The sequence below is a fragment of the Bombus vosnesenskii genome, unplaced genomic scaffold (genome assembly GCF_011952255.1).
Source record: "Bombus vosnesenskii isolate JDL3184/JDL3185 unplaced genomic scaffold, Bvos_JDL3184-5_v1.1 scf7180000016263, whole genome shotgun sequence".
In the NCBI taxonomy this organism is placed as follows: domain Eukaryota; kingdom Metazoa; phylum Arthropoda; class Insecta; order Hymenoptera; family Apidae; genus Bombus; species Bombus vosnesenskii.
The window spans coordinates 84,593-207,939 of NW_022884332.1; the positions used below are offsets into that span (position 1 = coordinate 84,593).

Genomic DNA, 123,347 nt, shown 5'->3' on the forward strand with positions numbered 1-123,347 from the left:
CACCAAACTCTTTCCTAACGAATGTCACGCTTAACGTTATGTCGCGATATTTTTGCCAGCGATATTCCGGTAACGGATATCGCGGTATCGCGTTACAAAACCGATGCACGCGATACATTCTTTTCCGCGCGTAATCGACGAAACGTTTTAACGCAGGTAAAACGCATCGTAAAAATATATGAGCCGATAAACGGGGCAACGGTGTTTACGTTAAGCGAAAGTTTATATGGGATGAAATCGGCAACGAGCTACTTCGTCACGCGAGACTCGCAGCGTCGGGAAACCACGGAAAGAAAGGTAAACAAGCGGAAAACGAATTCGTATTTAATCGAAATCGTTGTGTCCGAAAAGTGAGAGGTCAGGGCAGAAAACGATCGAGAACTCTTTTCGACTTTAATAACAAGTCCCCTTGTTGTCGTTGTCGTTGTCGTCCTCGTTTATTCGTTCGTTCTTATCCCCTTTGTAGCCACCTCCCTTTTTTTAACTTTCGAGACGCCGAAACTTTGTAGACGTCGAACGGATACGTTTAAAAGGGACGCAAATAGAGTTGGACGGTTTATCCGATTCTCAATTATCGGCGTTCATCGATGGAGGAACGACGAGAAAGAAAGAAGAAAATACGTTCTCCGCCGATATCCTTCTTTTCGTTTTAACCAACGAGAAGGCTTTTCACCTAGCACCGACTCGAACCAGGTTCCCCGAACGATTTTTCCCGATAGACCGAGTTCGGTCGACGACTCGAAGCGAAGGCAGAAGGAATAACGGGCCGACACGCAGCACGTACTCGACGAAGGTGGAAAGTTGCGTGCGTGAACGGAATTAAAAATAGCGGTCCTAAAGTCGGTATCATATCGAGTAGAGAAGGGTAATAATGGAGAGGGTCGATAGGAAGACGAGTTTCACCCGTTCACGGTGACCGACCGTCAAGATTCGATGCGGAGCTCCTCTTTTTCTCGTTTAATCGTTCGATAGGATCCACCGCGCCGATGTAGCGTGCCCGCAATTTTGATTAAACCGCGCATCTCGGTTCGTACTAATCCGAGGGAAAATTTTCCAGTTGAACGAAAAGTCTTGTCGTTCGCTAGTCGTCTATGATTATCAAAGAGAATTCTCCCCCCTGCCCCCTCCCCCATCTCCACCACTCGCCCGAGGTTCAACCAAGAAATTCCAAGAAAAACACGCAGTTTCTCGTTTACGAAACAATCAGTATCGTGAGAAAAAAACCATCGGAGAGAAGCAAACTAGAAAGAATTACAAATGACGTAATAGATAACGACCTGTGGTACGGAGCGACGTTAAACTTCCCAATCCCCGTCTAAATTCCCATAAACCAGACGCGATAAGATTCCGTCAGCTCGCGACGAACCTCGAATCGGCATCGCGCTCGGCTGGTAGTCGTCAAGCACGATCGCTCCGTTCGATCGGAATCTTATTGTCAGCGAAGGATAGTGGGTGTCGTAATGGAACAGATCGGGTGTTGAAAACGGAGAACGAGGGGTCAGGGGGGCAACGTGGCTGTTACAGCTAGGGTTAATAACCGATATATCTTGGACCGAACCGGAACCGGATTCACATTCGTATCCGACCCGAAATGCCAGTATATACGTATACGTCGAACCACTTACCAATCGAAATCGTCACGATTCCGTCCCCTCGTGGCTGCATCGAATCACCATCGATATCCGTTATAGTCCCGAAGCTGTACGTAGTATACCGTAGAGTATCCTCCCGACTGGTAAGCAAATCACAGCAACCGAGAACGTTTACGTATTCGATCCTTGGTCTCACGTACGACACTCGTTTTATCGTCATGTAGCAAGTAATCGTCACATGAGCGCGATCCTCGTCGGCCACACGGAGCCAATGATCGAGATCGAGCTTGTTCGGTGGGCGATATCGCGCGGATCCGACATTCGACGATGTCACGGCTACCGATCGGAAAACGCACGCGTGTTACCGCGTACGAATCGAACGAAGCGAACGTCCGTCGATCGCGAGCACAAGCTTTACGGGGGCGGAAAAAAAAAGTCTCGCGAGGGACAACGGAGATCCCGAGCTCAACGTCCGCGTAGCGACTGGCGCCCGACACCTCCACCCTTCCGACAACACCCCAACCACCGAGCGCACGCGACAGACAAAGAGCGACTAAGCAGCGCGAGCGGAGCGATTGAGAAAGCTGCCACGAGAGGCGCTACCAGCGGGACGAGGCAAAGGGTGGGGATTGGCTGGCTGGTTGGCAGGAGAGCTACCCTACGCTGACTAGGCCGTGGCAGATAGAGAGGGGCAGTCAACGGAGAGAAACCGCTAGTCTCGCCCCTACTTTCCCACCGACTCTTTCTCACCCTCGCGCTTCTTCCTTCGCTCTTTCGCCCCTCCTCGAGCCGCTTCGTCCGCTCGCCGTTTCGCTCTTTCCTACGTGCTACCCCCTATCTTACCTTTTCGTAATTTTCCTTATTGGCATAAGTAAATCGATAAGAATTAAATTTTACACGAGCCAGACGGTTGACACTGTCGTTACGCGATTAGCGTCGTATCGATTTAACGAAACGCGTTTCTTCGTCCTTTTTTTTGTGTGTGTGTGTGTGTGTGTTTTCTCGCCTCCTGTTTCTCTTTTCGCTCGTTCCTTCTATCGCGTTTAATTGTTTTTATCGATGACAGACTGCACGCAGTCCTGCGAATGGATAATGGTAACGTAATTGGCTATCACAAAGTCAATATCGTGTTCGTTTAACGAAATTCCGCATCCCTGCTTCCTGCACCCCTCTCTCTCTCTCTCTCTCTCTCTCGTCCCTCCCCCACCCCCACCCCCGCCTTCGCTATCTACCTCTGTCTCTCTCGTTCTATTTACCACTTGCAACGTTACAGTTGAAATTATTTTGCAGGCAAAACGAAACGGCGAAAAATGAAACTTTGCGCGATCTGACTAATTAGTCGATTAACTATGACTATCGATGTCGCTGATATAACAAAGTTTCGTTTATCGCGAAAACGCGATGCACGCGTTCCTGTCTTTTCTCTCTACGTAGTTCTTGCTCGCTCCGTATAGTGACCAGCGTCTTCGCAAAGCGAGAGTGCGGCTGCGCGCGGTCCTAGATTTCGTCTCGCCTCCTGATTTTTCGTAATAAAAACGTTTGTCTTGGCGAGCGACTCGGCTCGCGTATCTTTCGGCGTGGCGTGCATTACGGGTCGCACATGCTCCTTTATTCCTCGCCACTCGCGTAGACGCTCTCGATTTACACATTGGGAATGCAAGGTTCGTTCGAGCGATTTACAGCGAGTATGAAATCGGACGGGAAAGTAGGCCAACGGATCGTCGATCTTTCGTATCGTAAAGTCTGTCGTCGTTCGTGGTCGTCATTGGAAATTAAAACGGTAGGGTGGCCGATGCACGACGTTACCGCGTTTCGATTGAAAACGCTCGAGTTTCGATGGCTGAGGGAAATTTCGAGACAAACGCTTCCAGCGACGAACATTCTCCGTACGAGAGGGAAAAGTCTCTTACCGGAAGAAAGGAACGCTCGCGATCCTGGTGACTGGCGGACGTCAAAGGCATACCTTCGTGATACGAATGCACGTTTCAATAATACCGTTTTAAGGGAATACTCCGCGAGAGACGAAAACTCGATCCGACGGAAATATAGAAACTCGTTTAACGATACTCACGACAGAATGCCCGACGATATGTTACAGAGAACACCGTTTCGAAACTCTTAATCGAGACTAGAACGAAACATAAATTTATCCCGTTTTCAAAGAGCGAACAACTTCATCGCGATAAACTTCATTAAGGGCGCCTAAGAAGATTTTAATGGAAACTTGTATCTGCAGGACGAGAGCCCGCTAAGATTTCTCGCTACAAGGAAACGTACCACGTGGCGAACGGTACGGACGATATTTCAACCCTCTTCACCCCGGCCTCGGTTCAATCTCTGTTCTCCCTGACCCTGTCTGTCTGTCTGTCTGTCTATCTGTCTCTCTCTCTCTCTCCCTCTCTCTCTCTCTCTCTCTTTCTCTCACTCTATTTCTTTCTTCTCCGCCGTCGTTCTAGTATGAAACACGAAGAAAGGTAAAATAGCTGAAGGGGTTTGCTCTGAAGCAGTTCTTAAAGAAGCAGCGCTTGGAGTGGAATGTTAAGTATCAGCGACGTTTAAAAGTTTGCATTACGGGAAGGATATCGACATATTACAACGACGTGTAAGGGAAATTAATACGTGAAAATGTTGTTAGAGGAGCGAATCGTTTTTACGATATTTAGATGATTCGATAGAAACGATCGTAAACGAATACGAAGTATATTTCGTCCAAAGCCGTGACAAGTGGTTCGACTAAGTTTGGGGTTCGCGTACTTTCGACACTGACGGTCGCGTAATCGCGCTTCTAAAAGCGGAAGAAAGATCCGTCGTTCCTTTCTTACAGTCGACCGTGTACTTTTTCTCGGACAAAACGCAGACCCCCGGAATGTAATTAACTTTTAACAAGGCAAATGGAAAAATTGTGCTGCTGAAAAATTGAGTGAAAAACGTTTCGAATATTCGCGAAAATAATTTTTCGAGCTCGTGCTACGCTCGCGGATAGGAACTGGCCAAATAAGCATACAAATTGTCGGGCCAACGATTGCTAAAATTATAAAAAAAGGAAGGACGAGAAAAAGGGAAAACGCGTCGTGTGTTACGTATGTACGTATCTCCATTATAGTTCTTGTTTCCGAAGTAGTTATCTCGGGTATGCAGATGAATATGTATTTTAGTACTTTGAGCAATTCGGGGTGAAAAGCTGTTCCGGGGAACTTTGTGCTTACGAACAAGCGTAATATTAGCCCTAAATGTTGAAGCTGCAACTTCGAAATAACAATAAACGAAAGTTAAAAGGGGTTGGCAAATGAATATTCGTAAATGAGAAGGTAAATGAGCGTCGTTGTTGCGCGTATTTCAACGAATAACGAAAAAAACTGCTTACCTGCAAGTTACCCTTTGACAAAACACCATAGACACGTTGTTCGCGGGCCACGTTTATGTACGTGAAATAGCGTTTGATAATCATTTTATATGCGCATAGGAAAGGAACTCGTTTCGTAGGAGCTAACGAGACCCGCACGCGATCCGCACTATATTTAGACAAAGTTCTTGGACCGCTAGCGAAATGTTGCGGCGTTTTGGAAAATATCGCTTGCAAAGGACCAACTTACCCGGAGACGAACGGGACGCGTGTTAACCGCGCATCGACATCCGTAACGTTTATTTCCACGGAGAAGCGTTAAAAAAGTCAGGAATCGAGACAGTGGCGTGCCCGGAATACAAAGACTCTTCCTTGCTAACGAAATCCATCGGATCTGGATGTTATCGATTAGCGTTCCGTTCAAACGTATAAAGTCATCCCATATCCAAACGTCCTCTGCAACTCAAACAAAGTTTCGTTTGCTGGAAAAGCAAAGTTTCATAAAAATCGAACTGTAATTTGTTGGAAGAAGCCGAATGGAAAAGCTTATCGGAAGAAATATATTTTAGCTACGTGTTATGAAAAATTGCCGAGTAAATAAATAGACGTTCGAGGTAACGAGGTAACGACGCGAGGTTCGAATTCGGTAAATTCTTTGTAACTGAATCGCGCTGAATCGCTTTGACCAAATCATTTTTATATTTATCCATCGCGACGGTTTTCCGAGCCTCGTCGCTACGATATGCGTTTTAATCTCGTTCGAGCACCGTAATCGGCGAAATATTCCTTCTTATCGCGCGCTGCTGCATTTCATATCTGCTTTTTATCGCGAAAGTGTCAAACGCAAATATTAAATCGAACTGACAATGAAATATTTCGCGTAATCCCTTTTACAAGTGACGTCCACTGTTTGTCATGGAAACGAAACAGATTAACGAAATTGTTTGCTTCATTTTTAGTCGGATACGTTTAAATTTGTTCTATTCGACGGAATGATCTTCGAAAAATTGGACGCGCGTCACGCGTCAGAAATGAATATACCCGCGGAGCAATTTGCTTAGCAACCTGCCGTTTATTTCCAGAGTGGCGCTCGTCATAGGAGAACACGGACGCAAAATTTACCAAACTTTCTCAACGGCCATCGGCTGTAATCGAGTTGCGGCAGGACCTGGAGCACAGGTTTCCGCGAGTCGTGCATACGCTTCTTCGAGTTCGAATTCATTTTCAACGCGGCGGTGGGTTGATATTAAGAAAGTGGCATCGTATTTCGTCGAGATAATGCGCGTTCCAGGGTCAGAGGGGAACGAGCGCCAGCCGTTGTAGGACCGCGAATTACCAAGTCAAATACATACGTAGGAAGCGCATTCGTAGGATCGTGGTGGATTAAAGTGTCAAGCCGGATTGTATTGGCCGAAAACGACAGGGCGGCTTCGTTCGACGCGTGAATTATGTAGACGCCGGTGCACAGGCGCTGGTATCGAGGAAAATCGGGTCACAGCCGGGCGGTGCCGTCGATGGGGTTGGACCGAGAGCTAAGGCACGTCGAAATGCGTCCTTAATATTAATCCCTTCGGGCGCACACCACTTACGTGTCACCTCCTGCCTATACGCTAAGTACGTACGCAGGAAATTCGACCTGATGTTCCTACTGGAAATTCCACTCGAGTCTAAACGAAATATTTCCGGGAAAACCGACTACGTTCCGGAACTGGCGTTATCTTTCAGCAGCTCGTCAGGGGTTAAAGGAGAAGCCAGATCGTGGCTTCGTTAGCTGTACTTAAAAAGAGATTTATAGCCTCGGATTAAAAGCAAGTGCTGGAAACTAACGATAAAGGAGAAATTTCTTTTAAAAACTATTTAAAGTATCGCGTTACACGGAGATGACGAGGCAATTGTACGAGATCGTGGCAAATTACATTCGCAACGGTATAGGCACTACGGGTTACGAAGAAACGCAGCGGCCGTTTTATCGTGCATCGGCCGTGTCTGACTATAAACGATCTTCTACTACTCGCGTGTACGTAGCCTCTACTTACCCTCCTTTGACACTTTGCATAGATCGATTTCATAATGAATCGCGTATATCGCTATAAAAGCCGTCGAAAATTCTCGTTACACGATCGTATCGTTGTTCGCGCGCCCCTTTCGAGATACAGTTCCATTTTCATTTTAACGGAGCTTTTGATTATGGATCTGTTGGCAAACACTTATTTTCTAACGTGGTTACTCGTTTGATTACCGAACGTTATTCTATACGCTCGATATTTTCCAGAGTAGTTAAAAGAAAATATCCAGCGCAACAAATCCGTGTCAGAGAAGGCGAAACGGCGCGCTACAGTTCCCTGTCGATATCCGTGGTTTACCGCTGGATGAAACGTAAAATATACGATCGAATATTGAAAAATTTAAGTAACCGTAAAAAATAATATTTTTCTCTCCATACAAATTTAAACAACGGTAACAGCTGCGAACTACGAACTGCGAAGTTTGGATAAAAATTCGTAACGAAGGCCCGCGACAAGACAGGCCCTGATAAAATATGGTAGCCATTCGAAACAAAGGCCGACGACGGTGTTCCGCGTTTAGACCGACATCGAACAACTATTACACGACAAGAGAGAAGGAGATGGAAAAGTAGGAGTCGAGGAGGGTCGAAGGATCGTCGGACAGAATGGCGAAACTCGCGTTTATCAAAGCAAGCGTTCCGCTCCATCGATCGGCAACGAGTCTCTTAATTACGCGACACTGGCAGTAGCCATACAGCTCGTATCCTACTCTTCCGCCCGTTTACCCTTCGATTACCGAAAGTGCCCCGAAATGTCGCTTTTCTCTATTTACGAGACTTTCGTTCGAACGATATCCCTACTGTGGTGATTCACGGAATCAGGCAAAGGAGAAATCGCTGTCGTCCCGACGCCACGCAACGATCAAAGACAGGCAACAACGGCGGTGTGCGCTTGTATAGCGGCGACGAACGAGTAATCGGGGATGTAGATCCAAGGATAGGGAGGGTCGAAGCGAAGAAAATCCCGCGTAAACAAAACAGCGTCTGGGTGGAAAGAGCCAGAGCCGATTCTCTCTTGGCCGCGACAAAGAACCGGGGTAGTTTTGGCGACCGCTTCCACGCGAGTCGCGATTTACTTTCGGTTCGGTGTGGCGAGGCGAGGCGTGGCGTGGCGAGGCGAGACGAGGCGGGCGAGGCGAGGCGAGGCGAGGCGAGACGAGGCAGCCGCGTGTGCACCGCTCCTTCACGGATAAAGCCCGACGGGCAATGCGATTATAAAGGAAAAGTCCGGAGGACAGCGGCGGTTTACGGAACCGGAACGAAACTCGACTTTATTCCCCGCTCGAGACATTCGCGTCGGGACAACGAATTCATTGTCGTTAAATTAAGCAGTCGCGTCCGCTCTCTTCTCGTCCCCGCGCGTTTCTCCGAACCTTTCTTCGTCCCTCGTCTTTCTTTTTTCCACTCTCTCCCCAGTCCCTTATTCCTACCCTCGTCTTTTATCCGTCGCCATTCCGTTCGAGAAACGTCATATTTTTCCGCGCATTTGCCGTGTCAGTTCCCTCCGTAGAAGTTGTCAAACGCGAGACTCGACTTTTAAACAAACGTACGCTAAATGACCGTTTGCGCGATTCTTTCGCCCATCTGTAGACCGTGAAATCGGACAATCCGCTAAGGGCATCGTAGAAGGAGATTTATCATCTTGTAGGATCGCCCGGGTAGAAGGACACACGGACAACGACACCGTTAGAAGTCACGACTAGACGGTTAGGGAACGAACGGTCGGGGTTTCGTTAATGCATCTTCCGTTGTGTACATACATCGATTACGCGTTCGCGATACGAAACTTGGTTCTCGCGGTAACAACCGGTATCAATCGTAGGGCGTTAGGGGCAGAGCAATTGCCCGGACGGAACAAGTTCGTTGCGACCTCGGAAATTCATCGGCCAAGTAACGGTTCGCTACTAACCAGGAAAATTATGCCGGCGGTGCGTTTAATCGGCTTCGGATCGAGCAGTAATTCACGCAGATAATACAGGTGTCTGGCGCGAGTTAGCGCGAAACTTACGGATAAACGAAAGGACAGGTAGCTCGGGATAACAACGGAGAACGCGAAAATGAAGTAGCTATTACGTATATAACTAGTTGTTTTACAAACTTGGTTAATCCGCGCAACTTTTGAAATTAATTCCGCGACTCGCGCTTTGACTTGGTTATTCGATTACGAGAAACGAGCGTGCTTCGGGGACTGAAATCCTCGTTCGAATTGCTTTTCACCGACTACTCGACTAAACAAAATAACCAACTTGGACTTCGTATACACGCACTCCCCTTTCCCCTCTTTATCATCACCCCTCGGCGCTTTATTTTCTTATTCTTTCCCTTGAAGGGACACGCGGTATTAAAACTTTTCAATTCGCCCACGGGCAGCGCGAAATTACTCGCCGCAGATGAGAAATTCTTATTCCGATTCATCGTCCGCGCTCGAACGTGCGAGATCGGTCAAAGGGAGGAACCGTTCTGTGTCTCTCCGCTCCGACTCGTCGCGACGCGTGCCTCGTCGCTCGAAAAGCCTTTTTCCCAGTCGACGCTGGGAAACGCGCCGGTGCGACGAAATTTTCGTTCTTTGAAAGAAACGCGGCATCGACGCCAGCCAGGCACGCGGATACGAAATTGTCCATCGTCTAACGGGCGTAACGGACGGATTTAGATTTCGTCGAAACGCGTAGAAATTAGCGTTTCGAAACGTTTGTCAACGTTCAGCAAGGGATTCGACGATCTCGAAGAACTTGCGATAGCCAAGTTACGCGTCTGTCTGGAAACGATTAAACGGAATGAGAAAAACCTTCTACGAATCTCCAAAGGCTAGTTTCATATTCGGATGTATTTCTCGGAGATCGAAGATAATCGTGCTCGGTACAAAGCGTTCTTGCTCCGTATTTTCAGACGTTTCTACGCAATATGCTCGTTAATGTGGTCAAAGTTGTGAAGAATTTGCTTAAAAAGTGGCCATAAAAGTCGGCCAGAGAGAAGGTACAGTTGGGAAAGGCAAAGCAAAAGATGGTTCGAAGCTTAGGCAAAGCTGGTGAAGCGAACTTGGTTCTAAAATAAGGAAGCGGATGATGGAACGAGCTGAAGCGAAATCAAACGACGCTCTATCGTTTCGATCGTCCGCGAACCCGAGATGGTCGTTCCATCTTGGAGAATGGCGCGACGCTACGAGCATGAATAGAAGGCACATGTATTTCGAGGAAACCAGACTAGCTGGTAACTGGGCGTCGCGTTAACCGGCGCGTTCGCTGTTTCGAATTTATTTCGGAATTTATCCGGTTGTCGGAAATTTATCCGTCGGACGAAATGGATATTTTCGCAAACGGCCAGTTCGTTGGTCGATTTGTCGCGAGAAACTCGGTTTCTCCTTCGTGCGAATTGGCGGAACCGCGCGAGACAAAGACGCGGCGCAATCCATTTTCAACGAAAGAACCGCGATCGCCTGCGCCGTTTCACTGTGGAAAAACTGTGATATCCAGGGAGACAGGGAAACGGGAACGTACGCCGTTATCTCGTTGGTAAATCGAGAAATTCTGGAAACGGTGTTTAGATCCGTAGGGAAGCGTAAACTGCGATATTTGCGGAACGCCGGCGGACGAGCGAAGAAGCGTACTCGTGTGCACGATGGACGCGTCGCAGGTTCGAGCAAAGGCAGGAATCCAGTTTAACTAGGAAACGTCGTTTGTCTGGACGATGGAAAAGCAACAAACGAGGTGGAACCGCGGGACGCTAATTTTCCGGGATTTACTTGTGGCTGGTTGCCGATAAAGGCGAATGCGCGGCCGCCATACTCTGTCCCGTTTTCCGATACTGCAAAGTCTCCTTTCGCCAGGACAAAAAGTCGTCCCCGAGACGGAAACGTCGCGTCTCGTCTCGATCGTCTGGTTTCCGATGACACGGACGAAGAAAGAAAGAGAGAAAGGGCAGAATTTGCCGGCAAAGCAATCGAGGAATCGGTATCCGGGTCACACCTCGAGATCGAGAGACAAGGAAAGCGGAGGGAAGGAAGATGAGGGAGGATTTGCAACGTTGACAGCAGAGGGAATCGGGCGAGACAACCGACTGTCCCGATGTCTAATTTCGAGAGAGGATCCTGCCAGGCGCCGCGACTAACGATAAGCCTTCGATCTAGCGACCATACGTAGCCGTAGGCGATCCGACAGCGAACGGCATCGGGGGAAACAATACGCTCGAAAATCGACCTTTTCGTCTTTTGTCCCCTTCTTCTCGTATCTTTCGTTTGTAGCGCTGCCTTCGATCACGTTCCCGTAGGTTTCGTAAGGTCGGCTGACCATACACACGGCGCGTATCGTATCGCGTATTCCATCGCGTATCTATAAATTTTGCAAAATGTTTTCTCGTCGACGTTTATTCGTTTACGCGAATCGCGAGGGTGGATATTCCATGACTCGGCACGAGCCGTCACCTCTCGTGGCAATCTGCCGCGACACGGGGTTGCGAGTTCGCCTCGCAATTCGCCTGTTAGCCGTTGCTTGTCGTCCGAACGCTCGACGTTGCAGCGTTCCAATCTCTTGGAAAACCTTCGAGCTGACGCGTCTTTGATCGAACTGTACGAGTGCTGGTAAAATTCGATCGGCAAATTTCTGTAACACGAGCGAGAAGCTGGCCTGTGCGATTTCCATCCGCTTACTAGCGTAATTTAAGTGGCAGCGCGAGCCAGCTTTCTCGCTGTGCGTCTTAGGCAAATTTCATCAACGTTATTTCGCGTAATTTCCAGCTCTTTCGCGCAAAGCAAACACCGGCAGCGTCGAGAAATCATCGTTTCCGAAGGAACGAGCTACAGCCACGAAATCTGCGTTTACAAAGGCAATATAGTCGGAATCAATCGCTTCGATGCACGACGTTAAATATCTAATTAGCGAAATTAGGCTGTCAAGCGGCAACGATCGTGCCGCGAGGAAGGCAGGCGTACGTTATTCGGCTACCTGGCCAGGCCGTAACGAGGCTACGTCGGAACACGTGCGAGCAAACGCGTTAACCTGCTAGCCGAGTGTCGCGAACGTCCACGTATATACCTACACGCACGCGTATATATATCTCGGGTTTACATTATATACATATATGCATACGCGTATACTTGTTACGCGATTATTTGTTATCTATTATTTATTATTTATTACGCTAGACGTTGAAATTCGAGCTGCGTGTTCGCGAAATTCCGCTACTTTGTCTCTTTATCGCGAAGAAAAATCTGTGACGCGTAAAAAGAAAAGAGCGTGTAGGAGTGATCTTGGCGGCAAGTTGCAAGCCCGAGATACGCGAACCGTAGATCCGTCGAGTGTTCGTAGACATAAAGTTGTTCGTCGTTTAGGAACCATAAATCTTCGTGCGAGTGAGGAAACTGGCCAATTTCCTACGCGTTACGATGAAATATCACAGAGTTGTCGAAAAGGCGCCGATTCCCCATGGATTAATAGAAATCCTCGACCGATCGAAGTCTCGTGGCTTCCCGATACGATTCGTACGAGTCGGTTGCACGCACCGCGTATACGTACCGATGCCACGTTGTAGGAGCGCAATCGCGTAACTACGTCGAGAGAAATGGGAACCTTGTCGGACAGTGAAGGCAGGGAGGAGGAGATATCGAGAGTATTTGCAAAGATTCTCGAATTTCAGGGAATCGCGGCATCGGGAGGACCGCGAGACCGATTCTTTGCGAACCGAAATTCGCGTCCTCTCTTGCGTTGCTCGCGCGATTCGAATTTACCTCGTGTCTCGACGCAGTGCGAAAACGATTACAGGCTATAACGGTGGTGTTCGAGTCAACGTAGAGACGACGAGTAACAGGAAGGGTAGTGGAAAGTTCTTTTTCAATGGCAAACGCAAGATCGATCGCCGTAGCACGCGCCGCTGTGTAACGTTCTAAAACGGTCGTTTGAATTCGAGTTAGATAGGAGAATTCGTTCGGCTGGAGTGGCGAATCTGGTCTCTAATTTCGTTAGGGAGCGCTCGAAACCAACTAAACGTAACTTCTCGTTACGCGTGGCGAAGGATCGGCCTCCGCGGCTCTGGACAATTTCTCGACGCGGTTCGTCCCTACGTGATCTCGCGTTGCGCGACCGGTGTATGCCAGTTCGCCGAACACGACGGACGCTGCGTGCACGGGTAATCAAAGGGATACCTCTTTAGATCGGTAAAAGAGACGACGACGATGAATTCCCTACCTGTTGAGAAGGAGCAAACTAAATAAACTTGGAGCAAAGATCGTTGCAACACCGACTCCGAAAGTAATCCATTTTCTATGACCGAACGAATCGACCACGCGACGAGCGAATTGCCGCTTGATTCTTTCGCCGTTCCCTTTATTTTTACCGCTTCTGTCTTTTCTCTCGGCCCACGGACAGACAGCCGGATCCCGGTGTACGTAACAGAGACGAGTGGAACGAAGGGACGAAAGAAGGAAGCTAAATTGAATTCTAGGTTTCCCACTCGATCTAAGTTTCCTCTGCCAGTGTTTGCCCTCTCGAAGAATGGAGCATGTACGAAGGGGCAGAGAGGATCCGGTCGAGTCGGTTCTTTCGTCGGAATCACGCATTTAAATCGACTGTTTAAGTCGGTTCTATACTAATTTCGTAATTCGTTTCGTAATTCATTTCCATACTTAACGCTGGGCTGCCAACAAATTTCGAACAAACAGACCTGGGGGGAGGTGGGTGCGTGGACAAAGAAGGGTAAAGAAAGCGTGGGAAGCGGTCGTATTCACCGCGAGACCACTATAAATAAATGAACGCGCAGCTACGACGATGATGTTTAGCGATAGACCGGCGATAGACGCTATTCGATAGACGCGACAGCATTGGCCTTAGATATCTGGAGGGATAAAAGTCGAAAACGATACGCGGCTTCGACCGGCTTCGTTGTCAGCTGCAGCAAAATGACGGCGAATTGGAAAACGGGCAGGTTCGCCAACGAACCCGTTTACAAGTAGAATCGAAGAAATCGAAATCGGCGATATCTAGCAACCGCAAACTATATCGGTATGTACGTAACGTGAAAAATGCGCGAAAGATACGACCATCTTTTCGCTCGTCGAAAAGTTCATTTCAATATGAGAGGGATCGATAGAAACGAGGAAAAGAAAAGTGGGCCGAACGATGGAGAGGAGAGACGAACGTCGATTCGATTGTCTGGCTGGCGAGCTTTCCAACAATTTAATCGTACAAGTTGCTACGGACTGCGAGCACGTGGATGACTCTGCAAATATCGATTTCGGCAAAAATTGCTGTCCTAGGCGATCGTGTAGCGCGCTATACCCAAGTTCTTACGGTCGTCGTTGCTTTCGAGGCTAAAACGCGGTAAAGCGCAGTTGTCCGGCTGCCCTACGAGCGAAAATCGACTCGCTTCTTGCGACGTCTTCGAACGGCCTTGCAGCTCGTACAACCTTCGTTAAATTCGCATTAGCCTTCGTTTGGGCGACTTTGCCAACTTTTAAGTACTCGGAATGATTTGCAATCCGTCGTACAGGTTGGAAACGAGCCGAAGCGTCTCGTTCGAAAGGAAGGAAGCACCTTCCGAAGGAAGGGTGCTAACGGAGTCGAAGAGTGCCGGGCAGAGGCGTAAAAACGAAGGCAAAGGGGATGCGAATAAAGGAGGAAAAAAGAGAAAAGGGAAAAGGAAAAAGGGAGAAGGGAAAAAGAGGATGAAAAAAGAGATACTACATGGAGGAGGGAAAAAGGGGGGAAAGGGAGGAAGGAGGAGCGGTTAATTTATCACGAGACTCTTGAAGTTTTGCTGGTCCAACAAAGGCGACCGCGAGTAAAGTTTCCCCCAAGCGATGTTTCACGGTAGCAGGATAAGAAAATTCGAACGGTTCTTCGCGGCCGAAATAAAAGTCGTGTCCTGCCCCGGTTGGACAAGACGAAGAGGGGTAGGTCTATTTACGGGATCTCCTCCACTCTCTTCGTAATAGCTCGACCCTGCTCTTACACGGCAATCCCATTCCACGACTGTCAAATATTTTATTTTCCGGCTGTTAGCCTGCGCTAACTCGCGATAACGTGGCCCGTGAGGATCGATCGCGTGTCCTCTAGACGGAAGCTCGCTCGTTTAAATATTCGTTGCGAAAATTCACGTAGGCGCGTGATTTCGCGCCAGTCGATCAGATTCTCTGCCGCTGTATCGTCCGTAACCTCGATACCTTTTGCGACAACACAGTTTGCCGTTCGGGTGTCGCTTTGTCTCGCGAAGCAACCAACGGCCAAAGAAAGACAGCAGACTCGACGACAATGTCTAATTAAAATAAACGCGAAGCTCGTTAAAAAGCGGCAATGCGACAAAGTAGGAGAAAAGAATAGATGCAGGATGACGAGAGTGGAGATGGGAAAGAGCGGAAATGGAACGAGATGTCGATAAATAAAATATTATTCTCTCGGATTCTTTGACGGCGGATACTTGACGCAGAGAGAGAGAGAGAGAGAGAGAAAGAGAGAAACAGAGAGGGAGAGAGAGAAAATCAACGAGTACATAATTATCCGATTCCAGATTTGCGAATCGGCGCAACTCGATCGCAACCTGATAATTCCTTCTGCCTGAGTAAACTCGGTTCGACTTTGAATCTCCGTTGCTCGCTGTTTGTTCCGTTTTATTCCTTTGTTGGTTCCGTGCAGTTCGAGTTTGTCGCGAGAAAAATTGGTCGAAACGGAAGCGGATGGTCTGGAAATTGGAACAGGTACGTGGAAGAAGAAGGTAACGCTTGCGAGGAATATCGGGGACGAAGGTTTCAAGAGGAAGAAAGACGAAAGAAGGGACGATCGCTGTTGCGTGCGATTAATTTATCGGCAGGCTGTTCGTAAACGAGCGAAAGATAGGAGGAGAGGGCGCGATTCCTTGCCCTTTCGAAAGCTTGGCAAAGGCCCCGAAAGGGGAAACCGATGCAAACGAGAAATTGTTTTCAAAGTCGTGAAAGAATTATGGCGTGTGTATAGCGGCTCGCATATTTCGCGGCCGGACACCGTCAGGAAATTAAGCGAACGGTCTCAAGGGCGGCGTTTTCGGACTCGAAACTTGGCTCGGCAAACTTTTCCCGCTATCCCGGCTGAATTTATCGGTTCGCGGCTACAAATAAATTATCGGTAACCGTGACTACCGTACAAACGTCGCGGAACTTGTACTTTGGACAAATCCCTTATCGGGATCGCGATCGCGATCCTCCCGCTTTTCTTGAAATATTCAACGGATACCGTGCCGTCGCGCACGACTCCGCCCCCCGCTCCATTCTCCACCTTCGTGTAACTTTCACGATGCTTGTTCGCCAACTAACGAGCCGAAACTACCTCGGTAAGTGGTCGTTTCGGTTAGTTCGAGAAAAAATTCCAGCCGACAACGAGAGAGCTAATAACGGCCGAGTTAATTCAATTTCTCCGACAAAAAGACGCAGGAATTTCACGACTATCGAAGAACCACTCGAGCGTGTGTCGTCTTCCGACTAAACGTACAAGGACGTAGGTGGGGCCAGGTGTGCGATCGGAACGAAACTTTGGTCGGGAACGGAAGGCCTGGTCGTCCGGTTCCGCCAAGGGAAAATCGACGACGAACGTCGAAAATCGATGTTGCTTTATGGGCCGAATGACAAGATAAACGATCGTTGTTCGACGTTAAACTAAGCGATAAAGTAATTCGCTGGAAAAATGTACATCTACGTTCTATGCGATTTACCTCGGTGTAACATATAAGGTGTGTATTGTTACCGAGTTTATTGCTTAATAAAACCGAAACGTCAAAATATACTACTACGTACTTTGCGTAGGACGCGACGTCCTCCTATTTCAGTCGACGTCTTTCGACCAAGATGCTTTCGCGCGACACGCGCAATGGACGGACGACGCGCATACTCGAAACGAAATTGCGACGGAATCTGAAAGAAACGAGTCGCTCGTCTCGTGCGTACGGAAGTGGAGATGCCGCGTCCCACTTTTCCCTCTACAGACCAGTTCCACGGACGATTGTAAAGTTGCCGGAGCGTTTACGACTCGCGGCCAAGTTAGCGTCGGTTGGCCGTCGTTGTCTCGTGGAAAAATCGCGATTCGATGTTCGAACGGCGGAGAAAAAGAGGGGAAAACGACGAAATTCTCGATAACGAGAAGGAACGTGGCAGGCGCCTACGGTTTCGTGAAAACTTTCGTGCGAACGGCAAAAGGAGCGAGCGCGTACAGCGCGTAGACCGCGCTAGTACGAATCTCCGTTGGATCGGCTCGATCGGATAAATTTTTTTCCAATTTCGCGTTAAATCCGCCGGTTTACGTTTCGTTCGCCGACCGTGAAAGCGGCTTGATTATTTCGAACGCGAAACAATCGGTCGTGACAGAACCGCGAGGGGAATGGAAGGGAATGGGGTTGAAACGGGAGGAACGATGCGAAAGGCGCGAGCTGCGTAAAAGCGCGACGTGCCTGGCGAATTCTCCTTTGTTTTCCAAGCGCTTGTCTTTTCAACCAAACGAACAAATCCTCCGAGATTCGCACTCTCTTCGGGTTTTGTCGTTCGTCTCGCGGCTACCAACGAATCGGACTCGCCGTGCTTTCGCGTGGAAAGGTATTCCTCTACTCGGAGGCTGCTCGCTTTTTCTCTTCTGATTCTACGCAAATGCAACGTTTATTTTGCAATCTTTTAACCGAGTACAGAATTTAAGAAACGACGTAGCCGATTTATCAATGGAGGTGTCGACGAATCGTCTTCGAAGGCTACTTGGACGTCTTCTACATCGCGAACCGCTTAGTGTAATTCGATTCCACGTTGTTGCGCCTGATCCTGGAATTTCAGCTTGTACTCGCCAGTCGGGTCGTACTTCTTCGACAGCCGTTCCCAGATCTGTGGCCGCTGAAACACAAACATCGAGATCGTTTCGTTCGAAAATTAATTAGTTCCGTTTAACGACAAACGTCGAGTTTCTGCAATTTCGGAGCTGCGTAATTTCAGCGACCGGAAGTGCGCGCGTTACGTTACACGGAACGGCAGGCGGTGAAAGAGGAGTGCCCCGCGCTATACATCCGCCGTGACAAAAGGGACGAGGATAGAGGACGCGTAACCGTGACATCGTGATTTTTCAAGTACGTCGACCGTGCTGCTTTTTCTATTCGTCTTTTATCTCTAGAGAAATTAATCGATCGCGAGACTCTGTTAACGTAAATCAAGCGTAAAGACAAGAACGGTATTCGCAAGTCGGATTAAAAGTCAGCGACAAAGATAAGGCCGCGAGAATTAAATCGTTCGTTGTCGACTTTCGTAAGCCAGAAGCATTCCCGCTCGACCGAAAATATTTTCTTCGAAAGTCTCTGCTCCTTTCTCACCTTCTACCAACTCTTTGAACATTCGCGACCAACTATAATTAGAGTGTCGACAACGAGAGATTCGCGACTTACTCGGCTGTACTCTCCCTTCGACATCCGCGACTCACCCGCCTCCGCCCATTCCCGATCACGCGCACAGCGCCCACCATTACGATATCGTATCGACGTTACCGGCGGAAAAATGAACGGAGAACCGACGAAAGAAGCAAGATGGACACAAAGGGGGCAAAGTTCGGGGTCGATGGAACGCGACCAAGTTGGACGCGGAGCGAATTAACCGACTTAAAAAAGGAAAATCGGAAAAGTCGGAGCCTGGGTTAACGATTATCGGTCGAAGAAACGCAAGATCCCCGCAGGATAGAGAACGACCGAAACGGTGGATCGTTCGCGAGGATACGAGGATCGAAACTGTGGCGTTCGGTGAACGGGGAACCGGTTCTACGGCATCCGGAAGCGAGGACAAATCGATATCGCGTCTCTGCGCGACAGATGACCGGTGCGTTTGCGTTCGATTAGCGGCTGACGGTGAACGTACCTTGTTGATCAGGAATCGGATCACCTTCTCGCTGCCCTCTCTCTGCTTTTCGCTGCACTTATCGCAATTGTTCGCCAAAGCATCCGGCAGGGACTCTGAAATCACACGAACAATTCGATTACGCGTGGCGAAAGTTTGCTCGTCCTTGGCCCATTTTCTATTTATTCCACGCCCCTGTCACCGGACCTGCCCTTTCGTTCAAACTTTTTCGGTTCAGCCTGTCTGGCTAGTTGGTTGCGATCGCTAGTTGGAACGACAAGGCCTGATAACGCGCATCCTTGCGACTCTAGAACAGAGGTAATCGGCAAACTCTCGTAGCGACGACTTTTTCAACTTTCGCTGTTCCGCTCGTCGAGATAGAGCACGGCGCAAGTTTTCGCCGGATAAGGAATTTCCGCACGATCGTTGACCGACGATGGCGTAATTAGGAGATTCGACGATGTGAAAATCGTGGAAAAATACGCGAACGTAAAGACGAGACCCATTGCTAAAATAGAAGCAAGTGCTTTTAAACGGGTTGCGAGCTGCGTTCTTATTTATACCAACGAGAGTAAGATTACCGTCCCCTTTTTTTCCCCTTGAACGACGGTTCCTCGGGGAAACAAACTCGGGGACACAGGAAAGCAGGTGCCTTGAAAACGCCTTGAAAACGCCTCGAAAACGCCTTGAAAACGCCTCGAAAACGCCTTGAAAACGAGATCAAGATATTCCATACCGCGACCATACACGTAACGAACTTTCCAGCGAATTAAAGCAAAACCGAGCTGATCTTTCGCGCGATCTCTTTCGTAAACTTTCGACGACTATCTCCGTTACCAACGTTTGCCAACGGAAACGTTAACGGAAGAACGTTGCTTGGGACGTTGCTTGAAAATTTAGCGGTGCCAAGCTGGCCTCACGGTACTTTACGCGTCTACGAAACTTTACATCCAAGACCTCTTTGCGCCTCCGTCTTTCCCTCGAGTGGAACTTTTAACAAGTACGACATACGTGTTATTTTTCGCGCAAGAAGTCCACGGAGTATTCTGTTTTCCTTCCGTGTACTCGTTACGATTCCGCTGCTTTTATCAAGGCTGAAGGAGTAACGATATCGCAAAGAGTCGTTGAATCGTAGATTATTAGCTTATCGAACGAGGAAATACGCGTTACGAAAGAAAGAATTACAGTCGTAGAAGGCGGCCGTTCGACGGACTTTGACCGAGCTGCCCTGGCAGAGAGCAGAGTCGGCTGGCGAAGAAAAGGTGGCTGGGTCTCGATATAATTTTTTCCATATGGCGTTCTCGATCGGTACGTCGATCGGTACCTTCGTAACGTACGTTATTCCTACGAATATAAAAGCGGCCCTCGTATCGGCTCGTGACGCTTTTCCCCGGGCATCGTTTACGCCAGCTGCTCCGAAGACCGACGCGCGCTCATCGTTCGTGAATTTCCCGAGACAAGAAGTACGTCAGCCTGATAAAGCACCGTCCGTTTGGCCCTCGCGATCCGCTACGCTCCACGGTAAGGGAGAAAATAAAACGGAACGAGGGAAATCCGTCTCGATGGACCGATACGTATTGACGTTTAGGCGAAGCACCCTGTCGACGCGAGGGATCGACGACGCGTTTCGCGTGAAACACGTCTACGATTACGTCCGGGATTACGAATTCGTCCAGCAAACGAATCGTTCGTCACCGTTTCGTTCGAAAAATATACTTTGGTCGCGTCGGAACTCTGCGGAGCGTAGACTCCAACGATCTGCCTGGGTCTCGGAATGTCGCGTTCGCTCTGGGATAACGCTTTTATCGAAATCGACGGACAACGGGATCGACGGCGACTTTCTAACGAAGCCGTTGCGTATGTACACAAATGCAAAGACCGGAACCGGTGACTCCGGCTGGGAACCGTTCGAGGTCTTATCGGCGCATCGCAACCTGTTGGTTGCCGCCGCTTTTTAATCCAAATACCTCGTGAAAATTTCCTCCCTCTTCTCGCGCCTCGATTCCCCGACCTTTCTCCCCGACATATTTATCGGCATAATTTATCATACGAGCAGAAAGAAAAGAAAAAAGACAGTCGAGCAAAGGGTCGGTGAAACACGCCGGCAGAGTACATCGCTTTCGCGTCTCCAATAAAAAGCTTATCGTACGTCGTTGCAAGAGAAACGACTCGCCGCCGTTAAACGGAGAAAGAGCGACTGTTAAACGGATAGTCGGCGTTCCGTCTTGCTACGCGATAGGGCGCGTTACAGCGGCAGCTCGTTTACCCCAAGTATCTCGATCGAATGGAAAATTATTTCGCCTAGGCGGCAAGCCGGAACGGCGAATCGCCATCGATATGGAATATTTATCGGTGGAGCGATCGTTCTTTCGGATTATCTCGGGATTACGTGGAAAGATTAAAAGCCGCGAGGCTGGCTTGCCAACGTTTTCACGGGCGGTAATGTCGCGCGTGGTCCACCGACGACAACCGGATGTTATTCGAGGCGCGAACGAACATCGGTCCGCGATCACATTTAATCCGAACTGGCGTTTCGTCTCTGACGAGCGGCAGATTCGATTGCACCAGTTAATGCGAAACGAATTCGAAAACAACGATTGGAAACGCGGTCAAATCGGCTAGAAGTCGATCAGAAACGATCGGATTCCGGATATTCGTGCAACCGAATCGTACCGTTCGTACCGTGCCACGAGTCGGCCGTTTTCCACGCTTTCCGCGAGATACATTTCCGTGAATCGTTACGGCCGCGTGCGTGATTAATTCGAACGGACGCGGTAAAAAGAAAAGCGCGGTATCTTGCCTCTTTCTCCTCCCGTGTCGAGTCTTGACGTTTTGAGCGACGTAACGCGTGTTTGTACGTCGTTTCGAAACGAGAGCGCAAACTACTTTGTCCTTTGCGCGCAACTTTAATTTCCAAGAGGAATCTCTTCTAGGAAATAAAGATATTCCATTCGACGGCATTCGGGAACGGCGGCGTTCGGCTACGGAAGCCTACGAGGAAACGGCGGAAGAGACGGCGGACGCGCGAGTAGCTGCACGTTTCGTTGGTGCGCGACCGCCAGGACGGCAATGAGAAGAAAACGAGAAACGAAAACAACCAGGAGAAATAGGAAGTAGAGGGCGTTGCTTATTGGATTTCGAGGCAAGAGGTCCCCTAAGACCAAGTAACGGGGAACGTTAGAGTGTGCGCGATAAAACAAGCCGCGCCGAGGGAAAGGATAGTCGGGTTAAGGCAGAGATCTGTGAAATAGAAAAATACGCCGAGACGTTTGCCTGCTACTTTCGTCTGCAATTTATATCGCGGCACGACGCTACGTTCTTACGAAAATCTTCCTTTTCGTTCGTCCCGTGTACCGATCCCTGCTTCCTCTTATTCCCGCATTTTCCGTTATTTCACTGACAGTTCCACGTATTTCGTGTTCGTAAACTATAGAGTTTATGTCTGTCATTGACGACAAACGTATGGGATCGGTACCACGGTATCGTTCCATCGTCGTGCAATTACATCTACCTGGTTTATAGTTTCCGGCAAAATGAAAAGCCAGAGATAACTCTCTGCGCGGCTTAATCGTCGCCTGACGTTCTCCGATTCGAGAGAAAGAACGCGAGGAAACGGTTGTTTCGCTCGTAGGACAGTGCGCCGATCGGCCGATGTAATTGGAGACGAACGAGGGCGGCACGGTGGCCAGGTGTAGGTGGTGGCGTTAAAAGTTAAAGTTAACGTGTTAAAGGATCGACTCACGTTTAAGCTCCTTGCCGTCGGGTGTACAGTTTCCAGCGTCCAGCAGGCAGTTTACGTAGTTGTTGAGTAGACGATCGCTGTTGAGGATCGAATCCAAGTCGATGTTGTCGTATTTCGTCGTGTACTTCTCTGCCAGGACGCAGACCAACATGGCCAGGAAAACAACCGCGACCTGCATACGAAAGCCGGACAGAAAAGCGCGAGTCTTTTATAAAGTGGCATTGTACGTGATAAAGCGACGTAACGCCGTGATACCGAGCACCAACCCTTCACCACCCATTTTCCTCCCCATCGTCCTTCGTGTTTTCTCGCGGCTGAAGCTAACAGGCTAATAACAAAAACTCCACCGACTTTGAAAAACCGTTATCGTGCTGCACGACACGACACTGCGATGGGTATCAAGAGCATCGAGGGATTACGTCGTTCTCGAGACTTTCGCGAGTTACCCGTTCTACAGCGACGACGATCCGATGCAGCTAGTTGGCTGTGATACGTTTCAACGATATTTTACTTCGTAGCCTGTTGTTACGTTCTCGAAACTTTCCCGCTACTTTGTCGAGAAGCTGAAACTTGTCGGGTAACTATCGCGTCAAAACAGATTACGCGATTCGGTGACATCCAACGACTTTTAAATACAACCCGTTCGAACTTTGATCGAGAAGTCGACCTGCGCTACCTCTCGGATTAGAAACGCTCGTAAAGTTTATTATCGGAGCGTCGTACGAGCTTCGACTTGGACGTAGATGTGTAAGAACCTGGAGATCGAACGTACTTGGGCTAAAAAAATACGTATACCGAGATCGGCCTAGAGACGGGATAATTTAGCTGCGTCGAGTTTGTCGCTTGCAGCGACGAAACGTCTTTTATTCGAGGCACGAAAAGTAAAAGAGAGAGGGAGGGAGGGAGAGAGAGAGAGAGGCAGAGAGGCAGAGAGAAACACAAGCAAGTGGTTCGCGTGCAACGAGAACCGGTTCGGCTCTTTCAAAAATGCGTACTTACGCCTGCGCGTGACAAAATGGAAGGGGTTAAAGAGATCGTTCGTCGCGACGCGCTGTATAAACAGACTGCGATCCAGCGTGAGCGGTTGGATCGACGATAGGTGAGCGAGGTTGGCCGGATAAGTCGGACGAAAGGTCGAATAGCGCGTAACAGAATAGAAGATGATCGTGAATCTGATCGTGGACAATGGATAGGACGCGACTAGTAACGCGATCCTGGCTAAGTGGATCTCGGAAGCGACGCGGCCGACACGAAATCTGGCTTGCTATTTCCCGGCCACCTTGATAATGTCGAAATTTAATATTCCATCGATGTAACCGAGATCCGATCTAGATTTAACCCGACTTGGATCCGCGCTCGACGGAAATTTGCTCGGTACGAGGAACGCGCGGACCAAGACTCGACGCGTATACCCGAGGCAAGCAAAGTCTAAGTACAACGCGAAATCTAGACTCGGCTGACAACCGCTGCTTAGTCGTAGCGATCTCTGTTCGTTGTTCGTGCGCTTGACCCAACGCGAGACCGGATTACGCAACGACGATTCACGATTAAACGGATCGCAGGCGACACGAGCCCTGATCGAGCATCCCGCTTTCTACGCTCCAGATGCACGAATAACGCGCACACCCGACCGTGCCGTGCCGTTGTAGCTGCTAACCGCGCGACAAGTCGTCCTTGCCCGTTCCGACTCGCGATTTTCCATAAATCCTGCGCAATCGTTTCCGTACCTACGCGTGCACCGGTGCTAACGATCGACGCGCATTCTTCGGCCGAGCAAAGCTGTTTCGAGGATAACTCGGATCGTTTGCGACTACAACTTGGCGGAAGAATTTTCGTCGTTCGTTCGATTTTCGTTGATCGTCGGACACGCGGATTTCGTTCGGCAACGTTGAAATTTCCCTTCTTGCTAAATGCTTGCCGATGCCTGTAACGAGTAATCGCCAACAAAGAGGAAAACTCGCTGTTTCGTAACCCAGTCTGTACGAAACGTTCGTCTTTCGTACTTTCGCTGACTCGAGAGGCTCGTAAAGACGCGTATAGCAGCGTGTTTGCACGGATCGGATTTCGCTCGTCAATTTCTTACCGCTGACCGATCCGTCGTCTTCGAAACGGGCCAAGGTGAAGGAGATGAGAAAAAGACGAATACCGCTCGCTTAACGATACAGCGCGAATGCACCGCGCTCGGGACCGAACGTTAATCCACGGAAATTGTAATTCGCGTGTAACGTAGTCGTAACGGCGTCAAGGACAAGGATGGTTAAATCGAACGTTGGTTAGTTAACGAAATCGTAGTCGACGACTGGTTACGACGTTACGAAGAAACGTTTTTCGGTACGTTAAACGTGCCCTCGCGAGTACATTTTACGCCATTATCGTCGAAGGACTGTTATCGCGAAAGAAGGATTCTTCTCGTACCGCTAAATTTTCCAGACACAGCGGCAAGATTAAAAGCACCGGTTAAAAAAATTACCCAATTCTTTCTCGCGCCTTTTCCACGAAAAGAAAGCATCGACGATGCAGCTACCGCGCTATTTTTCGTTTCAACCGCTTTCGTCGATCGTTTTATCCTTACGAAGGTTTTGGTAAAAACCTGCTTGTACGACAAAGAGGAAGAAGAGTAGAGTTCGCGAGTCCTGTCGCTCGACTAAAATAGTCCGAGGCACGATTGCGAATGCTCGTACACCGAGCGCCGCTCTCTAAACAGCGTAATGTCGATAATTACGGAATTGGTGTCACCGTCGCGCCGTGTCGTCGTCGTTGTCGTTGTCGTTGTCGTTGTCGTTGTCGTTGTCGTTGTCGTTGTCGTTGTCGTTGTCGTCGTCGTCGTTGTCGTTGTCGTTGTCGTTGTCGTCGTCGTCGTCGTCGTTGTCGTCGTTGTCGTCGTTGTCGTTGTCGTTGTCGTTGTCGTTGTCGTTGTCGTTGTCGTTGTCGTTGTCGTTGTCGTTGTCGTTGTCGTTGTCGTTGTCGTTGTCGTTGTCGTTGTCGTTGTCGTTGTCGTTGTCGTTGTCGTTGTCGTTGTCGTTGTCGTTGTCGTTGTCGTTGTCGTTGTCGTTGTCGTTGTCGTTGTCGTTGTCGTTGTCGTTGTCGTTGTCGTTGTCGTTGTCGTTGTCGTTGTCGTTGTCGTTGTCGTAGTCGTCGTTGTCGTTGTCGTAGTCGTCGTTGTCGTAATCGTCGTTGTCGTAGTCGTCGTTGTCGTAGTCATCGTTGTCGTTGTCGTAGTCGTCGTTGTCGTAGTCATCGTTGTCGTTGTCGTAGTCGTCGTTGTCGTAGTCGTCGTTGTCGTAGTCGTCGTTGTCGTAGTCGTCGTTGTCGTAGTCGTCGTTGTCGTAGTCGTCGTTGTCGTAGTCGTCGTCGTAAGCGGCACACGTAAGTACATAAATCCCATGACGCAATCGCACCATCGAGGAATGCTTCCTAACGCCTTTCACTCTCACGAATAAATTTCACCTCGGTTCTTTGCTCGTTTTTCGTGGACAGCGGACTGCCGTTCGATGAACAAAATTTTGTTACCAACTGCGACGGAAACCGTGCTCCGTACTTGGCAATCGAACGCGGATAACTTTTGACAACGATAAATGTAAATGGATCGCGGAAGGTAATCCGACGAGTCAAACTGTCAAAACGTTAAACGATATTCGTCGTTCGCAAATTAAATTCTACGAAATCTCTAACAACGATACATCGATCCGACCATAACGAATGCAAATATCCTCTTTCGCGCGATACCGCTGAATCACGATGACCGGATACCGCCGCTGAATCTATCCCGGACTAATCGATGGTTTTTAAATAGTCGCACGATTAACCTCGTGGTTGATTAAAACGCCGATGCGAGCGACACGCCGTCAAAGCGGCGAAATCGTATATCCGATGAAACGGCGCGCGTTAATTCCCGACGATTAACGAGCTGCGCGTAAAGTCCTCTAATTAGACGTAGATTAAAACCACGAGCGTCGAAGATCGAACGAACGGCGATAGAACGAAAATGGCGGGCGAATCGCGCTCGATCAGCTCGAATCCAGTTTCTTATCAGGCTGCTCGATCGTACCCGTAGCGGTTACCGCAGACATGTTGTTGCACGCGACCAGAGATTTTCCTGTTCTTTCTCGTATCGCTTGGAAAAGATGGCGGTGAACGCGTGCGAAATTCATTTGCCATTGTCCGCTGGCCATCTCGCGACGCGTCCAATCCGATTTTCATCGATAAATCGGCGGGAGAAATTGAAATTGAAAGTGCGATTTTTCTATCTATTCGCCGAAGAGGATTAGAAAGATCGATCAACGAGGGTGAATAGAAACGTGCGGCTTTCCCCGGATTAAAGTATTCCGGCGAAACGATGATCCGATTTAGACGAATGTCAACGGGCATTTTTCCACTGCGCTGCGATCCGATCTATGCAACTATGGAGAGACTAACGGCGTCGATGTTTGAGCAAACTTCACGATGAACGAAGCAAATAAAAGGCCATGGCCGGAAACGAAGGCTTGGCTGCGCTAGTCAAGCTAGAACGGTCGACGAAATAAAATCTTTGCCGGTTGAAAAAAGGCCGGCCGTGTTCTCGGTTAATTTCGTACGAGCGTGGAACAGATACGCGTGCAAACGAATACCGCCGACCGAACCATCGCGATTCCCAGCTACGGTTCGAGGTTCGGTTCCTCGGAACGTTGTTCCACGGTTATTTCGTTCCACGCTGCAAACCAGAGATACGTTCGGCAAATTTTCATCGACGCTGTTCACAGCTGATCTGCTCGAACGTCGAATTACTTCTGAATCGACAAGAGAGTATAAGCGATTTCGCAACGTCCGTCATATCCGAATCTATTCGTCGCTCGATGCTCCGACCGATTTCGATTGCTCGAGCTAAAATTTCAGTAGAAAGTGTTGCGCGCGAACGATAGTCGTCCCGGCGGCCTTGGTCGCTCAGCGGAAAATATTATTATCACCGGCACCGCTTATTTCCCTTACGTGTCGCGGGACACGCGTGAATTTTCTGCGAAACGAACGGAGGGCGGGTTCGCTGTGGCGCGTGTTGCGAATTCAAGCGAACGCGTTTTCTCAAATTAAACGTACCTGTGTAGCCTGTTTATCGCGAGACGATCTTTTTTCCGGCGTGATAACTCGAGCAGACGCACGCGTCGCAATTAAGTCGCGAAAGACGTTTACGGCGTTAAATGGTTTTGCACGGCGTTAATCGCGTTAATACCCCGGACGATCCTCCGAGGTATTCGAATTACGTCGTCGCGCATAAATACGTTATGCCGTTACATTTTCTTGTCTAAGGTATATTTTCCGGCACCTCTGTTCGTCCAATGATTCGACTTTTAAACTTACGCGAACGTGAGAATACGTTGCGAGAACGAGTCGGCTCGCAGCGCAAAAAGAGGCGCTAGATTTACGTTTGAACGAGAGAAGCAAGGTCGATCGAGTGCCATAGAGATTGGAGCAAGCTGTGGTACAAAGCGCAAGACCCGATGCAAAAACCGAAGGAAAAGCGAAAAGAAAAGAAAGATATGGAAAAACTGAAGAAGAGGAAATGGGGAGAGGGCGAGGCGAGGCGAGGCGAGGACAGAGCGTGGGAGAAGAGGCGAGAAAAGGAAAAAGTGTCGCTTACCTTCATGTTTGCAGCTGGTGTGGTGCAGGAAAACGAAGTTAAGCGTGACTGATGCTGGCTTCGGCGTCGATCAAGTGTTTTATACCCGGCCGTTTGCCCAGCCTCCGAATTCGTCGGATCGGTTTTAGTCGTCTTTCTCGCACCTCCGGTGCCTTTGCCGGCGACTGTCCTGCTTCGGCTTCCGCGGAGGGTCGCGTGGACTCGGACGAGACGAGGAACGGCGGAACGACCGGCATGGAAGGGAACGGGACGGGACGAAACGAAAGGTAAACGCAGTCCACACCTTCTGAGAATTGCGACGACACGTGCCCGTTAATGGATAAGTAGCTCTGTTGCGTGATGATTTTTTGCCAGAAAAATAACGTTGCTTGTTTTTCGCGAGAATACGTCGGATGTAATAAACACGAAGAAGGAAAGAACGTTGGATCAAAGATACACGAGACGCGTCTGGTCTGGACGGCCGTGAATTATCCCACCGTCAAATATAAATCCGAAATGGTTCTCACGAAAAGTGGAAAAGAAATATCGTATTATGCAACCGATAACAATACGCGAGCAAATATCGCAGCCGCCAACCGTGCTAATAACAACGATCGCTCCAAGTTGCGCGAATGTACGTAGGTAAACGCTTACGTAGGTCGTGATTTCTTCGAAGCACTTTTTCCGAGGTTTTTTCACCAAATGACGAAAGAAATGGATAAATAATGGAGTTATTTGCGCGTACGTTATCAACCTGAGGATGAATCGCGATTCTTTTCCAATGTTTCGCGATTCAGCGTGGAAATATGGGTAAACCGTCTCGTCGATTATCCGTTAAAGCTTCAAATTTTTCGAATAATTGGTTCGCTGTGTAATTTTATTACGAAATATCGTAATTTTATTAACAAACTATCGAACGAACGAAACTGCGGTGCGTGCCTCGAGTTTCGATAACGATACCATTATCGCAGGAAGTACGTTCGTCCACCTGCCTCGTCCTGTCTATGTTCTTGTAATTATGTCTAACGGTTTGTCACGGCGAATTCGCTATAGAACTCATAGGTATAGATATCGGAATCAGATATTAGAAAAGATTCGAAACGCGTCGATCAACGAAGCGGGTAATTGCGTAGTGAAGTAACGAAGTAAGGTAAAAGAATTTCGATATTGTACGTGAGAATCGTCGAAGCGAGATCAGACTCGCGAACCGTATACGATGATTCGTCGTTTACGTTATTTCTAAGAATCGCGAAAGGCTATTTGTCGATGCGATTCGTTCGCTTTGACGATACGAAGCTGCGCCAAAGTAATCCGACCGAGGCCTGGCCTTTACGCGCAAAGAAAACGCGCATTTGTTCGCTCGTTCGCGCGAAAATGTTTGATCTCGAAGCAATTAATTCGGCAAGATCGTTATAATGCTTGTTAGGGCAGTTACAAAGGGCGCTGAGTGCCATTAACAAGATACATTTTCTAATATTCCAGCGACCTAATTAAATTAAGTAGTTGTTGCAAATTCGTTTTGCTCTGTGGTAGCATAACTGAGATCGATACGCTCGCCTGTATTTCGAATATATAAGGAAATAAAAGGTTTGCGCCGTGTAAATCGCGTTACAGCCAAGTCGAAGGGTAATTTAATTTCTATTAAAACCGAGTAAAACGTAAAACACGGTTAACGCGGTCGAAAAAGTGCCGCGTTTAGCGAGTCCTGGCGTCCTTGGCGTTTAATTCGTTTCCGCGACAAATACTTTGGAAAATTATCTCGCTTGTTGCCGCCAGTTATCGATCGCGCGTAAGGCTCGTGGTCGATTCATTCGGTACTCTTACTTAATAAATATCGCCTTAGAAATATTGCCAGGCACTTTACACCTACTTCTGCCTCTACGGTTTACATATTCGGAAGCGTTTCTTTCCATTTCGTACTTTCTCGAGTCAAAGATTCGCAATTTTCGCAAACTAAACGTCGCGTATTCGCGTAGAACGAACAGCGTTCAACGTTCAACGTTCGTCCAAAGGTCAGAAAATCGCCGACGTACAAAAGTCAATTTCTGTTCGGCTGACGCAGAAACGTGGAACGAACATGAGATGCAAAAAGCGTTCTACATTTGTCATCTTGCCGCGTTTGTTTTTATATTTCGCTTACACACGCGCGATTACGTTATTAAAATCGTTTGAATACGCCGCTTCGAATTTGTACGTGGAATATTCGATACAAAATCGCGACGGTCCTGCCGCACGTTCGGACCTCGTTCGTTTTCAATTTATTAGAACTTGGTTCGAAGGAGGATGCCTGTCCGAACGGTTTCCATCAGAAATCCGACTGTTCGATCGTCTGTGAACGCAAAAATGTCTCGGTGATAAGATTCTTGCCGATCGATCGCGTTCGTTTCGCGTCTGCAATTACGCGATTGCCCTTTAATTACGCCGCCATCGCGTAAATAATTTACGGACAACGGACGTTATCGATGAACGCGAAATCGGGTAATTGACGCTGCCAATCGTCCTCTACTAATCTATGCTAATCGCTATTAATCACCGCTGCGGAACTTTCCGCATGGACACTGTGTTTGAAGATTCGAAGAACGTAATTTCGATCGTAATCGTTCTTCGTAGGCGATTCGATTTCCCGATATACGTACGAGAGTTCGAATTTAAATTGTTCCAAATTATTCGACATTTTGTACGGTTTATCGTTTTATCGGGGCAAATTTTGCCCGAAACGCTTCTCGATCGAATTGTCGAATCAGCGAGAGAAGAAAAGACGAGCGCTCGCAATGGAAGAGGATAATTCGAGTATTTAAACGATGCTGCTTCTTTTCCACCCTGTAACCTTATTTACACGAACTATTTTCCAGAATTTATGGACGCGCGTGCACCGGCAACCGTTGTTCCAGGCAGCCGGAGACATCGGACGACGCCGCCTGCCCCGCGAGATTTCATCGAAATTACTCCGGCAAACTTTTAATCTCTTCGCAACGAACGCATCGTGTCGAAGCAGCGCAGATAAAGGAATTTAAATTACTACTGTAACGGATTTACGATCGCGTTACGTTTCAGATATTCTCATCAAAATTAGGAAAGTTGGTCGCGCAACTCCGTTGACCGATCAACGTCCAAAGATTTCTGCAACGTCCAGCAAATTTTATCGAATTTTATCTCGGCGACAAGATGACAAGACGAGAAGAAAGAAAAGTTTTTTTTCCTCGTGCGTCTCGTCCCTCGGATACTGTCGTATTAAATCACTGGCGACTGCAACTTATAGACGAGAAATCTACCGAAAGTCCCAAACGAGAATCCGGTAATATTCTTTTTCCGGCCTTGACGTTACATCTTACGCCGTGGCTATAAGAATTTCATTCCGAACGAGATTCTTATAAATTCTTACGCGTAAATTCGAAATCGAGAATCTCGACGTCGTAGGTCTCCGCCACGAAATTAAAGTAAGAACTCCATTTGAAACTTGGAATCCTTGCAAGGCTAGCTTATACTTTGAGTCTTAAACTGGGAAAGTTCTTTTTTTCTTTTTCTCCTTTCTTTTTTCTTTTTTCTTTTTTTTTTTTTTTTTTTTTTTATAGGGAACATGAAACGAATCAAAGAACTAAGAAGTAAAATAAGCGTATTTCATTCTCCTAGATATTTCTATGGAAAACATTTCTATGGAAAACCAGCGTAACACGACTTGTACCGCTATTTTGCTCGTCTCGTTCGATACTGTTCTGGCGTTTACGTCTACTGTTTGTCCACTCGTTCTCTGCCGCGTCTATCTTAGCCTCGGGACGTTCTTTCAAAACTATCGGACGTACCTATTCAAAACAGAACTAATCTTGTAACACGAGCTTGACTCGCTACGCGTCTCTCGAAATAAAACGTTTGGTTGGAAAATTCGCGTTATGTTCGGTGAAGGAACGGAGGGTCCGAGAAACAGAGGGAACGATCGAGCGTTCTCTAGTTTCTCAAGAGCGATATCGTAAAACTGAGAAACCGTCGAGACTCCGTGGTCGATGTGAAATTCGGCGAACCACCGAAAACAAGGTTATCGACGTTCTCGGGTTCGTCCCTTTAGCCGCAATCCACACGCGAGATAGCGTCCAGTCGGTTTTTCCGAATCGAACTTGAAATGCAGGACCGGGAAACTTTCGAATTTGTAATTTCGACTTATCCTTCGATTCGGTTCTCGAGTGTCTGCGAACTCTCAATAAGAAACTCTGTGGCGAACGCTGGAAACGAAGTTCGTCTTACTTAAAAAAGCAAAGGTAGCGAGAAAGAAAGGCGATACGAGCGTTCGTACGCGAAAGGAGAATCGGAGGAAATAAAGGGGAAGGAAAAGGAAGGAAAAGGAAGGAAAAGGAAGGACACCGAGCCAGCTATCTTGCTCGAAACGATTAAACGGGCCGTAACAGCCGGCAACGGTACCGGAACCGTTTCATTGTCCACGATCAGATCCGGTGGATACGGCATAAGGGAATTGCTCTCTAGTTACATATGCGCGACGCATCCGAAGTTTGGCCGAGCGCTGTCATTATCGCCACGATTATGCATATTCAGATAAGCAATCAACACCATTGAGGTACCGGGCAAGGGTCATAGAGTGGAACAGAGATTCGGTGGAGCGCGTCGGTGTGAGTCGGCTGTACAAGCGCGCGCACCATCGCGCTCTTCCACACGACCATCTAGAAAACTTTGCTTCCCTTTAGCGCCAGATTAGTGGCCATAATTTGCAAATAAATGGACAGTGGTCGACGTCGCGATCGAGCTAACACGGACGATAGAGCGCTTCCTAATAAAAATGAAACGAAGAAAACTGGCGAAATAATATCGATACGGATTTGCGCGTGACGTATAAGCTAGGGATAAACGTCTCGTCCGATGTTTACGGTGAACGTTCGATTTTACTTTATTTTTCGCCGGTACATCGAACGTCAACGTCGTTCGATGTAGCGTTTAGCGAAGTAACGGCGCCCTTTTTCTCGCGCACGTTCCCTAATGCAGTGTCAATATTTTATCAATCTCCATCGATATTTTCGCGTATTCCGCTCGGTGATATCGAACGCTTTATACGTACAGGCCCAGTCCCATCGATACACATCCCGTAGCGCCTTTCGAAATCGCAAGGTCGACCATGTATATGAAATTTTCTATTTCTCAACAGTCTACGTATCTGTTCTTCTCTCTCGATCGTATTTACATCGCCTTGTTATTCGCATCGCGTATTATCGATACCGCTCGGAGTAAATTACTCGAATCTAATTTCTCGACAAATACGCGTATCGCTGTAAGCTTTAAACTATCTGTTCGTAGTAAAGTTGAGAGCGCGCTGCAGCAAAGTAGGCACACGGATTTATTATTGTAATATTTAGTCGGTTGATAAAGCCAACCGCTAGTTCTCGCCTAATACGCACACTGCGCCAATAATAATAGCGTAATAGCGCGATTAGAGAGATTAGTGAAATGCTCGATTAATCATAAACGATCGATCAGCGTTTGCCCCGTGAACGTCGTTGTATTTCTATCAAATTACGGATAATAATTCTGGCCGATCGGTCCATAAATCTGCGAGCGTTTGCTCGTCGCAAACGTTTGGGAATCACCGCAAGATTCGATAGCTCGTAAATCATATTTTTTTACTCTTACCCTCTGTTAACATGCCAGCGATATAGTAAACATTCGAATTACTCGGAAACGATCTCGCTTTTCGATCGATCTAGATTTTTCCCGCTAGAAAAATAACGCATAAATTCGAGGAAATTGCGTCATCGAATAAAACGCAATCACGCGATATTTTAATAACTTGTTTGCATTAATAAGCAGCGTTTTATATCGTGCATAAATATCGGCCCAATAAAAATCAGGCGACTGTAAACACATAATTCACGGAATCTCGATACACCGTATAACGAGATAATCGATCACGTTCGAAATTCGTTTAGGAGTTTTACGGCGATCGTTGTTTTTCATCCTGATAATCGCGGTAAGCTTTCGAACTAGCCAATTGGTAGATTTATACGAATTTCTAGCGGCGCTTTTAAATAAAATCCTCGTACTCGACGTTTTAACATAGCGAATTTCCGAAGCTCGTTTCCAAGCGAAACCGGTCCAACGGTGCATCGAATGTCAAGGCTGTAAGTTGAAAACGTTTAAAGTTCGAAGCGGGTATTTTGAAATCGCAAAGAATTAAGGATGCGTTTAAGCGCGCGAGAACGATAAACAGTGGGAAATCGAGCCACGTAGCTGGAAAACTTTCTAATGGCCTAACGAACTTGCACACCTCCGGCCGTCGATCGTTTAATATTTGCAGAAAGTTTTCGGTCTCGCGGCATCGGGACACCGCACGGTACGAACATCTAGCATAATGCTACTTACAGCAGAACTCTTATCTTTAACTTAGAATTCCTTGGTAAATTGCATTCCGCCAAACGTATAACGTACAACGTGCATAACGCGAGCCTAGAACCTTGAAAATATGTATAATTTCCCCAGTTGCTGTCGATTATCTTAAAGATTATCTCCTTCGAATTCGTAACGACGAGCATTAAACGCGCCGATTCAAAGGTTTTTTAGTCTTCGCTTGCCGCAATTACCTTGATCTTTTACGCGTTAATACAAGATACTAAAACAAATGATCAAAGGAGAAGAAAATCGATGGGAATAAGGCGAATGGCGTTGATAACTCGAGGCAACTTCTTTTTAGGATATTTCGCGTGGCTCGCGTAGCGGTATTACCGCGGTGTGGCCGCGCGAACGTACGTACGATCGACGATTTTTGTCCCCCCACGTCATAGGGAACCGCTCGACAAGCGCAACGTCCAAGAGAAGAAGACGAGCGGCCATAGCGAGAGAAGCCTGAGACCGTGGAATATATAATGTTTTAATTTCGCGGAAAATCTGATGATGTAATTTCAGGAGTAGGGCGACGCCCAGCAATTGTTTCAACCGGCTTTCACTCTTGCATTATTCATGATTCTTTTCTTTTTTCCTCGTCTACCAGAACACCGCCTAACCTCTCCATCCTTTTCTCCCTTTTTTCCCCCCATTCCTTCTTCCTTCCTCTGATTCTTGTCCCCTTCCCAATTCTCCCTCTCAGTTTTCGTCACCACTCCACCTACTTACGTCCTCGTCCGTCCTCCTCTCTCGTCCCTTCTTCCCATTTCTCCTCCCCTCGCGCTTCTTTTCTTTTTTTCTCTCTCTTTTTCCATCGCTATGTCTCTCCGTCGTTCTCTCTCCCTGGCTCCTCTTTTCGTCATCTCGCCGTTCCATCCTCTTTTCGCACGCCGACCTGCCATCCGTCCGTCCTCGTCGTTCTCACAGTCCGGATACTCTTTGGCTATAGGGTAGAAGGTTGGAAGTGCTCGTGGCAGGCAGGCAGCAGTGTCTGCCCCACCGTGAAACCTTCTGTCATTGCAGCCTTATTTTCTTTCTTTTGCGGCCGAGAGCAGCTTCAAGGCACGGGAGAAAAGACGGTTAAGAAAATCGATCGAGGCTCACGCGCGCTCCTCGCCGGAAAAACGATAGAGTTCGTTCCTCGAATTATGAAAAGTGGTGTCTCGTTAAACTCTCCTCAGGGGCGAAAGGAGGAAAAAAACGCGAGACGCTTCTCTTCCAACTTTTCAGCCTTGCCACTACGTGATCCCATAGCTGAATCTGCCTATTACGGGATCGAAGGATAATAGAAATGATCCTGAGGTACGCCTAACGCGCCGAAAATACAGTTCCATCGATCCAACGCTCGAACGTTCCTGTACAAAGACCTTCGAAAGTTTAAAAGATGGCACTACTCGGTGTCATCGATACTATTTTGTTACGAGTTTCGAACGTCGCTCTTGAAATCCTTACGTCGAATATTAAATTCCTTCGCGGGCTACGACACATTCCCTCGAAACGTGTCAACGAAAGCAGAGTTTCCTTATCGAGCATGGTTGAAGGAATCGCGAACGAATCCGATTAACGACGAGAACGTAGCAGCGATTCTTTTTAATAAAACACGAACGCTAGTACGTGAGTACAAACTCGGAAAACTATTTTCTTTGCGAAAGGTTTCGAACAAAGAGCCGCCGTTTCGCTCGTGACCAACATTAATAAAATGCTAATACCACGATGTGATATTAAGCCGATATCGAATAAGTATTAAACATGCAGCCACCGCCGGTTGACGAAATTGAAATTCTTCGCGCAAATATCCCAGCCTTTTGTGAAAATTATACGACTGTTGGGAAAGAAGGACATCGCATCGATACTTGCCATCGGAACTCTTTTATCTTCGATCCAACGGTAACGAAACGCTTTATATTTTGCCAATATGAGAAAAAAGAACTCTGAAACTTCTAGTTATTATTTAAGCTGAATCGCTTCCGAGTCAGTTACCGAAATTAGTTATCGCTGTCCATACTTGTAAGAAATACGATTGCCAACAAGTACCAGCTTCGATTGATCTTTCTTAATCGAAATCGGACAGATCTTTTGCGTAGTCGGTATCGGTATCATTTTTCAAAAGCTACCTACTATTCCTTGGCAAACGATACTAAAATAAGAACTACCGTTACGTTTCAGTCGTTCGTTGATCAAATCAGCATTTAATCTGTTTAAATCAAACGTAGTAACTTACCTCGAACCTTCCATAAATCTGATCAAACAGTTCAAGACAAATCAATTGTTAGCTTTACTTCGAAATTTAATATTGCTCAGTTCCATATCGTACGTTATATTTAGCATATCGGGTAAAATTTAAATACGATTTTTATGTAATTTATCTACTTCGATTCTTTATGGAATTTCAAATGTGTCCAGTAATAAAAGACGCAAGAGTTTTGTAGTAAAAATAAGGGACAAAAATGAACTATCAATGACCTCGTGCATTATAATCTTGTTAACCTCGTCGGTACGAGAATCGACTGCCGCCGAATATATCCTCCTGAATATATATATGCTCACGGTCGAGCGTCGACTAAAATCGGCAATCGTAAAAACAGTACATACACACTGTCGTCTTTAATCGACTGTTTATGTCCTTCTGCTTCGCCTTTCTGCAAACTTCGTCATAACTGTCTTTCGACTAATGTGCAATTTCCCAATTTAAATAGTTATTGGATTTCGCTTAATTTAGATAAATGTCACGATTAGTGTCAAACGACACTGCGCGGCAGACGAGCGTCGTACCGAAGAAGTTGATGGCCGTCGTATCGTATCGCGATCTCTCTAAATGTATAATTCTGAAGAAGAAACCATATCGCTTTCAATAAATTGCTGCGACAAATGTTGATACAACTACGTGTAACGATTCTAAAAGAGGAAAAAGTAAAAAGAAAGCCGTATTTATCATCCATGTTTTTATTAGCATATGTAAAATAAACATATATCGAATTGCTATAACGTACTACTATATTATTATGCTATTCTTTTTCGTATTCTCAGTTTAGTCCAAAAGTATCCGTCGTCCTCCTACGATCATTAACCTGCACAAAATATAAAAAATACATATACTTCTGTTTCTTTTATATAAGTACAATAATTAAGTCAAATACGCTATGTTCAGAAGTAGCAAATTCAAAATCATGGCTCTCATAGATCTTGGTGATCGAATCATCACGACGGCATAGACATGTAAGGCGAAAATCATTTAATTTTGGACATCGATAAGTAAATTTCTCACCTCTCTTGCGAAGCGTTAACCTTTAAGCATCATTCTTAGATCCCAATCGTCTATACAAAAAAAAAAACAACACAAACTATATTAACTGTACTTCTTGTTTCCTATCAATTACTTTTTCGTACGAATTAATCAGTTTAGCAAATACTGTGACTAATCATGGCATTCATAGATCTTGGTGGTTCAGGATCTCATCATTTGTAGTTTAATAATAGATAATCTAATTAATAAAACATTATACTTACATTTTACTATAATTGCCTTCCGCAAGCGTTGTTTGTCTATGAACCTGAAATGATTTATATTTAATAATAATAATGTTCTTATCTTTGTAAAGTAATATTGTCATTTATACGATTCAGTTAGCAAATACTGTGACTAATCATGGCATTCATAGATCTTGGTGGTTCGGGATCTCATCATTTGTAGTTTAATAATAGATAATCTGATTAATAAAACATAATGCTTACATTTTACTATAATTGTCTTCCGCAAGCGTTGTTAGTCTATGAACCTGAAATGATTTATATTTAACAATAATAATGTTCTTATCTTTGTAAAGTAATATTGTCATTTCTACGATTCAGTTAGCAAATACTGTGACTAATCATGGCATTCATAGATCTTGGTGGTTCGAGATCTCATCATATATAGTTTAATAATAGATAATCTGATTAATAAAACATTATACTTACATTTTACTATAATTGTCTTCCGCAAGCGTTGTTAGTCTATGAACCTGAAATGATTTATATTTAACAATAATAATGTTCTTATCTTTGTAAAGTAATATTGTCATTTATACGATTCAGTTAGCAAATACTGTGACTAATCATGGCATTCATAGATCTTGGTGGTTCAGGATCTCATCATTTGTAGTTTAATAATAGATAATCTAATTAATAAAACATTATACTTACATTTTACTATAATTGCCTTCCGCAAGCGTTGTTTGTCTATGAACCTGAAATGATTTATATTTAATAATAATAATGTTCTTATCTTTGTAAAGTAATATTGTCATTTATACGATTCAGTTAGCAAATACTGTGACTAATCATGGCATTCATAGATCTTGGTGGTTCGGGATCTCATCATTTGTAGTTTAATAATAGATAATCTGATTAATAAAACATAATGCTTACATTTTACTATAATTGTCTTCCGCAAGCGTTGTTAGTCTATGAACCTGAAATGATTTATATTTAACAATAATAATGTTCTTATCTTTGTAAAGTAATATTGTCATTTCTACGATTCAGTTAGCAAATACTGTGACTAATCATGGCATTCATAGATCTTGGTGGTTCGAGATCTCATCATATATAGTTTAATAATAGATAATCTGATTAATAAAACATTATACTTACATTTTACTATAATTGTCTTCCGCAAGCGTTGTTAGTCTATGAACCTGAAATGATTTATATTTAACAATAATAATGTTCTTATCTTTGTAAAGTAATATTGTCATTTATACGATTCAGTTAGCAAATACTGTGACTAATCATGGCATTCATAGATCTTGGTGGTTCGAGATCTCATCATTTATAGTTTAATAAGAGATAATCTAATTAATAAAACATTATACTTACATTTTACTATAATTGCCTTCCGCAAGCGTTTTTAGTCTATGGACCTGAAATGATTTATGTTTAATAATAATAATGTTCTTATCTTTGTAAAGTAACATTGTCATTTATATATTTCAGTTAGCAAATACTATAACTAATCACGGCACTCGTAGATCTTGGTGGTTAAAAAGTTTCGTCGTAACATTACCTCACGGAGAAAACCAATTAACATAATATTAAAAAATTGTACTCGCTCGATTTAGACGCTGCGGAACAACCAAGTACATTTGCATTTAGACCTAGAAATATTGTTAATATTAATGATATTGCTATATTCAAGCTTACATATAAATAATATCCACGACATGTATTACAGATAGCAAATACAAAATTTAGCCATATCAATTTGCTGGTTAAAAGAAACATCGTCGTCAGAGCCAAAAAAAATCGATGCAACTCACCTAAGTAAAAATGCCTTCCTAATATCCTAGCAATATACTAATTCTGTAATTGAAATAAATAATATCAACTTAAACATATTTTCCAAACCGAATATCGGATTAGATAACTCACCTTTCACAATGTATGTACGATCTTTTACGCTTATCTATGTGCAATCTTTTTAATAGGAATTTTTAAATAAATATATTGAATATAACTGTAAAGAAGAAATACTACAATTAAAATTAAAGTATCTATGTTTCTCCCGATAAATGACTATTATCGTAGGCAACTAAATTAGTTACATCTTGGTGAAATAATTAATAAGTTAATAAATCTTCTTCACAGTATATGTCATGTCTGTAAATTTACATTAAAATGTATATTTATTAATGTACACAAATTAATCAGCCTTTTTGGTTGTACGGGTCTTCTTAGCAGGTAAAGGCTTCTGAGAACGTAACACAGCACTAGCGCGACGCAAGGCAGCCTGAAAATATTACGTGTATTAAAACTTCTTTTAAATAGGTTATACATATATTCTACTTCTTATTCCAAATTAATTTACCTTTGTAAGATCTACACGATACTTGTTCTTTGTAAGCAATCGCTTCAACTTATATAGAGAACGACGAGCTCCGGCTTTCATTGTACACCTAACCGTAGCTTTTGCAGGCTTGTTCATAGCTTTAGCTTTTTTATATACTACAGTAAATCCTTTTTTATCAGCCGTATCAACAACACCTACGCTTTTCCTATGAATCAAACCAGAATAACGGTAGCTACTCAAATTGTTCAAATTGTTTGGTTCCTGAAAGTTTATATCACACGTCAAACTATAAATTCTCATGAAAGTCATTAGCTGCGAAAAGAAAATCGTTCGATCATACAACAGTGTATATGTAATACAAACCGTAGAAAATGGTTTATTAATGTTACGTTTCTTCAAAAGGAATGCATTATTATTGCGAATAATCATCCAGTTTAAATGGGACGACATTTTGAACGATCTGAAAGAATTATATATATATTAAAATTTTGCATTAATCTTACTTATGTACATGCATAAATATGAAAATTGGCATCTGCATGATAACCTATACAGTGATCAAAGAAAATAAAGTATTTTCTATTCAATTTATTAAAAATTTGCTAAATTCTTCGGTTTCTTTTAACGAAATACTTGATCGATCTACCTTATTAGACGTTGCAGCTAATAAAAAATACGATATCCAAATATCATAAACGGTAAAAGTAATCTCACCACGTGTGCACCTAACGAACAGAAGTTAGAAAAGAACATTCAAAATGGCGTGTAAAATGAATAAGATGAATTCTAGGAAACTATATGAAAGTATGTCCCTATACGTAACCAGATATAACATAAAAAAAAATTACCATAAAATATTTCCGTCGCTAGAATTAACATGACACAATCTGAAAAAATAAAAATAAGATTCATCAAAACTAGTTAAAAATGTCAATATTTATTTTTTGCCGCAATTCTTTATCAGAGTTTTATCTATGTTTACAATTTTAAGAAATAAAAATTAACCGTTAATCTTGCTTGTGTTACATTTGCTCAAAAGGTAATTCATTGAACATAGTCATTACTTCATTCGTATCGTACTCTTGTTTATCTTGTTCTTTAATTTTGTTAGATACATCTCGGAAATCTTGCGGAATATAAATTGAAGTATCATCTAAAAATAAAGGATCATCCTGCGGTAGTACTTGCAAATTCGCCCACCTTGATGCAACATGTTTAAACACACATTTTCTGAATATTATGCAATGTATATGTTGCAATTTTTCGTATTTTATTCTCATAAATCCTAATTTACTCAGGACGTATCTCCATGATTTTATGATCTTGGCATTTGCATTAACATGTTTTGAATCAGGGCTTATGATAAAAAGTATACCACCTGGTTGCAATAAATCATAGGCTTTTTTACAACATAAATATCTTTGTTTTGGGCAGGGTAAATATTCCAAAAATAAAGAAAATACAACTACCTGAAAATAGTTTTCAGGCAATTGCAAAATTTCTTCTTTATCGTTTGAATATAATGTTTCTTGTCCGATTTGAACATTTAAAAAGTCACAACAAAAAACTTTATCTGGTATACCACTTAGATCTATTGCAGTTACTTCAAATATATCTAGAGCTTCAAATGGATTATAACAACTGCCTACATCCAATAATAATATCTTTTGAACTGACTTCTGAAGATCGTTATCGAAGTTTTCCAATATTTGATTTTCCTGACATTTAATATTTACAGTACAATTTATGGCAACTTCAGTTTTTGACAAATTTGTGTCTATTTTCAGTTTAATATCTTCTTCTCTCAAATCATATTTCTGTCTTCCTTCGTTTAAAAAATATTCTTCACATTGATATTTGATCCATTCTATTCTCGAATACGTTGAACTCTTGGTGTTTAAGTTATTTTCCATCCAGTGGATAGTTGCCAATTTTACCATACAAGAAGCATATTTCTAAAACACATACATAAGGTTATCTTGCAATATCTTACGTGCGAATACCACTATTATTTTATCTTAATATTTATAAAAAAAATTAAACAAACCTGCAAAATGTCTTTACGACATATGTGTCGTTTCCATGCAATCTCAGGACCGTAATCCTGAGCTTCTTGTCGCAACGTGGCATGTGTATTTTTTATAATATCTGCTAAATATTTATGTTCTTCTGTCGCCATTTAAAACATTACATTGTCATTGTTCCAGTTTAAGAACAATATAAGATATAAAACGATTAATTGTTTCTTTAATTACGTATAAATGCGTCAATGATTCTCTCTCTCTCTCTCTCTCTCTCTTTCTCTCTCTGTCTGTCTGTTACTTTAACCAGTTTTAACCTAATATTCAATTTTTGACGTTTCATTAAATCGCCGTTATTAACCCCTATGACAAAAACAATGGCGGGTTCTGCACTGAGACGATTGATGGCAGAGTACAAACGTGAGAATCAAATTTAATTTCTTGCAGTTGACACTACACTAAAGAAATCGTATAAAACTTTTCCTTTTGCTATTTTTTCTATTTGATTTTAAACGATAATGTAACAAGTACTGCATAACTTGCAGAGTTAACCTTAAATCCACCTGAAGGTATTATCGCTGGTCCAATAAATGAAGAAAATTTTTTCGAATGGGAAGCCTTAATCACGTACGTATTTAAGCAATAAAAATTTGTTTTTTTTTATTTATAAAAATCTTTTCTTCACCCGCAAAAATTCGTTTTTATGCATGACGTGTTTATAATAAAATGTCTGCCCCATATTTCCATCTTCTTTTGAATTTTACAAGTTGAACGTCAACATGCGTCATGCATGCATGTTTACAGTGGACCAGAAGGAACATGCTTTGAAGGTGGTGTTTTTCCAGCAAAACTTATATTTCCACCAGATTACCCACTAAGTCCGCCAAAGATGCAATTCACTTGTGAAATGTTCCATCCAAATAGTAAGATTTTTTTTACTGAAATATCAAATTACTATGTTGATTCGTCATGAATCCCCAAAAATTAACAAGAATTTACCTTTCTTTAGTTTATGTAGATGGTAGAGTATGTATAAGTATATTACATGCACCCGGTGACGATCCTATGGGCTATGAAAGCAGTGCAGAAAGGTGGAGTCCGGTTCAAAGTGTAGAAAAGATATTGTTAAGTGTGGTAAGTATGTTAGCAGAGCCAAATGATGAAAGTGGAGCAAATGTTGATGCAGCTAAAATGTGGAGAGAAGATCGCGCAGAATTTGAAAAAATCGCCCAAAAGCTAGTTAGAAAAACACTTGGTATTCCACCTTAAATTAAGATGTTTAATACTTTATTGGAAACAAAATTGTAATTAAAATATCATACGATCCAGTGTAAAATACATATTATGTTTGAATTAAAATTTTATTGGAATGTGATATGTACTTACAAACATGTTTTACGGTCATGTGTAATAGTGGTAAAAGTATTGAATTAAAAACGAATTAACAACTCAGGATATTGGTCTTAAAAAATGTATTTTATTTTCAACATTGCCGTACAAACATGGGTAATCAAATACATATGCATTTGTTTACACTTAGAGTACCTTTGACTGAATTAGTTAATGAAATAATGAACAAAATTTTTTCTTGTGCTCAAAGATATGGGAAATCTGAGTTGTGCAAATGAATTACAAATTACGTATAATTAAACTATGTAAATAATGAATGTATTACAATTACGAACATAGTACTAAGTATTCATTAGTAAACAATTCTCTGTTAAATCATTTTATTGCGATATTGAAAAATATTTACAAAAAGAAGCTGAAATAACATTTTGGATGAGTACATTATAGATATTTGTGGAGTGTAACGAAATTTGTACATTCAAAACTTATAGTAAAATTAATGTTACCATTACAAAATTATAGAAACTTAATTGTAGATGAAAAAGGCTTATAAAAGTAGGATATTTTTTTGAATTTAAACTTAAAGTTCTTTTATCATAAAAGCAAACGAAGATTGTCCTTTTTTTTCTTTCTTTTTCTTTCTCTTTTTTTTTTTCTTTTTTGTAGTGTAATACATCTGTTAATGTGTCAATAAGTCATGCACACTTCTGTTGTGCATGTTGGAAAGCATACCTCATATTACTTTAAATATTTACAAAATTGAAAGATTTGTGATAGGTTTCTGATTATCATGCATCCTTCACTCTAATAGCCATCGAACTTGGTGATAAATTATATTAGACTAGAATAAATAAATTGAAGAATATAAAATCATAATTTAAGAAAGAATAATTATTAAAATAACAACAAAGAACTTACATAGTTTTAGCGCTCCCTTCTATTGAAAATATGTTTGGATTATATCTTTGAAAAAGATAAAAAAATAAATACAAATATTTGGAAGTAAATTGATATTTATTAGTAAACAATACTGAACTCCAACTTAAGACGCAATGTTTATGACTAGCACTTGTCAATTATTTATAATAAACAATAATAAAAAATTGTATATATCGGAACATTATAATCAAAGTACGACATCGCGTGTCTCAGAAATATAACTCGTACAAGTAACCTTTAACTTTTCTACTTTTGTTATGGTACCCTTTGCATACATTTACGTATTTTTATACAATTCTGCAAAACCGAATATACATATACAAATATATGTATATATAGTGGGCTAAAATAGCGTTCTAGAACAATACATAAATAACGTGTATTTTAACACAATATCTTAATTGATAAATTAATGTTATACTTTGAATACAATTATAAACTTTGGCATATAAGAAATAAATTATTGTTCTATGCCAAGTGCATTTCCCTTCTTTTTTATAAAAGATTTGTTATAATAATTTTCTAATTAAATATTAAATTGAACCATACATTTTCGTAATCAGATTTAAAGATTTTCTATTTAAAAGGATACTCCTTCAAGAATATTTTAATACCATGAAAGAACACTTTGTCTTGAAAATGTACGGTCAATTGCAAACTTTTACATTAACGATAATATCACATTTTGGTATCAAAAATGTAGAATTAAATTTGTTACTTTCTACATATCCTCATTGGAGAGACATTATAAAAATACGAAGCTGTTATTCAATGCCACGCTTACTTATATATAATCACATAAAAGAAATATCTTTTGAACATATATTATATCGTCCAATAGCACTTGGCATAGAATTTTCGTATTTTTTTTTTTTTTTTTTTTCAATATTGATGTTAATAGTAGTGAAACATAATCGAATAAAGTATTGATATTTTTCAATAATGCTAATTTCTTCACAAGAATACGTATGTGCAACTTATATTAATGTAAAATACATTTGTTATAAAATGGTACTAATTCTGCTCTATATACCTGCCACTGCGGCTGAGGTATCATGGTGCCTTTAACCATTAATTATACGCACATGCTTCACATATGTTTAGATTTATCCTTAGACATAGTCTTGTCAGACAATCTGGTAATAGTAATTATATTGCAAAATCTACCACGTGAATATTGAGTATAAAATTTGTTTATTTAGTACTGCAAAGTTCACGAAAGTGCAACAAAAACTTCTGAGCAATATGTATGTATATGTGGCCCTTGCTATTCCATGATTGATGAAGCTGCACAGGAAAAGCAATTTAAAGATAAAATAAAACAAAGATTCGTTAATAAATTTTTCTAGTAACAGTTAGTACATATTTTGTATAAAAACTTTCTCCTTTCTTGAAAAATCTATCTTTATATCAATGCTTCATAGCGAGCTCTGTATAACATTACACAATACAAAATTTATCAAAGTAATGTCTCTGTTTCTGAAGATGAGTTTATACATCTCTTCAGAGGTAAGGGACAAAAATAAAAATATGTATCATTACAATTTACTAAATCTTATCTGAAGCTCCTTTCTACTTTTCGATTTGGTTAGTCGAAATTGTAAATTGAAAACTTTTCACTTGACTTATATAAATTCTTAGTATTAAGCTACAATCTAAAATCTATATAATAATTGCAAATCAAATATAATTCGAGAATGTAAGTTTCGGGAACTTTATCCGAATTAAAAAAAAATCATTTACATAGGTAAAACTATCACTTACCAAAAATTAAATATATAATATAACTAAATTCGATCAAGTGCATTGCACGATGTAATCTTGCTAAGTTTATCTGAGCACAAGAATAAACAGTGACTTCGATTATCTTGATTCAACTGTATAATTTAAGGAATCAGAATTCTATAATTTATAATTTTATATAGCACCAGTCGCTAATCAGTTTTAACAAAGAAGCTCTTACCCTTTCAAGGTAAATATCATTAAACCTTATTTTAAAATTGGCTATAAAGAATGCAAACAAGTGTAATACATTTAAAAGATTGCACATCATATATTAATTATCCTTTATAGACTTAAAGAATCACAAAATATATATATATCTAATGTGCCAGATATTAATAAATTCCTGGCGATTTAATTATTCTATAAAATCAAGTAATGTACACAAAAATATTTACATTATAAAGCAATCTAAAATAACATGTCCCATCCAAAGATTATTCTTGGAAATGATTATGATAATAATTTGCGGAAAAATACGATTGATGCTTGAATGAAAATATTTATACTATATTATGATTCCATTAATTCGTTGAATATTTTGTCTAAGTTAATCAGTCTGTGGCAGCTACTTCTAAACTTAAAACACGATATAACAACATGTTGAACTGATTAATATTGAGAATATTCTACAGTTGACAGATATAACTGATATTTATATATGCCAGATTATACCTTAATATAATGTGTTAGTCTACAGCATCTTTCCATAATTGCTTGCATGTGCATCATATTTAAAATTATTTATTGACTCTATATTGATCATTCAATAAAGTGGAACGTCAAATGTAGGACGTAGATTAACTATATTCATATTCTTTCTATTTACGTTAAAAAACGTATTTTAAACTTTTACAGAAAGTAATGAAATGCATAACTGAATAATCTCTGGCAAAAGCATAATTTATTAACTAAAAACCAATGAATAAAGAACATTATGATTTTAATGTCTATATGAACAGAGTAGTACGAGATATATGGCACGCAAGAAGGAGTTATTCGATCACCGTTTTGCATCATTATACATATATGAATATTATACATTCATTGCATCGTATGAACTCGTAAAGGTATTTTAAAATAAAAGACAGGAACTTATATTAAAACTGATAACATAGAATTTGTTGAGATTATTGTATAAGTGCTCTGGAAATCATTTTATGACAAAATGAGAAAATCATAAATTCAACATCTGATATCAATCTACTTGTGCATTTTTAATCGTGTCAATATGAATTCTGATTGAAAATTATCTTCGAAGTAATTTTACCTTTTGCTTTCCAATTCGTTTAGTACTTTTATGCGATTAACTATATTTTTCTATATACGAACTGCGTGGAACGGATTACCCTTCTTTTCAAACAGATATAAAAATTGTATATTTCAAATTTAATTTAACGTATAATATATGTAAAAATAGGTTATTCCCATATTTAATCGTAATATTCTTTAACAAAATCATATGGAACGAAATTGTGTGAAATCTTAAATCTTAAACCATACATACTAAACATTTGGCAAGTATTTCACAAAAATGAAGGACAAAAGATTATATATTTGTACCTCACGATAGGCCTTGTGGTGTGAAACAAATCTTCTCTAATTCACCAGTTGAAGAACTAACAGGAGATTCAGCTCTATCGTCCTGTTCAGCTAACTGTTCACTGTAGTAATGAGGCGTGCTCAGGTAATCAATGAGCCGCCGAGGCAGAGGTAGAGTGGGAATAAGATCCCTGCGTACCATCTTCAAAATAACAAATCTGCATGTATGCTGTAAACTTTGAACCTGTTTAAATCTTGACACTGGGTGAAGAAGTTGCACACGCATTGGACCTAACACTGGCCGTCGATGAAGAAAAAACAAATATCGTCCACTACGTGAATGTTCTACCGCATTCTCGATAAAGTCGACAATTGTATGAGACTTGAATTTTGTGCAACTTCCAAAGCTGAAATTACCTACATATACAATGCGCACACGACATTAAAATTGTATTAAAAAAATGACGGTGTATAGAAAAACTGTATCAATAAAAACATAAAACTTACCCTGATCGTGCTCAATTCTTACATGTCGCACACAGCTGTTAAGCCTAAATGATAAGGAAAAAATATAATGATCATCGCTACTGTCTCGTACAATGAATGATCCGTCTGGTTCATTCGACAGTATTTTCTCTGCAGCTTCACCAGATATTGGGCCCCAATACCATCCATACTATTATAAATAAAATTTAATAATTATAATATACCTTAATGCCCAACATAATATAATAACTTTAAAAAGGAAATAAAATGTATAAGTTACATACATCCTTTACTTTCTCAATACTAGCAGCAAAATCCATGCTGGTATCTTCTGCTGGTTCATCCTCGACTTTTGGCGCAGGTAGAGGCATTTGTGGTGGTATAGAAGTTGGACTTTCACACTTAGATACCATCGTTGTAAGCGCATCTTCCGCTTGTTCAACACATCCTACATGCCCATTGCTTTTCGGCAATGGCGGTAATGCACGCTTAAAAAAAGGTAGCTTTTGTACAGAGGAATCTACCTCTGAGGTAGTATTATTATTATTAGCATGTTGGTCAGAATCAACACCCTCTTCTTCTTCTACAATTTCACCCTGTACAATGCTATTTCTTTTCTCTACGAAATGGTCCGGAGAACCCAAACGCCTGAATCTAAAGATATTGCAAAGTGTTTGTTTCAAATTTAATGAGAAGTTTCGTTGGCTCTTCTTAATCTTTTCTCTTTCAGAATCGACCTTCTCTTTATGTGGCTCATCTTTCACCTTTTTATGTTTAATGCTAACAAACGAATTTTTTTTATGCTTCTTAACATTACCATTATGATTATTGTTATTATTATTATTATTATTATTATTGTTATTGTGAATCAGTCCATTGCTATTTTTGTTTGAAATCGGAGTATCCATCGCTGAATCTGTATGCGGGTTACTATATCTATTGTTATTATTTACACTAATACCTTTTGGCATTGCAAGGTGTACAGGTGTATGACTTATTGGAGCTTTATTATCGCGTTTAATTTTATTTTCACTAGAATCACTGGAGCTTGAGTATAGTGTTTGCAAATATTGACGCACTTCATGTAAAGTCATGTGAATTGGTTCACCAATATTATGCATGTGACCATTAGATGTTCGAGACGTATGTCGACCAGATGTGCCCGGAACGCTATGACGCTTTCCGTTCCCAGTTTCATTGCAGCATACATCGGATAATAGTCTCTGTGATTTTATGACGTGTGTAATAGCTCGAGGTTTTCCACAATAATGCCTTGCTTGCTGAATATGGGCTTCTAATTCACTCTGTGAACTAGCAGACACATTTCTTCTCCTTTTACGATGATGTCTATGACGTTTGGGCCTTTGCGGCGTTCTAAGATCATGCAAAGGTCTAACTACATCTATTGGTACAGTATAAATGTCAGAATCAAAGGGCACATTGTACATATCACTAATCTCACTGGTCGTTAAAACATCATGTGACATAGCAGAGGTGATAAAACTGCTGTCATCCACTTTATGACTCAGTCCTGAGGTATTTATTGAATTATGAGAACTGGACAAACGAGAAGAAGCTAAAGAACATCGTGAATTTGGACGATTCAAAGTGCTATATGGGGTAATTAAAGTGGTAGCTCCCTGACACGATGAAGGTGTCAACAAATCTGTTGCCCAAAGACGTTTTGGATTATATACACTACGAGTTACCACCGGTACATGATTTGTTGCAGGCGCTATTCTTCCTTCTGGCCATGATATTCTACAAGATATTATTAGCGCTTCTTCAATCATCGACTGTACTAAATTTTCGGCATAATCGTCTATTAGTTGTGGAACTTTTTGTCTCATTAATCGTGCATAGCTAAGGATCGGTGCAGATGAAGATTCAGAGTTAGGAGGAGAAGGGCTATCTTGAAATTCTGGTGGAGGTTTAATAGCTACATCGACCACTTCAACTTCTAGTTTTCCATCAGCATCAGTCCATCCTGGTCCTTTTTTCAATGTATTAAAATTTTCACCACACATACCATCTGAATAATCAAAAGAATCTTGCGATAAAGATTTACTTTCTATATCGCTTTCTTGCATCTAAAACAAAAGTAAATTATTCGCTCAACTTGAAAAGTATTACATACTTTTAATATGTACTTTACGTCTTGTACGAATATGAACATCATACTGCAATAAGCTATACCTCGATTGCAAGATGTGCTCGAACTGAATCGCTAGAAATGGACCCTCCAATTCCACTGCTACCAAGATCACTGAGAGGTCCAGTAGCGCTTAGTGAACATGACGGTGGAGAGTCCATCTCAATACTTTTAGTTTATTTGTTTGTTAAAGGATTTATAATAGCCAAAATTTTTGGAAGTTCCACATTGTCCCCTATAATATTATAGCAGAATTCAATATCACTATTAATATTTTAAATATTACTGGTTAATTGTATAAATCAACCTAATCGATGAATTAAATTTGGTTTCTCAGTTAAATTAGAATCCTTACCTGAAAATAGCAATTACAAGCAATACGCGAGTGTCTCGTGATCTTCATGTTTATATAAGTACTTGTACTTTTTATATGGTCCATTATGAATAAGAAACTGAAAGGATATTTAAAACAGATTTATGTTAGAGTAATTTAAATTTACATCTCCACGCAACAGTTACAAAAATCTTTCTTCCGTGATTCAAAAGAAATAATTATATTTATTTAATATACTTGTTTAATGTTATTACATTATTTAAAGAAAAAATCGAAAAATTTGACTTTTGAAAAAATGTATTTTACACGCAAACGCATGTAGCGCGCGCGCGCGCGCGCACGCATACACACTCACGTTTCATAAATTTTTAACATTTAACCTTCGATTATGTAAATCATATAAATTTTTCTTGAGCAAATTGAATAGTACGAGTGTACGTGAAACAGAAAGAATCCACGGAGAAACATATTCTTACGAAAAGCATTAGTACTGTCAAAAGATATATGACATAAAAAAACAATATGTCTTGATATCACTTGATAAAGAAATTTAGACCCACGTTAGCGTAGTACAGACTGAAATTGGGATATCCTTTGGTATGATTCATCTTTTAGCTGTCTATTGTGCAAAATATTCGAAATATCTTGATCAAGGTACATGCCGTACAATGAGCACTTTAATATCCCGGCAAGGTTGATGTTTGCATCGTAGATAGTAGTGGACTACGTTTGACGTTTCGAAAGTTAGAAGTGGATTTTACGTACTTATGCTAGGTTACTTGCAACTCGTTCGCATTCACGTAATATTTGTCAACGAAGCAAAGTATCAGAAAAACGTTCATCGTTGTCACATAACGTTCGTTCGACAGACAAATCAATATTTAAAAGACAAACGCAAGTCCTTCACGTTACAGTTTACTCCATGTCGGTTCCGTTCCCACATTCCGTCTGTCATGCTGAGGAAGACTTCTATTCGAGTACTTTCCGGGATCGACGATGCATTTCACAAAAGGAGGAACTGCAGCCACCAATGTGGTTGCACAATTCGAAATGGTTTTATGTACGTAGTTAGTCATACATTTTCAAATGGCCAACATTCACAAATAAAATATAATTTGTTTAATGCAAAACCATACTTATTTATACAATTTGTAAGAATAAGAATACAAAAACCTATTACTTTCTTTTACAATTATTTTAAAGTAAATTTAAAACAAATTTAAAGCGAACATTCTCTCAAACTAATAATTTTGGAGACATTCCAACGCGTCGATAAAAATATGTAAAGCATTTAGCATATTCTATTGCTTAAATGTCACGCGTTGATTATTCATTTTATTATCATTATTTACAAATTTTTCTCTAATTTTCAAGTTATTTTACATTACTCCTATCTTTTTGTTAATCTTTTTAAAGTTGTTGCACATGAACCGTTTTAAAAAGTTCCTAGATGAAAATCTACTAAACGCAGACAGAGAGGAAACCTCTATCACGGTATAGGATAAACACGATATCGATGGTGCTGTCGTGTCGAGTAAATGTATCTTCGATCGCTCAACCAGAAGAGAAATCTCTGTTTCGACTGATAATTATGAATTCTAATTTCTAATTTACGTGTGTATATTTCTTGCAACTATGTGTAATTGCGCAAGTGTAAAAGGTATGCAAGCATGGCACAGGTGTGCATGAACAATTGCCAAAGTAATTATAAGATATGTATCGGTACAATCACATACACTTGTGAGGCAAAGTGTAAATAGAGATTAAATATTAAAAAGTAAGTTAAAAAGTTAGTATTAATTTATAATTTGTTAAATTTATATCAACATGTTCGTAACGTGTTAAGTAAAAAGTATAAGGTAATGCAATTGTATAAAACAATTTGTAAAAACTGTCAAAAATTGTATTATAGATGCTTTAAAATCATACGTTTAGTGCGAATAGCAGTTTATCAATTAGTTCGAAATAGTATTATTATTGCGTATTTTATATTTTTTTTTTTGTGAATTTTTGTTTTAATATTTTTATCTGTTATTTATTATTTTATGTAAGTAATAAAATGTAAATTTTATGTAACAAACAAATAAATTTGAAAGTACAACTGAAGTTCTTACGTAATGTTCGATCGCAGGTACAGAAATTAAACAAATGAAAATATGTTACTCCAACTATTAGCAGATTTTTTGAGCCTTATAACAATAGGCATGTGCTTTGTATTAAAGATTCCTCAAATTTTGAATTTATTGACTGCTAAATCAGCAGATCAAATCTCAGTTGTAGGCCTTCTGCTAGAATTAACTAGGTAAGTTTATCTTGTATATCGTGCATCGATGTTTGTATTTTAACTTAGCTAGAAAATATGTTTAAAAAACTTTGAATGCTTTTTACAAGTAAGCTTAATTTGACATTGAATTTCTTACAGCTATACCGTGATGGCTAGTTATAATTTTACAAATGGTTACTCGATACTATCTTATTTGGAGTATCCTGTTATTCTATTGCAAGAATACATACTAATCTTCCTAGTGCTGAAGTACTTAAATAAAATAAATACGTTCTCAATTTTGGTCTCAATACTCTATATTGCCATAAGTATCTCTTTCGCAATGCAACTTATCCCGAAAGTCGTTCTTACGATTTTGGCGGTTAGTTAACTAATTAATAATAAATTTAAAAAAATGTAATCGATAACTCTCCGGTCATCTATTAATTTTTTTTGTAATTGACAGCCACTGTGCACTCCAATTTCTGTCTCAAGCAAAGTCGTTCAATTAGTGGCCATTTTTCGAGCGAAAAATGCGGATACAGTGTCGCCGATTACCTGGTTTATTTCCGCATTTACTAATTTAAGTAAGTTATAGATAACAAAAAAATGTTGATCTCTCTATAGAAATATTTGCTCTATCTATTTCTCTACCGATGGTTCCCAATAAAAACATTGATTTCTGTTTACAGCAAGGGTATTTACCATATGGATGGATTCGGCAGACATTCTGCTACTAGGAAATTTTATTATCTCTGTGATTTTAAGTTCGAGTATTATGTTTTCCGCCATTTATTATAGACGGCATCGAGTAAAACAAAATTAAGAAGTTCGACAGTGGCGCGATGTTATGAAAACCAATCTAGTCAAAAGTACGTGCCATCTTTCTTGCTCAATTATTTATAAATGAAAGGCACTATGCTATAACACTATGTACAGGGCGTAAAAAAAAGTAAATGTGCAAGCCACCATAGTGGCATGATTCTACGCTCGACGAAGATTTTGCCGTTAGAAACTACTACATGAATTACAGCGCGAAGCACGCTTTTTTGGAACGTGTGTTATTTACAGATGCAAATAGTTTTTGAAGTGGCAGCATCCTCAATCAACAGAATGAGAGGAGGGCTGACAGAAATCTCCATGTAACGATGGAAAGAATTTAATTGCTATCAACGTATGAGCAGGAATTACTAGGAACCATATTATTTGGCCCCATTTATTTGTTTACGCCGATAATAAATACAATATATTTGCAATTATAGGGTATTGCGAATAAAATCAGTTTAACCTCTATGAGTACTATGTAATCGCTCTTAGCCGTGAAGTAACTACGGACGAGCGCCGTATCGAGAAGGTTGAAAATTGTCGAAACTTTAACAATTTTTGCCAAGAGAATTGCGGTTGGATCGCGACCCATGGGGCCTGTTTAAGATTTCTGATCCTCATAACGAGTAAAATATGATGTAATAAAAGATCTTTGATCTTGAATTTCAAGGTTAAGATGAACTTTGCACAAACCTTTTTTACGAATTTCCACCGATTCGAAGGTGTAGAATCACGCTATTTATGGTGATTTTTACACTAATTTTTCTTTTTTGCACCCTGTACTTATACCATTTAATTCTTTCGCCCGTTAAACGAACACTAATTCCGTAAAACCGTCATTTGTACGTAACGAGATATTGTATATAGACGAATGCTGAAAATAAATAAAAAATGTTATGAATAGATCAATCATAATCTAAGATTCTTACGACTTCCTTCTCAACCACGCACTGCTCCTCCGATTTAGACTTCTTTGAAAAATATTATGCAACTAATTCTCGAGGGAAGAATTTTTAATCGCCTAGACGTCTTCCTAAAACTGCAAGTCCAAGGATAAATACAAGCGTTTTCGACCGATAGATTTAATCGTTCTGAATAATTATGTACTATGTATCTTGAAATGGGTATCTTGAAGAAGGTTATTCCTCTGGTTTGTTCGCGAATAGACGTACAGTGGCGATCAAAGTGATTCGGCGATCGAGAGAAAGAGTAGACACGATAGTTCGTACTGCTGGGCAGAAACAGCATGCACATGTGTAGGGGTACGGAATGGCATATGGTTTCGAAGTGTGTGGACCATCCTTCTAGAGTCGCCACCCCCACTGCCCCTCTACCACAGATCGGCGGTCCTCGATGACCTCCGGCCTGTCAGTCTACACCGAGAAGCTGCCCGGGCTTCATCAACTTCTTCGCGTCTCTCTCGCCGCATTCTCCTCGAAGAAGGAACGAGAGTGAGAGGGGGGACAGAGAAAGAGAGAAAAGGGGCCGCGATAGTTTCAAGAAAACACGCCGCGTTAAAGGACGAAACACCAGAGGTGCCGACAGTGGCGGGCTCAATCAGTCCACCGTCAGGATGGCGAGGTGGTTGCTGGTCGCTTCGTTGGCCAGCTTGCTGGTCCACCAAACGAGAAACGAAATCCTGACGCCGCCGTATTTCAATCTAGCCGAGGGCAAGGAGATTATCGCGTCAGCCACGTGTGGCGTCGACACCCCCGGCCCGGAACTCTATTGCAAGCTCGTCGGCGCGAACGCTGATCAGCACGAGGACATTAATCTGATACAGGGTCAGGTTGGTATACATCTGCGTTCTCTTCTCTATATCTTTGATTTTTACTTAACAACCGCTTTTGTTCTATTTTTCTTTTAGTTAGTTAGATCTAAATCGCGAATGAGAAGATACCTTAAGGTATCGGAAAATGTATAAAAAGACATACCGAATAAGGACTTAAATTTTAATCACCAAGTCCCGAGAGAATCTAGACTAGTTATTGCAAATATTTCGTAAATTTCGACGTACTTTGTTCGTTTCTCACCGGAACGAAAGATATTTGATATTTATCTAAGAACGCATGACGTTTGCTTTGGATCGTTTAGTTGGAATAGGCTATGTCGCGGTCTCGAACCAATTTTTATCTATATTTGGTCCTTTGAGTGCAAGAGTTTATCACTCTTTAGGCAACCATCCGCTTACTCAACTACTTTTTTCCATCTTTATGGAATGAAAATATCTATATAGGGTTTTATAAATTGCGAGCAAAAAGGATTGTAGCCCTAAAAAGAAATTGAGCGTTCTAACAAAAGAGAATTCTAATCTTTGTAAATCGTCATTCTTGATGCTATATAATATAATATATATTATATAGTATATATCTATCTATCTATATTGTGTGTGTGTATGTGCGTGCGTGTGCGTGCGTGCGTGTGTGTGAGAGTACATATTCTTTTATACATATTTTTTTTAACGCATGAAGATTTATCATCGTTATATGTAATTTAATATAGATGTTAGTCTTAGTATGCACGTATCAACTTATCGTTGTTGGAATTGCGATAAGGGAAGTTCATACAAATTATTTGCACGAAGAAATGTCAGTGAAATTATACACAAGTGATGCATTTTATTCATCTATTTACCGACACTAAGAATAATTAGTACAAACTACGTGTTACAACTTTTTGTTCCCTTTAAGATCAAGATTCGAAATATTTGATGCTACTAAAATGCTACATTAGCGAATCTAGTAGAATCTATTTCGTAATTCTTTACTTACGTTACCTTTTAAATGCGTGCTATATATACTGTAAATTGCCGTATATCATAGCAATTTCAATATTATTGCTTGCAATTGTCCAATTATCAAACGAATCTTATTTTATCGGTATATCTAAGTACCTTTGACGATGCTCTGCTCTTTAGCAGGGTTTCTTGGAATCGGTGTAATGCATGCGAGGGGATAATCGTAATATGAACTTTAACGCGAGAGAACAGTTTCCTAGCAAACTGTAAATATTTTTAAAGATTCGTTAAAAAATGTATACAGGTCTGTAGTGAATGAAGAACTTGCCACGATTATTTTATCTTTATCGCTGTTAATGGCTTTGTATTTCTTGGTAGTAGTATATCGCAAAACCGAGTTCTCCTTATCAAGCAGGAAATAATAAATCAGATGACCGATTTCGTAGTCGCGCAATATTTAAAACGATAGATTGTCTTTACATTAACCGTAAAAGGTTACTTTTCCTTTCTCTGCGTGCTCATTCTACGTTCTAGGTTCGTTCCGTTCTAATAGCGGACTGCTTCTTACGCTGATCGTAGAGCAATTGATATTATTAGACAATTCATAAATTCGGGATTCCCGAATGGGTCAGTGGCCACTCGGTTCTATGGCATTACGTGTATGTATCTATTTATGCGGGCGAAAGAAAATGCCATGTAGACTAGAAGTGAGAGGGCCGATAAGGAGTTACCGATAAGAGTGACCTCTCGATAACACTTGACCATCTTGTCTTTTCAAATTCCGAACGGTCGAACTGACACGGATGTCCCACAAAGATTCTTAAAAAAAATCTAATCCGTTCGTAGAAACCTCCGTAAAAATGATTTGATATTAGTCGCGTTTAAAAATCGAACCTGTTGTTACATCGAGGATTAAATCAGAGTATTTTTATTTAAATTTCGAGATCGCACGATTTCTATGTATCGTTGAGATCTCGGACATGTTAGGTCGTTGAACTTTATATTAATAAATACACATATGTTCGACATACGTGCATACGAGAGTGTAGGTGCGAATAAAAAATTACTCCAAACGAACAGCAAGTATGTTTGTCGACTATCGAGATGTCATGGTCGAGCGAGGATTTTCCTTTCGTTTCGATGTCCGCTCTACGTTCGAACGTAGTTTAAAAATTCGAGGAAGCACGATAATAGCGTTGTCGATGTCTAGGTATGCGATTACTGCGATGCGGACAACCCAGAGAAAAAGCATCCACCGGAATATGCGGTCGATGGAATGGAAACCTGGTGGCAATCGCCACCGCTTTCCAGAGGAATGAAGTACAACGAAGTGAATCTGACGATCAATTTCGAACAAGTAAGTGTAAACAAAATTGCAAATTTCAACACAATATTTTATGGATAAGTGTCCGAATTAGCGAACCTGAGATCGACGAAATACGGATAACGGATTCCAAGGGCGATATGTTCGATCAGTTATTCTTTCCCATTTTTATCGAATCGAGCGACCAGATATCGAGAAATAAAAATGAGTAAGCAGAAAGTAAGAGAATTGACACCAACAGGAAATTATGAGCCTGAAATAATGGTGGAATAAGTATTTTATCTGTAACAAATTGCTTTATCACGTAGTAGGCGTTTTCCTGCGAAACGGGAAAGAATTATCTTCGCGTCATTTCCTGAGGACAATAGAAAACACGGGTTTCAGGGAGCAGGGTAAATGGTACAGCGAATAGACGTTCTTTACGTTCGTTCAATCTGTTCGATATCCGATTATCCAACTTCTAAATCTAAATAGAAAGAAAACCGGGAAAAGTTAAATCCACGATATGCTAAAAAATTGGTAGCTAATAAGAGAGATTAGAATTTCGATAGGCTATGGATACGTGTTCTTGTCGTAGACACGGGGTTATTGTCTTTTCGTTAAACAACTTCTTAGGACTCGTTCACGCTGCGTTAACGTGTGCTCTCTCTCTCTCTCTCTCTCTCTCTTTCTCTCTTTCTCTTTCTTTCTTTCTCTCTTTTCTCTTCTCGTATACTCTCGACCACGTGTCCGGAAACGGGGGGAGGCACGAATTTAACGTTCCAAAAGCTACGGAGTTCGACACACATGTTCCCCAGTTCTTGCTACAAAAGTCCCATGCTTTCGTATTGTTTCTAGGTAGCGAGAAAACAAGGGTCGTATTATATCGATATTAAACGCCATCATCTTTCACAGAGTAGCGGGAACTCTAACTTACTTATGCCTTTCTTTCGTTACTTTTCTACAAAATAGAAATTAATCCTATCGATTTCCAATTGACCTAGATTTGAATAAAAATTGGTAAAACGTCTTTCATAGGAATTTCACGTGGCATACGTGTACGTCAAAATGGCTAATTCGCCGAGACCCGGACTCTGGGTACTTGAAAAATCAACAGATTATGGAAAGAGCTATACGCCTTGGCAATACTTTTCCGATACCGCTAACGATTGTTTGACTTACTTCGGCGTGGATAGCTATAAACCGATCACCAGGGACGATAGTGTCATCTGTACCACGGAATATTCTCAAATCGTGCCACTGGAGGGTGGCGAGATACCGATTTCGATTCTGAATAATCGTCCATCCGCGAAACATTACTTCAATTCCACCTTGTTGCAAGAATGGACACGAGCGACGAATGTTCGTTTTCGTTTTTTAAGAACAAAAAATTTACTGGGGCATTTGATGTCTTTAGTGCGGGAGGATCCGACCGTGACCAGAAGAGTAAGTGTTCCCGAAATTCGACGAATCTCATCGCGATAACCGAAACGAACGATTACAGCTAAATTTGTTGTATTTCAGTACTTTTACTCCATCAAAGATATCAGTATCGGGGGTCGGTGCATGTGCAATGGCCATGCGGATACTTGCGATATACTGGATCCAAAAATGCCGAAGAAACTCGTTTGCAGATGCCAACATAACACTTGTGGGGCGCAATGTGCGACTTGTTGCAAAGGATTTGAGCAGAAGAAATGGCGGCAGTCCACGGCGTTTAAGAAGTTCACTTGCGAACGTGAGAATAATTTTTTTCTTCCTTACGTACTACTCGTCCGTTTTTTTCGTTCGCTTTAAACCGAAAGTCACTTTGTTCCACGAAGCAAAAGATCTTTTACTTCTTGTAGCTTGCAATTGTTTCGGCCATTCGGACGAGTGTGAATACGACACGGAAGTGGACGAGAAACACTTGTCATTGGATATTCACGGTAACTACGAGGGTGGCGGTGTGTGTAAAAACTGTCGGGACAACACCGAAGGAATTAACTGCAATCGTTGCAAACCGATGTTCTACAGGCCGCGGAACAAACCTTTGAACGCAACCGACGTTTGTCAACGTGAGTCGTAGCTCCATTCGGCCAGCGATTTTGTTAAAACGTTACTAGAAAATATCATTTACATCGTTAGTTTTCGTTTTTCAATAGCGTGTCAATGTAACGGATTTAATCTGACTGGAAATTGCGCGGATGCCACCGGCAAATGCGAATGTCGAAAAGAATACACTTCGCCTAATTGCGACAGTTGCAGCTATGGATATTATGGTTATCCGAATTGTGTTCCTTGCCAGTGTTATAGCAATGGGACACACGGAGATCATTGCAAGGCTATAGACGGATCTTGTCCGTGCAAGTCGAATTACGCCGGTCATTATTGCAACCTCTGCGCGCAGGGCTACTATAAATTCCCCGAATGTTTACGTGAGTAAACCGCGGAGCGTTTCTATCCGCGACGAATTTCATTATATAACGTAATTTGTGTTATAATCGATCACAAAATTTGTAGCCTGCGAATGCAATTCCTTGGGTTCCCTCAACGACAACTGCGACGTAATTTCTGGCAATTGTACCTGCAAGAATAATTATGGCGGAAGGACGTGCAACATCTGCGAAGATGGCTACTATAATTACCCTCTCTGTACATGTAAGCGTATCCAAAAAGATAACCGTGCTGCATTAATTATTAATGCGCCTTTAAACGAATTTTAAAACGAGTTAATTATAAATATCTGATGTTGCCGTTGTTTGTCTAGTTTGTAATTGTGACGCACGTGGAACCGAACCTGGAGTTTGCGATAAAACGGACGGTTGGTGTCTGTGTAAGAAAGGATACGGCGGTCCCAGATGTGATCAGTGTATCAATGGGTATTACGGGTTTCCAAATTGCAGGCCTTGCAACTGTAGCTTAACAGGGTCGTCGTCTATTAGCTGTGACGCCGTAGGAAAATGTTCTTGTCTGGCTAATTTCGCTGGACGAACCTGCGATCAGTGCAGCCCTGGATATTACATGTATCCAGAATGTATAGGTACGTGAGATTTCTATTTATAACTACCGTGTTCGGTTAAGCTCAAGAGCTTACGGTATTTCTCCTACTCTGCTCCTCACGATGTAGTAAGGGGACGCTGTCTAGTTGCGCCAAGTATCCGCAAGACGTATTACACAATGGTCGGAGGTCGTTTCTTAGGCCGCCCTTTGTGGCAAACGCAACTCCATCTTTCTTTGTACGACGATTCATCCTGCGTTTCTCTTTTTCTAACTTTTCCTAACTTAAAGAAAAGTAAAAAGCTATGGTCAAGTTCAAAATCCGTAAACTTGATTGTAGTAACTCATATTAAGCCAAAGCAATATACTGGGTACAAGTAAAAAACCGCAAGAAGAAGTTACCGAAACTGATGATAATCCTTTATCGCAATCGTAGCCTGCAACTGTGACAGCCACGGTTCGATCGGCGCGTCTTGCGACGCGGAGGGTAAATGTCAATGCCGGGAGAATTTCGACGGCGGCAGGTGTAGCCAGTGTAAAGAGGGCTTTTATAACTTCCCCACCTGCGAGGGTTGCAACTGTGATCCAGCGGGCGTGGTAGAAACGTTCCAGGGATGCGGCTCCTTGCCTGCCGGTGAACTTTGTCAATGCAAGGATCGCGTCGAGGGTAGGATCTGTAACCAGTGTAAGCCGCTCTATTGGAACTTACAGCCTTACAATCCTCAGGGTTGCGAAGGTAAATGGAACGACGAAATTTTCAAGATACGATCGGCAAATATAAAGCGACGAAAGTAATTGTTCCGTGTCGTTTTATCTTGTTCTAAGAATGTCGGTGTAATATACCGGGTGTCATTGGAAATATCGGTGAGTGTGACACGAAGAATGGCCAATGTATCTGTAAACCTGGAGTAACCGACAGGAGTTGTAATCAGTGCGTGGATGGTACGTACAATCTTCAAGAGAGCAATTTCTTCGGCTGCACAGGTATGTAATTAATCGTATATTGCGCGCCAGTAACCAGAATTATTTCGACGAATACAAATTATGTAAATCTTTCGTTTTAGATTGTGCTTGCGACATTGGTGGTTCTGTAAATTCGGTGTGCGATAAACTAACTGGCCAATGCCAGTGTCAGCCACGTGTCACTGGTCTTACTTGCAAGGAACCCTTAAAAGCCCACTATTTCCCGACTCTTCATCAATTTCAATACGAAGCAGAGGATGGAAGGACACCTAGCAACAGCCCTGTCCGTTACGGTTTCACCGAAGATCACTTCCCAGGATACAGTTGGAAGGGATACGCGGTATTTTCTGCCCTTCAAGACGAGATCATTCTGCATGTCTTTATTCAAAAGTCGTCCCTCTATAGAATGGCTTTGAAATACGTGAATCCGAATAACGAGCCGATCCTTGGAACAATCACTATCACCCCAGAAAATCCACTGGAGGTGGAGCAACAGTTCAAGGTCAATTTCAAGCCAACCGTAAAACCATCGTTCGTGACCGTCGCAGGACCTCAAGGTAATCTTCCTTCGGCCATGGTTATGAATCCAGGCTACTGGTCCATCAGTATCGCCACCAAGAATAGCCTTTTCCTCGATTACTTCGTGCTGCTTCCATCCGAATATTACGAGGCAACTATTTTAACTCAAAACGTGAATATTCCTTGCGAGGTTGGTCACAAGGGACTCTGTAGACACTACGGTTACCCCGATCTCACGATATTTGACTCTGTTCACGGAGCTGGCGGTTTCTTGAACGAAAACGACGTCAGAATCCCCCTGACCGAATATTTTATGGATAGAGATATCCTGCGTGAGATCGATAAAGTGGAAGTTCCATTGATCAACGAGAGACAAGAAGAGATACACTTCGACTTGAGGATCTCGAAACCCGGTCTGCACGTCCTGTTGGTTACGTACGTGACACCGAAAGATGAGAACGCCACGTCAACCCTTTTGATAGAAGCAAATACAGTTGGAAAGGGAAAGGCTACCCTGTATCCTTGCAAGTACACCAGTGTTTGCAGACAGGTGGTGACCGACACCTATGGCAGAGTAGCTACGATGAATTTCCCTTCGAACTATATCAGCTTGATTTTAACCGGAGATCCTACGTCGAACGTGGCCATCGACTCCGTCGTTGCTATTCCTTACAATCGGTGGTCCTTGGATTATGTCAAACCAAAATCTATATGCGTTAGAAAGAACGGAAAGTGCGTGAAAGGTCAGTTCCCCGGAGCAGCAGACGCGAAGAAGATCGAATTCGAAAGCAGCAGCACGATTGCCGAATCTGAGAATAGACCATTCGGAATTTACGATAATAATACTAAGTTAATTTATCTGGATGATAAGAATACAATGGTAGATATTCACGCGAAAGTTTTACAGCCTGGAGACTACACTTTCGTCGTGCAATACTATCAACCGAACTATCCGGAATACGAGCTCGACGTGTTGGTGCAAAATGGAAAATTCTACGAAGCAAAGATGTCCGTTCCCCACTGTCCCAGCAACAGTGGATGCCGCAGCGTGGTGAAACAAGAAGACGGTAACATCAGATTTCAACTGATCGAAAACTTTATGATCACTTTCAAAGAGAGCGACAGCAAAGGTATCTGGCTGGATTATATCCTGGTTATTCCAACGGAACAGTACAACGAAAAGATCTTAAAGAAGATCCAGTTCGATCAGACGAAGGAGTTTATCAAGAAGTGCGGATACAACCACTTCCATATCAACATCACCGAGGAGGGTTTCTGTCGCGACTCGATCTTCTCCTTAACGGCCAATTACAACAATCGTGCTCTACCATGTAACTGTAACATCAATGGATCCATAAGCCTCGAGTGTGAAAAGTTCGGTGGACAATGTCCGTGCAGGGCAAACATTATTGGAAGACGATGCGAGATCTGCAAAACCGGATTCTATGGTTTCCCCAACTGCAAACCTTGCAGCTGTCCCAGCACAGCCCTCTGTGAGCCAGAAACAGGTGCTTGTAGTTGTCCACCGAGGGTTATCGGTGAACGTTGCGATCAATGCGAGGTGGGAACCTATGGATTCCATCCGATCGTCGGCTGCGAAGAATGCAACTGTTCGCCTCTCGGTGTAATCGACGGAGATTTGCAATGCGACTTCTTGAATGGCAACTGCAAATGTAAGGAGAACGTGGTAGGAAGACAATGCGACAAGTGTCGGTCTGGATATTCCCAGTTCCCGCACTGTGAGAAATGCGACTGCGACATCCGCGGGACCACTGCGAATATCTGCGATCAATACACGGCAGAATGCTTCTGTAAGGAAAATGTCCAAGGATCAGCGTGCGACGTGTGCAAGGAGGGTACCTTTAATATTCAGGAGAACAATCAGGAAGGTTGTACCAAGTGTTTCTGTTTCGGAAAGACCACCAGATGTGCGTCAGCGAACTTGTACAGGGTGCAGGTGTCCGATATGACTAATTGGGAATTGTCTCTGTCTAACGAGAAGAGTGGGAATATCACGTACTTGACAACCATACCGCAAGAGTTCAATTTGACGAGTATCGCTATTGGTCTCACCACTAACGACACTTTCGGAAAAGTCGTCTATTTCTCGGCGCCAGAGACTTATTTGTGGAAAAAGTTGACTTCCTATGGAGGTTTCCTGAATTATACCGTGTATTATAGTACCGGACCGTTTGGCGAGGCGGTTAGCGCGGCCGACGTGATTCTTCAAGGTGCCGACACAACGTTGCTTCATTACGCCGAGGAGCAGCCACCGTCGTTCACGAATTTCGAAGCGTCTTTGGAATTGATCGAAACGAACTTTATAACCGAGAATCGTTTAAGCGCTACGAGGGAACAGCTGATGGTGGTGCTGGAGGACCTTCGAGGAATATACATCCGTGCTACCTACTGGAACCCCAGTATTACAGCCTCTTTGTCGCACGTGATTATGGACGTAGCTACAGAGACCTATTCGCCGCAGTATAACGTTCCAGCCAGTGGCGTCGAGCAGTGCCAGTGTCCGCCGAACTACGAAGGGCTTTCGTGCGAAGAATGTGCCCCGGGATATTACAGAGTAGATTCTGGACCCCATGGGGGTTATTGCGTTAGTTGCGAGTGCAACGGGCACGCAGATACTTGCGACGTGGAAACCGGCGTATGTTTGGTAAGTTGATTCGGCGATTTAAAGATATATTGATAAAGGATCTAGCTAAATTCCACGAACGTTTTGCTAACCTCTAGATAATGGTTATTATCTACGATCTATCTATTTACATTTACGAGTGTCGAGATCTTTAAACAACTTTCCGTTTACCGTAGGACTGCAAAGACGGCACGACGGGTGACCATTGCGAACTCTGCAAGCAAGGCTACTACGGCAACGCTACCGGAGGAACTCCAACCGATTGTCTGATTTGTGCCTGTCCTCTGCCCTTCCCATCCAACAATTTCGCCACCGGTTGCGAGGTGAACGAGGAAGGAAATAAAATAAGCTGCGACTGTCTTGCCGGTTATTATGGCGCTCGCTGCGAGTCCTGCGTTTCCGGTTTCTACGGAAACCCCGAAGTTTACGGCGACTATTGCAAGCCGTGCAAGTGTTCCGGCAACATCGATACCAACCAAGTCGGTTCCTGCGATTCCAGGACCGGAGAGTGTTTACGTTGTTTGAACAACACTTACGGGGAAGCTTGTAATCTGTGCGCGCCAGGATTTTTCGGCGACGCCGTTGAAAGAAAAGATTGCCGCACCTGTTCGTGCAAAGAATGCGGAATGAAACACTGCGACAGTTACACCGGTCAATGCTACTGTCACGAAAACGTGGTCGGAGAGCAATGCGATCATTGCGCGGACGATCACTATGGCTACGACACGTGCGAAGGTTGCAAAGCGTGCGATTGTGGAATTGCCTCTGAAAGTAGTCAGTGCGACGATGCGACGGGCCAATGTCGATGCAAACCTGGCGTCACTGGACGCAGATGCGATCAATGTATTTCTGGTTACTGGAATTACGGGCCGGAAGGGTGTACCTCTTGCGAATGTAACATCGGCTACTCTGTTGGGGTGTCTTGCAACACTACCACTGGCCAGTGTAGTTGTCTACCGGGTGTCATCGGGGAGAAATGTGATCATTGCCCGTATAGGAACGTGTTGATTCCGGGGCAAGGTTGCTTCGCTTGCGACTCCTGTACCGGAAACTTGCTGGACGTCACGGATGAATTATCGGATTTGTTGAATCCTGTTTTCACGGAGTTCAGCACAGTGGCTGAGAGCTACTTCACCAATCAAAGACTGAAGTTCATCAATGACACGGTAAACGACTTGTATCCTAAAGTGAAACTTCTGGACCCCAACAGAGTAAACTTCCTGCCGTTGCAGCAAGAAGTGAAGAGATTGGAAACGGAGGTTTCGAATCAGAAACGCGAGATCGATTATACCGCGGAGGACAGCGAGAAATGGAAGCTCGCGGCGGAGAATACGTTGGAAAACATGAATCTTCTGGAGGAAGATGTAATCAAGGAGATAGACCTAGTGAGATCGACCGTTTCCGAGGTAGAATCGTTAGCCTTGAACATTGAATTGGGCACTGGAGCGAAAGTGGACAGCGCCTTAAAAGAGGCTACAGACATTCTGAAAAAGATCAAAGGGGTATCGTTCGTCGGTTTCCGGGACCGTGCAACGGATCAAGCGGACCAGGCCAACATTCTCGTGTCGGAAATGAACGAGTACAACGTACCAGTCAGCAATTTATCCTCCATCGCGGATAATCTGAGCGACAAGGTGAGGAACGTGTCGGACAAAATGGACGATCTTCTCGAAATCACGTGGAAGGCTCAAGAGCTGGCCAGTGTCGTGGATAGATTGAATCAGGAAAACAGAATCGCAGCTGAGACCGGCAACTTCGACACGGTGAAAAACTCTACCGCAGAGGCGAAGGAAGATCTAATGGCCGGAGAGGAATTGAACGGAAACGCCAGCGAATATCTCCGCGACGCGGATCGCAACACGAAACTATTAAGGGAAAACGTGATAGACGATTCTACGGATACGTTAAATAGAACGATCGAAGAAAACGACAAACTGCTGTTAGATCTAACTAATCCCGTGCAAAACGCGCACTACCATGCCGAACGTCTTTATAATCGTTCCTTGGACCTGGATAGTATTTTGACGGATACGAGGAATACCGATGCGGTGAAAGCCGTTTCCGCCTACAGAAATATAGGAACGGCGATCGAAGCTGCTCGCGAAGCTGCAGACGACGCGATTGTTGCGGCGAATAACGCGACTACTCTCTCGGACGGTATCGAGCAAAGGTTGCTGGATTCGCGAAACGTGGCTGTGAATTTGCTAGAATCGGCGCAGAATACACTGTCGAAGACAACGGGCAAACCCGAGGTGGATTTGAGCGACGCTCAAACGCATTCCGCCATGATCTCCGAGCAGAATAAACGCAACAGTGAGCTGTTGGATTACATCGACAAGATTCTCGGTAATATCGAAGCCCCTTCCTCGACGGTGGCCCAAGACGCTATGAATCAGGTGATAGAGGTGGAGAAAAATATCAAGCTTTCCGTCGATAACACGAATGCCGTCGATCAAATTCCAGAAGATCTGAAGAAAACGAAACAGCTATCGAAAAACATTTCGGAATCGACTCGCGACATATCCCAGGCGAAGAAGCAAGTACTTGACATCGTCGATAAGTATCTGCCGAACATTGCCAAATTGTTAAGCGACTTGAACGCGAATCAAAGGTCGATAGATACCAATGGAAACGATTTGAAGAGCAAGATCGAGGCGTTGAAGAACAAAATTGCGAACGCCAGGGAACTTGCGGATCGTTACAAGGTCGGCCTGACCTTCTATAGGAATACCACACTGGAATTGAAGAATCCCGAAAATCTTCCTCTGCTTGCCACGTCTTCCAAGATATCTCTGTACTTCAGAACGAACACGACAAACGGCTTTCTACTATATCTAGGAAACGAGGAGAACGCCAAATTACCACGCTCGAAAACTCACGATTTCATGGCACTGCTGATCGAAAGCGGTTATCCGGTACTCATCGTCGATTTCGGATCCGGTCCCGAGAAGATCATCAACAATAAATTCGTATCGGACAATAAGTGGCGTCAAATAATCGTCGAGAGAACCGGAAATAACGTAAAGCTAATTGTGCGAGAAGATATCGGAGAAGGTAAAGATCGACTTTATGAGAAAGGATACGTGTTACCTGGCTCGCACACGATATTCGATTTGGACCAGGAACAATCGAAATTGTTCGTAGGTGGTTATCCACCGTCCTTTAACATGCAGAACGCCGTCACTGCGTCCTCGTTCGAAGGTGAAATGGAAGAGCTTGTAATAGGAGAAGATACGCCGGTCTCCTTCTGGAATTTCATCGACGGCGAAAATAACGACAAGATTGCCATGGAAAGGGACAAATTGATCAACTTCCAACCCAGTACCGGTTACAGATTCGACAAACACGGATACGCTATCTTAAGCAAGAGAGATTTCCAGATTTCACCGGACAGCAGAAAATTCAGCATTAAATTAAACTTGAAGACGTTCGCGGAAAATGGGCTGATTTACCTAATGGGTAAAGGCAAACAGTTCCTGGCTTTGGAAATGAGAGACGGCCACGTAATCTATCAGTACGATCTCGGGGAAGGTGGAACCAGCTTGAAATCCTGGAACAAGTACAACGATGGAAACTGGCACAACCTGGAAGCTCTCAGGTTCGAGAAGACCGGCGTTCTAAAGATGGACGGCGTGGATGTGGTGAAAGGCAAAGCGGAAGGAAATACTAAGAACTTGGTGTCTTCGGATAACATTTATTTCGGAGGATATCCACCGAATGCTAAACATCCCTATGAGCCTGTGACTAACGAAGGTTTCGAAGGTTGCATCGACGATGTGGTTATTCTAGATACCATAGTCGATCTGACTCGCAACATTCAGGCATTCGGTGTGGTTCCTGCCTGTCCAGTACGGGTAATGTAACATTTGTAAAACTATTCGAATCGATGATCTTGCGGTTAGTTTAACAAATTTATAAAACGATGCATAAAGCGATGAATTTGTTTATCGTTGTTTAATGTTCCGTGCTGTCTGGCCGTGTTAATTGAAAACCTAGCAGTCGTTTTGCTTTGGTTACATGATATTTTGCTTTTCTCTTTAGTTCGTAAGCTTGGTATCTTTCGAGGAGAACGTATCCGGCTATGTAAGATGGCACAACATCTCCGTGCCGAACAGTCTTCAAGTGAACCTAAAGTTCAAGACTTTGGCAAACGACGGCTTGATCTTCTACGTGACCGATCATGAGAAAGGCGTAGTTAGCTATTTGTCGCTGATCGACGGTGTTCTCGTCTTCAATAGTCAGGGCCAGGAACTACGAACAACATCCACGGGCATCAAGTTCAACGACAACGAGTGGCACGTAGTCACGGCTACGCACTCGACCGATTCTCTCAAGCTCGACATCGACGATATTAAGAATTACAGTACCGATCTAGATGCACCCCTACTGAACATACCTTATGGCAGTTTGTATATCGGTGGTTTACCGGCTGCCTTTGGTATCCCCCCGACTGGCGCGATGACGCCGTTTATCGGTTGTATCGGAGATGCAACGTTGAACGGTGTCATCGTTAATTTCGCCAACACGACGGAAAGGCCTCACGCTCTCCTTGGAAAGTGCAAGCTGGGTGATCCATCGTGTAAGCAATTGACGTTTTTAAAATGATAAATAAGCTGAAACTTTCGAAGCGTTAAACTAATACACATAAATATATCTACATACATGGTACAGCTGCACCATCTAAACCCGAACCAGAACCGAACGTCCCGCCTCCTCTGTTGCCCACGGAAAGTCCAGACGACAACGTCGAAGTATCTACCCAGATCAGTGAGTACGATGTTACAAGTAATAACATGAATACATAAGTACGACGAGGAGTCTAGTCAAGGAATCTAATCTGTAACTTACTACTCGATATTGTTAGACATCATCGACGTTGATATCGATAAGGAAACGGACGAGGAAGAACCTACGATAGAGGGACGCGGCCATCATCACGATGATTTCGTTACAACCACAGAGGCTACTACTTCCACTCAAAGAACCACACCGTTGCACATCGACGAATGTCGATTACCATATTACCCGGCTATAGATCCTGACATGGAAAATGCCTGGCGTTTCGGTACGATATTTCCGCGCGATTTTGAAAAATATACGAAACGAGGAATTTCGGTGAAAGAATGGCATCGTTTTCAGGTACTGCGAGAAACAGCAGATTAGAATACAGATCTCTAAACGGCAGATACAAGAACGACTACGATTTCCAAATCGCTATCAAAACGATGGCCGACGAAGGAATCATTTTCTATACGTCGGACCTTGCCAATCAGAATTTGATCGCTGTGTATATCAACGAAGGAAAGGTAAAGTGTCGATGTTCGATAAAATATCTGACATCGATCACAATGTCAGGTAATTGGTATTGATTCGGAAACATATACTCGAGATAAAGCCGTTTTTCTCTATTGCAACATCAATAACAATTTTTATCAGCTTCTTTTACGTGTAAACAAGTTTAGAAAATTCGAATCGATCGCAATTTGAATTACATTGTGTCTAATCGTCATATATTTTTTTTAAGATTTATTACAAATTTGATTGTGGAAGCGGACCAGCTATATTAGTCAGCAATAGAAAAATAAACGACGATGAATGGCACATCGTAATATTTAAAAGACAAGGAAACCATGGACAACTTATCGTAGACGAAGATGATGCAGTTACCGGATCTTCTCAAGGAACAACGGAAACCATGAATGTTAGCCCGCCGTTCTACGTAGGAGGGGTGTCACAGGACATGTCCAACAAAGTTCTTAATACGATCGTAAGTAAATATCATCTACCTGATAGACGTTGAACCTATTTTACTTGATTTCTTTCCTCTTTAATGAGAGTTTGGTTATTAATTTCAGAGTATGAATCACACCTTCAATGGATGCCTAGGAAACTTCATGGTAAATGGTCAACCAGTTGGTGAGCCTATAAATAAAGTGGGTGTAATTCCATGTTCAAAACGAATCGAACCTGGATTGTTCTTCTATCCGGGTAATGGTAGTAATCTGTTCAGAGCAGGTACATATAGTACAGTTTTAAATAATCGACTATACAACATTGATGGAATTTTGTAGAACGAATTCTAATTCTACAATACAATTTTAGTGGACAGGTTCACAGTTGGCAGAACAGTCGACATCCAAATGGACATTAAACCACGTTCCACTTCTGGTCACCTGCTATCTGTCCATGGAAAACGGGATTACTTGGTCCTAGAAATGATTAACGGAACGGTGAAGTTCCTTGTTAAAACGGCAAAAGGTTCGATAGAGACTTCGTTTGAACCAACGAAGCCGAATTCCTTGTGCGATGGCAATTGGCACAATATTCGAGGTAATATTTCATTTTTATCTCGATAAAAAAAGGATAAAGAAAGTGAATAACTTTTTGTCGTTTCTGTTGCACAGCTGTTAAACAGAAGAATGCCGTGCTCTTATCGGTTGACTACAAAGCAGCTGAGCCAGGAATCGGCGGGAAAAATGTGGCGGGAGTTCTATCGAAGCATCCGATCTTCATCGGTGGTCATCCGATGCTTGGAAAAAGATTACGTGGAAGTAGCTCGCAAGCACAATACGTGGGGTGTATTAGAAACATTCAAATCAATATGAGAGCTATCCAAATGAGCCCCGAACGTGCTTACGGACAAGTCCTCGCGGGAGTATGCCCAACGATATAAGAATCTCCAAGAACGTCGTTTAAAAGTGCACTTAAAATCAATTAACGTAACGTTGCCATTCTTTTTTTGCAACCATCTGCCAATCAATTTTCAAATGTTGTTTTTTAACCAAAAAAAGAATGACTTATATATACAACGTTATATGATGCCAGTTCATTTTTTAAATAAGAAATGTTTATTCTAGAATTTTAAGTATTTAAGATAATTGTTCGAGAATAATGGGGAATAAATTAAAGATCATCGGACATAAACAGCCATATCTCAGGGCCTAGCCACCACCGATGTATTCAAATTTTCGAGGGTACTACTGAACAATCGTAATATGCCTTCTAATACAGATTCTCGAGAAATATCATGCAAAAGAATAAAATTTTCAATAAGCGTACAATCTCGTTCGAATACACATAAGACTGAACGTCGTTTTTTCCACTTTTTTACGGTGGTAAATAAAGCTACGTATTCCCCACTACGCATCCATCGACGTTTATTTAAACATCCGAGTAAGCTATTTTACCATAATTCATATTAGGCGAATTACAAGTTTCCTACAAGAAAAGAAAAAAAAAAAAAAGAAAACGAAGAAAACGAAGTGATAACGATATACTTATACAGAAGGTATTGTAATACACAACCAAAGAAAACTATTTTATAATATAATGAAAATTAATGAAAATTATAAAAAGTTCTGTGCTATTGATAAAGAAACTTTGTGACTTTTCTGTAAACATAAAGACATTTAGAAAAATGAAGACGCTAAATAAAGAAAATAACATGATTAAGAAATATATTTGCAAAATAATTTTCTACTCTTTAAGTGCTCCTTTTAATTCGCCTTTTAAATTCTGTCGCATTCTCCACGACGATATACCGACAGTGGAGCCCGAAGATTCTATAGCATTGTAATACGCGCGAACATACTATCAAATAAACGATACTATACCAAATGACTTGAAATACGTAAAACGAAATTTATTATGACAACTACCAAACTGTGTATAAAATTTCTCACAATCCCTGAGTACACACGTTGAAGAAGACTGAGAAAAGAATGATTTTCAACATTTAATCCGTTGAGCGTTGACCGTGTAAAACGTTAATGTATTGTAAAGATACTTCAGCATATTATATTCTTATTTTATAATACGTTTTCTTTTTTTCAGTGTTCGGATTCAATGATTAAACATATAAAAAAGTAAAAAGGAAAGGTTCCGTGGAAATCGAAAGTTTTATTACAAAATTATTAAAGGATATGCTAATCACTTGTATTACTCAATATATTAAAATCGTAAGTTTTTTAGGCTATTGGAAAATGTGTTATGTATAGAGGGTAAAATAGAGGGTAAAAAGAATTTATATGTAAAACATAGCTCATGATTGACACGTTAAATGTCCAAAGTAAAATATGCAGTATTTCTTGCTGTATCGAAGATAAACGCATCGAGATGAGAAGCCGAGTTATACAAAGGTCTTACATTTGATGGCAGATAACTATCCTATTTTGTAAATATTTGTGCAAAGACAAGAAACTAAAATTTTATTATGTATTTATTTAAAAATAGCTAAGGGATCGAATGCTCTTCATACACTGGTTATTACAAAATCAATTTCAAAAGAGAACAATACTGAGGAAATTCGAAACTGTTAAGTATCGTATACCGTTAGTTTAAACTATTATCTGTGAATTATTCTGTGAAAATAGCATTATTATCTTGTAAGTTGTAAACGATATATGTATACGACCGTGTTCGCTTAGAGTATAATAATTTATTTAAGCGATCGTTGTATAGCATGTTTATTTCATCGTACGCACTTTTAGATGTTTTATTAAAATCATATAAATAATGTTGAGAGAAGAGAAGAAATTATTCTTCATTCTGACATTTGATATTAATCTTTTAGAACACATTTAAATCTTAATAGTAGCAATTACCATATCGATAATTTCTATACTTTTTGTTTCTTACTTGTCTAAAGCATTATCATAAAACACTTAAAGACTTCTATATATGTAAAAAATTCCCTGAAATAGTTGACAAATAGTTGGTTTATCAGATGTTAAACAAAGAATCGATTTTATAGAAATGTACATGAGATTACTTAGAATAACTAAAAATGATTTACTATTTATCATGCAATTTCAGGAACATTCTCAATGAAATATTATATCACAGTGTAATGATCCAGACATTCAATTAGATTTTTGTATGTGGCAATTGCGTCTGTACAATTGTTTATCACAAAAGGCATGTCGTTTGTTCTTTTCAGTACATTTTGAAAGATATCCTGCAGTAATTGCAAGATGAATTATGCAAATATCCCAATATTTGCACATAAGTACGAAGATATTCCATGCACCTTGAAAGTTAGTCACAGTGAATATAACAAACAACAGAATAGATGAACATCAAATTATCTGGGCATGCACAGTACATTGGTATGAGATTTTATTCTATGCCATGTGCAAAAATCATCACTAGTCCAGGTTCAACCATCATGTCTTCCGGCATATGAGTATTATCACAATAAAGAACTAACACTGCTTGTTTACCAGGGACTCTTTTACAAACATAATTGTCATATTGCCTTCTGGAATTCTGTCTGGTTTCAAGGGAGTTTAAGCCTGGAGGCCATTTCCTTTCGTGACAATTTTCCATTAATTCGTCGATCACATGAGGCGGGCAATTATATTCCGATAAAGTTCTCTTTATCATCGTCTACAAAATTACGTTCATTTATTCGTTTACCAGAATTGATTAATTAACACTAATTTATGGATTACAGTACCTGCAACAGTTCATCCGGGGTGGAAATCATTCCTCCCCATCTTGTTACTCTTGCTCTAGGAAGGGTAGCAGACCATCTTACAACTTCGTCTCTTTCCATTTGGTCAGCGATAGCGCGCATTGCTGGATTTGAAACTCTCAATGCTCTCATAAAGTCTTTTAAAAGATGTATTTCCCTCTTGTGTTCATTTATTTGAAGTTGTTGTTCACCTAATTCGCGTTTCATATCGGCAAGCTTTTGTTGTTGCGAATGTATAATATTTCTGAGTTCTCTCACACAATTATGATCTTTTAGCTCATTTTTAGGAATAATAAGACTACATCCTTGTTCACAAAGCATCGGTCTCTTGGGATTATATTCACATTGCTCCAAGTGTGACACTAAACTATCGAGCTTAACTATTACTTGACATCCGTACATAATGTTATCACAACTAATACAAAGGCGGGCCAACAGATTCCGAAGAATTCTTGGAACTGCTCTAAGCTGAGCAGATGTAATTGGTGTACGATCCAATGGACAGGTGGGCTGTCTATTTATCCATTCATTAATGCATGTACGACAAAAGGCATGTTCACATACAGGTGCCTGCAACATATTGCTCACCTACCAGTCTTTAAGCCAAACTACACACTTCGTAAGACTTAGTACTATATATAAAAATATATAATGAATACTAAATAATGTACTAAACACTTACAAAAATTTACAAAATATCATTATATATGTTAATCTTATTCGTTAAAAGAAAAACGGAAACGATCCGAAACTGATAACAGTTATAAACACTTTGACAGAACGAAAATTACAAAAAATACAAATGACTGATATTATAAAATATCAAACTTTAAGGAATACTTTCCATTTACTCGATCGTTGTAAATAATACGGTGTGTGAAAACAATCATCAGATGGTCGTACTAAACAATGGAGAGGAGAATAATTATGAAAAAGATGAAAGAAAGACGACAGAAATGTTAGGTTAGTTTTCCGTAAACGCAAAAGTTTGCTTATTGGAAGCATTCTATCGTAAACGAACGAAACAGAAATAATACCTGGACAGGATCCTCCAGAACACCAGAGCATATCGGACAAACAAGTTCCTCGTCAACTTCGCCCTGAAAGCGGTTCACATCGAACCCCATAATGTGAACTAAGTACAGTAACTCGTCTTTGTATGTAGCGACGAGCCTCTCCTGTAAAACTGTGGATCCAGAATCCAGAATCAGAAATTCGATGGCGTACGATGTGAAAGCTTCAGAAGTATACCGTTACTTTCCACAAGCATCGCGCAACATGACAATAGTCGCTTGCAATTAATGTAAATGTATCACAGTATCAATGCATATTATGGTTTTATTTGCCTGAAATTTGATGATTTCACGATATACGATTAATCATTATTATAAATCACCATAGAGCTGGATCGAACCTTTCATTCGGTCACAGAAGCAAACTCGCTTTTTCAATGCGGCAAATTTCGAGGTTCACAGTTTGAATGATTAAATTAATCGTAAGAAACAACGAGTAATGCAAGATTATGAATTTATTAAATCTTATAAAATCGAACAAACATTAACTTATTTCACATAATGAATTTTGTTATACAACATGACATAACAAGACATTATAATTGTAATTAAAATAAAAAATGAAAAATCTCAAATTATAATTGATTATGTTCTCGGATTTTATTTAGGTACATTGCATCGCGCTTCATAAGTTGAACACATCCCCGTTATTTTTTGAAAGATTTCTATCAGAAGGTAATTTACGCTTATCTGTAAATAAAATATTCCTGATAACGTACAATTAACGTACAAAATCCTCGCAAGTGTAGGTTAATACATAATGATATATAATGATTATAGATGTAATATATTACAGCTTTGAAGTGGTCATTTTTCAGTCGCGCGCTTTAATCCTACGATATTTCTTATTATCTACAATGAGATTCCAAATTATCTCAATGAATCGGCAATCTACTTATACGTTATTAAATATTTTGATTAAACAGGAAATAAATCATTTATACGTTGTATCATATTCATTACTATCCATACTTTATCGCGTCTTTTTTCTAGACACGAAGAATCTAATTTGTGAAATTTATAAAGCACATTTGTATCTTAAAAAATTTCGATTCTATCGAACATGATAAATGCTTCCAGAATTAATCATTAGCGTGTATATTTTGATTGATAAGGCCAGATAGTCGCAAAGAGATAACAGAATTGGAAAAGCGGATCAGTATTGCAGTTAAGAGCGTAGGAACAGGTTCGCTTTAAGAAATCGCGAAGCAGACATGGGCGAGAGGAAACGCTCTATCAAGGAGATACAAGGTATTTGGTTCACATTTTGAAAATCTGTTTGTTTATCTTCGATATTATTCCATAAATTGCTAAATACAATTAGCTTGAATCTTTTTTCCGAAAAAAAAAAAAAAAAAAAAAGAAAAGAGATCACTCTTAAGGGCGCAAATTACAAAAATGTCCTAGATTTATTTTAATCTAATTTAATTTTTGGAATGACAGCAGTTTAATTTTAACGTCTAAACGTTTCTGCACCCATCGAGTAAGTAGTAAAAAAATATATCCAACTTATACATATCGAAGCAATTTAAACTTCGATAGCTCAAGTACGCGGTCTAATTAAAAACTGACTCGAGTGTTGTTTAATTATATTGTATGAATATGTAGAAAATACGATGATAAAATTCGATCATGAATTTGATTATGAATTAAATTTTTCCACCTTGAATTAAACATGTTACATATGTAGTTATATTTTCCTCAAAATTATGAAACAATTGACAAGCCGTAATGCGATATTTGACAGGACAACCTAGGTCAAATCGTTTTACTTTTGATTTGGTTGAATGTTTGATTAAAGCGTGACCCAATTCGAGAACGATAAATTACTACAGCGGCCCTTAAATATTAATATAACAGATTGGTATAACAGATTATATTTCATTGGCGTTGTTCGCGATATGCTAACAATAAGCAGTATTTAAATCTCGTTAAATCGTCGTAACGCAAAATGTTAACAAGTGGATGATCGATTCTCTCTGAAGGCGATCCTTCGATCCTTTCTACTTGTTTAATTAAATTCAATGTGCGTCAAAGTGTCAACATTATTTACGTATAAAGTTGTTGCATCGTCGTATTAAAAAATGCGATTTTCAAGAAGTGTCGTCCGCAGTGGTAGAAACTTCACTTCTACACGCGAAGGACGACGTGTTATAAAACGAGTAACTGTAGAGGGAATTACGCTATCAGATTATTGAAATTGAAAGAGAGTAGATGAAATGGAAAAAGAAATACCAGTAAAAGGATAATTTTTGCTGGGAAAAATAAATGGATACAGCTAGAAACGCACGTGAATGGTGGTACGCTGAAATCGGGATGGGTAGTAGAAGAAACGTGTAATTGTGTCGTACGAGTGTTATTAACTTTATTTTTTTCCACCATTTATGGTTTTCAGATTATCCGGACAATGAGAGTAACACGGAGGAAAATCAAAAGGTAAATATCGAATGTTGTTGCTTATCGACATCGAGTAACGATAAAAGTATCATCTTCCTATTTGATATAATATAGTGATGAATTAACGATATAATTGAATATCGTTACGAATCACTGATTTATACCCATGATAAATCGTCAGTATTTAGTAGACCACAATTATCTATAATTCAAAGTTAATACGTAATTACTTTTGTACAATTCGTTTGTTATACAGTAGAAGATAAAATCGGGTCGCGGTAAATTAGGATGCTCCTAACGATAGATTATACGATTCGTCTTAATTAACCAGCAGGTTATATTCAAATTCCGACGACGTACATTGTGTCGATCGATTGTTATTATTACGCTTTCACTCGCGTGGAGTACCAGTGATCACCCTTGCGTAACATTGAAAAACGGAAACGCAAGTTTAAGTGGGAATTTCCTTAAGCGATAAACCCGTTCTTCGGAAACCGTGCTTCGTGTTCTGTTTCACCGGCAATACGAAAAATCACTTAAGTAATAAAATCGGCAAGGACTAAGAATAATCTGCGCGTAAATTATGTACACTTGCCCAACTGCGAATACTTTCACCGAGTTAATTGAACTTTATACATATAGGGAGGGATATCACAGAGAATTAAAATTCCTTTGTGGCAAAACATTACGTTTAACCGTTACTTACCAGTACTTTATTCGAAGAAAAGAACTTGGCATAATGTCGGTCAATGACGGGGATTGTGACTTTAAAGTAAACGCATCGCGAGATAAACTTGTCCAATATCGTAAGACACGCCTCTGCAAAATGGACCAGTTTAGTGAAATAATGTCATGGTATCTTAAACAGAAATCGAGATCAGATTTCACTTTTCTTTTGTATCGAAACGTTTGCCTTCCGTCCGTCAAAATTCGTTAATTTAAGTATTTTTCTTACTTAAATTCCTAAGAAACTCGTTGTTATCGCCTAAAGTAGCAAAAGTGTATAATTGTTTCTCGGTCGAGATATCGCTGATTAGTAATCTTGATAATTAAATTTACGTTTAAACGTATAGATCACTTTTTATTTATCGTTTATCTCGCAGAATGAAAATCGCAGAATTGGAAAAAATTGTCTTACGCCGTTTTTGCGCTAATACTGCTGTTGTTGCGCGTTCCTTAGTTTGACGTATTACACGAAAAACTTCTTTTACTTTACGATACGATAAAGAAGATTAAGCATTTAATCTACCCAATTAATGATATCTTACCGATGCGTAGTAGTGGATAAATGTTTTAATAAATCAACGTTTTATATATAATTAGTTCACAACGTAGCCGTTTAATGCTCGATGGTAATAAAAAATTACGTACGTCGTGCTTGCTGTTATTCCTCTTACGACGTTTCCTGTCACTGTTCTAACAAGTTTGCGAAAATAAATGTACCATTGCAGTGTATCGTTGGAAATGTTATTTGTACGCGATACCGTTAAGGTGTAGCGTAAGATGTTAACCGCGCATCAAGAGAAGACTTTCACATTGTTCCAAGTATGCGAGACGGCGAGTATACCACTACCTAACAATGTTCGTCAATGCCATCGTCGGACTTAATCGTAGTGCCTACATATTGTAGATACGCGACAAAATCAACAGTGCAGCTTCAACTACCAACCGCGTCGTACGTTGATCGTGCTGAGAAATATCGATCTAGGTATCACGGTTCACTGGTGATCTACACACTGCGATTCGTGTCCCTCGCGAATGGAAAGGTGTTTTCAATCGATACTGCTTTCCAGAATTCTTCGGCTGTCATGTAACGTGTCTCAATATGCTATTTGAGCGTAAAACTTACTCGAGTGTCTCGTTCAAATTTTAGCAGAATTCACGTAGTTAACGTAGATCATTAACTCGACCATCACGATGACTACTGAGAAGGAGGAGAAAGCGAAGGTAGAAATTTTACGTGAATATCGCTTATTTTATTTCGACAAGATTACGAGGATTTATATATAGAAGATATAGTTGATATAGTTTTAACGAGTTGACTGGAATTGATAGAAATTTGACGATGAAGCAACATATCGACCGCTGAATAAATTGCAGTTTTACTTGGATCACTCTCCGCGATATTTTTCGCACTAGTATTAAACCATATGTAACCTTTTGTAACCTTGTGAAAAAGAAACTTGCTCTTTTCATTAATACTTTTCATTAGTACATAGAAAATCGTTAATATAACGAAACAACGTAGAAAGATTTATATAGTTTGCTATAACATTTTTATCAACCACATAGTTTTCGATGCATAATATGTTACGAATAATAAAGATAGTAACAGATGTTATCGGTTATTCAACAATGAGTACAAGTAAGCGATACTACTGGCGTGACTACAGTATATGGAATACGTATTTTCGCAATTCAGAATTCGCGGTCCTCTTATCAATGTTATCGTAATGACACAAATCTTCAAGAATTTCCTTTATCTTATGTAGTGCGTAAACTAGCGCGATTAATGAAAATTAAACTGGCTAAGTCATTGTTGTTAACGTAACATTTATTTTCATTATCGAACGTATTGTTTTTTTCGCCAATTGATTAAGTTAGTTTTTCTTTTTCCTTGTAAAAGGATAACGACAAATCTAATCTAAGTGCGAGTCGTTCATCGCGTCTAATTTGAAGTCGCAATTCATTAAAAAAGTAGTTAACTTCTTATCACTTCCAATTGTCCTGTTAAAACTCGGTTAGATCCAGTAAAGCAATAAACTTTTCAATAAGTAAAAAAAGACGTCCGTTTTGTAGCTTTCTTTAGCATATTTTTAATTTAATATATTTTTTAATAAGAATTTACATTTTACATACTCGATTATACGTTGGTACGGAACTCATATGTAACAAAACGATGTATCCGTTACTGGTGAAACTGGTCATTGAATGCCAGCGTTTAAGCCAAATAGTACCGATAGCGTAAATCGCTGTATATAATTCTGCGAATCATGCGTGGCCTTCGCATTTTACGACACAATCTATTGTATTTACAACAAGGAATAATTCCTTTCAATCAGCAGTGATGATAACGAAATTAATCGAGTCACGCGAAACGTGCTACTAGCGTTCGTTTCGCATCCGGTTCTTTCAACTCGATTCGCACAAATCAGATTTTATAATAAAATTTTTTTGTAATTTTGCAGAAGCTGACGTATCCCAAGTCGATATTTTTTATCGTGTCCAATGAATTCTGCGAGAGATTCTCTTTCTATGGAATGCGTAGTATGTAGAAATGCAATAGCGATAAAGTTTTTGGTATTTTTTCCTGTTGGCGCTTAATTTACGTATTAATTGTTTTAGTTGAAAAAGTATTTATACGATCTTATACGTTAGTTCGTGAATATCGTGTAATATTAAACAATTCTTTTATTTAGCTGTACTGACGCTTTATCTAAGGAATCAATTAAACTACGACGATAACACATCTACCGTCATATATCATGTGTTCACGATGTTCGTATACTTTTTCCCTATATTCGGAGCGATGCTGGCGGATTCCTTAATGGGAAAATTTCACACCATCTTATACTTGAGTATCATTTATGCTCTAGGCCAACTTCTGCTATCTTTAAGCGCTGCGCCCCCATTACATATACCTCCTAGGTAAGATTAATATTTCGTTTTAATGTTTTAATGTCTTAATCTCTATCGTTAATTGTTCCAAACGGATCAACCGATTGAATCGTTGTCTTTGTCTCGTAGATTATCATCTGTGTTATCTTAATATTCAACGTTTTCTCTGTTTTAAATAAGTAGCGAGTCAATGAAGTACTATATCAAACATCGATCGAGGTCTAATTAGGTTTGTCAAACGTGTAACTTTGCAGAGAATTTTCATTGCTTGGCCTACTCCTTATAGCCCTTGGCACAGGCGGTATAAAACCTTGCGTGGCTGCATTCGGCGGCGATCAATTCATACTACCGCTACAGGAGCGATACTTGTCCACATTCTTCTCCCTGTTTTACTTTTCTATCAACTTCGGATCTCTGATCTCGAGCTTCCTCACGCCCGTGCTTCGTAGCGAGGTCACGTGTTTCGGCGAAAATACCTGTTATTCTCTGGCATTTTTTGTGCCAGCCGTTCTTATGACGTTATCCGTCGGTAAGTTCCGAGAACAGTCGTATACGAAAATGTGAACGATCCTAAAACGACGAAACTGTTCGATCATCCCGAATCTTCTGTTTCAGTGATATTCCTCCTTGGGAAACCTTTGTACAGAATAACCAAGCCGACGGGCAACGTCGTTTTGAATGTTTCTAAGTGCGTTTCTGTAAGTTCAACCATGTTTCTATTTAAAACCGACTAATTCAGGCATAATTCAGATTTTCGAATACGTGAGATTCGTGTTTGAAATTTCAGTACGCTGTCTACAAAAAGTTTACGTCAAAGAATGAGAAAAGGGAGAATTGGCTCGAGTATGCGGATGACAAGTACGAGAAATCACTGATAGACGATATTAAAGCAGCCCTGCAGGTGATGAAATTGTTTATCCCGATACCGATATTTTGGGCACTTTTCGATCAGCAAGGCTCTCGATGGACGTTTCAAGCAACCCGAATGACCGGCGAAATCGGAAACTTCCTGCTTCAACCAGATCAGATGCAAGTGTTCAATCCTTTTTTGGTGCTCGCCTTTATACCTTTGTTCGAGACTTGTCTCTATCCTCTTATGAGGAAGATCGGCTTACGAACTCCGCTGAGAATCTTGTCTATCGGCGGTTTCTTAGCTTCTTTGTCGTTCGTAGTAGCGGCCATGGTTGAATTTCAGCTCGAGGTACGTGGTTAAATTAAAAATAAGCAACACGACGTACAATGCCCCATTACGGCATACAAAATACGATAGTATCTCTAGTTACGTTCAAATAATTTTACGAGGAATATCTTAATTCACGTTGAACGCTCTCTTTTTACTTTCGTTTTACTTGCAGAAAACGTATCCGGTTTTGCCTTCGAAAAATTTCGCACAATTGCGCCTTTTCAATACTCTGGATTGTCCCGTAACTATAACGACGCATAATCCTGAATTATCTTTTGTCCTCGAAAGTATGGATATGTGGGAAGACAAGTATATCGAAGCGAGTGGCGAAGCAGTATGGCGGTATAGGGCAGATTTTTCAAAATGCAATAGAGCCGATATCACGAAATTCAATGAAACAACTGGTATATTAAAGTTCTTTCGTATGATTTATTTAACGATATTTAACGATCGTGTGTATTTTTAGGAACGATCGTGTTACCCGAAGGCAATGCGACTTCTTACGTTGTAACGCAGAGAAATGAACTTTATAGTTACACGGATTCGGTGGATAAATCGACCTCTGGCGAACCTTTGATACGCGGGCTCGTCTACGTAAATTCATCGTGGGATCCTGTCTCTCTGAAATTTATGAAGGGCGACGCAACAGTCTTTGAATTCAAGATAAATGGTACTTCGCTTCAGGAAACCAGGCTAGCTGAACTCAAACCTGACACATACGATATTCATTTGAACGGTACATTAGTAAAGAAAGACGTGCGTCTCAAACTTGGTGGAGTTTACACGGTGGTCGGATCTGTTATTGGAGAAAAACCGATGGCTAACGTTGTAACTGTAACCGAACCAAATTCCATGCATATATTGTGGTTGATTCCTCAATATGTTATTCTCACGATGGGCGAAGTCATGTTCTCGGTGACTGGCTTAGAGTTTGCATTCACGCAAGCCCCTGCCAGTATGAAGTCCCTTTTACAGGCTTCTTGGCTGTTGACAGTAGCTTTTGGCAATCTCATTGTAGTCATTGTGGCGGAAATCTCGATTTTCGATCGTCAGGTAAGTACGAGTTGACATAATTTTATGTTTAAATGCTCCTATGCATCAGCCCTTGGTAAAAACAAACGTACGTGTACTCGATACTAGAGTTTTTTTAAACGATTCAAGGCCAGATCGGCGACAGTCGTGATTACCCAATCGCTTTTGCGTTACGGTCACTACGAATCATGCATTATTCAACGTCCACAACATTAAACTTCTCGAAAAGTTACACTACCTTAACCTCGATACCTACTAAAATTCTTTCCAATATCCAACATAATATTTTCTTTGTTCTTGTTATTTAGGCTTATGAATTCCTTTTGTTCGCGGGATTAATGTTCATCGATATAATTATTTTCGCTGTAATGGCGAAATTTTACAAGTACGTAGACGAAGGCGAAACTACCGAAGAAACCATTCAAATGAGCCAAGAAACTGGAGCATTTAATGCATCTTATCATCAAGATGAGAAGTGATCTATCGTTGTGAAACTACGTGTACGCTTTACACTTTACGACTTCTGCGTCTCAAGTACTTGTGAGTAAGTACATATATGTATATGCATGTATGTATGTACGTAACTGCGACGTTTTAGGACAATTACGTTGCGAGTTCAGACTTAACATCGTGAATGTTTTCTTAGTCTCTAAAATCTAAAATATGCATCGATCGCAAGATTTGTACATAATCACTGCGAACGGCGCGTATCTTTTACGTCGATTTCTATCTTACCTCAAAGGTAAGAGAATGTTTTCCTGAAAAATAGAAAGAAAATTTCAGATCACGAGTTGGCAAATTGTTTCTCATAAAATACGAAAAGTACAACGAATAATTCTTTTGTATCGTTTTCGCGTAAAATAAACTACTTCCACTCGACTAATTCCAATAATTTCTTTACATAAGTGATAGAAAATTATAATATTTATATTTGTAGAAACGAAATGGAGCTTTATATGACGTAAAAGGTAACGATGTTTTATAATATAAAGATAGCTATTAATTAGCCGAACGTATTAGCCTATGTCGCTTATAGTATTTATTATACCGCAAAGATTCAAGTCTCAAGTTTCAAGATAGCATAAAAATCCACTACATACAAATATTCGTATCATATTTTCTGCGCGACTTATTTTCGCGACACTTGTGAAACTTGTACATAAACCTATGAATAAATGTACATATTTTTCTAAACATTCGATCATCGTTTGATAACGATTTATCCGCTACTTTATCCTATTCTCTGAAACAATTCTTTACTCTTCGTAATTTGATATATTGCGTAGATCATTATTTTTATTTGTTCTGCGCATCGAAGAAAGAATTGGCAATTCCTTATAAAATAAACAATTTATTTAGTAAAATAATAATACATCATTTGTTATTTGTATTTTACACCACCTTTTTAATTAATGGAAGGACAAAAATAATAATGATAACGATATAATATACGAAACATATCGCGAACATGAATCGCAATGTTGTCATTGCATTTCTATGCTACAGCTCACAATACGTACAATCACGCTACAAATCACTATATAATAGTCTATTTGTACACAGATTGTCCTTTCATAGTGTCCTTTCTATAAAATTTAACGAATTTATATAGTCGACGATGCAGTGCTGTAAAGGCATTGAAAGGCTAACAATAAATTCATGCTGTTGTGTTTTAATTTTCGATCTACGATCGAATGTTATTAAAGGGACGAATCTGTAGGAGATGTTTCGTCTTTCGTTCTATTATATGATACATATACATGTAACGGGGATGTAAATAGTAACTCTGAGTAAAATTACATAGTCGACGCTAATTACACGTAGTGCTTAAAATTTGCCAAAATAAATAGTCGTTTCTATATCTTGTGTTGGGTACGATAATAGGCTCTTTTATCTTAAAACTGTTTTAAGATTAACAGTATTATAGGTATCATAGAAAAATAAAATACGTATTATCACTGCTTCAAGCCAATAAATTATATATGTATATATATAGAGCGTTGTATAGTAGCCAATATTAAAGGAACAGCTTCTTCGTAACAAATATATAATATATGTACAGAATTTTCATTTAGGTGATATAAATCACAGGAGTAATGCCAAAAGCAACAGCACATGCAAAATGCAACTTGTTCTATCATTTTCGTCGTTACTTTATACGCGCGCGCACGAAATGTGCTAAACGTTGGTACAACTATGTTAACACAAAGTGTTACGTACTTTTATACGTCGAGTCACGAATTACACGTAAAATAAACTTTCTGTGTACTACGATACACGAAATTCTTTCGATTATTGTGACATTAAATATTTTTTTTTGCCTTGAGAAAATATCAAATTTAATGTGGTTACACATTATATGTATGTATATATGTATATATGTATATATTTTTACGAACGTCAACGAACAACTGAATCCAAAATGTACCATTAACAGCCACGATAATTCCATAAGCCTAAACCGAAATTCTGATTTAGAACGTATATCTACTTTTAAGTTATTACTAGACACTTTCAAATCATAGAGGAATAATAAATTTCTTCGGTGGACGAACAATAGTTATCGATACGTAGAGAAAGGAAGAGTTGGTGAAAACATGCGATAAACGTTATTACTATATTGAAAAATTATAATCAGGTATAAAGTGATATTAAACGTTATACGTAGTTATAATCTCCAATCCGTACTCTATGTTGCAAGTCTAACGGTGAGTAGAAAAATAATGTCAATCATATGGCTAACCGTACTTGCTATGAAAGTACAAACTATAGTACATCATGGAGTTAAGAAATATGTGTTTTCAAATAAACACGATAGGTTTTAACGACGGTAGAATGTTCATCGTTTCACGTGGTAAACTCTTTCACAAAACGCAAAAATGGTCTCGTGTCAGATCTTTTGCTTAATTTTCTATCTCGACTTCCCGCGTCGTACAAATATTAAAGTTGCGTACATTCGATATATAGATAAATGTTTCCGATATGGTACGTTAACAGTGAGCTAAGCACCAGAAAAAATATTAAAATCAAATATGTTCGGAATTTAGTCAAACTATATATGGTCCTCTTCTTTGTTAGTTTTTGCCGGTGTCGCCGGTGTTGGATCGTCGTGGAATAACGGATTCTTTACTTCCATTTCACCAGTCTTAACAAAAACACATTAACGATGTAACATCGTTATACGATTCTGGCGATCTAACTAAGTATAAATGTAACTTACAGAAGCCAGTCCTGGGCATTCGTAAACGGTGTAGTCTCCTTCCTCGTTTTCCTCCTCGCTCTCTGCTTCGGATACAGAGCCTGGGTCTCTGGTTGCAGAAACACGACTACACAAATCATTATCCAAACAATACTCTCTAATTAGAATAAAACTTTTAAAAACCGCTTTGACACTTGCAAAGGTTGGACAAAAATTCTCACTGAGCATTTCCTATACCCATTTTCTTTTAAACATCGCAATAAATCGAAGACATGAAACAAGGATAGTTGTTGCTTCAAATGCGTTATTTAAATGACTTACTTTTCCATAGCGATGATTTGTTGTTTCTGATGTTGGAAGTGATACATCTGGGCAGACTGCGCCAGTCTTTGGTCTCCAGATGGTGATATCTCTTTATTTGGACCAGTTACACCGTAAGCTGGATATTCTATATCAGCAGCCGCTTTAGCACCCCGTTTTAACCTGTTAAAAATCGAACGATAACGTTAAGTAAACCTTTAGAAATCGGTTGTACGATCGTTTATTAACGTGAAATATTGTTTATTATATTACCTGCACCATGTCAAAGCGATTAATACGAGAGCAAACATAGCCGCTGCGCTGCAGCCAGCAACGACAGCTAGAAGGAAACGGGGCAAATTTGGCATTTCACATAATTCCAAGCGATAAAGAAAATCCATTGACTTACCAATAAAATATATATCGTTATTCAAATCCTGGTTTACAGGTACGAACATCGGGTTGTACTCCATACGTCGTTCCAACTCCGGTATCACGATCACCGACGTATCCTTAAATTTCGACTCCATGTTTCTCGTCTTCTCCTGTTGCATCGTGTGTCCTTTTCCAATCGCTGTATTCTCTCGTTCCCACTTCGTGTTATTCTTCATCGATTGCTCAAAATCCGAGTTATCTTTGTTATCTGTTAATCACAAGGGATATGGCGGATAACAAAGAGAAATAGGAAAATTTGCAAAATATTGTACGCGTATGAAAAGAAATTAGTAAAATATGTATATTTATTAAGTTTGACGTACCTAAGAAAAAAGGAGCATCCTGATAATATCTGGGATCATTGGGCTTTACAGCGAACGGTTGTCTATCGTGTAAATTCGAGTCGAAAGTAAAATCCGGAGTGGTCGCTTCCAGCTTTTGTATCTGTATATCATTTTTCCCGTACTCGTTAATCGATCCACTACTGTACCTTCCGTGAAATTCCAACGGTTCCTCCTTCATTCCCCTGTCCAAGTTGGTCTCGTCGAAAGGCAAATGTTTCGATAGTGGATTCCGATCGTATCCGTAGTCATCGTCTTGAAAATTCGTATCTTCGCCATCCGTTTCACGGGGAAGATAAGGCAACTTAAAGTTTGGATACTCCAAAGGACTTTCGAGCGGGTTTAGCTCGTATAACGAAAAATAATGCTCCCTTTCTCGCGGCAACTCGTTGATCGGCTCGTTGTATCGCGTTTGCCGATAGTTCCATCCTTTTGCTTTCTCCTTTCTTTGAATATCCGCCAAGCTGCCTTTGTTGATCAACGCTTCCAGAATATCCCTCTCCTTTTGACGATCCAAGCCCAAATGATGCTTCTTGTGAGCTTGATTCGCCAACAGTGAGAGAAAATGCGTTCTCTGCCCCTCGAGGTACTTCATCAATTGCCTAAAAGCGATTCCATCTGGAAAAATGATCACGTTATTGTTTCTATCCAATCGTGTAGAAATTCATTTTCCTACGTGCAACTTGTTGCGTCTTAGTTAGTAGGCCTCGGTGTCTGATTTCGCAGCTATTTTTATTACTTGTTAAATGTAATAAACTCAAGCGAAACGACGTTTCAACAAACTATACAACACTCACAGTTATCGTTTTACTTCCTAATGATATCGTAGGAACTTGTACAGGAAGTTTCTGCGGTTAACAGCCACGTCGTTTAACGCACGACGCGACGCGTGCATTGCCGCAACTTTGATAAACATATTTCTATTCCGTTGGAAACTATGGCACGCGGACCGTATAGTCGTCTACAAGACAAATCCTCTTTGTCGTACATACGTACGTACGCCCAAGTACACGTATATCGTCTAACTAGATTTCTTCTTTCTAAAGAAATCATATATTCGACGATGAACGGATAGATTATTCGATGGAACCGTGTTCCGAAAGAAAAATTAAATCCAAATTAAAGAGGAACGTGCAACAACTGTTTAACGTTGAGGTCGTCCACACGAAAACATATGCAAACTTTGAACGAACCCAAACATTCCTTATAAAACTTGAAATTTAAAACTTTCGCTCGAACGTGAAAAACAGATGAAACATTGACAAGAAATGGGACTAGTGTGGCAGAAAATTGAAAGAAAAAGCAACGCGAAAACTATCGATTGCGTCGTGACGATGACATTCGTGCTATCTTGCAAGGTATCATCTCTTCGGATCATGTTCGAACGTTATCACGAATTCAACGAACCTATAGCAAGACAATAGCGAAAACGTAATAAAAAGAAGCGAAAGATCGTGAACCTTGAATCGAGAGCAATGCTACACCGTGGTGTCATTACCCTCGAAAAGAGCAGTGTTTTCGGGCGAACGGACGATATGCTCACCTCGATAAAAATTCAGTTCACCGGTGGAGAGGGTGACGAGAACGCAGCAGGGTAGCAGTAGCCATGTGCAGGTGCAGAGGGTCGATGTCATCATCACCGTTTCAACTGGCAGGTGTCAGCCAGGTGTGGTATCCACAGGTTTTTATCGTCGTTCCGTCCGTCGTGGTTCCATATGTAAGCACGTCATTTCATTGAGGGCAGACAGAGAGTTTGCGCGGTCAAGTTCCGCTGCAATCAATACCGCTATTACCCTTTCCACCACGATATCGTCGTCGATGAAACCGACACTTGCCCTTCTGCAGACTTGTTTCCGTGTTCGATGCCCCGCGTCTGTAGTTTTACCCTCGAACTCGGTCCTATTGCAAATACTACCTATATCTGGAAATAACATTTACCACGGTAGCCACCATGAACCTATGTATCGGACATGGCGCGGTGCTCTTAAAATTCCGATCTAATCGAATATTTGAAGAAATTGTAAGTACGATGGCATTTTCGAATTGCCAATGCATCGATATACGTGTTAATTGAAAGTTTTATATTGTTTCTAACGGTCAACGGTTGGAATACTTGTCTTCTTTTAAAGCTTTTAGAGTATTTCAATTGCTTTTTTAAACGATCTATATGTTATGACAACGATGATCTATATCTTCTATAACAAAAGTAAGATTACTTAATACCTTTATCCGCTTATGTCTCGATACATGCGAAAGGCGTTCGAAAAAGTCAATAATATCGACTCGTAAAACACTTTAAAATCTGCGACGAGAAATAAACGACGCTTAAAGTGTAAGAATATGTACTTACGAACAATTGTACTAGAAATGAAATACAATCCTTTAAAAGTAAATCGTTGATCCTTTCGATATTTGATCCCTTTCCTCGTTGTTCGAACGATATTTTCTTTCGTAACGTGATGCGATTAATAATACCTTCAGCACTATAAAAAAAGAAATTCCATCACAATGCCTTGTGAGCGTTTTCATCACTGTACCATCAATGCACTGCTAATCGCAACAACTGTTCAACGGGTATTAACATTATGTCTATGTATATCTGATTCAAATCACACACGATACCAGTCGGCATTTAATACTTCATTTTATTCAGCTCAGCTCTTCGAGCTCGATAGAAGTATTTTGAATTATGCTCGGGTTAACTCGAAGGAAAATAACATTATTATTTTCTATCAAAATAAACGAAAATTAACGTTGAAACGATAAAAAAAAACGATAATTACGAAGAAGGAGGTAGAAAAGCTTATTTATTAAGAGAAAGAATTCCAATAACTTACTAAAAACATCAAAATACTTTATTTTAATTACAATTTGTAATTGATATTTTGTATGATTAAGAAAAATTCGTGTTTATGCGTGATGTATTTACCGCCACATTTTGAATTTAAGATTCTGACATATTCAGCGAATATCTCGAAACTCTCGAAAAATTGATTCTCGTTAACGAGACTGCGCGGGAATATTCATACACGATATTGTGGCAAGAATACAAGCATAGCTATGGATGTTGTGTAACAACTTGATAATACACTCGCGAGATTTGTACATTTACCACGTATAGTCTAACTCGTAGAATCATATATACCTGTACTTTAACGATACGAATAAAACTATTATTTTCTTTACATTTACAGGGAGAAATCGATTAATATCCAACTTTTGTAAATCGCTTGTTGTACTTGAGTACGTTTATGTATCAAGATCACAAATTAGGGATTCACCTCTAGAAAATGTGCGTGATGGCTTTTTATCCCCTACGTTTTCCTTTCTCTTCCGGTTGATCACCCCATCCGCTGCATCCATCATCCTCAAGATTTGAGTTTGATCAGAGCAATCAACCGGTGCAACAGATATGTCTCTGACAGCTCTGAACTTGCCGCAATTATTCAGGTGTTCGTTTTCCAAACGGAAAAAATTCCATACAAATCTCCTATTAGGAAGGAGCAGCAATTACTTCGAAATCAAAATTGTACGTGTAATCGATCTTTATACGTGACAATTTCGAATGTAATAAAATGATGGATAAATACGAGCTTGAAAGCATAAATTAAACCATTGGTTAACTTAACATGCGAAACATGCAAGTTAGTATACAATATACAAATAAGGAAAAAAGAATTCATTTCATTGATAAATGGAGGCTATACATTGTATATATATATACATATATATATACATGAAAATGATTATGTTTACAAATTAAAGTATACAAGAATAAAAGATGCAATTACAAGATGACAATTTCAATTATCACGAAACGCCGTCCTTTCATCATCGTCGCTGTTCGTACGATCCATAAGATGTATAGCAGCCTTCGGTTCATCGTGTTCATTGCGTCTGTAAGGCCCTATGGAGATATCTCGGACAGCTCGAAATTTGCCTACATTGTATAGGTGTTCGTTTTCCAGACGAAAATAATTCCATATGTACCTTCTATCAACTGATTAGTAAGGCGAATTGATACATAATATTTCTTATGGTAAATAAAAACGTTTACGTAGTTACTGATGATAAATCGACAATAATAAAATATTACTTAAACATTTAACGAAGACGGAAGAAAAGATTAATGCGATTAATGAAATACACGATGGAATAAATAAAACAAGGATAAAAATGAAAAATAAACAAAAATTTTATTTTGTTGTTTATTATGATTTATTAGTTGTTTCACTTAGTCAACATCGCTTTATAAATTTTGCGTGACTGAAATATAAAATAATTTTAAATTTCATGCAAACGAAAATTGTCATCAAGCTTGTCTAAAAATGAGACTACATAACGATGTGCAGTATGAAATAGATCATACATGGATGTACAGCCAAAATCGCAATTTCTAAAAATATACCTATGTTGCTAACGATATCAACTTACTTCTAACTTACCTGAACACTTCCAATGGCGCAATTATAGAAACCATTAAATCTGCATGTACGTATCCCATTTCGGTGAGAGACAACGAAAATGCCCAACCAAAACGGAGTATAAAATCTTCGATTATTGCAAAATAATAATAGTACTACAACATAATATAAATATTACTGCATAGATATAAAATTACTATCTTAATTTATATAAACAATCAATCTTACCGGAGAGGAATAAACAATTTCTTCCCTTAAAAATTTATTTTCTCCTGCATTATTGTCAAACAATCCCCAATCTAATTTTATATCCCATGTGTACGTGAAACAAGAACTCATAATACTTACGATTATCCATAAATAAAAATAGGGATTTTCGGTAGACATCACGTAATACTCTGCAAGGTAGTAATTACTCTAGACGTATTATAATTCTTTCGTTATGTTAACTATTCTTAAAGATACTTACTAGCATTAGTTAAATATAAATAAGAAAATACTACAACGAAGAAACTAGTAGCATATTTCCCAGCATTTACAAGGTGAGGAAAGGCTTCCCTTGTATCTCTATATCGCCGTAGACACTGTGCAAATCGAAACCATGCTGGCAAACAAGCTACAAATAATCTCATTGATAATTCGCGCATTATACAAGTTTCTGCATCTACCAAAAAATACATCAATTAGGTAATTACTAACTTCTGTTGAGCTGTAAAATTATAATTTACAATATCTAATTACGAACCAGTGACGTCGGTCCACGAAGAATTTTGCACATAAAAGCAAACGAAATATTGAAAATCTAAGAAAACAGTATTTAGCGAATTAAGTTGATCGGCAAGCCAGAAGTCAGCAAATCCGACATAGAAAAATGGAGCGCAAAATATTCTACCCAAGACACGGAGTGCCCAAAATCTAGCTTCATAACGTAATGTTTTTGTTGGATTGAACAAAAACAAAACCAGTAATATATACAACAACATCTGAAACATAACTTACATATATCTTTTAATAACTTTATATATTACAAAGACTTACAGGCTGAACAAATGGTGGTATTCCTAACGTTTCACTGTATAAAAATCCCAAAATTGATAGAGACCAAACCAATCCAAATACACTAGCCATTTCAATAATGTGCTAAAAATACATTATACATGTCAGTGACTTACATACATAACATTTACAAAGTATACAACCTGTTCCGATAAGTGATTACGGGGATCCAGTTCAAATATTAAAACGTGATTTACGCCAGAAGATCTCCATCCATATACATTAATTCCCATGAGAAAAAGGAACTGAATCATAAGAAGTGGTCCACGATATAATCTACACAAAACTCGCCAATTATTGTTGTCGCTATAACGTGCACCTATCAAATGATACAAATATTAAAAACTTCTTTATACGTGCATTGCATGTGTTTAGCTACCTGAAAGTACCACTGCTATAAGAAGAACCACAAAGGCCCCTGAAAAAAGTCCGACTTTGAATGTAATCCATGGAGAAAGCTGTTCTCCAAGTGGAGGGACTCTTAAACGTTTCATAGCACGTTGTCTGTCTCCATGTTCTAAATCTCTGGTAACCAATGCCTCTGTTTCTGCAATAAGTCTGTCTATGTCTTTGTGCGTGTGAAATAACGCTGTATCTACATGCTCTGCTCTCCATTTTGCTCCAAGATCTATATTTAAAAGCTAACGTAACAATTTTCTATTAGTTATTGTAAATACAAACTTTTATATACATTAATTGTTTTTACTCACTTTATCGTGTTTTTTTAATATCTTTCTAAATCCAGTAAAATTAAGATTCTGGTAATTTTGAAGTAAAATGAGAAAAAGATAAAATTCAGAAAAAGCTAATTTCAGTTCTTGAAGTTTTCGTGCTGAGACTGGCTTTTTGTGCAGAATATTGTTACGGTAACGGATTTTACGACTTCCCTGTACCTGCTCAGAAACTGACAGAATTTCACTTAATTCATTGTTGAGGGTTGCAAATCTACGTGTTGCTTCTGCTAATTTTTCTAATGAAATAGGCAAATAATTAATATACTTTTTAATTAATATTGTAAGTAAATTAAATAATTATTGTAAGATGAAAAATTTACCTGAATAAAACGTATTTATCTTTGCCAATTCCTTATCACAATAGTGAAAAAATTGTTCGTCAAATTTGCTAAAATAACGTTCTAATATGTGGGATTCCGTTATGTCTGCAGCTGGTGCTTGTTCTACCGCAGCATAGAGCAATGCTTTCATTTCCTATAAAATAGTATTTTTATTTTAATATACATTTCTTAAAACGTTTGATCATTAACTACAAACTTGTAAAGTTGACATTAGATCGAAAATAAATATTTCTAATTCTTTTACCTCGTAATTTATATATTGTTTTCTCCATTCTGGTGTAATATGAGCACTTAAGTGCTCTGTGAATTTCATTTTTTTATGAATTAATTAATTCGACAACTGTAGTGTTCGAATTTCACCGACTGTACCAGTACACATATATCACGATTAATTGTATACGAAGGAGATTCATAAATTATCTTAGAAAAAACATGTTAAGCATATGATAGATACCTTTACGCAGAATTTCTTTGAGGTTATAGAATACACATATACTGCATTATATTATAATAATATTATTATATTTTGTACGCCTCATCGAATTTTGAACATTCATATTGTTGTTTTAATTAATGGCATTAAAGTTAGTACGTCCTTATATTATAAATGTTAATATTTTATATACAGTTCTTTAACTGATAAAAAACCAAAATTAAGAAATAAGATTATCATCATGTCAACAAGACTAGCTTTTTCGGGATATAAACAAATGCGATGGGTAATTAAGAACATTTATATTAATAGATTGTTCTTATAGGAATAATCATAGCTTATTATTTTCTATTACTAAGTAATATAAGTTTATGCCTTATTTTTTTATTTTATATTAATTATCATTTTATATTACTAAGTATATATATGAAAGCACAAATTTAGACATTGCTTTCGTTTTATTAGTTCTCAACAAAACAAGGAATGAAAGTTGTAGATGCTGTGAATGAATTAATTTCAAATGATAGACTTAAACATAAACAACATCCAGGTATATTAAAACCTAGACAAGTAGAGCAACCAAGTTGGCTTGCAGATGCAGTTCGAGACATTCTATATGGTAACAAGCTTAAAAAAATATGTTGTATATCATTAATATGAGATTTCATGATTGTTATGTTTAAATATTTCAAGTATTAATTTTATATTTTTACAGATAGAACCATTTCATTACAAGGCATATGTGCAAGCAGTCAAAAATTAGCAGCACATCTATATAATCGACAGCCTCCACCAGAAAAGAAAGATGTTCATTTGAAAATGAAAGAAGTTCAGTCAAGACTTAACCAACATGAAATGCAAGATTTAAATAACGATGATAAATTTGAAAACCCAGAAGCTAAAAGGCTTCTTAAAACTATTCTTTATAATTGGGCGCCAATTCATTATGATACCTACACAAGCTTATCATATTTAGTTAATAGAAGTATGCCTGAATATTCTGTTTTGTATAGAATTTTCAACGAAATTGTTAATAACGATAAAAATTTCACGCCAAAGACATTATTTGATTTTGGTTCGGGTACTGGAACAGTTATGTGGTAAGATATAATATACATAAAAATTATTTTTCTTTCTTCTAAAGGTATTGAAGTAAAAATATTAGGGGAATATAAATCTAATTTCACTAGGGCAGCCTCAAAATTCTGGGTTAATTCTATTAAGGAGTATTATTGTGTTGATATTTCTAAAGATATGCATGAATTATCTGAATACCTTATGAAAAGAGCTATACCACAAGTTAAACCAATGCATATTTTCTATCGACAATTTTTTCCTGCGTCTCCAATTGTAAGAATATAACTTATATCGTATTAAAGTATCTAAAACAGAGTTTAAAGACGTTGTTTCTATCGTAGCCAACTTACGATATTGTAGTGAGTGCTTACTCTTTATTGGAATTACCACATCAAATGTCTCGTCTTGAAACAATTTCAAAATTATGGCGTAAAACAGAACAATATTTGATTATTATAGAACAAGGAACGAATGTTGGATTCAGAGTAAGCTATACACACTCTTAAAAATTGATTTTTATTGTATTTTAAATAATGATATTTAATATATTGATTAATTAATTGATTTTACATGATGTATTTATAACTAATCACTTTATTTTAAATAGCTAGTTAACGAAGCACGAGAATTTATACTGAATTCTAAAAAAGCCCATGGTGCTCATGTATTTTCACCTGTAAGTGTTAATATAATCATCATCTTATGGTAGACATTAATTTAACATATAATATTAACATTTTAGTGCCCTCACGATACAGTGTGTCCTAGATATACGACGGATGACACTCCTTGTAATTTTGAAATTACTTATCCAACATTACCTATTGGTGGAACCTCGATGTATAAACGTGAACGTTACTCGTATGTGGTACTCAAAAAAGGTACTTTAGCACGATATTACATAGTAATGTCAGTTATATGTAATGAAAATAATCTAGGAACAATAAATAAATTTCCCAGTATATATTTCTTTTTTAAAAATGTATAATTTTTTAGGTAACCGTCCCGAAAATGATTGTAAATGGCCTCGAATTGTCAGAGAAGTATTGAAACGTTCCAAACATGTTATATGCCGTATGTGTACATCTTCGGGAAAATTAGAAGAACAAATTTTTACCACATGGAAAAATGGAAAGTGTGTATTATCTAAGTTTTAAAAAATGTATTATAAAAGAATTTCAGTGACGTTAATGTAATGTTTTGCATTTTTAGAAATACATATCGTTGTGCAAGGAGTAGCGAATGGGGTGATCGTCTACCTTTCGAATTCGTAGAAGTAGAGGAAGAAGAAAAGGTAGAGGAAGAAGAAAAAGTAAAGGAAGAAGAAAAAGTAGAGCAAGAAGAAGGAATAGAAAAAGAGAAAGAACATATATAAAATAATTTATGTGTAATTTAGTCACTGCACAATAAAAAATATTTTATTATATTTATGTTTGACTGTGTTCGCAGGGAGACACGTCTGCGGCATGACTCGTCAACGAGGATCATAAATTCTCGTCTTGATTAGTATCGACACTACGAATAAGCCGATTCCCTACTTCGATTACAATTATAGGAATATTTAGATGGAATCTGACACAGGGTTTTAAAGTTTAAATATAACTGTATATTTCACAGAGAACACCTTCGGAGACTGAATGTGCGAATGAATGTTCGTTCAGTGTATACGGAACGGTACTGTTTTATTGCGTACCTTGCGCGGAAAGCTGAGTGTAAGTGATATATGTGGAAAAGATGAAAACTTGAGATGGACGAGCCTAGAACATGGGACAAGCGGATTAGTCAATTAAAAATTTCGGTGAAGAAGTAAGGGTAACGGTCATCGCTGTTAATTGGTTAGAAGAACTGATAAGAAAAGAAGAGAACTGACCGCCCCAAACTGAAGCCCCCAAACGTAGATACGGAGCGTACCATCGAGCGACGCACGCGGAAATCGCGCGTGTCCCAACATTTAATCGTTAGTTACAGTTAATAAAACCGGGGAGCGCCTCGATAATGCATCGTAAAAATAAGGGATTCGACGGCAAACATTAAACCTTATTTCAGGCAGATTTTAGGCAGAACAGGCAGAATTAGTGGTAATAAAGACTAATTTTCAGCACGGCAGTAACGATTTCTTGGGGATTATTGCTGGTCCGAGTGAATATATTAAGGTAAACATAGACGGAGAAATAAGACTGGAGAAGATACATGGCATCTTTAGAAAATTAGAAACGGTTATTTTCGAACGGTGTTGTGACTGAAGAAATGGCCGAGTGTTTAATGACTGGATCGTGGTACGGAACAATTTATTTGATCTTTTCAGTTTCATGCTCGATGCTCCTTTTATTTATTGCAATAAAATTTACTTCTAAAAAAAAATATTCCGATAAGATTAGTTAATTTATTTATTTATAAATCGCGGGCACAAGCTCTATATTTGTACAATGAAGAGAAGTACTTGTAATAAAGAATGACAGATATACGACAAAGAAAACAAAAAAAGGAAATATAAATATATAAGAAAAAAGACGAACAAAGTAAGTTATACTATAGTAACACGTTAAGAGTCAAATAATTGCAACGCTGATCGCCTGAACTTATAGTAAGATCTAGAGAAGATATCGACTCGTTCAAAAATACTTCAATACCTGCATAGTTCGGGAACCCTGAGATCGTTGGAAGAAAGGAGTCAACTCGGAAGACCGCGGTATAAAGAACAAGCATTGGAATTACTAAGTCGAAGTAACTGAAGGACTGTCAATGTAATTATTAATGATTTTAAATAAAAAGAAAACAAAAATGCCAGCAACTTCCGCTTCTTCAGTGTGCTTCTAAAAATTAATTTTATTATTTACAGCTAGATATCGTTAATATGTATAACTTTCACTAATATTAATAAATTATTCTGCTCATGATGTGCGTATAATGGTTGAGCTGTATTTAAATTGTATAAGATTGCTTTTAAATACCCCTCTTCGTATCCAACGATCTTTCATTTTGCGGACAGAAGATAACCGTATTAAGCTGTATCGTAAAACTGTTATTCAACAAGTTTTAACCGAAGATACAACTTAAGGCTGTTATCTTCTGTACGCAAAATGAAAAATCGTTGGATACGAAGAGGGGTATTTAAAAGCCGTTTGCAGGCTGGACCACGGCCAGTTTTGCGTGCACAACAGAACAGCAAATTTCTCCAGATGTAAGGTAAGATTGATTTAAGGATACGGATAGATGTATCAGACAGATTATCGCTTTAGTAATTTTTAATAATAATAAAAATTGTTTCTATATCGATTTGCATTTTATCTAACTTTAAAACAAATTTTCTAAATTAGTCGTTGATAAATTATTGCGCTAATATTTGAACGCTATAAATTTATTATTCATAGGTTTTGATTGTATTTTTTTGATTCATTCGCAAAATATTATTTATGAAGAAAATACAAGACGCAAGAAAATATGTCGAAAAGGGAGACAGTTGTATAGGAAACTTTAGAAAATAGTTTACAATAATGAAAATTTAATTGTCGTATGATTCGCGAAATACTTAAATAGTGAAGATAAAAAGGCTGTTTTAATAAGAGAGGAAGAGGACAAAAAGTACAACTGATCGCGATAATATTGTTGATAGTATTGTGTATCGTAGACATGGGATCAGTGATCGAAGATGCAATTGGAATATATCGAAAAAGATGACACGTTTGGAAAAAGAATAAAAAACGCTTAAGCGTATACACCGATTACGCAAAGAGTTATGAAATAATGAAAGTGAGAGCATGTTTCGGCCCTTCCGTGTAACTTTCTCTCACGAGTCCGCGTGTATGTCCACTTTCTTCCTCAAAAGCGCGGCGCAAACCCACGTTTCAAAATAGTCGAAAACGGCAATCGAGGTGAGAGTCGAATTCCGCATCTCGTTTAATCACTTTCCCTTACCGAAACTGTTGCAAGCGTGTATTTCTAAAAGTTTTTTTCATGAGAACGTATCGATATGAAAGATTATATTCCGCTTAAGATACCATATAATCGATATAGTATATCCAGTCTAGAATTTATTTATGCAATACTCTGGTCTTTCGGGTTGATTTCTTTTTGTTCTCGAGTGATCTTAGATTTTGTTGCCCCGTTACTAGAATAGGCAACTTACTACGCAAATAATATCTCCGAAGGAGCTGGTTTCACAAGTTAAGGCAATCAGCGTTGTTCTTATAACGTAACTTCCTTTGCCCGTCTTTTCTTCTACATCTTTTCTCTCATATATTTATATTCCTTTTTCATCTTTACTTCCTTTGTTGTACATTCATTATTCATTATTCCAACTACTTTTCTTCCTCGTGCCGTAGGGTTTGGGCTTTTCTTAGGCTTGGGGTAGGGATTTTCTAAATAAATGAACAAATACATTCGCGTTAAAATATCGAGTACCGTGTAAAGTAAACTTATAACGGTATTTATTGTGTTCGCAGTATGTTTTCCACGGTGGTGTTATGTATAATACTACTCTTACTGCTACTATATCTAGGATCGCGGAAACCGAAAGGATACCCACCAGGTGCTGTTATATTCTCTAGCTTATATTTCCCTTAATTTATACATTTTTAACTTCCTCCCCCAAACCGATTATCAATTAGTAAAAAAAGAAATGGAATAAAAAAATTATTTTTAACAATTTGATAAATATTAAGAAAAACGCGGTCGGTGTATGTCTAATTTTTGAGGATTTTAGGTCCAAAATGGTGGCCAATTTTGGGCTGCGCCATCGAACTGACTCGTCTTCGCAAGAAAACTGGTTACATGTTCAAGACCTGTTTCACTTTATGTAAGAAATATGGGCCGGTGGTCGGTCTGAAAGTCGGCGTGGACCGTATCGTCATACTAAATGATTATGAGAGCATTCGGACAATGTTCGCTAATGAAGATTGCGATGGAAGACCGCTTGGTCTACTTTACGATGTGCGAACTTCCGGTTGTAGGAGAGGTAACTTCGTCAGCATCAACTTTTTCTTTAGTTATCTAATTAAAGATTCATTTTAAACGTTTAATCTTATTCGATCCGTTTTTTTATTTATCTTTTATTCATGAATTTGGATCTTTTCGATTCAAGGATTAATTCTCGTGGATGGAAATTTGTGGATCGAGCAAAGAAGATTCGTGTTGAAACATCTCCGTGACCTCGGCTTCGGTCGGCAAGACATGGCTGTAATAATACAAGAAGAGTGCCGATCGCTCGTTGAACACATCAAAAAGTTAATCAGCGACCAACATAATAATCGAATTAACGAATCTAAAATGTATTGCAACAATAACGAGTATGACAATGGACAGATATATCGATTAATTGAAAAAGATAAGGCGAACGAGTCAGAATTAATGGAGAAGCATACAACGAGTGAAAAGCAAGTAAAAGCCTCGGATTTGTACGTAAATGCTTACGAATACGTGGAGATCAAGATGGCTCAATCCCATCCTGGAACGATAATTCCAATGAACGACGTGTTTGGAATTACAGTACTCAATACTTTGTGGAGAATGATAGCTGGTAAAAGGTTGTTCATTCTCTGTTACTTCCACGTATTATCTTATTTGATAGTTGAAATATCGATCTGGTCACATTGAAAGATCAAACAGTTTTTCAATAACAAAATTTATATTCGAGATATCTAATTCAGGTTTAATATCGGTGACGAGGAGCTAACTTATTTCCAACGGATTCTGACACAGGCTTTAACGAAAATCGATATGTTAGGAGCACCGTTTGGTCATTTTCCGCTACTGAGATTTATCGCGCCAGAAATGTCCGGTTACAAATCGTTCGTGGAGGTTCATCGACAACTTTGGGAGTACTTGAAGGTAAACAAAATACCATTTGAATATCGAATGTCAATTATAGGAGAAGCTAAGTAATATAATTATAGGATGAACTGGATACTCATAAGAACGACTTTGCACCAGACTCGCCGCGAGATTTAATGGACGTATATCTAACTGTTTTGAACTCTAAAAATTATAACAACACGTTTTCAGGTATTTCAATATTAGATATACGCCTTAAGAGTAATATTTCATTTAAATCGATCGTAATTATACCGAATTATGTTTCAGAATCTCAATTGCTTGCCATTTGTATGGATTTATTTACAGCAGGTTCAGAAACTACGTCCAAAGGTCTTTGCTTTTGTTTTTTATATTTAGTGCTATTCCCGAAAGTACAGAAAAAGGCACACGAAGAAATAGATAGAGTAATTGGACGTAACAGACTTCCAACTCTAGAAGATCGGACGAGGTGATTCAGAAAGACAAAATTTGACAAAAATTCGATTCTAAGATTGCTATTAGAAAATTTAATATTTTTTATTGATCGTCTGTATAAAATGTAATTAATTATCTCACTTTAGAATGACATATATGAACGCCATCGTCTTGGAATCACTGAGATTCTTCGCAGGACGAACGTTAAATGTTCCACATAGAGCGCAAAGAGATACTACGATATTGGGTCATACGATACCAAAAGTAAGTATCTGATGCGACGAAGGGTATCGAGTACGAAGCGATTAAAATCTTTGAGCAAATAATATAGCTAACGCTATTTTAGAATACGATGCTTTTGGTAAATTTCAATAGAGTATTAATGGATGAATCATGGGGCGATCCCGAAAACTTCCGACCAGAAAGATTTATAGACGAAAGTGGTAATATCATTACGCCACCCACGTACTTGCCATTTGGCTTGGGTACGTATTTCAACATTAAGAGACGTAATCATTTTCTTTTTTTTTTTAATAATCATACGTTTAACACTGTTATTTTTTTGCAATAGGCAGACGCCGTTGTATGGGGGAGAATTTAGCTAGAAGCAATACATTTATTATAGCTACTACTCTGTTACAAGCATTCACATTTTCCACAGTACCTGGAGAAGAACCATCGACAGAAGATTTTGTCGATGGAGTCACCATTAGTCCTAAACCATTCAGGGTAATGGTTTCTTTAAGGACGTAATTAAGTACGAAAGCGTTTAAAATAATTTCACTCAAAAGTAATGGCAATTTTTAATCGACTTAATCCTTATACGGTTTAATTGATATCAAAAGATTATTATGAAAATAATATCTTTGTTAATGTAAACTTATAATGCAGTATATGTAGCAAATAGCGTACAGTAATTACAATAGTTCTAAGTAAGCGTATATTTTAATGTTCAAAAAAATATATTTTATTTTATATGAAAATACATGTGTATGTATATATTTATGTATGTATGTATATATATATATATTTTTTTTTTTATAATAATATATATTTATATAAGAAGCTATACGAAATAAATAATACATATGCGAGAACCATACAAACTTCAAATCACCGTTCACTTTTTAATATGTAACAAGTATTCGAATCTCTAGACATTAATAATATTTCTTTAATAATATATTACAGAAAGAATATAAATTGCACATAATTACACATATTACAAATGTATATTTGTTCAACGGTTTTTCCTTGTTTTACGAAAAGATAAATCACTTGTTTGTTCCACTGACCTTAACATTTCTTAAAATAGTCTGGCACTTATTTTTATCGCGATGTTAAGTATATGACATTCCTATTCGCATTAATAGTATTGTGCGAGAGATTCAAGTCACAGAAACTTCCTTGCTCACATACTAGAAATACCTACATAAAATTATAAGTGGTGTTTCGATCTTTGATAAATGAAATAACATATTGACTACGCAGGTACTGTTTCGATTAGAGAATTGGTAAAATTGGTCAAAAATTTCGCAAGTTGCTCGAAAACGTATCTCAGAAAAAGAATTAAATATTTTTGCTAATAAAGGACTTATATTTATATCGTCCCGTTATACGTAATGATGATTCATCTTTTAAAAATAAAATTTTGTTAAACTCACTTTCTAAATTAAAATCAGATCTACTAAAATATCGTATAAGCTATCTCTCATGGTGGACGGTGGAAAATAATCTTTAATCTATTATCTATCAAGATATGATGACACGAAAATAAAATTAAAAATAATTTAATAATTAACTTATATTATCCCTGTAAATGATGCCGAAAAAATTTTCGAAATATTTTTTCCGAAGGTCAACTAGGATGATCTTCGACTATATGAATCTGTTAATATAAAAAATGAAAAATAAATGTGAAAATCTGTGTAAATTTTACTTATATAACATTTATAAATATAACGACATTCTTTACTGACAAATGTTACCTCAGATAAGATAGCCCAATTTTCACTTTCGCTGTGTACTGTCAAACGAAGTATCAATATTTTTCCTAATTTTGGATCTACCGTTCCTTGAGCAATCCCAAGTGCATCAAACTTTCCTAATTATAAACAACGTTATATATATATATATATATTATTAATTACATATGCCTATTCATATAATATTGTACAATACCTATAATAACATAACCATCCTCGGTAATGTCATTACTGTTTCTATTCATGGATGCAGATATCTTTGTAAAGACCTCTACTGTAGTGTTATAAAATCTATCAGATGGATGCTCAGGATTTCCACTTCTAAATAAGTACCTGCATTACAAAAGTTAACGTCATAATTACTTGTTGCATAAAATATGATACATGTTTAAAATACCTTTTTATAAAAATAGGATGGGAGAATTTGAATTTTAAATGGTCTCCAGGTTGCGGCAAAAGACCCCAAAAGAATGATTCACCTTTATAGGCCTTTTGTAATGTATATTGTTTGTAAGGTTTAATTTGTGTTTCTACTATCGCTTCTGGATTTTCGTGCGCGTAATATAATGTTATTTTTCCAAATTGTTTATCCTAAACATAACATTTATAATAACTATAGAATATGGAAAGAAAAACAAAAATACCATATGTGTAATTGTTTTCCTTTTAATATATGTACCTTCAATTTCTGTACTTTCCCTTTCAGCGAGGAGTGCGTTCCTATATGTTGAAAAAGCGAAGGTTTGTAGTGAACCCATAATTCTGCTTTAGCCATTTTACAATGTTTCTAAAATATACAAAACATTGATTAACATAAATATATTACATAAGTGAACATAAGTGTCTTTAAAATATATTTTTTCCTAATTCGCTATTAAGTGTATACACTTACACTATCTTTGTCAAGACTACAAACTTTAGTCGATACCAAATGATCTAATAACCAGTCGACTGGTTTATCGTTATGAAACATTAAAAAAAATTGTATCAACCATGGCAGTTCTGCACATTTAAATAACTTTCCTGATAAAAAATTATGAATATAAAACAAAGCAATTAATTTTAGCAATTAACATATCGATATCAATATAACATACCAATAAATCCTAATTGACAAAAGTCCAAAACAAACCAATTTTCTTTAGTTGCTATCTTTTGTAGTGCAAAAGATTTCATTGTTGTTATAAAATTCTTTTTAGCTAAAATATCATCTTCCAGTTGTACGTAAAATGTTCCTTTTGTCTGAGCGTATGACATAAGAAATGCAAAATCTAAATTTTGCTTTGACCTCCAAACAACTCTTTGGTGGTCATCACCTAAAGTATCATGCAATTTGGATAAATCTGGGTAATAAGATGCAGATGGAGATATTACATCGATTACACCAGCTTCAAATTCAGTTGGGAACCTGAGATATAAACAAATAAATTAGACATATTAAGAAATGGATAGCATCAAACATTGCTATTTTTTACATATAACTTACTGAACTTCAATTTGTTTTGCAACATATGTTACATATTCCAAATCTGTCTGTAAAAATATATATGAATGATACATAGATAAAAATAGCTATAGTGCAATATTTCAAGGCAACTTTGTTATTATCTTACAAACACTTACTTCTGCAATTAACACGATGATTAAAGTATCCGCTGTCTCCACAGAATTCATGCGATCTAATAAATTTTTAAGTGTTGCCATTAAATAACTTTGTACTTCTCTTTTAACTGTTGGTACACCAAGTACCATGCTAACTCCAGTGCGACCTTTACTCTGTACAAATGCTGGACGTAGACTAGTAGGATCATTCAAAAAATGAGGAAGAAAATTATATATAGATGGCAATTTTATGTTGGTCACATTTGATGTGGTATTGTTAAGTAAAAATTGAAGATCTGGCAAAATGTGATTGTTCTCTATTAATTGCAATAACTGATGTGACAATAAATTTATCTCTTCTTGACTTGTAATATATTTAGCATGTAAATGTTCCAATTTAGCTTGTAATTCTGCGATACTATTTTGCAAGACTGTTTCTTCATGCAACTCTGATGGTGATAAAAGGTTTAGAATGGCGCATGGTATTAATACTATTGAGAGTATGATCAAACATCGTCTTCTTATGGGTGTCAGAGCTACAAAATGAGGCGTCATCTTCTTGATACTAAATTCTACATGGTTATAGTCATTATCTTGTGGAATAAAAACAAATTCTCAATGATATCACATTATAAGTTCACACCATGGGGAACCTAAAATATATTGATATATGTAAATGCATTGTAATTAAACAACATGAAAACTGAAAAAATAGAAAATCATGAAAATCTAAATGACATTAGAAATGAAAGATTAAAGTAACATCAAATTTCAGATAACACAAAAGAGCAGATAATAAATTAAAAATTATATATTTATTATTATCTATAAAAATTATGTATGAAATATGCAAAAGGTAAACAAATTGTTTACAGATATACGATCATTTCCAAAATTGTACATTGAAAAGGAAAGCATCATCTGCACCAAAAACAGGAAAGAAAAGATCATGACAGGAATATATCTACTATGCTTTTAGTGTTTTGTTTTCCGAAGATTAATATTTACCATGAAACATCATATAGTCTTGAATTCTTCGGATAATGACAAAGCAAAACTTATGAGACTTACTAGATTTAACGAATATCATTATCGATTATAAAGTGTTCATTTTAGACCGGCAGTTTTCTTCGATGAAAACCAGTATTATTTTCTTTTAATCGACAGTAGCATTTTGTTAATAACCTGTAAACTTGACTTTTTCTAAATATTATACTTTATTTGATCAGAGATTTGATTATATTGTGCTATTTTCAATTGATGTCCAATATAATCTCGATAAAGACAATTTTCTTACTCGAAATTGCTCAGGGGAAAAAATTTTGATCGATCGTTTCAATTCGTTCTGATTCATTTTATCACTAACGCGACATTCGATTTTTTCATTCTCTTTCTAATGTATATCACGTATTTTTATATAAAAATCGTATAAATTATATATTATGGCAAATTATAGCATAACCTATTTTACTACAACAATACAAATTGGAGAGTAGCTGCACCAATAGTAGTGATACTTGTAAATTTTTAATAAAATGATAAAACGACTAAAAATGTAAATTAAAATGTACTCTTTTTACAGCATACTTTTCAATTGATTGGGAAAACAAACTTGTTTATAATTTTAGAAAACAATACATGAATAATTTTCAATACACTACAGAACAGTTAATCGAAAATTGTATTCAAATTTGAAATAATTCATTTCGATACAAATTATCTATAAAATAATATAGATATATAGATATTCAAGTTACATAGATACTCAATTTGAATCGTAAGTTTACATCGTGCGCATGAAGTCTAGTTTGCATGATTATCGGTTGATGAAAAGAGGGTGGAATATGAGAATATAAGGCACGGGTGATATAAGACGGCAATCGAGCGCTACAAGCGGCAGAAGTGTTTCATATTGTTGATAAATTTCATTTACTTTCTTTCGTTCGTCCAAATAATTTGACAGGAGAAATATAATCGCTGTTCTGCGTTTCGTTAATGTATCTGACAATAACAATTGTTCTACAAAATGTTAAGTAAAATAGTTAATATGACATACTATCGATTCATAGTCTGATTGGTTAAGCCAGTGTTCAATGCAAGTATGGCCGCCCTGCCATCACCCACGCAGGTATATTATAATTTTTATAATTTTATCAGGCTATAATATTCAATATACTAGATCTATTATTAATTAGATTTTTTGAAAGATTCATCTTTCTTCCGTGTAAAGGGATACCACCTTTTGCCATACACATTATAAATACAACCATACTTGTGTCGTCAGTTACTTAAACTTCTTTGACAGTACATACAAATAATCTTTCGATAAATCTACATTAAATACATTATCTCTTCTATGTACTTCTTGATAAACTTCTTGATAAAATAGTTATAACTTACATATCATAAAACTTAATAATTTGAAGCTTTTATTCATATATTTGTTAATGTTAATACATTATACATTTGCGGCAATTATATTTGCGGCAATTTATGTGAGTTATTTATGCATAATACTATTAACAGTTTGTCATATGATACAATTTATGATATAATAGGAGTGAATATATACACACACATATATATATATACATTTAACAAATTTGTTTTTATACAGGTGGCTGGAAGCCATACTGCTATATATGAAGCTTATTATAACCAGGTATAGTTTTATGTATTTTCATATAGTAATATCTTATATGTTTATGTATCTAGATGGTTTAAAATTAAATATTTGATTAATATGTTATATGACGCATGACATATGAAGGTGGATCCAAATGGATATGGACGAATTGGTGCGATGGAAGCTGCAAGATTTCTTAAGAAATCCCAGCTGAGTGATGTTGTACTAAGTAAGATATGGGATATGGCAGATCCACAATCACGTGGATCATTAGACAAATCTGGTCTTTTTGTTGCTCTCAAACTTTGTGCATTAGCCCAAGCAGGAAGAGACCTTAGTATGTCAAATTTAAATATAGAATTGCCACCTCCAAAAATGGTAAACTGTTACATTATTTAATACACGAAATAAATTATTTTACTTATCGCCATTATATATTTTTAGGGTGATATTCCTGTAATATCTCAAAAAAATATAGTAAATACTGTACCAGTAATAACATCTGTCAGTAACGGAGATTGGTCTATTAAACCTTCAGAAAGAGCCAAATATGATCAACTTTTTGACAGCTTGCAACCTTCAAATGGATATATACCTGGGAATAAAGTAAAGGATGTTCTTATGGATAGTAAACTTCCTTTAGATACACTTGGAAAGATTTGGGATCTTGCAGATATGGATAAAGATGGTATGCTGGATAGACATGAATTTGTTGTTGTAAGTAGCTTACTCTATAATATACAATATACAAATATATAATATATAATATACAAATTAATGTTTTATTTCTATAATATAATTTGATGTATTATTTATTTAATACAGGCTGTGCATTTAGTGTATAAAGCTTTAGAGAAATATGCTATACCAAGTGTACTTCCACCAGAATTAATGCCACCGGCAAAAAGGAAAGATTCTACAACACCAGTACCAAAATCTCCTGCGCCAATTGCTGTAATTACAACAGTTCCACCATCTATTCCACCTCTACCTAATGTACCTCCAGTGAAGAGCATGGTTGGTTTGGATACAGTAAAGGTAATATTTCGATTGTTAAATAAAAATAAAAATTAAATATTCTAATCCTAATATAAAAATATATAATATAGACGAATGTACAGTGGGTAGTTTCATCTGAGGATCAAATAGTAGCAGACAAACTATTTTTGCAAGCTGATCTAGATATGGATGGGTATGTCTCAGGTATTGAAATCAAAGATGTCTTCCTTCAAAGTGGACTTCCACAGACTGTCTTAGCTCATATATGGTACATATATATTTTAATTATACTGTTTACTGGTTAATAGAAAATAAGGAAAAAATGAAAGAAATTTCTTATTTATTTTTCAGGAGTCTTTGCGACACATGTCAAAGTGGAAAGTTAAATAAAGAACAATTTGCTCTAGCTATGTGGCTTATTAAACAAAAACTGAGGGGTGTTGAACCACCCACAGCTTTGAGCCCTGATATGATACCACCATCCATGCGGAAACCAACTGAATCTGTTGTGGTAAATATCTCATTGTATCAAAATAACTCTTTCCTTCTTTCTTAGTTATTTATACCTTTTTTGCAACATCGTATGTTGTTTTATTTCAAAGAAATAATGCATGATACAGTCAATGTATCGTAAAACGTTTACGAGTTTGAAATGCCCTCCAAAACACAATCATGAATACAACAATTATTAACATTCCACCAATCATAATAACACTGTAATTTGTTTGTAGTTCCATTTCTCCAGTTACATTCAATTTTATTACACCAACGATTTCATTTCTTTGCCAGCAACTATAAACAGAGTCATTATGAATTGTATTTCAAGTATTATTGTTTAATTCGATTTAATAACTAAATAACTATTTACCTATATATATTTGCATCTTGAAATTTTAATGATTTGAAGATTATATGCATTTGCGAATTAAAATAAATTCTTCCTTCAGATTGGTCTTTTACAATAGACGGATTTAAGATTTTGTCATCTATTTTCCAATTAATTGGTACATCTGTATTTAAATTTCTGGAAAAGTAAAAAAAGTTTGAACGTATTTCTTCAATTTTCAATGTTATTTTACCCTGGACACACAAGAACTGCTTTTTTATCATGTTTTTGATAAATTGTTGTGCGTATAACTGGCGGTGATGGAGCAGGCATTCCTTGAACCATAGAATATATACCAGCACTATTATTTGCACTTTCAAGTACATTTCCCTTCTTATCTCGTACTTCGAATATTATATTTTCTGGACACTTTATCTACAAGGAAGTTATGTAAATTTAATTGTATATTGAATATTAAGCACTACACGAAATATTCTTATTTGCATAATATTTAATAATACCTTACAATAGCGCACCATAATTTCTGTTTTTCTATCTTTAATATTCAAAATGTCCAAAGCTTTTGGCAAATATTTACTTTTACAAGGTATTTTGTTTCTAAATAAACGTAAAACCATTTTGATTTTATCATTCATACTTTTATCTATAATTTGATCCTGAATTGTGGTTGTAGTTTCTATTGTTCCATTTTGTTCATTCTCTGCAGCTAAATGTTACACATTTTGAAATTTTAAGATAGATAATGCATAGCACAAAAAAAAAAGTATACTTTGCCGTTTATAATTTGCAAGTAGTTTTTCTTCTATTATACTTTTCTTGTTGATATCTGCACGTGAAGAAACAGTACAATATCCATACCGAACTTTTTTGCCAACTACATTACAGTTAGAACATAAGGACCATTTAGTCCACGTTGTATAGATATTTAAATTATATTCTGATACAATATTTTGTGGTATTGCATGAGGCATATTGGGTGCTGTTGTAGGATATACAGTTTTTACTCCTTCAAGATCGGTGTCAATGGATATATAGTAATATATTGATAATGTATCCCCAAATTTACACCAATATTGACCAGCTTGTTCAGACTGTAAAGACTGCTGTATTATTATGGCAAAAAATATTTATTTACTAAATTGTACCTTAATGTTATGTATTATTAACGATCTGTCTTCTGGGGAAATGAACACATTATCTGATTCTATAAGCCTACTTGTATCATTGCTAACTGTATTATTGAAATACCATTCTACATCATCACTAACATATATTTCTATTGGAGAGATACATATTTGACATTTTAATCTGAAATTGGTGTATTAGTAATATTATTATTATAAAATAAGTAATAAGAGTATTCCTTTCATCATACGTGACAAGTGTTCCTTCTAAGGCTTGAAACGCTATTGGATACATCATCTTCTCTGATCCAATTTCGTTATATGTCTTTTTTAAACATTCATAATATTCCTGCCATAACTCTTTGTGTATCTTTCTAAGTGTTTCATTTGCTCTTGGATATTCATATTCATTAATATCAAGAAGAAGTTCACTCTCTTAATGGAAAATAAAAAGCTACTATATTTTTGCTGAAAAATGCCAAAAATTATTACCTTTTTGTTTATTCAATTTTTCGTTTATTTTCTTACGAAGTTCATTATATTTTTTCCATAAATTTATTCCTATTATAAAATTAGAAACTATATTTAATAAGAAATAAAGATATAGCAACAATTTTAACCGCATCTTATAGTTTTACGAAACTTGACATACGTTTTTCAATTTTTTATCCATTGGAAATTTATTTCTTTACATTGAAATCAACAAACATGTCAAAATGTAGTAAATGTAATTTAAATGCATTGGAAATATGTTCATTATGTAAAAAGGGAAACAATTTGGATATGGCAAGTTGTATAACAATTGTGCCTGTCTTAATACATAATAAAACACCAATAGTTACCTTGAAAAGAGAAAAGGCGAGAAATGTTATGTTTGCAAAACAGTTACAAATAGAAGCGAGAAAAGCAAAATTAATATCTTTGTATGATACAAATGATCCGGAAAAAATCAAACCTAAAACTCGTCGTGAATACATAGAAGAATTCATAATTAACACAATAAATGACAGCACCTTTATTTCTATAAACTGATTTAATATGAGGTATATAATTCATTGAAAAATTGCAATGCTTTCTCCAATGGATAGCGGTAGCAAGAAGGAATTAATTTTTTATACCCTGTACTGACAAAAAAATGTGTTGAATTGAATTGTATAAAAATTGTTAAATTATTTGGTAGTTTTCTGTAAATGATATGAAATTTTACTTATTATAAAGAATTATATCCCAATAAAAAATATTTTAGAACTGTTTAAAGTTATTTAAAATATTTAGATAGTTGAAGTATAGAATGTATTAATTTTGTTACATGGAATATGATTATCCAAAGGGAAATATATTTTCAAATTAAATATGATATTTAAGTTCTAACTTGACATATGTTTTTATATATTATTATACGCACACACAAAATATTTGTACTGTCACTATATAATTAAATCATCATTTCATATAACTTATTTCCCTTTTCTATTTTCAATAAAATGTATTTTCATTTTTAGGAAAACAATAATGTCTCTGGTTATTCAAACCCAGAATTGGACATGATAAGTAAAGACATAGCGGAACTTGTAAAAGAGAGGCAAAGTATGGAACAAGATATAGCACAAAAGGAAGCTGATATTAAGATAAAGAATGGTGAAATTAAAAGTTTACAGAGCGAACTGGATACACTTGCTGCTACATTAAAACAATTAGAAAATCAGAAAGGTGAAGCACAAAAGCGATTGAATGATTTAAAAGCTCAGGTAAATAACATTTTAATTTGATATATTTGGATGATTTGCTTGTTGAATGTACAGCTTTGCTTACATATGAAATTAGAAACATGGATTTGTGAATTGTATATAATGCTTTTGTTAAGATATGTAAATAATTAAGTGTACTACAATTTCTACAATTTAGAAATTATTATTTGATACAAATTAAGTTTTAATAATATAATTTAACACTGCATATTGTATTATTACACTATCATATGTTTCACAAATTATTTTTTTGCGTACAAAATAGTTATCAATGAAGGAAAGAGGTATAAAGTGTAAGAGTCTTTTCCTGTATTTAATATTATCTTTTTTAACATTTTCGCATATTTCATAGTATAAGTTATACGATACTTAAAATCATTTTTATACATATATATTGGCTGATTTATTTATTTATGATCTTTCTCTGATTACTTTTTTTTCAATGAATATAATTTATACTTTATATAATAGAATATTTATCAATTCATTTTATTGTTTTATTTTACAATGTGTTTAGATCCTTCATTATGATTTAGTTTTATTATGTTTTATTATGTTTGGCTTATAGAAGACAGAAGTAGATAAAGATTTGAGTGAGGTCGAGCAGAAGATACGTGAAGAACAGAAAAAGGTACATCAAAAATTTCTACTTTTAATGAAGGGCAGGTACGGTTGCGAAATACAGATTCTATTTCTCACTACTATGAGATACTGGCTACAATTCTTTAGTACTTCGTCAAGTATAATACTATAAAATGATAAAAATCGGGATAGCTTTTTACAAGAATAATGATAAACCTACAAAAATTTAAAAATAAAAACATTTATAATTTCATTTTGCGTATTAATTATATTCAGAAAATAATTATATGGGACTTTATTTATATCTATATAAGCATATGTATAAGATATAAATATATAAACTAACGATTTAATATATATACACCACACATTATTTTAGAAAAAGCTTTATTTGTTTCCGTTACATCTGCATAGTTAATGCTAGTGCTTTGCTGCTGCATTGCATGATAAACTGGTTGTAGCATAGATTGCCATCAAAAGAATTATATTTGCTTACAACTTTGTGTTTGAGACTCCAGTCTAGTAAAAATTATGAAATCATGTTTTAACTTTATAAAAGCACTTCATATAAATCTATATGCTAAATTTAATTTTTTTTAAGATTGATAAAAATACAAGTATTTTTAATCTGGATTTGAGTCTTAAATTTGTATAATTGTATATAATATTTTTCTGTATTTAAAAATATATGTTGATAATTGCAAATAATTAAGTGTAGATATAACACCATACGTTATTAACAATATAATTAATTAATTATTGTATATATTATTGAGTGACGTAATTAATATATTATTGAGTGACTATAAACTTTATTAAATTACATATTTAGTCTGTGTATATAGTCTATAAGTTACATATATATGTATATGTGTATCTACAAATATACTTAACATATTACAGAAATATACTTTTATACTTATGTCATAATAGATGAATTATTATATATAATACTTTATTACCATTAATAATAGGTTGATAAATTGCGTCAACAAGCAGAAGAGCAAGAATCGGTGTTGCGTGCTCAAGAAGAAGAACTGAATTTTAAACGACAAGAATTGGAAGGCTTGAGACAAGAAGAACAGCAGTTAGAACAGCAACAAAATAAAAGCAGGGACCAATTAAATGAACTCACTAAAAATTTGCAGGATACACAGTTGCAAATTTGTCAAGCAAAAGCAAAAATCACTCATTTACAAGAACAACAACGGCAAATGAGTGATGCAATTGCACTTTATGACTCTGCACTTGCAACTGGGGATGCCACACTTGTACCTGATACTAGTCTGCAATTTAATCCCGAAATTGAAAACTTAGAGTAAGTATTTAATATGTACATTCCTTAATTGTCTTTATAATAATATTACTTTATTATTTCTGTGTAAAAATCTATAGATACGAGAAAACAAGCGAAGAAGATAAGATTCAAAATAAGAAAAACGTTCAATTTTCTAATACAAATGGAGCAACAATGGATGGGTTTGAACAAGATCCTTTTGCAGAACCATTTAATAATGCATCAACACCTGATCCATTTGGAAGTGCATTTTCATCTCCAAATACTACTGTAAGATCTTTCAATTGAAATAATTACTTATATTATTATATAATTCCTAACGTAGCAATATATTTACAATTACAGGGAGGAGGAGGAGGAGGAGCAGGGGGATTCACATCTGACCCATTTAGTGTATTTGATGATAGCAATGCTGTTGTGAAACAAGATCCATTTGATCCATTTGGAGATGGAAAAAGAAATGATACTAAAGCTACCACTACAACATCGGTAAGTCATTATAGGAATAATAAATTCTTTCAAGAATACAGCTGTTATTTGGTTTATTTATTAGTTCTTTTTCTCCTAGGCGACAAAAGATCCATTTGGAGATGATCCATTCGCAAATCTTCATGCACCACCTCGACCAGAAAGTCCTAGTCCTGCTCTCCCTCCTAAAAAAGCAAAACAACCTCCACCACGACCAGCACCTCCTCGACCGTCTCAAGGACCTACTGGTCCTCTACGAGCAGCACCGGCACCGCCTACACCTTCTCCTACACCTGATCCCTTTGCAAATGCTTTCTCTGCTCAACAAGGCATAATAGATAACAACAACAGTAATAATTTTAATACGTCTACTGGATTTGCAGATTTTGCTAATTTTGATTCTAAGGTATGTACTTTCACGTTTTTAAGTGTCATATAATATCGTTGAAAATTATGCTCCTATTTTATCAGTTGGTAGAACAATTATTTTCTTGGCACTCTGAATTGTATTAACCAATCTCCTTTCGTTCTGTTTAAGTGTTCCAATATATCTTCCTGGGCATATCCCTTCCTTCCTCATTTTTATCAATGTCCAGTACGTTGTATGCTGTTACTTTACGTTTTAAGTACAGTTATTTTTAACGAAGATGTAATATATTGATAATGACTTAAACATTACTTAAAGTACAATGCTATTTTACATAAATACGATTCTTAACTCACATTTCTAAACTACGAGTTACTTAATATTACTATATAATACGTCATTTTAATATATTACAATATTATTTTGTAAAATATATTTATATTAAAAAAAAGATTAATTATATTTTTTGTTTTATATTTAGGTAGAAGCTGCACAATTTTCAGTTTATTCATTGATCCGACTCCTGGAGCATGCTGTCTACAAATTAATTAATTTGTTCTCTTTGTTCCAGTATTCTATTTTCTTTTTATAATATCGCATGGAAATTTTTACATTATTTAAATAAAATGTTCGAGTTAATTCGACCAATTTAACGTCATAGAATCTTTAAACACATGTTTATTTATTCGTGAATGTTTTAAAAAGCGTTCACTTATCATTTTTATCTATCATTTGTTGTTTCTTTTATATTTCGCTGAAAGTTGATTATCAGTTGACTACTAATTGATTAATTTAGTAACATACTACAGATTACTGCGTGTTAGAGTTTTTTATTTGTAACAGAATCAAAACGAACGAACTCGAATATTTTGACTCGCTTGCAATTGAGTATATTCTAGTATTCAACAACAGCCACGTATGGTCCAGCAGCCTGACGATAACCAGCGGTTCTTGCGCTATTCTTTCTACCTTTTCAGTAAACGAAAATTGACCACTGAAAAAAACCTGCTTCAGCCGGAACCAACACTGACTCGAACGGCACCACCTAGACCAACCAGCAGAACACATACAGTATCAACGGTAACTCCAAAGCTGCCGGATTTCACGGAAGATCCCTTCAGAGACTATCGATACGAAGATCCCTTTAACATACCAGATCCTTTCGCCGATGATGCAGAAGATCATAACGCGAATAAGAGTGAAACAACGGCTGGCAACGTGGATCCATTTAGTTACGGAACAACCTCGGTACTCTCTCGTAAAAATTCGTTCACCAAAAGCTTCGATATTGATTTCTCAAATACTTTTCCTCTGACTAAAAGCAAGTTTGAGAAAGACAATGCTAAATTCGATACTGATTTCGTGAAAGCATTCTCTGACGACAACAGAAATATAAAGGCCATCGACTCTGCGTTTTCAAACTTCAAGATAAAAACGGTAGACATAGATGAAGCATTTTCCACCAAGAATGAAAAATCTGCCAGAAGGCACGGACAAGATTTAGCACACAATAGATCTAAAACTACTTTTAACGATAAAAAATCGAAAAATGACATGGGTAAAATTTGGAACGGTAACAATGCAGCACCACCTCTCTCGTTAAGCGAAGAAGAGCAATTTGTTTGGGCATCTCAGCAAAGCTTAAAGACCGAGGAGGAAAGGCGTAAGCGTAAACAGCAAGAAGAGGCTGAATTAGCTTTAGCCCTTGAACTAAGTAAGCAAGAAAAATCCGGGAAATTGTAAATTTTATCGGTAAAAGCACTTTCTGTTTGATTTATTTGATTGAATTGAAACATATACATATATATATATATACATATATATATACATATATTTTCGGGCACAACGACTTTACGAATCTTCATAATGAAATCAGAACTGAAAGATATATGATGTGTTAACTTATTATTAATGACTATGAGATCTGTGCTAATGAAAGGCTATGAAGGATAATCGCGTAATGCTTATTTTTAATACTACTTAGCATATCATAATCACGGTGGCACGAAAACAGAAATTGAATCAAGCATACATGCATCCAACAATTTATAGAAACATTAATTATGTAACATCAAGAAACATTTCACTGCGTATGAAGTCAGTTTTGGATGTGATCTTCTTGGTTTTCGTCCGATACAGGATACATTTAAGTATTCAACTATATAGTTACAAACAAATCTCTTGATGCATTGAATACTATTTGAACATAAAAAAAATTATATCGAACCGCGCGCTCTTTTCGATACTCTGGTTTACCACAGAGGAATCGATCGATTTTGTAAAAAAGTAAAAGGAAAGGAAAGATTAATCATTGCCTTGCAATATCGAATTCTAAGATAATGACACTTATATACTCGTAGTTGGTTGTACACTATCGCTAACGTTAAATTAGCATGTATAAAGGCAAAATATAATGGCAGATTATTGGATTGACAATAAAAAAAAAAAATGTTATGTACACGTATTCAGTGAGTTCAAAGTGAGCGGATTAGTAATATAAATGGTTATCCGCATTTGAGCAGATAAAAGATTCTCAACATCGTTATACGAAGTACACTTTAATATATATAATATACATCTGTACATTTGCGAATAACAGCGGAGTGTAACATTTTTGTTTGTTTGATCTGCACTATTAATGATGTCTTATGCATGATACTCTAACTCGGTACATGTCTTCGTCAATATTTACCCGAAGGCATTGAATAAACGACATAAAAAAATCATTCTGGCTATATAAACGTTACTAGGTAGAAATACACAAAACATACGATATATAAAGATCATTAAAAAAATACTATTACATATTAGTATCCTTTTCGACGTGTTATTATTCTGTATAAGAAAGATCAGTTACTGATTAACATAAAAATTTTGTGTTTCGCTCTAAATACTATATACTAAAACTGTAATAAAATCCAAATGAAATTTTTATTTTTTTTTTTTTTAATAGACTCTGAACTTAACGAACAGATGATGCGAATAGAAGGTGCGAATAGTAAACAATGGTATTTGTTATGTTGTAGTAGTGTAAGTGAACCGTTCCAATAATGTTTGTGAGAATGCCGTCTGATTCAGCCTTCGGTCTTAGTACGTCCCAAAGAAATAAGGTGTTCAGATAAAGCGTAGCTCCGTGTTTGTCCCCGAATAATCTCGCGTAGCAAGGAATCGTTCGAATCAAACACAAAGAGCCGCGTGTATCTTTACTTTTACTATTATAATCGTATAACTTTACAACGACAATGTATTACGCATGCTGTATATATTTCTATCTGTATTATTTCATGGTAATTATTATAATAATTATGTTATTGTTATACCGCTATTACGATTATTATTATGATTATTATTATTATTATTATCATCATCATCATCATCATCATTATTATCATCATCATTATCATCATCATCATCATTGATAGTGTAATAACTATATCATAAAAATACCAAGCGTTGTCAATATATCATTTACCAGTGAACAAGAAAGGAAGAAGAAGAAGAAGAAGTAAATGACTGTAAAATCGTATTATATTATGTGTTACTAACGTAAATATGGTATTATTGTGTATCAATATCGTTGCTGTTTTGGATGCTTCGAGAGTATACATACATACATCACACGGTGGCAAATAAGTAGTAACTCGCGGGAATTGAAGACGTGTGTGCCAGAATGAATATTTATCGGAATAAACCAAATGACCTAATGCCACGCTTAATTCCACGCAATAATTTAGAGGGCCTCGTCCAAAGAGTCGAATTAATATTCAGTTGTACGAACCATATTTTACTAGTAATAACGAATGATACATCGTTTGACGAAATTTCGTTATATCTATTTCCATCTATTTCCATGTTTAATATTTAACAACGATATTTCTATAATTATTTTACAAGATGATATTATTCTTTTCTTGCTATTAATTGAATGATTAGATTTTCCATGTATGAATTTGTGATTTTCATTCAAAATACGAATATTATTCTAGAATGTTTTCAATTTATTATATCGTTTAAAATGATTTATTTTTTAAAAGTAATTCCTATTCCTTCTGTAAATCTCATGTGTAAATTGTGTAGCCTTTAGATTTCTACAAGATATTTATTTGATAATTACAATGCAAGAAAGTTGGAACAATAGAAGAAATAAAATTCGATGAACTTTGTATTTTTTCCGCAGATCTGTTTAACACATTCTGTTGCATATACCACAAGATGAATGTACTGGAAGAAAAAATAATACACTTCAATGAAGAGCATACATATGTATACATGAGATAAATCGAAGTATATACATATACGCAAGCACTACTGAATAGCGTATTTAAAATGCGTTTAGGAAACCTGACTGCGACATGTTTAGACTATGTATAAATAGAAAACGCTTTATTCCATTTTGTTTTTGTTAATACTTAAAGGACGATGAGCATATACAAGTGCTACTAAGTTAGAACGAACATTGTAACAATACATTTGATTTCAGTGATTCAATATCTATAGAAATTTGTATTTAAATGCGAAAAACGTCTGTAATTTTCTTTTCATTGGCAAATTTAAAAAAGGTATCTGAAAAATTATTCTATGCCTCGTTTCAAGTAAATTATACTTTGTAATGATACTTAAATTATACAGAGAATTGTTAGTGAAATTGGAATGATGAACGTACTTGTCCATTAAGTTTTAACAATAAAGTTACGTTACAATGATACAAGTAGGATGAAATTATTAATATCGTTATTGATAAGAAAAGACGTTGATATCGTTGTTACCAATGTGCAGGTGTGCTAAGTGAACAGATGTGCGAAATTGTTAAAATCTCTTTCGTTCACGCTACATTTGTTTATTGCTAATTTATTCGATGCAACAGGACACCACCCATGGAAAGTTGCAAAATATAAATGTCGAATATGAGTTTATTTATCGATATCATCGTGCTCCTGTACGCTGTTTCAATATTCTCGACGATATCCTTTATCTCTAACATAGTCAAAACGATCGAAATAACATAAATTATTATATTACGTATCGTTAAAAGCGTTATTCTCTCATTCATTTTCTTTTTATTATATATTTTATTATTTCGGTATTTGAACATTATTTCAGCAATGAATGTTCTCTCTGAATATGTTTTCCTTTCTTTTGTCATCTTCGTATCTTCTATAAAATGAAATTTAATCTTTTCTACACCTTTGTCCGTGAAAAAATATATTTCTATACTATTATCGAAATATATATCTTATAAAAATAACACGAAAAAAAATTTCAAATAAAAAATTTCAGTATCATCGCGTCGAGAATGAGGATAACATCGTTCAGGGGGTCACACAGGCATACCTGACTAAAGAACATTAATATATGTACAATCCATATCGAAATTGTTATAGTTCACGTGCAAATAACATGAGTTTTCGAATAGTATGTGATAAAGATGTGTATGTAAATGTACTTGAACTATGTATAATTAACTAATTCAAGTTATTAATCCTTCAACTGGTGCGCGGTAACGAAAGTCGACTATATACGGTGTACTGTGCACAAAGAATGCTGGTTTTTTTTACATATATATATATATATATAAATATATACATACATTTAGCGATTCGAGAAACATAAAAGCGACGTAAAAGAAAGAAAAGGGAGTTGTAGCGATGCTTTGTTAATTTTATGTCCGCGACTCCCTCGCGTAGTAATAAATAAGAGAAAGATGTCGCGTATATCACTTTTGTTCTTTGTGTGTAATCAGCAAAAAGATACTCACGATGTTACATTGACTATATACAAATATACATAAATGTATGTATTTTCGGTAAACAAATTTCTCCGAGAGACTGAACATCGTAGAAGATCGTCCTTCGAAAGACAGGAATTTCGATTAGAGGTTTCTTCGCGCGCGACTTTTATATTTCCGAGAACAAGGTTCTCTGTTAGGTATCTTACCACATGGCAATTAATCTTGTCGACATTATTTTCGAATCATAAAATAACAAAATGCGGCAAGATGCAAAAAGCTTGAAAAAATGTTGCTCTATCGATCAATCAGAAGAAGTAACAAAAAAAAAAAAAGAAAAAAAAGAAAAGAAAAAATGAAAATAAAGAAAGAAATAAGAGTTACTCTCGAGGCAGCGTTTGAAAGCTCACCGGAGAAATCTTCGCTGTCAAGGACGTGATTGAAAAGTATTCTAGAAATTAGAAACAAATATTCGTCAACTTCAAATTTCTCCACGAGACCGAAAAACAGTTAGTGGGACCTCGAAAGTGTCTATCATGGACAAACGAGATCCACATGTATACGTAATTGCGTAAGAGTTATCGAAATTTGTTTGCTATTTGTTTAACATCGAAAGAATGCTGTTGCACATGTGTACATGTAGGTGAAACGCACGCCGACAATTTTCTCAATTTTTCATGTATCGCGAAAGTAGAAGATGTTGAGACTGTATTACTAATATACTTTATTGCTACCCACGTGCATTCCAGTGTCTCTAAAATTTGAGTAAGAGCGAGATTCTGTTGTATGAAACAATACTCTTCGAAAGAAAAATGATAGAACAGTGTAGTATTCTTTGATACAACCAACGTAACGAAATCATAAACTCTTCTTGTTGAAATTATTCGTTGGCGAATTGCAACCTGTACGAGAGGTATTATGTTCCTTCTTCGTTGCTTATGTCCTACCTGATTTTAAATAATTTCACTGACATGTCCCATGCCGTATGAGATGATGTTAATAATATAAACATCGATCGAAAACGTTTGTTTAATAGAAATGTTCTTCTGTTTAATATTAAACTAAAATAAAAAAAAACATTTTATTATATATTCGCAATATCTATATAATTAGATATTGTAATTTAATATGTTAATACGATTCGACGATGTCATTCGAAATGTTACATTTCTTACGGTGTCGTACGTGTTAAGTATCTTTGCTCAACGTCTAAGTATCTCGTAAGATATCTATTTCTATTTCGTAAAATGTATCAAGAAAGATATGATTTATCGGTTTTTGTGCTACAAGTTGAAAAATCAATTAGAAGTCTGATCGTTCGAGACACGCTGTTGTACGCTCTAAATATTCCTGAATGCTCGCTATTTAGCTGGTAACAAAGATAATCTGTTGTTCGCCAAGCGTCTGCCAAAAGTGCATGCGAATAGTAATTTATTATTATCGCTCGTTGGA

At 38.4% G+C, this 123,347-nt stretch overlaps 16 protein-coding genes, 2 long non-coding RNA genes and 1 pseudogene across 35 annotated transcripts; 7 read left to right on the forward strand and 12 right to left on the reverse strand.

Moving 5' to 3' along the window:
- Nucleotides 1-17,578: 17,578 nt before the first annotated feature.
- Nucleotides 17,579-28,317, reverse strand: LOC117242113 (ejaculatory bulb-specific protein 3). The gene is made up of 4 exons (XM_033508521.1): nt 28,163-28,317; nt 22,552-22,723; nt 18,831-18,925; nt 17,579-17,825 (listed from the first exon to the last, which is right to left on the reverse strand). The coding sequence occupies exons 1-4, from the start codon at nt 28,166-28,168 to the stop codon at nt 17,721-17,723; spliced, it is 378 nt and encodes a 125-aa protein (XP_033364412.1). The 5' UTR covers nt 28,169-28,317; the 3' UTR covers nt 17,579-17,720.
- Nucleotides 28,318-37,438: 9,121 nt separating this feature from the next.
- Nucleotides 37,439-39,600, reverse strand: LOC117242168. The gene is made up of 9 exons (XR_004495193.1): nt 39,374-39,600; nt 39,149-39,192; nt 38,924-38,967; nt 38,699-38,742; nt 38,474-38,517; nt 38,249-38,292; nt 38,024-38,067; nt 37,782-37,831; nt 37,439-37,584 (listed from the first exon to the last, which is right to left on the reverse strand). It is a non-coding gene; the product is annotated as an uncharacterized LOC117242168 (long non-coding RNA).
- Nucleotides 39,601-40,156: 556 nt separating this feature from the next.
- Nucleotides 40,157-41,148, reverse strand: LOC117242167 (60S ribosomal protein L28). 2 transcript variants are annotated; one of them, XM_033508626.1, is made up of 4 exons: nt 41,058-41,148; nt 40,707-40,803; nt 40,362-40,604; nt 40,157-40,283 (listed from the first exon to the last, which is right to left on the reverse strand). In XM_033508626.1, exons 2-4 carry the CDS (start codon nt 40,791-40,793, stop codon nt 40,197-40,199), a joined length of 417 nt encoding a protein of 138 aa, XP_033364517.1. In that variant the 5' UTR covers nt 40,794-40,803; nt 41,058-41,148; the 3' UTR covers nt 40,157-40,196. The 2 variants fall into 2 exon arrangements, with proteins under 2 accessions (XP_033364517.1, XP_033364516.1); XM_033508625.1 differs by having other exon boundaries at nt 40,990-41,125.
- Nucleotides 41,149-41,259: 111 nt separating this feature from the next.
- Nucleotides 41,260-42,612, reverse strand: LOC117242165 (S-adenosylmethionine sensor upstream of mTORC1). The gene is made up of 2 exons (XM_033508621.1): nt 42,391-42,612; nt 41,260-42,298 (listed from the first exon to the last, which is right to left on the reverse strand). Exons 1-2 carry the CDS (start codon nt 42,520-42,522, stop codon nt 41,366-41,368), a joined length of 1,065 nt encoding a protein of 354 aa, XP_033364512.1. The 5' UTR covers nt 42,523-42,612; the 3' UTR covers nt 41,260-41,365.
- On the forward strand, nt 42,183-44,077 carry LOC117242166 (ubiquitin-conjugating enzyme E2 G2). 3 transcript variants are annotated; one of them, XM_033508624.1, is made up of 4 exons: nt 42,183-42,316; nt 42,910-42,991; nt 43,169-43,287; nt 43,374-44,077. In XM_033508624.1, the coding sequence occupies exons 3-4, from the start codon at nt 43,254-43,256 to the stop codon at nt 43,631-43,633; spliced, it is 294 nt and encodes a 97-aa protein (XP_033364515.1). In that variant the 5' UTR covers nt 42,183-42,316; nt 42,910-42,991; nt 43,169-43,253; the 3' UTR covers nt 43,634-44,077. The 3 variants fall into 3 exon arrangements, with proteins under 3 accessions (XP_033364515.1, XP_033364513.1, XP_033364514.1); XM_033508622.1 differs by lacking the exon at nt 42,183-42,316 and adding an exon at nt 42,640-42,784; XM_033508623.1 differs by lacking the exon at nt 42,183-42,316 and adding an exon at nt 42,815-42,833.
- A 632-nt stretch (nt 44,078-44,709) lies between these two features.
- LOC117242164 (putative uncharacterized protein DDB_G0277255) lies at nt 44,710-51,999 on the reverse strand. Of its 3 annotated transcripts, none has more exons than XM_033508620.1 (6): nt 51,857-51,999; nt 50,971-51,067; nt 50,660-50,850; nt 48,748-50,553; nt 48,485-48,653; nt 44,710-48,394 (listed from the first exon to the last, which is right to left on the reverse strand). In XM_033508620.1, the coding sequence occupies exons 3-6, from the start codon at nt 50,774-50,776 to the stop codon at nt 48,000-48,002; spliced, it is 2,487 nt and encodes an 828-aa protein (XP_033364511.1). In that variant the 5' UTR covers nt 50,777-50,850; nt 50,971-51,067; nt 51,857-51,999; the 3' UTR covers nt 44,710-47,999. The 3 variants fall into 3 exon arrangements, with proteins under 3 accessions (XP_033364511.1, XP_033364508.1, XP_033364509.1); XM_033508617.1 differs by having other exon boundaries at nt 51,715-51,997; XM_033508618.1 differs by having other exon boundaries at nt 51,510-51,997.
- Nucleotides 52,000-52,395: 396 nt separating this feature from the next.
- LOC117242133 (mannose-P-dolichol utilization defect 1 protein homolog) lies at nt 52,396-54,468 on the forward strand. 2 transcript variants are annotated; one of them, XM_033508558.1, is made up of 5 exons: nt 52,396-52,726; nt 53,081-53,251; nt 53,372-53,594; nt 53,679-53,799; nt 53,905-54,468. In XM_033508558.1, exons 2-5 carry the CDS (start codon nt 53,106-53,108, stop codon nt 54,036-54,038), a joined length of 624 nt encoding a protein of 207 aa, XP_033364449.1. In that variant the 5' UTR covers nt 52,396-52,726; nt 53,081-53,105; the 3' UTR covers nt 54,039-54,468. The 2 variants fall into 2 exon arrangements, with proteins under 2 accessions (XP_033364449.1, XP_033364450.1); XM_033508559.1 differs by having other exon boundaries at nt 52,396-52,609.
- Nucleotides 54,469-55,395: 927 nt separating this feature from the next.
- LOC117242057 (laminin subunit alpha) lies at nt 55,396-72,431 on the forward strand. The gene is made up of 20 exons (XM_033508405.1): nt 55,396-55,826; nt 57,985-58,131; nt 59,116-59,523; nt 59,602-59,815; nt 59,925-60,134; nt 60,222-60,494; nt 60,580-60,717; nt 60,827-61,099; nt 61,493-61,792; nt 61,882-62,040; nt 62,121-65,203; nt 65,359-69,036; nt 69,224-69,761; nt 69,854-69,949; nt 70,047-70,247; nt 70,322-70,488; nt 70,707-70,949; nt 71,038-71,197; nt 71,285-71,512; nt 71,587-72,431. The coding sequence occupies exons 1-20, from the start codon at nt 55,611-55,613 to the stop codon at nt 71,853-71,855; spliced, it is 11,001 nt and encodes a 3,666-aa protein (XP_033364296.1). The 5' UTR covers nt 55,396-55,610; the 3' UTR covers nt 71,856-72,431.
- A 951-nt stretch (nt 72,432-73,382) lies between these two features.
- Nucleotides 73,383-76,056, reverse strand: LOC117242066 (E3 ubiquitin-protein ligase NRDP1). 3 transcript variants are annotated; one of them, XM_033508423.1, is made up of 4 exons: nt 75,695-76,056; nt 74,640-75,245; nt 74,286-74,569; nt 73,383-74,210 (listed from the first exon to the last, which is right to left on the reverse strand). In XM_033508423.1, the coding sequence occupies exons 1-3, from the start codon at nt 75,782-75,784 to the stop codon at nt 74,300-74,302; spliced, it is 966 nt and encodes a 321-aa protein (XP_033364314.1). In that variant the 5' UTR covers nt 75,785-76,056; the 3' UTR covers nt 73,383-74,210; nt 74,286-74,299. The 3 variants fall into 3 exon arrangements, with proteins under 3 accessions (XP_033364314.1, XP_033364313.1, XP_033364315.1); XM_033508422.1 differs by having other exon boundaries at nt 73,383-74,569; nt 75,695-76,055; XM_033508424.1 differs by having other exon boundaries at nt 73,383-74,569; nt 74,640-75,227; nt 75,695-76,054.
- Nucleotides 76,057-76,856: 800 nt separating this feature from the next.
- On the forward strand, nt 76,857-85,158 carry LOC117242059 (peptide transporter family 1). Of its 2 annotated transcripts, XM_033508411.1 has the most exons (10): nt 76,857-76,981; nt 78,126-78,166; nt 81,316-81,394; nt 81,547-81,775; nt 82,000-82,274; nt 82,361-82,443; nt 82,533-82,946; nt 83,101-83,332; nt 83,395-83,981; nt 84,269-85,158. In XM_033508411.1, exons 1-10 carry the CDS (start codon nt 76,945-76,947, stop codon nt 84,437-84,439), a joined length of 2,148 nt encoding a protein of 715 aa, XP_033364302.1. In that variant the 5' UTR covers nt 76,857-76,944; the 3' UTR covers nt 84,440-85,158. The 2 variants fall into 2 exon arrangements, with proteins under 2 accessions (XP_033364302.1, XP_033364303.1); XM_033508412.1 differs by lacking the exons at nt 76,857-76,981; nt 78,126-78,166 and adding an exon at nt 79,734-80,074.
- Nucleotides 78,196-79,707, reverse strand: LOC117242071. The gene is made up of 3 exons (XR_004495173.1): nt 79,396-79,707; nt 78,834-78,946; nt 78,196-78,329 (listed from the first exon to the last, which is right to left on the reverse strand). It is a non-coding gene; the product is annotated as an uncharacterized LOC117242071 (long non-coding RNA).
- Nucleotides 85,159-86,558: 1,400 nt separating the features above from the next.
- On the reverse strand, nt 86,559-90,254 carry LOC117242065. Of its 2 annotated transcripts, XM_033508421.1 has the most exons (8): nt 89,779-90,252; nt 88,475-88,853; nt 88,218-88,441; nt 87,869-88,102; nt 87,733-87,799; nt 87,481-87,642; nt 87,181-87,268; nt 86,559-87,105 (listed from the first exon to the last, which is right to left on the reverse strand). In XM_033508421.1, exons 1-8 carry the CDS (start codon nt 89,870-89,872, stop codon nt 87,013-87,015), a joined length of 1,341 nt encoding a protein of 446 aa, XP_033364312.1. In that variant the 5' UTR covers nt 89,873-90,252; the 3' UTR covers nt 86,559-87,012. The 2 variants fall into 2 exon arrangements, with proteins under 2 accessions (XP_033364312.1, XP_033364311.1); XM_033508420.1 differs by having other exon boundaries at nt 87,181-87,286; nt 88,218-88,853; nt 89,779-90,254.
- An 813-nt stretch (nt 90,255-91,067) lies between these two features.
- On the reverse strand, nt 91,068-95,103 carry LOC117242060 (xenotropic and polytropic retrovirus receptor 1-like). The gene is made up of 11 exons (XM_033508413.1): nt 95,035-95,103; nt 94,770-94,923; nt 94,426-94,685; nt 94,095-94,356; nt 93,859-94,034; nt 93,698-93,799; nt 93,405-93,642; nt 93,129-93,323; nt 92,888-93,057; nt 92,681-92,814; nt 91,068-91,725 (listed from the first exon to the last, which is right to left on the reverse strand). Exons 1-11 carry the CDS (start codon nt 95,101-95,103, stop codon nt 91,485-91,487), a joined length of 2,001 nt encoding a protein of 666 aa, XP_033364304.1. The 3' UTR covers nt 91,068-91,484.
- On the forward strand, nt 95,103-99,197 carry LOC117242064 (methyltransferase-like protein 17, mitochondrial). The gene is made up of 9 exons (XM_033508419.1): nt 95,103-95,509; nt 95,689-95,842; nt 95,939-96,323; nt 96,414-96,573; nt 96,642-96,785; nt 96,908-96,976; nt 97,043-97,181; nt 97,297-97,435; nt 97,513-99,197. The coding sequence occupies exons 1-9, from the start codon at nt 95,465-95,467 to the stop codon at nt 97,673-97,675; spliced, it is 1,398 nt and encodes a 465-aa protein (XP_033364310.1). The 5' UTR covers nt 95,103-95,464; the 3' UTR covers nt 97,676-99,197.
- A 130-nt stretch (nt 99,198-99,327) lies between these two features.
- LOC117242061 (probable cytochrome P450 303a1) lies at nt 99,328-103,502 on the forward strand. Its single transcript, XM_033508414.1, has 10 exons — nt 99,328-99,486; nt 100,743-100,828; nt 101,003-101,254; nt 101,381-101,822; nt 101,946-102,126; nt 102,192-102,300; nt 102,379-102,559; nt 102,672-102,789; nt 102,872-103,010; nt 103,097-103,502. The coding sequence occupies exons 2-10, from the start codon at nt 100,744-100,746 to the stop codon at nt 103,276-103,278; spliced, it is 1,689 nt and encodes a 562-aa protein (XP_033364305.1). The 5' UTR covers nt 99,328-99,486; nt 100,743; the 3' UTR covers nt 103,279-103,502.
- Nucleotides 103,503-103,677: 175 nt separating this feature from the next.
- On the reverse strand, nt 103,678-107,713 carry LOC117242063 (alpha-1,3-mannosyl-glycoprotein 4-beta-N-acetylglucosaminyltransferase B). Of its 4 annotated transcripts, none has more exons than XM_033508417.1 (10): nt 107,410-107,713; nt 106,134-106,765; nt 105,997-106,043; nt 105,608-105,918; nt 105,403-105,533; nt 105,190-105,297; nt 104,908-105,101; nt 104,707-104,843; nt 104,505-104,629; nt 103,678-104,413 (listed from the first exon to the last, which is right to left on the reverse strand). In XM_033508417.1, the coding sequence occupies exons 2-10, from the start codon at nt 106,665-106,667 to the stop codon at nt 104,384-104,386; spliced, it is 1,617 nt and encodes a 538-aa protein (XP_033364308.1). In that variant the 5' UTR covers nt 106,668-106,765; nt 107,410-107,713; the 3' UTR covers nt 103,678-104,383. The 4 variants fall into 4 exon arrangements, with proteins under 4 accessions (XP_033364308.1, XP_033364307.1, XP_033364306.1 ...); XM_033508416.1 differs by having other exon boundaries at nt 107,184-107,713; XM_033508415.1 differs by having other exon boundaries at nt 107,121-107,712.
- A 219-nt stretch (nt 107,714-107,932) lies between these two features.
- On the forward strand, nt 107,933-119,495 carry LOC117242058 (epidermal growth factor receptor substrate 15-like 1). Of its 4 annotated transcripts, none has more exons than XM_033508408.1 (14): nt 107,933-108,240; nt 108,730-108,774; nt 108,883-109,116; nt 109,183-109,455; nt 109,564-109,776; nt 109,848-110,005; nt 110,089-110,248; nt 113,211-113,456; nt 114,025-114,087; nt 115,013-115,356; nt 115,434-115,605; nt 115,681-115,824; nt 115,904-116,209; nt 117,185-119,495. In XM_033508408.1, exons 1-14 carry the CDS (start codon nt 108,214-108,216, stop codon nt 117,911-117,913), a joined length of 3,114 nt encoding a protein of 1,037 aa, XP_033364299.1. In that variant the 5' UTR covers nt 107,933-108,213; the 3' UTR covers nt 117,914-119,495. The 4 variants fall into 4 exon arrangements, with proteins under 4 accessions (XP_033364299.1, XP_033364298.1, XP_033364301.1 ...); XM_033508407.1 differs by having other exon boundaries at nt 107,934-108,240; nt 115,434-115,608; XM_033508410.1 differs by lacking the exon at nt 117,185-119,495 and adding an exon at nt 117,148-117,166 and having other exon boundaries at nt 107,934-108,240; nt 115,434-115,608.
- LOC117242070 lies at nt 110,322-111,106 on the reverse strand. 2 transcript variants are annotated; one of them, XM_033508429.1, is made up of 3 exons: nt 110,817-111,106; nt 110,606-110,761; nt 110,322-110,529 (listed from the first exon to the last, which is right to left on the reverse strand). In XM_033508429.1, exons 1-3 carry the CDS (start codon nt 110,906-110,908, stop codon nt 110,358-110,360), a joined length of 420 nt encoding a protein of 139 aa, XP_033364320.1. In that variant the 5' UTR covers nt 110,909-111,106; the 3' UTR covers nt 110,322-110,357. The 2 variants fall into 2 exon arrangements, with proteins under 2 accessions (XP_033364320.1, XP_033364319.1); XM_033508428.1 differs by having other exon boundaries at nt 110,606-111,106.
- LOC117242069 lies at nt 111,180-112,199 on the reverse strand (annotated as a pseudogene).
- Nucleotides 119,496-123,347: the final 3,852 nt, after the last annotated feature.

Excerpts from the sequence above, each read along its gene's own strand:
- LOC117242133 (XM_033508558.1), top strand. The coding sequence starts at position 53,106 with ATGTTACTCCAACTATTAGCAGATTTTTTGAGCCTTATAACAATAGGC. Across the intron at positions 53,595-53,678 it reads TCGTTCTTACGATTTTGGCG|CCACTGTGCACTCCAATTTC; the intron begins GTTAGTTAACTA and ends TGTAATTGACAG. Across the intron at positions 53,800-53,904 it reads TTCCGCATTTACTAATTTAA|CAAGGGTATTTACCATATGG; the intron begins GTAAGTTATAGA and ends TTCTGTTTACAG.
- LOC117242165 (XM_033508621.1), bottom strand. The coding sequence starts at position 42,522 with ATGGCGACAGAAGAACATAAATATTTAGCAGATATTATAAAAAATACA. Across the intron at positions 42,299-42,390 it reads GTCGTAAAGACATTTTGCAG|AAATATGCTTCTTGTATGGT; the intron begins GTTTGTTTAATT and ends TATGTGTTTTAG.
- LOC117242065 (XM_033508420.1), bottom strand. The coding sequence starts at position 89,872 with ATGATGACATCGACCCTCTGCACCTGCACATGGCTACTGCTACCCTGC. Across the intron at positions 88,103-88,217 it reads GGATGCTCCTTTTTTCTTAG|ATAACAAAGATAACTCGGAT; the intron begins GTACGTCAAACT and ends TGTGATTAACAG. Across the intron at positions 87,287-87,480 it reads CAAATCATCGCTATGGAAAA|TCGTGTTTCTGCAACCAGAG; the intron begins GTAAGTCATTTA and ends TGATTTGTGTAG.
- LOC117242059 (XM_033508411.1), top strand. The coding sequence starts at position 76,945 with ATGGGCGAGAGGAAACGCTCTATCAAGGAGATACAAG. Across the intron at positions 76,982-78,125 it reads CTCTATCAAGGAGATACAAG|ATTATCCGGACAATGAGAGT; the intron begins GTATTTGGTTCA and ends TATGGTTTTCAG. Across the intron at positions 82,947-83,100 it reads TGGTTGAATTTCAGCTCGAG|AAAACGTATCCGGTTTTGCC; the intron begins GTACGTGGTTAA and ends TTTTACTTGCAG.
- LOC117242063 (XM_033508417.1), bottom strand. The coding sequence starts at position 106,667 with ATGACGCCTCATTTTGTAGCTCTGACACCCATAAGAAGACGATGTTTG. Across the intron at positions 105,919-105,996 it reads GCAAAACAAATTGAAGTTCA|GTTCCCAACTGAATTTGAAG; the intron begins GTAAGTTATATG and ends TTTATATCTCAG. Across the intron at positions 105,534-105,607 it reads TTGTCAATTAGGATTTATTG|GAAAGTTATTTAAATGTGCA; the intron begins GTATGTTATATT and ends ATTTTTTATCAG.
- LOC117242061 (XM_033508414.1), top strand. The coding sequence starts at position 100,744 with ATGTTTTCCACGGTGGTGTTATGTATAATACTACTCTTACTGCTACTA. Across the intron at positions 102,127-102,191 it reads AACTTTGGGAGTACTTGAAG|GATGAACTGGATACTCATAA; the intron begins GTAAACAAAATA and ends ATATAATTATAG. Across the intron at positions 102,790-102,871 it reads TGGGTCATACGATACCAAAA|AATACGATGCTTTTGGTAAA; the intron begins GTAAGTATCTGA and ends ACGCTATTTTAG.
- LOC117242057 (XM_033508405.1), top strand. The coding sequence starts at position 55,611 with ATGGCGAGGTGGTTGCTGGTCGCTTCGTTGGCCAGCTTGCTGGTCCAC. Across the intron at positions 59,524-59,601 it reads ATCCGACCGTGACCAGAAGA|TACTTTTACTCCATCAAAGA; the intron begins GTAAGTGTTCCC and ends GTTGTATTTCAG. Across the intron at positions 61,100-61,492 it reads CATGTATCCAGAATGTATAG|CCTGCAACTGTGACAGCCAC; the intron begins GTACGTGAGATT and ends TCGCAATCGTAG.
- LOC117242064 (XM_033508419.1), top strand. The coding sequence starts at position 95,465 with ATGTCAACAAGACTAGCTTTTTCGGGATATAAACAAATGCGATGG. Across the intron at positions 96,977-97,042 it reads GTGCTCATGTATTTTCACCT|TGCCCTCACGATACAGTGTG; the intron begins GTAAGTGTTAAT and ends TTAACATTTTAG. Across the intron at positions 97,436-97,512 it reads ACCACATGGAAAAATGGAAA|AAATACATATCGTTGTGCAA; the intron begins GTGTGTATTATC and ends TTGCATTTTTAG.
- LOC117242070 (XM_033508428.1), bottom strand. The coding sequence starts at position 110,949 with ATGTACTTGAAAGTGCAAATAATAGTGCTGGTATATATTCTATGGTTC. Across the intron at positions 110,530-110,605 it reads CAAGATGCAAATATATATAG|TTGCTGGCAAAGAAATGAAA; the intron begins GTAAATAGTTAT and ends CTCTGTTTATAG.
- LOC117242113 (XM_033508521.1), bottom strand. Across the intron at positions 18,926-22,551 it reads CGACGGCAAGGAGCTTAAAC|AGTCCCTGCCGGATGCTTTG; the intron begins GTGAGTCGATCC and ends GTGTGATTTCAG. Across the intron at positions 17,826-18,830 it reads TCCGATTCCTGATCAACAAG|CGGCCACAGATCTGGGAACG; the intron begins GTACGTTCACCG and ends TTTGTGTTTCAG.
- LOC117242167 (XM_033508626.1), bottom strand. The coding sequence starts at position 40,793 with ATGTCGTCCCATTTAAACTGGATGATTATTCGCAATAATAATGCATTC. Across the intron at positions 40,605-40,706 it reads TTAATAAACCATTTTCTACG|GAACCAAACAATTTGAACAA; the intron begins GTTTGTATTACA and ends ATAAACTTTCAG. Across the intron at positions 40,284-40,361 it reads ATCGTGTAGATCTTACAAAG|GCTGCCTTGCGTCGCGCTAG; the intron begins GTAAATTAATTT and ends TAATATTTTCAG.
- LOC117242060 (XM_033508413.1), bottom strand. The coding sequence starts at position 95,103 with ATGAAATTCACAGAGCACTTAAGTGCTCATATTACACCAGAATGGAGA. Across the intron at positions 94,035-94,094 it reads TATAGCAGTGGTACTTTCAG|GTGCACGTTATAGCGACAAC; the intron begins GTAGCTAAACAC and ends ATCATTTGATAG. Across the intron at positions 93,324-93,404 it reads TTCGTGGACCGACGTCACTG|ATGCAGAAACTTGTATAATG; the intron begins GTTCGTAATTAG and ends ATTTTTTGGTAG.
- LOC117242058 (XM_033508407.1), top strand. The coding sequence starts at position 108,214 with ATGGCCGCCCTGCCATCACCCACGCAG. Across the intron at positions 109,117-109,182 it reads AATTGCCACCTCCAAAAATG|GGTGATATTCCTGTAATATC; the intron begins GTAAACTGTTAC and ends ATATATTTTTAG. Across the intron at positions 116,210-117,184 it reads TTGCTAATTTTGATTCTAAG|CCGGAACCAACACTGACTCG; the intron begins GTATGTACTTTC and ends AACCTGCTTCAG.
- LOC117242066 (XM_033508423.1), bottom strand. The coding sequence starts at position 75,784 with ATGGGGTTCGATGTGAACCGCTTTCAGGGCGAAGTTGACGAGGAACTT. Across the intron at positions 75,246-75,694 it reads TTCTGGAGGATCCTGTCCAG|GTGAGCAATATGTTGCAGGC; the intron begins GTATTATTTCTG and ends AAAGACTGGTAG. Across the intron at positions 74,570-74,639 it reads CCCCGGATGAACTGTTGCAG|ACGATGATAAAGAGAACTTT; the intron begins GTACTGTAATCC and ends GTAATTTTGTAG.
- LOC117242164 (XM_033508620.1), bottom strand. The coding sequence starts at position 50,776 with ATGGACTCTCCACCGTCATGTTCACTAAGCGCTACTGGACCTCTCAGT. Across the intron at positions 50,554-50,659 it reads GAGCACATCTTGCAATCGAG|ATGCAAGAAAGCGATATAGA; the intron begins GTATAGCTTATT and ends CTTTTGTTTTAG. Across the intron at positions 48,654-48,747 it reads GTATTGAGAAAGTAAAGGAT|TATGGATGGTATTGGGGCCC; the intron begins GTATGTAACTTA and ends TATTTATAATAG.
- LOC117242166 (XM_033508622.1), top strand. The coding sequence starts at position 42,730 with ATGACAAAAACAATGGCGGGTTCTGCACTGAGACGATTGATGGCAGAG. Across the intron at positions 42,785-42,909 it reads ATTGATGGCAGAGTACAAAC|AGTTAACCTTAAATCCACCT; the intron begins GTGAGAATCAAA and ends CATAACTTGCAG. Across the intron at positions 43,288-43,373 it reads TGAAATGTTCCATCCAAATA|TTTATGTAGATGGTAGAGTA; the intron begins GTAAGATTTTTT and ends ACCTTTCTTTAG.